At 46.2% G+C, this 144,179-nt stretch overlaps 4 protein-coding genes and 1 long non-coding RNA gene across 12 annotated transcripts in view; 1 reads left to right on the top strand and 4 right to left on the bottom strand.

The window, feature by feature from the left end:
- LOC144152771 (organic cation transporter protein-like) overlaps window positions 1-30,740 on the bottom strand; it is a 173,981-nt gene extending 143,241 nt beyond the window's left edge. The window contains exon 1 of the mRNA XM_077684238.1: window positions 30,594-30,740. The gene's annotated coding sequence lies outside the window, so the exon portion shown is untranslated. The remainder of the gene's footprint in view (window positions 1-30,593) is intronic.
- Window positions 30,741-49,369: 18,629 nt separating this feature from the next.
- Window positions 49,370-60,710, bottom strand: Mad2 (mitotic arrest deficient 2). The gene is made up of 5 exons (XM_077684192.1): window positions 60,464-60,710; window positions 55,988-56,134; window positions 54,705-54,825; window positions 54,465-54,568; window positions 49,370-49,969 (listed from the first exon to the last, which is right to left on the bottom strand). The coding sequence occupies exons 1-5, from the start codon at window positions 60,537-60,539 to the stop codon at window positions 49,797-49,799; spliced, it is 621 nt and encodes a 206-aa protein (XP_077540318.1). The 5' UTR covers window positions 60,540-60,710; the 3' UTR covers window positions 49,370-49,796.
- Window positions 60,711-60,918: 208 nt separating this feature from the next.
- On the top strand, window positions 60,919-66,744 carry LOC144152749 (uncharacterized). The gene is made up of 2 exons (XM_077684178.1): window positions 60,919-62,171; window positions 66,537-66,744. Exon 1 carries the CDS (start codon window positions 61,276-61,278, stop codon window positions 62,167-62,169), a length of 894 nt encoding a protein of 297 aa, XP_077540304.1. The 5' UTR covers window positions 60,919-61,275; the 3' UTR covers window positions 62,170-62,171; window positions 66,537-66,744.
- A 488-nt stretch (window positions 66,745-67,232) lies between these two features.
- On the bottom strand, window positions 67,233-68,930 carry LOC144152764 (uncharacterized). The gene is made up of 3 exons (XR_013319222.1): window positions 68,029-68,930; window positions 67,598-67,705; window positions 67,233-67,499 (listed from the first exon to the last, which is right to left on the bottom strand). It is a non-coding gene; the product is annotated as an uncharacterized LOC144152764 (long non-coding RNA).
- Window positions 68,931-73,472: 4,542 nt separating this feature from the next.
- On the bottom strand, window positions 73,473-129,528 carry Ph4alphaefb (prolyl 4-hydroxylase subunit alpha-1). Of its 8 annotated transcripts, none has more exons than XM_077684113.1 (15): window positions 129,262-129,527; window positions 122,430-122,633; window positions 120,544-120,695; window positions 119,316-119,486; window positions 116,331-116,491; window positions 112,044-112,095; window positions 109,158-109,354; window positions 107,308-107,481; window positions 104,922-104,992; window positions 103,473-103,626; window positions 100,384-100,449; window positions 96,762-96,830; window positions 84,202-84,270; window positions 82,661-82,757; window positions 73,473-77,086 (listed from the first exon to the last, which is right to left on the bottom strand). In XM_077684113.1, exons 2-15 carry the CDS (start codon window positions 122,621-122,623, stop codon window positions 77,016-77,018), a joined length of 1,698 nt encoding a protein of 565 aa, XP_077540239.1. In that variant the 5' UTR covers window positions 122,624-122,633; window positions 129,262-129,527; the 3' UTR covers window positions 73,473-77,015. The 8 variants fall into 8 exon arrangements, with proteins under 8 accessions (XP_077540239.1, XP_077540253.1, XP_077540246.1 ...); XM_077684127.1 differs by having other exon boundaries at window positions 96,762-96,827; XM_077684120.1 differs by lacking the exon at window positions 129,262-129,527 and adding an exon at window positions 128,930-128,948.
- Window positions 129,529-144,179: the final 14,651 nt, after the last annotated feature.

The raw sequence follows: 144,179 nt of genomic DNA, 5'->3' as shown, positions 1-144,179 counted from the left end.
CATTGTTCACAGGCGCCTTATCATCCATAATGCGGCTACGGTGCTTGTCTTGTGGTTTCCTTAAACGAACTCTGAGCTCTATGCTGTATGCCTGATTAGCCTGACGCATGCGCTCGGCGTCTTAGGCCTTGGCGTTTTTGCCCATGGCGATGAAACCGTTGTGGGGTAGAGATATACGCTTTGCTGTAAAATTCAAGGCCATTCCGCCCTGCGAACGTGGATGACCAGCGGAGCTGTAAAGTCATTTCTCTTAGTAACAACGGTCACGATGGCTTTGTTGTCGCTATGATATACACTGATCGGAATAGTCGCAACTATAGACACATTCTTGTACAATACCAAATCGATGCACGTACGCCGCTACGTTGTCGGTTGGGCCGGATCGATGTGGTATTGCAAGCCAAGTGTCTTAACACGACCCGCATAAGCCGCTCCCTTTTTGGTTCCAACACATTCATTTAAAATCACCGACTACGCAACTAACCCACGGTCCGAGGACAACCCTAAGACACAGAAGCGCTTCTTAAGTGTTCTGAAGGCGAAAGCATTAATGTACAAACGCCTGGGACGCTTTGGTTCTGCCCCTCGTTCTGGAAGGGAAGCTCCCTATTGCCGTCTGACCTGATTTGGTTCCCGATTCTCTTCCGCCTTACGCTTTCTGATGGCTTCAATCTGTCTCCTCCTACGCTTTGCGCCGCTGCTTACTCCTATTGCCTCACAACACTGGGAAATTTTCGACGTTCCCGGCGTCCGGACAATACGCGGCCTCCCCATTATAGAGAAGGCAAAAGAAGTGCCATTCAAAAATGGAGAACGGTGTCTTTGTGGTTTTCTGTCGCGTGTTCGACCGGAAGAGTTAAAGTTACCTTCCTCTCCCCTCCTCCACCCTGTGGGAAGCCCCCCTGCCATCCCCCCTTTATAATCTTAGAGCCAAAAAGTTCTCTCTCTCTCTCACTCTCTCTGCCTCGGCGGCCGCCTCCTTCGGCAGCAGCCGCCTAAACAAACAAACGAAAGAACGAACGAGCGAACGAGCAAACGAACGAACACACACGTACGCCTTGCTCTGAAACGCCTCACTCTTCAAAGACGTGAGGGTAAAGTTGGCTTTGTCGCCAGGCGTTTTGATGTGAGGGCGTGGAAAAATGCTTGAAAACCTAGCCTAATATAGCTCCGCTATAAAAGGCAACGCTGCAAGTGATGTTGGAATACAACCAATAGTTATGCAGTCGAATGCAGTCGAAGTGACGATGGAATACAGTCGAATACACCATGGTGGGACGTTGTGGGGAAAACCTCGCCGAATAAATACCCCATTGTTTGAGGACTTTAAATGCACCACGGGGAAGTGAAAAGCGCCCACCTAATTCCAATCAAGTAAAGAAAGAGGAGGTGCACTATCACTGGGTGCGGGAACGTTTTGTATGAGTAGCCTTAGTGTTGTTCGTGAGTTCTGGCTGTGGACACCGTAGTACCGGGAAGCGTCGAGGTGTCGGCACGCAGCAGCGATGTGCACTAGTGGCCGCGTATCCTTATGCATCCGCCGACCGCCACGTCCGGGAAACCATCACTAACGACCCGGTCGCTACCTCGAGTAGTGTCTGCGACAGGCAATGGTTCTCCTCGAACGTCTACCAGATCCATAATGGATCTAGCACGAGGCCAAAATTGCTTCGCATTACTTTGTGCTCAAATCGAGTTGTGGCTGCGTTTATTTTTCAACAGAGTAATTGGAGATAACACAGAGGGACTTGTCGGCACCTTACAGCAGAGTTGTGCGGCGAAGCGGGTGAGAGGAGACGCGTACGAACGAAATTAATTATACTGCGTCTAAGGGGTGCTAGCGATTAAGCGAGGCTATAAACCCTCAAAAACAATTTTCGTTATGAGAAGACGCCTACTTACCCGTTTCACAGCATTGTTTCGTGAAAAAGCATTGCTGGGTTGTTGTTTTTTTTTTTTTTTTTTTCAATTCTTCCGTGATATTGGGAAAGACTTATAGAGCTATACATGCGTTCAAGTGAAGCCGCTACAGTGTATCAGTAAGATAACATTCATCTACGTCATAAGCCGACCCCATACGGCTGGACATGCTACGGCCAATGGTTGTGCAGTTGCGAAGGGTACTCTTCGCAGCCCAAATGTCATTAAAGCCACGCACAAAGTCGCTCCTCGAGATGCCTTCTGTAATGGCAGCCGGAAATTTCTCCGCGTTCGCCACGACCTTGCCGCACGCTGTCCGCAGGGGCATTAGCCGATGAATGTCAAGACGGGAGTGACGAAAGGAGCTTTGTTTTGTCCCTCCCTTGGCGTAGATCCAAGAGACTTTCGTCATGAAAGGACAGCCAGGCAGGTTGATCGTTAGCTGTCACGGTACACAAAGACCCTGCAGAACACTTTTTGCGATACTTAAGCAGTGGTGTGTCGGATGGCAGGAGACGTCACACTTGCCAGCTGACGTGCAACGGGAGAGAGGTCAAGATGGGGTTGCCTCCACGCTGCAACATGGCTACCAGGCGGGCCGAAATGCGCGGCTGCAGAATAATCCTGGTATACACGGGTGTGCTTAGACCCAGTATGTTTTTTTTTCTCTCTTGCACAGGCGATTTTAAATCAGTGATGCAGCGGAGTGTTATACTCCTCGTAAGAATGGTTTGGCTGGGTGGGCCGTTTCTTTTTATCCTGTATGTAAATGAAATCGCTAATACTGGGGAGTCAGTTAAGTATATTATATACGCTGACGACACAAGTTTTTTTTTTTTTTCAGGCAAATCGGGAGTTCATTTAACTGAATGGGCAAACAAAACGTTGCAACTTATAAACAATTAGGCTTTCATTAATAACCTGCACATTAATGTAAATAAAACCAAGGCAATATTGTTTCGCCCGAGGCGTACAATTGTTAAACTTCTTCCCATACAGATTAGCTTTACAGAGATGGAAGTAGTGCCGTGTTTCACGTCTTGAGATGAGAACAATAACTACCTAATAGGAAAATTATCTAGTGTGACCGGTAGTCAGTTAACATTAATATCAGTTAACATTAATATTTACAATGGTCTTTTTGCTTCATTATCGAATTACGGTGCGTTAGTACGAGGAACAACCACGGTTGAAAAGCAACTTAGATAGTTTGCTCGTAATAAAAAAACGGATGGTACGTGTCACCAACAAAGTGCACTATTTGTCACATACGAACTCTCTGTTCCAAAAACACAGAATTATGAATGTAAAATATCTTTTCAGGTATAAATTATCACGTTACAACAAAACAAAGACGTACTGGTAAAACTTGTACAACTTCGAAAAACCGTTGACACATACAACACCCGTCGCCCTGCGCAATGGGAAGTGGATTCATGCCGCACGAAACCACGGAAAATAAATGCTCAAATTCTGTTTACCAGCTATGCTTAACTAACTTGCTCTTGTAGAAAACGTCGACATTTAAACTGTTCCGTTTAATGATTTAGGAAGCATGTTCTTCCGATTGGTTAATTTTGTGACATTGTGCTGTACATCTCTTGCTGTCTTTCCTCTTTCTTTTCTTGGTAACGTTGTTTTTCGTGAAAATGTGTGACGTTTTGTGTTGTTTCCAAAAGTGACACCTACGTACTGATGTGTTGCTTGACAAATTTTTGGTATTTAGCTTGTTCTAACTGTGTGGTGTAGTTTTTTTTTTGATGACCTATGGCGACTATAAGCTTTCTTTTCATTTTGTAGGGAAGATTGGCTGTCATAGATCTGCTCTGTGTTTCTAATATCATAAAAAGAATTAAAACATGTACCCGGCGGAAGATGCACGCGCCATTTGTAGCTTTTACTGTGTGCCATGTAGGGGGCATGGACCCAGTCAAGCTAATTTATGGCTTTTTAACACGAAAGTGTTTTATTCCGGGATTCACAAAGATATCGCTTAGGTCATATCCGCAACGGAAGTGACGCCAGTACAACGAAGCAAGCGGCCTGTAAAGGGTGCACCCCTGCACACACGGCCTTCTTGCGGGGAACCAACCTTTAGTACTAAAGAGTGCGTTATACTGAGGGTTGTTCGTTTTCGGGTTTTATATTTTAACACGAAAGTGTATTATGCCGGGATACACCAAGATTTCACTGGCGTCATATCCGTCACGGAAATGACGCCAGTAAACCTTTGCCGAAGTGACCCGCCAGCAGGACGCCGCTCGCGCAAGCACACCCACAAGAGAGCCGCCGACCCGCAAATCATGCTCAGCTGCAGATTTCACAGCGCATTTCACTTTCGTGTTTTAGCGATTCCTATAACAGAGGAATCAACCACAGTTTTTGTTCATGTCCCCAAACATCATTGATGTTCAAATAAATTGAATTGAATTAAATTGAACTTGTATTTGTCTAACATTCAAGCTTCCAATAATCTTAAACTTCGATGTGAGCAATCACTTATATAAAACACACGGCGCGTTTTTAATCAAGGTAATCAAAGGAATTGACCCATTTTTGTTTACGTAACTGTATTCGAACTTTAAAATGCTGAAGTACCCGACTTGCACGCGAAGTCAGAGCTTGCAAATTGTAGGCGAGTAAAAGGCAGGGGCAACTGGGACGTTTGTTAATACAATATTAAATGCAGTGGAGGCTTCGAGTTGTAGCTCATAGATATCGGCCTCAGAGTCATCAGCTCAATGGCTCCGATCTGCTCGACAGAAAGCCAGACAAATGCTCCACTTTGTTCGCCGCATCTCTCAGAAGTCTAGCGGGGCCTGCTGGATTATTTCCCGTTTCCTAGTGCGCTCCAATACTACAGCCAAGGCTCGTGCACCAGACACAGTTCCAGCACATGACGCAAGCGGACTGGGATCGGCTTGAGACGATTAACAGGGCCGCCATGCGCACTACTACTGGCCTCCCCCGCTTAACGCCATTTTTAGTATACAAGCAGAAGTCCAGCTAAACACGCCAGATGAAATCTTTCATCGGCGTCGTTCCGCATGCCTGCTGACCCGTGGACTAGTTCCACGGACAGCCTCTCGCCGCGTACATGGGCAAGCCGCCTGATACAAGCCCAGCCTTTTCTGTCGCTAGGCCGCCCTGGCTGTACCATCAGGTGGCGGACAACAAGCCTCTGACAAGGCTACATATTCCTCTGGCCTTCATCAGCCCCCGGACGCAGTCCTTCATGTCCATGACTGGGCGCCTGCGACGCAACCACTGATTGTTTAGGCCTTCGTGGACGCCGGGTCACACGACTGCTTCGTCACCGCGGCCTTGACGTATCGCTCTTACCCTGCCATATACCAATTCTGCGCGTATTAGGCCCTCCGTGCTGTACCTATAGCCTGTTGGCAGAATCACTGCCATTCGGGATGCTCTGCAGGCGCTTGAATCGACAGTAACTAGTGGGGTGAAGCTGGAAATGTTCACTGACTCAACGGCAGCGATTGGGGATTTACGTCGCGTTGCGTGGCGTACAAGCCTGGCTGCATGCATTCACGTGATAATGGACATTTACCCATGCGATGTCCGTGTTTTGCGGATTCGCCGGAACCTGCTTCCTGCCCACACAGCGGCGGATCACGCCTGTCACCGTAGAGACCACCCACAGCCACTACCACTTCTTCCAGTGTCCACCATATATAAGAATCACTAGTGGAAAAGGAGAGACTCCGCCGCGCCACGCGCGCTCTACTTCCACCGCGTGGAACTGACCTCCCCAGTGGGATCGCTCGCTGGGAGGAGGTCCTGTGCGGAGGCTTCAAGTTGGGGTGGCGTTATCCCCATCAGTTACCCACGCTTGGCCTGCCCGCTATCACGTGCCGTTTGCAGACACCTGTCCATTCTGTGTGCTTCCTGGGTCAGACGCTGACGCTGAACACCTGTTGTGGACTTGCCCAACGGGTGCAATGTTGTACCTTTGAAAACTTTCTGTTATGATAGGGCAATCTCTCAGTAGAAAAATGCAGTGGACTTCACAAGCCCCACCACTGACATTAGTTTACGTAGTTCGAAACTGAAATAAATCATACAAATTTATTCTCGAATAACAAAACTCAAGAGTGCAAGTCTGTGACTCTGGTGAATTTAAACTGTCAGTTGTACGTAGATGTGTCGCCTTTTCTGAACGAGGATTTGGGCAGAAGTTTTAAGACGCACTTACCCCTTTAAAACCTGTTTTCTTCTAAAAAATGCCTTTTAAATTTTTTTCTGCTACCAGATACCCCTCTACCTAATGCGAAAATGACATATGATTTTAAATGTGCCGCTGAATAGTTACAGGGTAATTTACAAACTACACTATGCACGCTTGGTGTACCTTTCAAAAGTAAAAAAATTACTCGCTTTACATGAGTGATCCATCAGTTTGAGATTATGTTTAGCTAGCATCAATAATGTACTGTCAATGCACAATATTTTGCAATAAACTTTCTGCGATAGACTCTCGAAAACTCTTGAGCCACAACACTCCTACCCATTTGTTTGCATCCCTTTTGCCCTGGCATCGACGCTTGTGAGCTTCCGAAGTTAGACCAAATTTGTGATAATAGAAGCCTGATGGATTGATTTGATTGATTGTAGGGTTTAACGCGCCGACGCAACGCAGGCGATGAGGCGCGCCGTAGTGGAGGGCTCCGGATTAATTTTGACCACCTGGGGATCTTTAACGTGCGCCGAAATCTCGTACACACGGGCATTTTTGCTTTTCGCCTCCATCAGAAAAGCGACCGCCGCGGCCGGGAATCGAACCCACGACCTCGTGCTCAGCAGCGCAACGCCTTAGCCACTGAGCCACCGCGGCGGGTAGAAGCCTGATGGAGAAGTTTATATCGCAAAGATGACCAAATGGACGGTTTGTAGGCAGAAGATGCATGGTAAACGTGGGGTCACCGAGCATGTCTACGCCCAAGTTACAGCTAGTAGTGCCTTGAAGCTTCAAACTGTGACAGAGAAGTGCTAGGAACTGGTGGAGGATCCTCAAGATCGGAAAAATGAGATAATAAATCTTGATCTTTCAGCAGTTGCTTTTGCATCGCTTGCTTGTCACAACTGCATGAGAACATCGTTGAAGTTGGAGGAGCGTTCATATAAAGGTGTACCCTCAACGTGTGCTGCGTTTTGCACTAAGTGCAGTTACGTCCATGCCTTGCTGACATCGAAGTCATCAAGGCAAGTGGTTCAGAGTAATGTTCACCTGGTATACGCACTGCCATAGCAATCATGCAGGCTGCTCTAGATCAGCAAAGGGCACGTGGGAGCGGCGACCTTTTGTGAAGTGATGGGCATGTCCTGACCTCCACCACACTCTGCTTACGGCATATATAATGCCGTCCTGGTACGCAGCCGCTGCGTACCTTGCGTATCTGTGGGTGGAGCTTGGCAATAAAAGTTGCAGAGACATCTACGTTTGGATCCTAAGATGTAAGGCGCGATAGCGATACTTCGACCCCCACGGAGCGTTTCATACGCAGTTGCTGCATTTCCGATCTATGCTTCACCAGCACTAACGGTCATCGAAAAGAGAAAGGCTAGCAATGAGCAAAGAGAAAGACTAGCAAGAGAAAGACCAGCAATGGTTTTTACCCGCGGGCCAAGTATAGAGACAAAGACTCTCTGCGCTTCTGTGTCTTCAAATGTGAACGTGAAAGATTGCGGATGCGAGGTGCTGGTAAGTTTTAGCGAGGAGGCGTCAGTGTCAGTGTATCAAAATGTTTATTCTGTGATGGCTAGGCCGGGGTGAACAATTTTTATTTTTTCGAAGAGAGAGAGAGAGATACAGAAGATCTTTGTTCAGAACGAAATAGTTGTGGTTTAGTAAAATGTGGTACAGAGATGGCAGGGAGCTCAAAGGTGGAACCTGAGACTACGGCACCGGATGCAGCAGCTCCTTCCCTTGCCTTCTCAATCAGCTCGCGCTAATCTTGAGGTAACGAGCTGGTCAAATCTGCCTTCCATGTCTCGAAGAAGTGGAATATGTTATTTGTTTGAGTTGTTCTCCCCTAACCATACCCTTGCACATGGCTAGGTTACGTGCAAGAGGGTGGATGTTTCTCCTATTTAAGCACAGTTTTAAGTTAATGTCTGATGTTCCCACGGAACACCTTAACGCACAGATTTTCAGATACTTGTGTTGGTTTTTCGGCCGCAGAGTTCGTGATTCTTCGGCATTGAGACCTAGTTGTAACAAGGGGAAACATCGTGTTCCCAGGCATAGGATGAGGATTCGTTCTTAACGTTTTTCGAATAGGGCAGTGTGGTAGTCGTGGTCACAAGGACCACAGTATGTGATGTACTTCAATTGCGCACAAAAGTAACGAAGACTGGAGAGAGACGAGTTCATGTGCCTTTTGGTCAGTGCTTCGTTCTCTTCCAAACCATTGGGTCCGGGTATCCAGGTGACGTTTTTAACTTTTTATATTGTGAATGGGAATAATGTACCGAAGCGATTAGGTATTCTGCCTGTAGAAAACAGTATAATGCCCTTTGAGAGTTTGTAATGATGTGCTTCTATTTGATACTTCCACTATTCCGATTGCTAAGAGGATGGCTCCAACTTCCACTTGTTTGTTCTTGTATGTTGAGGGTCATGCAGTCACAAAGATTGGCAGACTAGTCAACTACCACAATTGGGACCTCGTGCTTTTGTACACCCCGGAGTCGGTGTATACTGTGGTCTCATGGCATTGGAACTTTCCCAGAATGAACTTTTTTTTATTGCGGAAGTTTGCTATTCAGCATGAGGGAAAATTAAATGTACAGATACACCCCGGATTCCCGAAGGAATCGGAGCCGGGGGCCATGTGTGGTCCTTGTATCCACGCCACGAAATCTGGCGGACGTCTGGGGCGCGGGCCGCAGGTGGCGATGTGCACAGCGCGTAGGCTTCGCAGAGCAGGGCAACTCCACACCAGGTGCTCTGCTGTAGCCTGGTCAACTGGAGCGGGGCAAAAGGGGCAGGTGGAGTTGAACGGGGCATGGTATTGAGGAGGACAGGACCTCGCCACAGCTGGCTTGAGGGCGACTCCCAGGCGAAGACGTCTGAGCAGGACCTTGATCCTGCTATATCGCCTGGATTGGATCCGTATTATTGGTAGAGGAGAGTTTTTATGCAGGGTCGCTGGATCGGTTCCATGTCTATCATGGCGGGCTGTAGTTTCTTTTCAAATGGGGGGTGTGCCGTTCAGGAGGTACGATGGCCCCTCCCAATTTGGTTTTTCCATCCGCTTTCTTGGTGCTAGGGGAGTGGTTTCTTTGCTTTCTTGATATGCGTGAGAAAGACACAAGTTGAGGACATATTCATCGTGATTATAACCAAGATCCTATTTAGGACGACTGCAGTGTGAAGGACTCTCCCATTGACCTTCACCCGCTCTTGTCCTGCGCTTCCCGAGTGTATTCTTTGCTCCAAATATTGTTATTTTATCCCTGCATCGAGGGTATGACCTTCACCTTCTTCTATACCCGTCTATGCATGTCTATTCTGTAACCCTGGTCGTCCACCCTTTGTTAGTTCATCGCACGGTCAAAATTGCGAGGTTGAGAACTGCCTTATATGCGGTCCTGATGACGGTGTTCCTTGCACTTTCTTCGGTGCGGGTAAATTTGTGGCACGGTAGGCGCTGCATTATTCGGGTCATGATCAGTGGTTGCATGAGTCTTATAATTCCTTTTTCTCTTTTTCTTGCTTTGCTCTCGGTTCGGCTTTTTGTTTGAGGGCAATAATTGCTTAAAGATTTTCTGTTTTGGGCGATTGCGAGTTGTGAACTACCCGCTTGCCTCTAGAGCAATGCCGAGCCTTCGTACTCGACTGTTCTCTGGGAGGACATCCGTACCTATTTTTAGGGTGATTTTTAGCTCGGCGGCGTGGCGCCATCTGTCGCTTGCCAAACCGAGCTTGTAGCTCGTTCTGTGTATTTAACTCTCTTGCTTTGTCAATATTTATCGTGTAAGTCTTCATTTGGTAGCCCGAATGCGCAGGTCTCGTAGCATGCTCGCGGTTAGGAGGCACGCACTGGGCCGCGTTTATTGTTTTTGCAACTTTCTTTTTATTGTTTTTTATTTATTAAAATGTACACTGCTTTCTTGCATTGCTAAATAAAAAGTTATAAGATGTTTTATGCTACCGTTGCCTCGTTTACGGGGCACAGTAGCCGTGAAGTCACTAACTGGCCTTTTCACTGTGCTCTCCAGCATCTGTGATGTTGCTGGGCAAGTTGGTTCATACTGTGCATAAAAAGAACCAGCGAGAAAGGACGCAGGACACGAGAATAAGGAGCCAGCGGCGTGTTTGTGCTCCTTATTCTCGTGTCCTGCGTCCTTTTACGCTGGTTCTTTTTATGCACACTTGATTGGTTTGATTTGGTTTTTAAGTGCGAATGCACTTCTTAAGCGAGCCTGAATCGTCCGCCGCCGTAGTCCGCATAGCAACAGCTGCGGATGCGCGCGCTCCTCGTCTTCCTTAGCAACGGGGGGAGATGGGCGCGCGCTGCCTGGCCGCTGACATGTCACATACCCACGTGGGGGATTGGCCAGGAATCGGGCGTGAGAAGGGCTAATGCACCCGCTTAAAGGAGTACTGACACGAAATTTCAAAGATGGGCGCGCGCTGCCTGGCCGCTGACATGGCACATACCCACGTGGGGGATTGGCCAGGAATCGGGCGTGAGAAGGGCTAATGCACCCGCTTAAAGGAGTACTGACACGAAATTTCAAAGCTGAGATCCGCTCTAGCAATCAAGTACAACGACAACACAAATAGGTGTCTGTGAATAAATGCACCTTTCTTTCTTTGTAGTTGTGTGTGTGTGTGTGATCTCTCTTTCGCGAACATTACCGAACCGCGCAAATTCAACTCGTGCATTCGTACTTTCACATTCTTCCCCTCGGGGAAATGCGGGGAATTTTTTTTGTTGGTGGATTGATTGTGATTACTTATGTATACTATAGATTGTAGCGCTACTGCACAGCCCCGGCAGAAGTACTCAAAGAAGATCAATGACAATGGTATTTAAAATAATATTGGTGATTATTATTATTATTATTAGTAGTAGTAGTAGTAATAGTAGTAGTAGTAGTAGTAGCAGTAGTAGCAGTAGTAGTAGTAGTAGTAGTAGTAGTAGTAGTATTGATGTCGTTTACTTTGATTTGAGTAAGGCTTTTGTGTTGTCTGCCACGATCTGTTATTTAACAAGCTGTCTTAGCTCGATATACACCCATCCCTCGCTTGCCTGTTATGCAATTATTTATATGAAAGGTCATGTTTTGTGAGTGTAAATGGGAAGACCTCACTTTGCTATGAGGCCACCAGTGGTGTCCCTCAGGGATCTGTTCTCGGGCCACTTGTCTTTTTAATTCTTGCAAATGATGTTTCGCCAGTATTTAAGGATTGTAATTTTCTCTTATATGCTGACGATGTCAAAATATTTAAATTTGTTTCGAACATTGCAAGCTGTTCTGCTCTCCAGAGAGCAATCTCGTCATTTTCGCACTGGCATGCGCTTGCAACAAACTTCTTATCAATGCATCTAAAACTAAGGTAATTACATACACAAGAAAAACTGACATATTGTTCCCCAGTGACATTAATGGTGAAGTGCTACCCCGTGTGGCACTTCACGTCTTATCTATTCTTATCTTATCTATTTTATCTAATCATCTTATCTATTTTTCGCGTTCCTGGGTCCAACAAGACCCAGGAACGCGAAAAATAGATAGGATGAATCAAACTTCGCGAGTAAACCATGTTGCGGCAAAATTATAGCGCAGTCTTGCTACAGTGACTTGCTGCGGCGACCAGCGAGTGACCGAAAATGGCGGTGCCAACGTATGCGTGTCTTTAACCCTTGCGGTGGACGCGCGTGAATGTAGGCACCCTAGCAAAAAAACCAGCGGAGTGACAACACCGCTTTGAAAATAACTGATAAGCAGAGAGAGGGGGAGAGAGCATCGTGAAAGGAAGAAACTTGGATCGAGCGGGCGAGGAAAGCGGGTCTTGAGTCAACGAAGTGGGATTGCGTCGTGTTTTCGCATTCATCGGGGGCTCGATGGGTTCAAATTCACGGACGGCCAGCCACCTGAAGACTGCACTATGACTTCTCACGGTTGGCGCGTTGTCGTACTACTGCCGCGTGAGGCTGTCGAAGGTTAACTCCCACTCACGAGTACCTGCCTGCTTCCATACGTCTGTTCAGCAAGTGGTCTCACCTGCATGCGGACCTTTGCCCAGCAAGCAGCGTCAAACGGGGGTTAAGGATAAAGGTAGGGACGAGGCGGCGAAGCGGCCGGTTTATTCCAGCCCGGGTCCGTCGTATGAAGCGGACCGCGTGCACCCGAGCGTCATATCACCGGGGTTTTTAATGCATTGTTTCTATGGGGAGTTTACCGGGACCGCGGTGATCCGTCGTAAGAAGTGGGTCGTCGTAAGTCCGGGGGACGTACCAGTGGGGTTCCACTGTATATGTGTGTGTACTGTCGGGAGCAAAAGTCTGGATTCCACGCGAGCGGCGGCCGAAATGCATTGCAGCGCCACCCTGCGAAAGCTCGCCTGCTGTCGAGACACCGGCTGTAGGGCCTATCTTAACTGCACGCATGTTCGTTTGCTCGCATGAGTCTGATACGCTTTTTGTTCACGGAAAGACCGAACGGTGTCGCTTCGGCCGTGTCTAGCATTTACGACTGGGCAATTCCGTCGGCGTGTAGCATTTGCGATACGGTCTCAGTGAGTGGCAGTAAGCGGCCACTGATGCGTTGAACGGGTAGTTTTTCGTCACTCTTTGTCAGCGTTGCACATCGAAAGTAGTTGCTATCTGCGACTGCACCGCAAAACAATAGTCTCAAACTGGTTTAAGGAAGCGTGTCGCTTCGCGACTGCTTGTACCGAATGAATCGAACGAACATGCGTGCAGTTAAGATAGGCCCTACAGCCGGTGTCTCGCAGCAGGCGAGCTTTCGCAGGGTGGCGCTGCAATGCATTTCGGCCGCCGCTCGCGTGGAATCCAGACTTTTGCTCCCGGCAGTACGTATGTGTTTGTCAAAGCGTGTAATTGTCATTCAGTGTAACCAATGGTATTTTTTTGTGTATGTGAGATGTGCACGTCTTGCGTCGCCTGCTTCCTTTTGTTTTGGTTTTTTTTTTGTGCGCCAGCACAAAGGCCCTCCGGCTGTTCCTGGGCACACTAATAAACATTGATTGATTGATTCATTCATTGATTATTGTTGTTGTAGCGAGAATAATGGGTACATACTTAAGTACGATCGGACCATCAGGGTATGTGCCGTGAACAGGCATCAGCCATACGGACAAGTAGCAAGTACTGTCCAATCTAGATGTGAGGGTATGTACTCAGGCTGACACCGCTGACACCAGCTGACCCCGCTATTCCGCTGACACCGGCGTGAGTGCATACCCTCACGACTAGATTGGACTGTACTTGCACTTATCCATAAGGCTGATGCCTGCGCACGGCCCATACCCTGATGGTCTGGTCGTACTTTAGCATGTGCCCATTATTCTTGCTACATTCAACCCCCGTCGAAAAGGAGCCGTCCTGGCGACTCGGTTAAGGTGACGACAGAAGGGTCGGCTTCAAACGTTGTAGATGAACGATCTCACACGTAAAAGCGCCTTCTGCGGTGCTCCTTCCGCTGACACCGGCGTGAGTGCTTACCCTCACGGCTAGATTGGACAGTACTTGCTACTTATCCATATGGCTGATGCCTGCGCACAGCACATACCCTGATGGTCTGATCGCACTTTAGTATTTGCCGATTATTCTCGCTACATTATTATTATTGTGACATTTTTTCGCTCCCCCGGCTGAAAAACAGATCCGGCACCACTGAGCTGTGGGTATACGGACCTACGAACACAAAGGAGGCGTCAAGGTAAAAGACATGTAGACCAACCCATCCTGAGAAGAGCTGCTGAAAAATGTACCTCTATGGGAAGACTCAGAGCGCGGATGAGAGCTTCAATGGCTTGATTTGGCAAAAGGGAAGCTTCCAGAGGTTGTGTACCGTGTACGTGAGCCTGTGATTTCTCAAGTTAGGCTGGTTTGACCCCTTTGATGTCGCGTACCACTTTAACAACTTAAATCAGGCAACTTTGCGGGAAGTCGGAATGGAACCTGGTCCTTTCACCGTGAAAGTTTGCCACATGAAGGAGCCCTCCAGTCACATGAAGGGATATCGCCAGTACCATGATGGAGCGAATCAAATAAGAAAAAGAAATGACAAGCAGCTAGGCTGGCAGAACCGACGAGCAAGAAAGGGAAGGAAAACTGTGATGAGTCTGGAGAATTTTAGCCTTCTAGAACTTGGCTTTCTTGTATACATTACAACTCACATATTTTTATTTATGTTTTCTCAAAACACAAATATGTTCCTTTTGTCAGATGCCTGTGATGGATTTCACTCAGTGAAGATTTTTTTGCTTAAGACCACTGAGGGTATTTTATTAAATATAAAGGCGAGCATTCAACTCGGATGACTGAATTCCACGCATATATTTTGTTTTATTTTCGTATATTATATACATTTCACATCATTCTAATGACAGGGGATCAAGCTCATCCCCATTGGATTTCCCCTTCACGTGTTGATATTTGTGTTTTACTGCACACACACCGCTTAAAAACAACTCGCTGGTCTAAGTTTTTGAAGCGAAGCTTTAGTGCTCTCCCTGATGCGTCTGTAACGCGAAAACTCCCTGCAGGAAAGCCAGATTTCTCTGGCGATGATGATGAATTATTGTGGGTGGAGTGAAAGGGAAAAACGCTTGCAGTGGCCCGAATCGAACCTGGGTCCCTTGAGTTATGAAGCCGGCGTTTATCCGATTGCTCCAGTTCGAGATGGTCGAAGCGGAAAACTGAGACGAGAACCAAAGAATCCGTCACGAGAAAGCTTCGCGTTCAATCATCGTCGCTGTTCGACGGAGCGGTGCATGATTTTTTGTATCAGCTTGTACAATGTGATTTACCACATTCCGCAATCCTCTCACAAAACGTGCTCTGAACAGACGCCTTGGGTTTTCAGTTTCAGTTTCAGTTTATTTTGCATTTCTTACATAGCACAAAAAATATGCAGGGAGAGGGGACAGAAATCTGATGCTATATCAGCTTGACGGGGTCCCATCTCCCCTATATGTTGCCAGTGTGCGCCTCCGGGAACATGCCAACACTTTAAACGTTATGCCTTGTCTGCTCAATGCCAGCAGTGTGGCTACGGGCCGAAGCCTGACAGCATGTGTGTTTTTCTTGCAAGCTGCAGGGACGTTGCAGGAGCTTTTTACATGCAGCTTTTCACAAGTCATGCTCGTTCCATGCAGTTACCATAATGCAGATTCGTCGCTTCTCAGGCGGAGTTTCGAATGGAGGCGAAGAAAGAAAAGCGAAGAAACGTACACACGATACATCGTGTGTACGTTTCGTCGCTTTTCTTCGTACTTCTTATAGGGTGTGCCGTAAGTATAAGCAGAGTCCTTCAATGCTTCTATGATCAAGAAACTCCCGGACAAGTTTCGTACGGGGACACAGGCTACCGCGAGGGGCGCCACCGCAGATCGGAGGGCATCGGGCGCGGCCGCCGCTGCTCTGTAGCCAGACCGGCAGGCAGGAACGCAGTAGCAGCATGTCTGTTCACACCAAATTTTTGCGTCACTCACAAAATGATAAGTCCATTTGAGCAGCCCATGACACGTAAAGCGAAAGCGCACTGCTGATAAGGCGCCGAGCGGTCGTTCCCTGCCAAGCGCGCTCTCACCACTTCCCCTGCTGCCCTCCAATCAACACCAGCGCCGCGGCGGGGCCTCCCTGGGCAGCGCACGAAGCTCTCCCATAGCGTGACGGCGGAGTTTCATGACCAGAAAAGCATTGAAAGACTCTGGTATAAGGCAGCCTGACCTCCCCATTGAGTGTGCGACGTCTCGACGTTAGGCCCAAAGTTACGTCAACGTCGTCAACAGGTACCCGCAGCTTGACATGCAACGACTTTGACGTTGCTTGGCATATCTCGTAAGGCCCAATGTTAAGGTTACTTAACGTTAGGTAACCTTAACGCCAGTTCACCTTAACGTTAGGTAAGGTTAGTAAGGTTAGGGAATTGGAGGGGAAAAACAGCCCCGCCGGTAGCGTAGTGGTTATCGCACCAGACCGGTATTCTGGAGGTCGTGGGTTCGGATCCCACCTGGCGGGCATTTTTTCTCCACTTTCTTTGTTTCCAAATTCTTTATCTGTTTCTATGACCTACTATATCCTCCCCTTTGCTTTCCGAGGTTTTCTTGACTGCCAAACCTTATTTCTGTCTTATTGCACCGAGCCCCGCATTTCCTATTCTGATATATATATATATATATATATATATATATATATATATATATATATATATATATATATATATATATATATATATATATATATATATATATATATATATATATATACACATTGGGGGGGGGGGGTGTTATACGCCACCTGGAAAAAAAAGTAAGAGACCCTGCACCCACACATACGTAAGTTACATCGGCACAGTGGTCCCGTGTCTGGCCAGGACGCCGCACCAGAACGGTGAGACTCGGACTATCACGGGCGTTGTCCCGCGGACTGTGGTTGCCTTGCTCTGAAGTTCGCGCGTAACACTGACACCCTCTTCATAGGGTCACGGCCGCTTCCCACAAATAAAGCCCTCCCTGATCTCCCGGTCGGCGGAAGCTGATCCTGAGGGCAGTGTACGACACGATAAGTGGATGAGATAGCGTAAACTTGAGAAAGAATGCGGGCTAGCGCTCTTTACGGGAAGTGCCCCGCCTTCCATCTTATCTGAAATGGGTCCCGTCTGTGCCGCGGTCACTGAGCCTCGATTGCGCCCGCACGTGCATGCGACCTGCGGCCTCGCCCGGCATTCCAGCGGTTATTCGAATTGCCTCGGTGGTCTCATGTTTTGTTTGGCCCACGAATTGTATGTATGCTGTGTATTGGTTGTGCGTGCAATAAACGCTGCTCGCGTGGTTTAATCATGTCGCCTCTTGCATCAATCCTTTGTCTTCTGCGTGAACAACGAACTCGCTATACAACTCAGTGATGTTCCGTACTGGGGAGAAAAATTTCTATTTCTAGGTTCAGAAATCCTCTATTTTAGGCATTTTGCCTCGCATGTTTCTCAAGAATGCTCTGCAAATTTTCCTGCATACTCTTTTTGCAGCTGATAGATGTTTACGTGGATTCCTGTTCGATTTTGGGCGTTAGCCAGCGCCGCCTATGTCTACTTTATGTTGCTTTCCGGACACAGACGCCGTTCAGAGAACCAGAGTTTCAGCGTGAACCAGATTACACTACATCTTCCCCTCAGCAGCATTTGACTATGCATTTCACGTTTTGTACCAAACAGCATGCTTACTTTACATGCTAAAGCTCTAAGCTAAAACTACCTTTATGAAAACGAACCACATTGTTGGGTAAATGAAGTAATTTTAGCTAAGTGCCGGGACGGCTGGCGCCATCTGGTTGACAGCACGCGGACTAAGGCACACCCGAAATACTTTTGACGCAACCATACTGCGCAAGAACACACGCGAAACAAGCTTCAGCCCTTCAGCCGCAGCCGCTTCACGCTTTACTAGCATTTTCTCATGGAGTATTCTTTCCTCTATAGATGTTCCCTCCTGCTAAGGTGGCTACTTTATGAACTGGATTGGAAGCGGTTTTAGATGCCTGTGGCTTGCGGGAACACAATTGCGGATATTTGAACCTAAATCCGACGAAGTGTTAAGGGAACTTTTTAAACGAAAACAAAGTAATAAATGATGCGAGGTCCAGTTTACTGACATTATTTTTTTTTTACTCGACGACTCATAAAATTTCCTGCAACGATTCCCTTTTTCCCTTTTGGCACAAATTACAGTCGAAAATTCCCCGAAAATGGGACAATTCGCCGCACGGAACATCATTGCTACAGTCAGTGCTGGCACGACATGTCTGTTGAGTGCGGATGACTGCAGGGTGGGAATGACTATACTCCAATAATTAGCGTCAAAGGTGAAACCTTGCTTTGGGCTCAGTATCACGTTAGATATAAGCTTCTACCAAATTCCACAACGATTAAAGCCATCCGGCGTGAAACTCAACATTTCGCAACTAATTACTCAATGGTTCCCTAGAGATTTCTACAAAAGTACTCGCAATAAGCTAGTGGGCCAAAGTAAAGGCTTGCTGTATGCAGATTATCGACATAAAAAAACTCTTCTGGGACAGGTTCCTGAGGGGAGCACTTAGTGGTAGGAAAAGCTCGGTACGACGCAACGCCAGACAAACCGAAGCTCTAGCTGACGCATTAGCTTAGTGGTATGCAGTATCACAGCCGCGGCTGTAGTTCCGTCGACGCCACTTCACTTCAGCAGGAATATGTGAAACACATGCGCGTATTGTTGCAGTCCCTGAACGAGGGCCACATCGATCACCCTGCTGAGAACAAAGCCTACGTGTTTGCTCGTCTTCCTCCTCCCCCATTTTCTCCCACAAGGGTTCACGCTCCCCCCGTCCCCGCAGCCTGTTGCCGAAGTTCTTCACACCGCTAGAAGTGCACAACGAATGTAGCAAAGATGCGTAATGCGAACGCTTCGCCTCGCAACGGCAGTGGGACAACGTGCCATTGTAATACCAACCTAAAAAAGCCCCATATTGTTGCCAGCTGTAGGACGGGGGGTTCTACTGGTTAGGCGGGTAAGGTGCAATTCAAGCTAGTGTATGCGCTTTAAGACGTTGTTGAAACTCACGGGTGAACCCACATCGCCCCTTAGAGGGGCCGAAACCACAAAGAACCCAAACAGAGTGTCGGTTGCGAAAGCCATTAGAAGCAAAGCGTCGCAACTGCCCTGAGGCACGCTCTTTGTATTTACTGTTTTGCTGAAACACATAATTTTTCCTTAAACAAGCTGTATTGTGCCGGATCGCCGCCGGAAAAAGCATTTGCAGAGCTGCCGGTACGGCTGTGCAGAATCTAAAAATTAGTCTGCTTTTACAAAGGCGTTTTGCTTCGGGTTAGATCTGCTTTGAAAGGCCGCACCACACACTGCGCTATAGTGCGTCCTTTTTCTTTCTGTTCATCCCGTTCTAGCTTAGCGCATCGAATTCTAATCATGCCTGACCCAACAGCCCTTCACAACTTCCGCTTTTATGAGCTCTGCTTTGTTGGCAGATAGGAATATATGAGGCGTTTTTTTTTTTTGAAATGAGCCAGATCCACCAAGCGCGAATTTGAGAAATGAGCGGAAGTTTGTTACTGGACCTAAATGCAACGCCATCAAAGCTATTACATGATATATTTTACGTGCCAGCTAGGGAAAGTTTATGGCCACAAGTGATTAAAAAAACTCCCCCCACCTCCCCGAAGGGGATCGTGCGGAAATATGCGAATGCATTGGGTGCACCGATGAGTGTGCTGCGGCAAGCTGTCACGGAGAGAGGCGTGCGCTCCACTGCATTTATATATATTTTTCCGAGCGCAGCGAGCGGAGAGAGGGTACGCGGAGAGGAGAGAGAGACCCGCGCAACACGCCCGCCCCGCGCGCGAGCTCTCTCCGCCGAGCTCCGCGATGCGAGCGCCCTCACAAGCCCGAGCGCGCTCCTCCTCTCCACTCACTCTCCGCTACTCCGCCCGAGCTCCGCGATGCGAGCGCCCTCACACGCCGAGCGCGCTCCTCCTCTCCCCTTGCCCTCCGCTACTCCCGCCCGAGCTACCACCTGCTCCGGTTGCTAGGCGCGCCACGCGCCACAGCTGTTGCTAGGCGCACGCCGGCCAACGCACGACAACCCCCGACTAAGAAATGCCTTCGCATTTAAAATTATGCAGGGACTTTGAGCAATGTTGGAGTGATAAGTTTGGGTTTGGCTCATATTGAATTGAAACACTCGAGTTGATGCGGCATTCTTATGAAAACATTATTTAAATTCACTTTGAAGCATAGTGCCATTTAGTTTCGGCGGAAAAGGCAATACAAATATGCTATACGCCTCGAGCGCGGCCTGTAGGGGCGCCACTGAAATCCCCCTAGCGGCCCGTTTCGAAAGCAGCCGCGGGAGTCGCTGGCCCACTCCCCAGTGTCACCGTTGCTTTCGGGGCCCGTTCACGACGGAGATTTGCCGTTTGTAGGCGCTGGAAATACATATTTATGTGGAGCAGTCCCTCTGTTCGCAAATGTGGTGTGTTTACGAGACTGTAAATGTGTGTGACGCGATCTTAGTCTGGTACATTCGGTCTGTACAAGCGCCAGGTGTGCGTCACAGGTCGGCGTCGCGAAACAGGGATATGCATATGGAGATGATTGTGATTCCGCTGCTCTCAAATTTACTAACAGTGTCTCCGTAAGCATAATTTCCCCAGATGGTCATGCCATGGCTATACATTACGATGTAAATCAGTTTTGTGCGCTTATATAACCTAGTGGAGCGCTCATACCTGACAGCACGCCAGTTATGCTTGCCAATAACATACCTCAGATATTGATCACTACCCTGGACATAAATTAGCCGAACATTCTACGAATTACGTACGATGGATAATCCAAAATTATATCCGGGATCAGCGCACCACAAAAAAGAAAAATAATGCTGGGGCGTCTTGTCGTGAGCTCAGCGCCCGCAAACATTCATATATGTTACATATATCCTCCGCGAGCAGGCCGGAGAATGGCTTCTACAGTAATGCCCATCCGCGACTAAACGTTTCTTCGAAGCATAGTCATATGACGCAGGGAGCCTGCAGAATCTAGCACAAACGGAAATCAGGCCTTATCAGATATCCCACTCTTCTGACGCACCTTTTATCAGTTTTGAACTTGTATACCTCAAAAAATGCGTTCGTCGAGGGATCAGCTGTTAGTTGAAGTCTAAAACCTAGAGTGACGTGAACGAGTAGCTTGTGTGTGTGATTACTAAAACGTTCTTTCCTTGATTTCGCTCCGCAATCGTACACAACAATACGCGCGTCCCCCTCCCCCTCCCCATGTCTCGCGAAATAGCAGTGCATTTCGCACACTAGTTGGTCTCGTAAGTCCTACCCGGGTTAAGTTTATACGAACGTCTTTAGCATTTCAGAAGCTGCACTGAGTTTTTTTTTTTTTTTTTCATTTCTGTACGAGCTATTTTGTTTCTTCCGGGCTTGCAGACAATTAATTTTTCAGTGGTTAATTCACTTTTCTTGGTTCTTGCTGTAAGGCATGAGTGCACATCTTTCACGACGCAGAGCCTTGGCATATACTTAACATTTTCGCGTGGCTTATATTCTTATAAAAGGCACAAGTTATCAGGTATGGGTAATCGCATCCCCGATATATATATATTTTTCTACGACGCATATATTCGTAATGAGGCCGCATTCGCTATCCGCGCTACAAAACAAAACACACCTCTCATTATGCCAATATCAGGTTTAAACGAGGCGACAATAAAATTCACTTGTGCCGGACGCATTCGGAGGTGACAGCGGTGGTATGCTGCTGCCGTCGCCGACGCCCGTAACAGCGGCCGAGAAGGACGCAGAGCCGACTTCCCGGATAGCTATTGTTGGTGTTTGAGCGCCCTACCAAGACGCAGCGGCTTTTGAGGTGACCTAAGCGTACTGTTTACTTGCAGACGTCACCATCACAAGTTGTTTAGCACTTGGAAGGGCAAAAAGAAGCGAAAGAGAACCAAAACACTGCATGACCCCTATGGGCCGCGCAGCGCTAATCCCGTTAACTCCGCGGAGAAGCGGCGGCAGGCGGCGCAGCGATCGCAAAGCTCGAGGCGTATAGGGCTTCAAGAACAGTAGAACTACACATGGAGAGCCGGAAAGTCCTCCTGGCACCATTAGCAGCTCGTTTCGAATTCTTCCTTATGATAATTTTATTGGGCATGCCTGAAGGAACTCACGAAGTAAGGAAGCTCTTCTTTGCTTTGCCATGAATTTCCAAAACGCTTTACAAAATTATCTTTTCTAAGCATCTCGTGATTAGATTAGAATTCCATTTATTTTAACCATCCTCTGTTGATTGGCCGATCCCCTGATTGGGTATGTGCCATATCTAAAGGTGCAACAACAACAACAACACAAGAAGGCTGCTCATATCTTCTTGTTCACCTTAATGAATGAAGTGGTTCGTACTCTCAGGGGGGGGGGGGGGATATTTGCCAGGACTTGTAAGCGGCGGCTATTTAGTTAAGTACTAAAATGGTAAATATGGCAGTACAAAAATAATATAACCATAATTTCCTAGGGACGGGTGAGACGAAATGCAATCATTGTTTGACATCTCTCAGTTTCATTTCGTTCACTTCTTCCGTTCACTTCGTCGTTGACATCTGGGGACAGACCTTTCGCCGATCTCCTAGTCACCGTCTGAACTCATAATAAGCGCCAGCTCCGAAAAGCAAAGCAAACAAAAGAAACTTCCGGAAACACCAACGAAACAGTCTGATCAGTCAAGCCATAAGCAACTCCCCATTGAGCAAATGGATCTGGCTCACTTTCATCCGTGAAACAGCAAAATCCGGCTCATTTTTGAGGCGAACTACGATCTGCGCACACGTTTTCAGGGCGTTATCTCAACCGTGTTCCTGCCACTCCTTTTTCAGAGGAAAGCTGCCGAGGATTTCTTTTTTTTTTTTTTTGGTCGCGGCAGTTTTATCCGACTTCGTTTCGGTTTCTCATTTCGAAAAAAACGCCTCGGATATGCCGTCACCGGCCCCATTTATTCGATAGCTGATTGATTGTAGGGTTTAACGCGCCGACGCAACGCAGGCGATGAGGCGCGCCGTAGAGGAGGGCTCCGGATTAATTTTGACCACCTGAGGATCTTTACGTGCGCCGAAATCTCGCACACACAGGCGTTTTTGCTTCTCGCGTCCATCAGAAAAGCGGCCGCCGCGGCCGGGAATCGAACCAGCGACCTCGTGCTCAGCAGCGCAACGCCTTAGCCACTGAGCCACCGCGGCGGGTCATTCATTCGAAAGCACTTCGCCCATAACATCACTTTCGACATTGACAAGTACAACTAATCATAATTTTAATATATGGCCTCGTCATTAGTTGGATTATTTCACCCCCCCCCCCCTGCATGGGGCACCTTGAGTAATCTTGGTGACGGTATTGGTGACACCGCGGACCCCGAGCCCCCCAACATAAGCTGTAACCTACCGTGGTGATGTGTTTTTAAGGTGAAGGGTAGAAACCTCAAACGGTGGCCGTCGGAGCCCAGGTCAAGCTCCAGCGGATGGGCTCCCTGTCTGTCTACCAGGCAGGGAGTTCCGGGACCTCTCTCGGTATCAGGGTAACCCGAGCGAAGAAAGTACCTCCGTCCCCTGCTTCTATACTATAGCATAAATTATTTTCAACCCCCCCCCCCCCTCCCAAACGTGATCGGTCCCTGAAAAGGGGGCGCACCGACAATCAATCTCCTTTGCAATCAATCTCGCTCCCAAAGCCTGATAATTTCTCGCGCTTTTTTATCATGGAATCTCTCGATAACACAAAGCCAATCACTTTTTAGTCCGTTTTTCTAATCTCCAAGTATCTTGAAAGCCTGTCGGCAAGTCTTACAAGGCAAAGAAACTGAAAACGGGATAACTCCTGATTGAGGTAAGAAACAAACAGTAGTCCGCTAACCTCCTCGCACGAACGCGCATGGTCGATGTTGACATCAAGATCACATACGCCTCATCACAGCCTTAATATAGCTGCCAAGGCCTGATCTCTGATCGAGATCTTATAAGTGAAACCAAAACCGATCTGCTTGAGGGCCTTCGTGATCAGGGCGTGACGGCAGTGAGGCGAATAACCATACGCCGAAACGACCAAATAATACCAACCAAACGCATAATCTTGACGTTTGACCGCTCAACACTTCCTGAGTCGGTCAACGCATGCTTCATGAGATGTCCGATCCGACCCTACGTGCCGAACCCACACCGCTGCTTCAAGTGTCAGCGGTTTGGGCACGGCACAACCTCTTGTCGTGGTAAACTGACGTGCGCAAAATGTGCAGCACATGATCATATAACTGACAATTGTGAATCCGTGAACTTCACCTTTGCAAACTGCCAGGGACCTCACGCTGCCTATTCCAGGAGCGGTGAAAAGTTTAAGCAGGAGAAAGAGATCATTGCCTTGAAAGTCAACGAGAACATCACCTTCCCATAGACGCGAAAGTGGTTCACCTCTTTCCCCCTGGGGAAGTACGCCGACGCAGCTCGCAGGGGGGCGGAGCGGCGTATGGTTTCGGCGGGGACCCAGAACCGAGAGTCGGACTTGGTCCCGCCCCCCCTTCCCCCCCCCCCCCCCCCCTCCTGGGTTGCCTCGGGCAGCCCAACCCACCTCTGCACCGCTCGCTGAGCCAGAAGCGCTGTGGTGGCATCCACGTCCGTTGGGGATGCTGCTGCACCCCCTGTTTCCTCTCCACCGGCCCGAAGCACACGCGGGGGCACGGAGGAGATGGAGACGGAGGAAACCGCAGTAGTTCCCACCCCCGCCCCACCGCCTGTGCCACCCGGAGCGCTCTGACGCCCTCGGCGGTCGCGGCTCGAACGAAGGGCGCCTGTAAAGGTGCCAAGTCCGGGGGGTCTGGTCCGCCGGGTACCCCTTCCAAATTTCATAATGACATGGATCTGGGACTTTTTCTGTCTGCTTCGCAGCGGAAGGAGCGGGTCCCTCCATCGAAACCTCCAGAGAAGGTTAAAAAACCCCTCCCAAGAGTGCAAGCCCCGAAAGACCTTACGTGGCACACTCCAGTACCTCCGAACACTTCATAATGGGAAGAGAAAACATAATACAATGGAACTGCAGATGCCTTCTTAAAAATTTTGACGATGTATACGAAATACTGCATGATAATCAGACAAGTGCAATGTGTGTTCAGGAAACACATTTGAATTCCCAACACAAATTTCTTGAATAGTTACCTGGTATACAGAAAGGACAGGGATGGCTGCACACACTCTTCTGGTGGTGTGGCCATAATCGCCCAAAAATCCTTAGCATGCCACCCTGTCACTTTGAACACTGTCCTTGAGGCTGTAGTGATTCGCACAATAATATTCAAGAGGTTGATAACGGTGTCGCGAAGCGGAGGTCTATTGATGTTTTCTGGTTGTTTTTAGTTCTGTGCCCGCAGCCAAGGCTCTTGCTTCCAAGTGCTTTGTGTGAGAACGGTCCGGACGCGGCTGGGCCATGGCCCCCTTTTTTCTGAGAAACGGCTCCGGAGTGTGTCTTTGCGCGCTGACCGGAGGGCGCGGTTGTCGAAGGGGACCATCGTCCCAGCTGCGCCGCAGTGGCGTCGCCGACCCCCCGTTACGTCTACGCGGGCCGCTCTGTGCTCCGAACCCGCGGTCTGGTTCAAACGACCGCCTGTCTTTTTCCCTTTGGAGTTTGCATACCTTTACTTTATTCTCAACCGTAATTCTTTTGCCGGAAGCGGGCGCCTTCGAGTTTGAACTTTGTGTCTTCTGTGATTGGTTCATTTTTCCTTTCGAAAATGTAGCTGATTGGAGCTAAGAAGCGTCTCGCGGATTGGCTGCGGGTGTGCCTTGTTCCCCGCGGTCCGCGCGCTCCAGGATGCACTTTTTCCCCCAATACGTCCCCCACCGGACCGCTTGGCGCGGATATAACGCGGCTCCACCGGCTATTGAGGAGGCAGCTGCACCAGGGTAGCCACTTGCTGCCGGTCGTCGGGGCCAGACGCCGGGAGCCCTTCGCCCGCCAACTATGTTTCGTTAAGTACTCTTGATTACCTGTTTTCTCCTATTTTTATGTATCAGTTGTAACGTTTTGCCTCTATGTTTTAAATCGAAGTGTCAATAATTAAACAAGTTAACCTTTTGAACCTCTGAAATATTCGATTGCTTCATCGCCGGACTCATCCTTCAACAGTAGCGGTGCTGGACCAAATTACGCCGTTACAACGGTATGCTCCATATACATTCCTCCTGATCTTGAACTTTCGAGCTCTGACTTCGAGGCGCTGGTCGACCAGCTGCCCCAGCCATACATCCTAACCGGCAACCTTAATGCACACAATTATCTTTGGGGCTCTTCTCGCACGGATGCCCGAGGTCGCCTGATAGAGAAATTCCTTACATTTTCAGGAGCATGCCTCTTCAACAAAAATTTGCCCACATAGGTTAATATAGGACACAACACACACTCATATCTTGACTTGGCTATTGGCTCCGCAGTTGTCTTTCCTCTTCTCGAGTGGGATGTGTGCACTGACCCATATGGTAGTGACCACTTCCCCACCTCACTGACATATATAGGTAAAGGCCCATGCAGTCCATCTTCACAGAACAGGTTCAATGAAGCAAGAGCTAACTAGAATACATTTACAGAGACATCCAAACTACACTACACAACCATAAGACACCTACACATTGAAGAAGCTACCCAACTACTCACGGCGCACATCCTCGACGCCGCCGAAAAGTCCATTCCCCACGCCTGTGGTGCCCCGCGCAACCAGAGGAGGCCGTGGTGGAATGAGGACTGTAGGCGGACGCGAGAGGCCCAGAACAAGGCGTGGGGTATCCTTCGTCTGTACTCCACGTCGGGTAACCTTGTTTTGTTCAAACGAACCAAGGCGTTCGGAAAACGTGTGCGCCGTGAGGCAAAACGAGAGAGTTGGCACACCTTCTTGACATCCATTAATTCATACACGGACACGCACAAAGTCTGGACACATATACGTAAGCTCAAAGGACAACATACACGCAGCCTGCCCCTGGTTAGCACAACAGGGGACACACTTGAAGACCAGGCTAACACACTTGCACAACACTTCGAACACGTGTCCAGTTCAGCACACTGCACAAACACTTTCATGAAACACAAAACATCTGCAGAAAAGAAGTCCTTGCGTGATAGCAACAAGTCGCACACTTCCTGCAATTCTCCTTTTTCAATTCGTGAGCTGAAGGCAGCCCTGACCACATGTAAGCCTTTAGCTTCAGGTGCAGACATCACATACACCATGATACAACACTTACACTCAGGCACCCTTGAAACACTTCTACGTCTATACAATAAAATATGGCTTTCGGGGCACATTCCACGCTCTTGGAGGGAGGTCATAGTAGTGGCTTTCCTTAAAGATGGGAAGAACCCTTCCTCTCTTGCCAGTTACCGGCCCATTGCTCTGACACGCTGCCTGTGCAAGGTTCTCGGGAAGATAATAAACAGGAGACTCGTGTACTTCTTAGAGTACAACGGTCTTCTCGAGAGCTGCCAGGCAGGCTTTAGGGCGGGACGATCTACCAACGATCAGCTCGTTGCATTAGAGTCGTATATCAAAGATGCTTTCCTCCACAAACAATATTGTATGACGGTATTATTTGATCTGGAAAAAGCGTACGATACCGCGTGGCGGTACGGCATCCTAAGCGAGCTCAAGTCCTTCGGCCTGTCGGGTAACATGCTAAACACGCTTGCCAGCTACTTGTCTGAAAGAACCTTTCGTGTTAGAGTTGGAAGTGCACTCTCAAGGGGTCATGTGCAGGAAAATGGCGTGCCGCAAGGCGGAGTTTTGAGTTGAACTTTGTTTATTGTAAAAATTAATTCCCTCAGAAAGGCATTGCCACCATCAATTTCCTGCCCAATCTATGTAGACCACGTGCAATTGTCCTTTAAGTCTTGTAACCTGTCTGTCTGCGAGCGCCAAGTCCAGCTTGGTGTTAACAAGCTAGCTGTTTGGGAAGATAGCAACGGTTTTAAATTTAATCCAGAAAAGTGTACTCGTGTTTTGTTTTCGAAAAGGCGTGGCATTCGGCCGGATCCAGACATCAAACTCAATGGTGTCTCAATTCCAGTCAGAAATGAACACAAGATTTTAGGCGTAGTCCATGACGAAAAGCTCACATTCATTTCACGTATAAAACAACTTAAACATAAATGCTTAAAGGCTATGACTATAATCAAGGTTCTCTCCCACTCTTCATATGGTGCTGACAAACAACTTTTACGTGTTTTTACTAGCCTGATAGGTTCAAGATTGGACTATGGAAGTGTTGTTTATGGGTCATCAAGTAATTAAACATCCCTCAAAATGCTGGACCCAGTGCTTCATCTGGGGCTTCGCCTGGCATGTGGCGCCTTCCGCACTAGCCCGGTCGAAAGCATCTATGTGGAGTGTAATAAATGGAACCTACAACGTCAGAGAGCATACACAGATCTCCTTTACGCTTTTAGAATTTCATCCATGCATCACCATCCTTTTAAATCAGTTTTTTATGATACCTTCATGACTGAACTCCTGCTAAATCGACCATCGTTCTCTGCGTCTTTCTCTTACAGAGTTAGAGAGGAAGCGTCAGAGCTTTCTGCCTCCTTTTTAGATACCATCCAAACTTCTGTAACAGATTTTATAGCGCCATGGCATCTCCGCCCTGTATCATGCGACGCATCTTTCACACATGTAGATAAAAACCGAGCTCCTAGATGTGCAATTCTGCAGCACTTCTTGTCTTTGCAGCATCAGTGTTCCGAATTTTATACCGACGCCTCTAAAACTACCACCTCTTTGTCCTGCGCTGCGCATGGACCCGGCTTTAATGTCACTAAAACTCTGAATAGTAATACTAGTATCTTTACGGCAGAGGCTTATGGTGTACTTCTTGTTGTTAATCATATACTTCAAAGCCACGTCCCACAATCTATTATCTATACAGATTCCCTCAGTGTTGTGCGGGCATTGACGTCAACAAAGTCTTCGAAGAACCACGTTGCCAATCTTTTCGTCAAGGGTATTATGTCTGTGTATGTCCACAAATTTGAACTGGTCCTTTGCTCGGTCCCTGGCCACTGTGGTATAGCCGGGAACGAATCCGCGGATCGAATGGCTGCTGCTGCTACACCCTCGAATACAGTAGACATAACCACATTACCCTACACCGACGTGAAGCCACACATCAGACAACAACTTCGCAAAACACGGCAAACACACTGGAGTGAATAAACAGACAAGTTACACGTAATAAAACCACATTTGGGACCATACACCACCCACACACGCAATAGATACACACAAGCCGCCTTGGCTAGATTACAGAAAGGGCACACGCATGCAACGCACTCGCACCTTCTCACTGGATCTCCAAGACCACTGTGCAGCAGGTGCGGAGAGGCCCTATCCGTGATCCACATTCTCATACAATGCAAGGCACTAGAAACAACACGACACAGACACATCTCACAACTATACAGACAACACAATCCACTACACCCATCGTACTTTTTAGGGGACGACCCCATAATCACCCACTTTTCTTAGCGATGTCAAGTTTTTACACCTCATTACTTACCATGCATATTGACACCCTGGCCCTTTACACCAGTGATCTAGATTGTCTTTTATGTCATTTCACGTATAATTTTAGTTGAATGTTTTACACTTACCATCACCTCGTCCTCATAAAACAACTTTTCCTTGGCGCTCTTTGCCCGTAGTCGGCCTTGCGCCATAAAAAACCCAACCATCATCATCATGAATTATTTCACCCCCGCTGGAACCTTTAGTTTGGTATCTAGTTTCTTACTTACGACTCTTTTTAATATTATTAATTATTTCAAATGAACATTTGCGGTTGCACTAAGTTGCACACTCGCCAACACCTTTTATTTGATAACCCCATTCAATTATCCGGCATGTCTGACGAGTGGCTACGAGCGCTCATAACTATTACACCATGGGGCCATTACTGCTGTTGAACTTGAAGTCCTTTTATGTAACCACACTTGCGTATGTGTGATTCCCGCAGTGAGCTCGCCCGTGATGCGGTTACAGACGACCGACCAACTAACCGAATGAGTCGAAACACCAATCGGTTCAGCGAAAAATGCTGCGCTTTTAAAGAATAGCCTCGCTAATTCAAAACCGCTCAATTCTGACGTCCAGTTTGTTCTACCTCCACACGTGGTCCCAGCAAAATTTCTACACTAATTATTCCTTTCGTAGCTCAGTGGCTAAGGCGTTGCGCTGCTGAGCACGAGGTTGCGGGTTCGATTCCCGGCCGCGGCGGCCGCTTTTCTGATGGAGGCGAAAAGCAAAAACGCCCGTGTGTACGAGATTTCGGCGCACGATAAAGATCCCCAGGTGGTCAAAATTAATCCGGAGCCCTCCACTACGGCGCGCCTCATCGCCTGCGTTGCGTCGGCGCGTTAAACCCTACAATCAATCAATTCCTTTCGTAGTTCGAACTCCATTGATTTAGAGCAAATTTTTGGCACCACTGGAGTTGGAATTATTGAGATTCGATTTCACACCTGGTACCCAAAACGCGACGTGATATCGAACGACGGATCCTTTAATGACTCGTATTTCGGAACCCACTCCAGATCGGTATTTCAGTAGAGGGGTCTTATTCCCTAACCTAAACAAGCACCCAAAAACCCGTGCCTAAAAAGTTGTTTAGGATATTTTGGTGGACACGTATTAATTATTGTAATTATCATTGCATTTCCTTGTGGCCGCGAAGGCGATAGTTTCTAGCAAGAAGCGTAATATATATAACTTTCGATTAAAATAAAATTTGATGCAACTAAAATAAGACACCCTGTACATATTCAGCATAAGGTATCTTAATAAAGAATTCCCTTCGGGAGCCACTCACCTGTTGCACGCGAAAACACCTTTTTCTTTCAGACCCTTTCACACGGCATCCAGTGTGTTGACGCACGAGGTGTATTTTGTGCCGCGCGAAGGACCAGATTATGCCGCGAGTGCAATCCACAGCGCTCAAATCACACGGCGCCACCAAACTCTCGATGCTCCGCGTCTCTGACTCTCAGCATTTGACTCAATTTGACCTCCTGTCAGTCATAGCCTCACTGCTTTCATGATGCGAAAAAAAAAAAAAAAAGGGAGGGAGGGTCATGTGGCCAACGTCATCTGGGACAGCTTTCTGCATCTTTATTTTCTACCCTCCCTCTTGGGCGCCTTTTCCAAGTAAGCTCTCACTGTGATGGAGGTTCGTTTTCGGACGAAGAGCCAGCCAGATACTTCTTCGCGTATCTAGCGGAATTGAGTTACAGCCGTTGCTTTAGAGACGCGCTGACTGTATTCACATGCAAAAGCGTTCCCTTCGCTGCAAATCGGCGAGGTGTGGCTAAAGCCCCAACGCTTTTCCTTGTTTGTTCCCTCTTGTGCTGGTCTCCCAACTCTCTGTGAAATATGACGCAGCCTTGACTTTGCCCTTTGAGAAGGTCCTTTCATCGCCTTCGGCGTACCACCATTCACTGGCTGCCCTGGCATGTTCCCAGCTTAGAGAGAACCCCTTCTGCTTTCCCAATTTTGATCCTCATGTGCTTTTGAACTCACGTTCACGTACCTCACAACTCCGATAGAGATCCATGATTTCCAGAAAACTAGTTTATAGTTTTTGCTTTATTTTCTCCATTCTCTGGCCCCTGTTGTGTTCCGCTCCTCGGATACCTTGTGGCCCTCTCACGCTTTCTTGGATTGCATCAGTGCCCCCCCTCCCTAAAATAGCAGTTTTGCAGCTGGCTAGCCATGTCTTGGTATTATAAGATGGACATAAAATATTGTACTCAGGTTGCTGCAGACCCATCCGCGATGTTTGTTCCCTGTATCACAAGAATTGGATTAAAAGCGCTCAACGAAAGACAAGGGCGAAAACGAGCGAAGACACCACGAGCGCTAACTTCCAACAAAACATATTTGGGAAAAGTCCCTCTAATTATACACATAAACGCTCTCCACTTTGACACACCCCACATGCGCGCATTGACAAACGTCTTAGGAAACACGATTCTTGTTATGGTAAGTTCACGGAGGGTTGGTTACTCACGTAGCCTGCTTCAAATCTGCCTATTTTCTCGACTTCGATTACATCGCGAGTTAACTTTTCTTTGTTCCGCCGATTATGACGCTTTTTTCAAATATTGAAGACGTCGTAAATCGAGTCGCAAAAATCGGTTCCTGCCCATACGTACCTCAAATTGTCGTCAAAGATTATTTTAGTGACGCAGACTACAGTGTCAAATTTCAAATCGCAGCTCCGCTTTTGTGAGAAGCAAGAACATTTCTGAAAATGCCCATGACGGACGCCTACGCAGATGTGCACGGCGCGGCGAGAGCCGTGTTGTCGAGAAATTTTGTAATGGTTAATTTTGTAATCGATTACAGGAAAAAGGTAATTTAATTGGTAGTAACTTTGAAAGTAACCTTAAAGGGAGTAATTGAAGCTTTACAAAATTACTGTAAAATGTAATAGATGACAATTACGCTACAACTTGTTAGGCGCTACGTACAAGTATGCTTGACAACCAAGCTACGACAAATTCCTTATACATCTAAAGAAAAATACACCGTGGGTTTTCACGACATGACTTTATCTCACCAATGTCACTGCTGGTCTTGTTCCAGGTAGAGTAGTCCACTTCCCCAGAAACTCCCGCCCAGGAACTCTCCCAGTAACTCCCTTTGGTGGCCCAAGTCAGAGTGACATCCTGGAGAAAACTTCATCCAGGCCCTGGTGAGAGCCGTCCGCCTCCATGGAAGTGAAGCAGTCCCCCATAGCCTTGTAACGGGCGGCGCCCCCATCGGACGCGTTCTCCGTGCGCTGCTGGATTCCGTCGAGGGACAGGTCGGCGTCCGCTGGCGTGGTGCTGTCCGCCGCCACGATGAGGCACGTCTTGGCCTTGGAGCTTCGAGCTTTCACGATGGGCGGCGTCTGCATCGCGTCGTGCGAGAATGCCTTCCTCGGAGTGACGAAACGGCCGGCGTCGTGGCTAGCGCTGCGACGAGCAGGGATGTTGGTGACGTCGGCAAATGGCTCCAGCCTCGTTGCAGCCTTTTCGAAGGAAGAGGACGCGCGGGGCGGCATCTGGTTGGTCGCCACGTAGTTAGCGCTGCAGGAGCTTGCGTTTCCCAGGCTTGCAGATCGCATTGGATGCGACATCGCGGCCACGTTCCACTCGTCGTTTGAAGGTGTCGGAACAAGAGCTCGACCTCAGGCGCAGTAAGCTCTCGACCGCGTCGCAGACTGTGACAGAACGCAGGAGTGCGCGCTGACCGGACGCGGACGTGTCAGGACCTGCCAAGCTCGAGCGAATGACAGCGCGCGCAACGTGCCAGCAAGTAATGATGATGAGGGTCATCGTCTTTTTAACAGGCTACAATAAATATGGCTGCCTTTTTTCGTTTTCCCTCATCTGTTCTTGCTGCTGTTATGGCGTTTTAATTTTTACAGAGCTGTATATTGTCACGGTGCAACAACTGATCCGGGCCAGTTCAACAACGGAAAAGACATATATTTGAATGAGCTTGTGCCTGATGCCTGGTAGTATAGTCACACACAAAGAAAACGCCCTCACGAAGGGGCACGTTCTCATCTTCTTCACGGCTTAGGCGATGATGATTATGCTTGTCATCTATGACAATGATGAGGATGATGGAGAGCCACGCCAGAACGGCGCACACCCGCTCCAGACGATTGGTGTGGCCAACAGAGAACGCTGCGTCAGCGCCGTCTGCGCTCTGTCGCGGATTACACACGTAACACTATCCCCCTCCCGTTAAAGCATCGTCCCGATGCTGATCACTGTCAGCATTGTCCGAAGGCACAATCGTCGTGAAGTCGACTTATAGCGAAACGCACGGTTTCATACGCACTACATGGACCGTATCGGGTCGAGATCGACAACAACCGGCAACGCCAGCACTGTCGGGTACCACCTCGTAAGTTACTTCGCTAAGTTGACGAAACACCTTGTACAGCCCGAAATAACTGCGCACAAGCTTTGTCGGTAGTCCTCCACGGTCACCCGACGTAAATGCCGCGTGGTGGCGGCGAAGGTTGTAGCGGGAGAGAGAGAAACAACTTTATTTATGCTCAGGGATCAGGTGAGGGGGGTGGGGGCGGTCCACAGGGCCGCCGCGAGGCGTCCACGCGCCGGTGTTCGCTGATGCGGAAGACGGAAGAGGGCAAGCTGCTCGCTTCTTCGGCACGCTGTACGAATTGCTGGGAGGTGATGTCATATCCGTCGTTGATGTCGCGAAGCAGCATGACGTCGAGCATTGTTGTAGCTTGTCTGCCGTAGAGGAGGATGAAAGGTGTAATTCGAGTCGTTTCTTACTGTGCCGTATTATAACGTGATGTAGGTGAGCAACTGCATCCCACGTCCGGTGTTCAACATCAGCGTACATGCTGAGCATGTCGGCGATGGTTTTGTTTAGCCATTCCGTCAAGCCGTTCGTCTGAGGGTGGTACGCACTGGCTTTTCGTTGGGACGTACCGCTCAGTGCGAGTACGTCCTGCAGCAGTTTCGCGGTAAATGCGGTCTAATCCCCTAGGTTCTCGAAGTGGTGTGGACGCTTTACTCGCCACCGCCGACGCCTCTTTCCCAAGTTTTATACCCTTGTCATGATGGTGGTGGTGGTGGTGTAGTTTGGTGAGGTCGTGCTAGCCTGACATGATATGCCGGGAATTCCTCACTCAAGTGGCACCCGATGCGTCAAATATATACAGGGTGTCCCAGCTATCATGTACCAACATTTAAAAAAAGAGCAATGGCGTTACTCGAAGAAAACCTAGTGCATAATGTTTGCAGTACTGTGACGAAGCGGACAGTATTTTTAGATGCAAAGCATCTCTTGCTCTCGGCTCCGTCGTCCGTCGTCCGTCCATCCACCGGCCCAGGAAGACGCCGGCAACAATGCCGCTCCAGGAGCCCTCTAAGGGGAAGCGTGCTCGTCTCGTGTCGGCCCAGGAAGACACCGGCAACACTGTCGCTCTAGCATCTCATGGTCGGGGCTATGTCCCTCCTTTGTCGTTGTTGCGCCGTCCACACCCCCACTGCGCATGCTCGGCTCATCTCGGGCCGGCCCAGGAAGACACCGGTAACACTGTCGCTCCAGGAACCATTAAAGGGTAAGACACCACCGGGCGTTCAGCAAGCCGAGCATGCGCAGTAGGGGTGTGGACGGCGCAACAACGACAAAGGAGGGACATAGCCCCGTCGCATCTAATAAAATTACACCATCTTCCCGTAGGGGAACCCTGAGTAGTTTGCGAAACAGCCATGGGCTCAACGCAATTTCCCATTTCGTAGTTACGGTAACTCAAAAGTGTGGTAGTTACCATGGAAACCAAACTGTAAATATAACGGTAGCTACGCACCTCAACCTAACGGAAACGACGAACTGGAAACTAATGGGCACTTGAATCGACCCCATGGCTGCTTTGCATACTACTCAGGGTTCCCCTACGGGAATATGGTGTAATTTTTTTCGTTAATGAAACTTAATTAGTTGTAATTAATTATCTAACTCGAGAAGTACTGCCCTAATCACTAAAGTGACAATGAGGCACTTGTAGGTGCCCACGAAAGGCATCTAACTGCGGTATTTTCAGCGACGAACTAATTTCGTACTTGTTTATTCTTTCTGATAAAGAAAACCCGCGAAATATGAAAAATACCACGTGACGGCGCCTTCGCGCGCATCGTAAAGCAATGCCCTCAAACAGGCTGCCTCTGAGTTAGCCAGAATGAAATAAACAAAAGAAAAAAAAAAGAAGAAATCACGACCTAGTTTGTGCCTTATCTGCACACGCGCCCCGCCAATCTTGGTGTTGCTGCTCCTTCCTTGCATACCATTATCAAAGTGATGCGCTGTCTCTTCGGGCGGGTGGCAGGCGAAGCAATTGCTTTCAATCAGCTTGTTTGGGGACGCTGCTCTACAATGCGCGCGGAAGCGCCGTCACGTGGTATTTTTCATATTTCGGGGTTTTCTTTATCAGTCAGAATAAATGAGTACGCAATTAGTTCGCCGCTGGAAATACCGCAGTTAGATGCCCCTCTTGGGTACCTACAAGTGCCTCATTGACACTTTAGTGATTAGGACAGTAATTCTCGAGTTAGATAATTAATTACAACCAATTAGTTAAGTATCATTAACGATAAAATTACTGCCCGCTTCTCCACAGGACTGCAAACATTATGCACTAGGTTTTCTTCGAGTAACGCCATCGCTCTTTTTTTAAATGTTGGTGCATGAAGCTGGGACACCCTGTATGCCTCCTTCACCTTGCCTTCACGATGAGTCCACGAGATCTGTGTCTCAAAAGAAGCTGATAAGGAGGCGCGATATCTCTCCGCGGCGTATCCAATCTCCCACTGGGAAGAGGGAGGACGTGGTCCGGAGTGGTGTGTGGGCCTATTAACTTGCGCGTCACCGAGAACAATGTTGTCCACTCTACAGCTAGCATGCTGTAAGCAACACATTACTTAGTGTTACACATCTCCTACCACCCGCCCAGTGCGATCGCCTCTGTGCACGTCATACCCATCGCTACCACTAATGCCTCTTTCACAAGTTGCGCAACAGGCAACTTGTGAAAGAGGCATTAGCACCGCTACTAGCACCGCTATCAATAGTTTCGTTTTTACCTCGCTGTGGGACGGACATGTGTCCTTCGCTCGGAGAAAGAAGAGGGGGAAACGAAGGAGCATCGTCACACTGAAGCGCGAATGAGCGCGAAAACAACGGAAAGCCGCTGCCGTAAAACATGCAGCAGCCGCCGTTGCCACCTGAAGTTCCGCCTCGTCGAGTAGCTGCGAATCTTTCCCAAATAAAGAGCAACTTGCCAGCTTGGAACGCCGACGTGAGCCAATAACGATTATGTATAAATGCACCGTAGCAAAACCCACCTTTTGTGTTGTGGGGTAGGTATACCTGGATAGAGTATTGGCCGGTGTTGTTCCCGTCCAGCTTTAAGGTGTCCCAAAGCGACGTTTAGGCAGGCATCTTTCACATCTAGTACGCGCACATCCCCTGTTTCTCCTTTATACGCGCGTTGGAGTGGGAGGGGGCATGCACGCGCAGGCAGGCTTCACGCGCTCACCGTTGATATACCCGTTCTGCTAAGGGGAAATTTCAACGTGTACGTCTCAGAGCTCGATGCGACCTGAGTGCTGCGTGTCCTCCGTAGTCGAGCGATTTGGGTTGGTGATGCTTACGACGCGGGAGGAAAACGAACAGCCCCATGTTCGCCACCTTGAAAAAAACTGTAGTCTTTCCAAGTTTGATTCAGCTAATTAGCTACGAAGTATGCTCAATCACAAACTACAAACAAACGTGTTTTGTTTCGTGCACCCCTTGCACTGCACCCACCTTTATCCCTCTTCACAAAGTGGAAGGGCTCAGCACGAGTGAAGGTGATTTTCCGGGAGTCAAAAGGCATGATTGGCAAGAGCGACAAGAATTAGAAAAAAATGCGCCCACGCACTCCGTAGAGACTGCTAAAGCGGGATTCACACGACGGAGAAACCCTCTCACGGAGGCGCACGGATATGTGACGTCAACAGCACGTGACCGGATTATCCGGCCTGGCGGCGCATCCACACGTGCGGAGCTACGCGGAGGGACTAGCAGACGACAGCGCCGAGGAACAGGTTTCATTCCCCGCCGGGGGGCCACCGCCGTCGAGCGAAAACATGCGGAGGCATTTTCTTTCGCGGAGCCACCGCGGGCTATCCCCACCGAGGGGCGGAGCCTAAAACCGGTCACGTGAGCGGGTCCCGCGGGCCAAAAAGAGAGGGTTTCTCCGTCGTGTGAATCCCGCTTAACCAGCGAAGCTGTGATTTGCGGACGGGGTTTTTCGTATGGCGCATAGCCTACCCATTTCGAAGAAACGTGCGGCCGGTGTTCGTCATTGCCACGTTGACGTTGCTCCTCCCACACCACCCGCCTTTATCGCATCAGCTTCAGCTAAAACTTCGCTTTAAAAGAGCTCAGTGGTGAGCCAGCCATCCGCTATGCCCATTCTTCGTGTTGGCAGTTTTCACGAAATCGGTCGTTGGTCCAATATTCCGTTTTCAACCAGAAAGTGGGATTTCATATACAGTAAAAGCTCGTTTATTCGAAGTGCAAGGGGACGCCATCTCAGTTCGAATTAATGAAAGTTCCAACTAACGAAAGTGAACAATAACCCAGGTACACTGCAATTCTGAAGTAGTAGGGCATGTCAACACTCTGATGCTTGAAAAAGCCCGTGACTGCACCCTGCCTTTTAAATGCGGAGCATTTCTTAGGCTCGCCTTGTCCTGCGTCGTTGATGGCGGCGCCGTCCACACGCTCACTGCGCATGCGCAACTCTCCTCCTTACACCCACAGCTCCACGATACTACACTATAAAAAAAAGAAACAGTTAGCGGCGCCCGGTTTCGATTCCGCGACTCTCTGGCCGCAACGGGAGGTACGCGGTGCTCTTCCCACTACGCTACAAATCCGGGACAGGAGCAAGTGCTACGAACGCGCCTTATGTCCTTGACTCATACAAACTACGTCAAGAAGCTACTGATACAACGAAGGCACACGAAGCTGAACGTCAACGGAAACGACGAACTGAAAACTTTAGAGGGGGACGCTGAATTTCCCGTGGGAAAGCTGTGGCGGGAAGCGCCACGCGCCTTGCAGCTCAACCAGCCCCGTCCGCAACGCCTCTGATGCTGATTGTGGCAGGATGCCCCTAGCGATTGGCCAACCAAAGAATCCATCACGAGATAGGTTCGCGTTCAACCACCGTCGTCATCTTCCCGTAAGGGAACCGCCGAAGAAGAAGAAGAACGAGAAGACAAAGCTGCGCAGAGGAGGGCGTGTACATTGCTCTCAGCCGGTGCACCAATGTCAACAACCTTTACCTCACCAAAGCTGACGGAGACTACCGATTCTACCACAGAGACAACATCGACAAGAACATGATGGACGAGTTTCGGCGCCTCGAGAACCACCGCCTACTCACCGTAACACAACAGCACTTGCGTGCCTTTGCCACCGGTGTGGACCCGGACGCGGAATTCCCTCTGGCGCTAGTAAAAACCAGATCACTCAACATAACGGCAACACAATGGAACCACACGGAACCACCACGATGCTTCGCATCCTCATCAGGGTTCCCCACAGGAAGATGGTGTAATGTTTTGCCGTGGAGGCGACAGTCAGCACTTTTTTCTCTAACAAATGAATGAAGCGGCACGACCCATCGATCAAGCGCGGTTGTGGTAGCGGAAAGCCTCAGCTTCGCCTTCTCAAAAACTGAAGAAGAGACGGGCGGCATTCCATACGGCCATGACTTCAGAATGGTGATGGTGGTGCTACCAGTGAGATGGCTCATACACACTCAGGGAGATTGACCAGGAAATGGGAGCCTTACCGAAGGAAATTGTGTAGTTTTTGTAGGAAAGCTAAAATATTTAAATATTAGAATTGATTAGCAGTAGATTACTAGAGTAATAAAAGTAAGGAGATCATAGAAAGAAAGAAAAAAGGGTAAAAAAGAGCACCATTGAATGAAAATTAGGAAGTAACACGAAGAGAGAATGTGGTACTGACGAAGCAGTGAGCTCGGCGCGCATAGGCTTGACAGGGGAATCCAGCGGGGCCAAATGATATCTAACACGGCAAATGGCCTGATTCTAAAATGAATGAGTGTGACGCACGGCAAAGATCCCCGTGGCAGAATCCCAGTTCTTTCACCCCGAATGACAAAGCCAGTGTAGCAGACAGTGCGAGTTTTGGTCGGTCGCATGTGCTTTAGAGGAGAACCGTTGGCAGGAGGAGAATGAGCGCCGCACTATGTTACGTTGTCATCCTCCTCGTCGTCATCGGCACCGACAGTTTCTGCGCTTTTGGCCTGACATATGATGTCCTCATCTGTCAGGGCACAACACACACAACTGCACTCGAGTCTTCATCGACGTAGTTTGCAAAGAACACGTCTTTTAAAACATCCGCCATGTGATATTTGGATTGGTTTTACCGTATTTTGCCGTCTCCCTTCTACGCAATCTCGTGTGTAATCTCTGGCTGTGTGCCAGGCGCCGCGGCGCAGGTGTGGTGGCGCGTAGTTCGAATTATCCGTGGCGCAACCTACTCGGGTTTGAATCAACGGGCTTCTTTATACATATACTCCTATGGAGACTTGGCCGGACCAAATGGTACAGTTCGAATTATTCATAAATTCGAATTATTGAAGTTCGAATAACGAGCTTTCACTGTATAACATTTTCCATGCATATAACGCATTGGCTTCTGTGCTTTTTGACACAATGGTTGGGATGTTGACTATATATGGACTGCTGGCTTTGCACAGTCTGGGCAGCTGGTCATGGGCAGGAAAAAAAAAACTCTAGCTAATAGCTCTTCCCGCTATTTTCTTCAAGTTGTGGGAAACACCATGCAGACATGCAATGACAGCGAATGACACTCGCAAAGCAACGCGGCATCCTGGACTGATGATCATAGCAATGCGGCATCCTGGACTGATAGGTCATATACAAATCCCAAAAGTCGTATTTCCATTGCAACCAGGAACTGCGTGTCTGCATTTGAGTAACGGGCATGCAGGGCTCTTTGAATGTATTAATTATGAGGCCATCGTTCGGGTTAGTATCTAACCGGTTCAGTAATCTTGCAGCGGCAACTGTTTTCTTTCTTTATTTTATTTACCAGCTGCCCCCGGGTGGTCATTACACGCAGAGGGTACAACACAACTATTTCTTGAGGAGTAAATATACCAGGCACCAAGAAGCACATTTTCTGCAATAAACCTGGAGAGCGTTCAAGTTGTCGATTAGTATTTTCAACCCCACACTCAGGAAGTTGGATCGTCGGTGGTACCACTAATTTACGCCGGATACTCGCAAAATTCCAGCATCCGGGTGGAACGTGCACCAAGCCACGATGGAAGGCAACCACTGCACTAAAAACTGTGAAGCGTGAAACCGGAGATTCGGAAGTCTGTACACTGTGAGGATAATGCACTTCGCTTATAGCCATCATCGTTCTCCGCGAAGACTACTCGGGAATCGATCGCAGCCCCGCCCTCAGAGAGAACAAGGTCGGCAACGGTCCAAATGCAGCGTCGTCTTGAGACCTTGTATACACAACACATCCATGGAAAAAAAAAAAAAACATGGATGATTTTCTGAGAGTAGGGAGCCGTAAACGACGTACTGATGAGCCGTAATCATTGGCCGTATTGATGGGCTCTAAATTTAGATGCGTGTTTATGTATGGTTCATAGCAAATTTTCCTGAGACTCTGGACCCATAACCGAAGAGGAAGTTAGAGCTGTAATAGGAGCAACCAAAAGCAACACAGCAGCGGGCGCAGATCAAATGACAAACGCAATGATTCGCAACATGGGAGGAGGAGGAGGAAAAACTTTATTGTGAGCCTGGTGATGTGGGAGTGGTTCCTCAGTCCACAGCGCCATAACGGAGTTCACAAAATACCTCAAGAGAGTATGAGAAAACGGGGAAGTTCCACAGGAATGGAAACACACCGAGATTATCATGATCTCTGAAACCGTGAAAAAACTAGAAATTGAAAATTGGTGACAAATTTATCTCACATTGTGCCTTGGTAACTTCATACGAAAGAATAATCAATAGACTGCAGAGCTATATAGGGGATTACGATCGCTACCCAGACACCAGGCTTGGATTTAGACGTAAACTGTCCACGTGGGACATCTTACTACAACTATACAAGAAGGTGCTGAAAACTCCACCGAGGATCGGCTAGAACATAGGCATGGTTTTAGATATAAAAAGTGCTTCGGCAATGTCTCCCACGAAGCCATCATGAAATGATCGGAGAAACTCAGTTGTGGCAAAAGGACGTACGACCATGTGAAAGCCTTTCTAAACAACAGAACAGCAACAGTATATAGGCTTGGGGAACACGAGAACTCCGTCCTTTGTAATTCCTAACAAGGGAACCCCTCAAGGCTCGGCGATACCACCGCTTTTATTCTACATAGCCATGATTGACATGGCCAAACAACTTAATGCAATAGAAGGAGTCAACCATGCAATGTAGGCGGATGATACATGTATTACAATCTGGACAACGACCGGCTCCCGGGCGGGGAAGGAAAGCAATCTGCAACCAGCGGCCGACACGATCGACAAATATGTCCGGCGGGGCGGTCTCGCGTGCTCCACGGAAAAATTCTAATTCAGTCGCACATATAAACGAGCCAAAAATAAAATGAGGGCGTAAAAACACTCCTTGACGGCCAGTGAAACACTGAAAAAAAAAAAAAAACAGATATCATAATCCTCGGCATGTGGCTTCAGAGCAGCAGGAAGAGCAGTAAACGCTTTTTAACACTTAAAAACGTCTCCGAGAGCGTAGGCACAATGGTGAACAGAATCGGCGACCACCGCACGAAGGAAGAGGACACGCTAAGACTCGTCACCAGCCTCGTTATCACTACCTCACCAAGGCAGAGACGAGACAGATACAGACCATCCTACGCGAAGCCTACAAAATATATCCTTCAAGATACCGCGTAACACATATGCCGAAAATCTGCTAGCACTGGGATTACACTGGGATTACAGAACTTAAACAGGACCACTTAGCAGCGCAAAAACAATGACTGACGCTAACAAAAACAGGAATAAACTTGCTAATAAGACTCGGCATCAACACAAACGCATTACAGCGGGCCACACGTACATATAATCGACCAACACAGCAAACAGGTGAAGGTTAAACCTGTCCCGAAGCACAGGGACACGGAGCTGCACCAATGCAGAAGAGAAGCTAGAGAGCGGAAGCCATGCAGAAACAATACGGAGACTCCACTGGCACGGTCTACACGGACGTACTCCACCGATGAAGGGACTTCACACGGACGCAGCGATACACCCAACCAACCTGTCGCGGAAAAATGGTTCCGGAACAAATGGTCCCGGAACAAATGATCCCAACTCCAAAAGTAGAAAAAAAAAAGATCCCACCAACTGCCGAACATATGTATGAGCGTCTTTATGCTGGGGGAGAGGGGCCGATGTATTTATGTTTCAATACTTGTGTCTGTGTACAATGAATTTTCTATCTATTCGTGTATTTGCTAAGGCTAAATTTACTTCAGCTGAATGCTGTGTATACAAACGCTTAACTTCTCATAGCACGTGTACGCCGGCCCGTACGTGCATCCTTTCCTTCTTTTGTAGCGTAAGCTACACTGGCCGAGGTTGAGCAGTTTCGCGTGTGCCGTGAAGGGCCGTTCTGCGCAAGCGCGAGGGACATTGGATTGGATTGTCTTGGATTGGCTTGGAGTGGATTGGATTAAAGTAGATTGTGTTGGATTGTGTTGCGTCATAGCCGCGGCAGACGCACTGGCGTCGGCGCGTGCCCAGGTGTGCGCCTCAATCGCGCAGTAGGCAAGTCTGACGCTGCACCGGAGCCGCTTGATAGCCGTTTCACGTGGCTCGTGAAGAGCCGTGCTGAGCATGCGCGAGGAGCAGTGACTGGACAGGACTGGACTGGACTGGACTGGATTAGACTGAATTGGACTGGACTGGACTGGATTGCTAAACCTTAGCTCACGCTACGTATATCCTGGCATAGCAGAGCTAAGCCACTACTAATTTTTTTTTGTTATTCCGAGAGTAGTTCGATCAAAATTTGTATCATGTATAGAATGTGCAGGCACTTAACATCCCTCGCCCAATGTTTAAAGTAAACGCAATGACGGGCCGCAAGAATTTTCCTAATGAATGCAGTTTTCTCATGAACCGGAGCAGTACAGCTGTGGTCTAAGGTGGCTGACGTACAATGCTCGTACAGATATGTAAACGCTTTCTACGCTTGAGAAGCGAGTCCCACTTGGGCTCGTGCAGTCGGCTTATTTACAGCGATGACATTATTTCTGTCATGTGAAGCATTGGAAGCGTGGGTGCGTCCGGTACCGCTGACCGCCAGTCAACATAGCGCTGTGCTAGTGCACAGTTTATTGTTCTAAAAAAAGAACTTTGTCCGATGAAAGCTGTATTGCGTTAGATTGCGACATTACTGTACTCATTACATCGAATGTTTCGATGCCTGCAGCTCGCTTCAAGAGATTTTCGGCCTCAGAAAATGTTTCATTTAAAAAACTTCTCTTTTCTACGAAAGTGGGCAACACTTCACTATTATTACGCCTGTTTTTTTCGTACAAGATTTAGGAGGCTGCTTGATAACACGTTTTGTTCATGTTGCCGTCGCGTTGAGGGTGCGTGAACCCGTGCTGAGGGCAGCAGTTGAGCTCATACTCGTAGCTAGTCACCCCCACCGATGATAAGTATTGTTCCGGACGAAATTTGACCACAGATATATGCCAGTTCATTCGCACAAACACAAACATTGTTTCCAGGTCTTCTTAATGGCTTAACATTGGTAAAATTTGTAAAAATCGAACACGCACTTCGTGAGACTGCGACGGGCCCATATTCCTACAGGTGCAGCCATAGTATTTTTTCGAGGCCAATAGCTACAATTCTTTTTACAACAGAAAGCTTAAGCCTTGGGAGCTGGTCTTTTAAAATGCGTGTTGAAAGTTGCTTATTTTGCTTAAAATCCATCATCACCCAGTGAGCCCAATTTAAGACTATTCCTTCGCCCATAAAATCACTGCTACAAGTAAATACTAAAAAGCATTCCTATGATCTCATTTCTTATTGTTATGGGTACCTATATTCATGTATGAATCATAATATAATTACGCGGTAACACGATGACACAGAAAGGGGGCAATGCAGGACACGGCGCAGACTAACAACTGGTTTTTATTCAGGAAACCAGTAATAAGAATAGCCAAATCCATTGGATATCCCGAGGCCTGGAATCACTAAAGAGGCATTACCTAACAAGATTGCGCTCGGACGTCAAAAAGGCCCCTGGCCATTCATCGGAAGCATTTTGTTTTTGCGGCAAAGACGCACAAGCTAGGGATACCTTTCAGAACCATTGTATCTGAACACGGCACTTGGCAGCACGCGGTGTCTGGCTACCTACAGAAGCACTTAGAGCCGTTGACAGCCGTGCTTCGACAGTGTCAAAGCACGACAGCTGTGTTGAACATAACTTTCTTGAACTTTCTTTTTTATTTCAGTGTATGATGCAGTGAGTGTGCGCAGGGGCGAATATTTGGCTATTCTTATAAATTACTCGTTTTATGAATAAAATCAGTTAGTCTGTGCCGTGTCCTGTATTAAATGTGCCTCTTTCTGTGTCCTCGTGTTACCGCGTAGTTATATTATGAATCAGTACCAGCTCGCCCAATTCACTGCACTCATGTATGAAACATTTTTTTACTTTTTTATATCGAGGCCCTGGCTAATTCAACTATCTCAAGAAAAAATTGACTCCACTGACTCCTACAAAAAGTAACTGTACATTTGGAATTAGCACAAAAGACTAAACAAAGCTGGTAAACACACACAAAAAAAGCTTTAAAACCCACTTGCTCCCCTAAGTAAAAAAAAAAAAAAGGCGACGCTTGCACAAAGTCGCGCAATTCTTGAACCATAGCGAAGCTGGAGGATTTCTATGTAAGCACTGAAGGACACACCGACACGCATTGCATTGTTTGTTTACTTGTTCCGTCGTCGCTTTTCACTGTGGTAGCAGTAGTCATCGTCATATCCATCTACAACGTTGTCCTCATGCATGACCGGCGGGCCCGGATCGTTCTGTCCGCAGACTTTCGCATTTCTCCCAAAGTGGAACGCGTCAGCACGCGCTGGAACCGGCGGAAACCGCCTTCGCGAACTGGGCGTCTGTAGCGCGAGCTGTCTTGTGCTCCCCCCTTGAGGCGCGGACGCACGTGAACTGTTTGCTTTGTACTTTTTGCGAGCGCCACGTGCAACAAGTTTGGACGACGCCGGGCGCTCCTCGCGAGCTCACGGGCGCGGTAAACGGCGGGAGTAACAATAACCAGCTTTTTTTACCGGATCAATTTGGGGGGGGGGTGCTTGATAGTCATAGGGAACTCAAAACAGAAAACAAAAGAAATTTGTGAATAAAAATGTTTTGCACCAGTTTCAGGTGCAGCAAGAATCTTTGCCGACAAAAGAGGTGTTTATTCGTATATATATAAAAAAAACCTCCAGAGATGAATATGTTGAAGACACAAGCCAGCTACCTCAATAACAAGCGCAAACGAGCTGGTACACAGCAAAAAGCATGGTACGCACAGCACACACACACAAAAGTTGGCCAAGGCAGGCCAACTGCACATGCAAGCAACAGAGTTCGCGTTAAGCCAACAAGATCGACCTACATGACACGCATCCATCAGCTGTTCAGGGCTTCTGCAACGCACCCCCTTGGTCCCCAGAGTAGTGCTCACCACTTGCAAGTTTATCGTTCTTTGAGCGACAAAAATTGGAAAAAAAAAAAAAAAAGAAAAGAAGAAAACATTGGCCAAGGCTATTTTAGGCTCTCAAACAGGCGTGCATTTTCCTTCAATTTTCCTCACTGCAGCATTGTTCCTGGGCAGTGCAGAGACATTCCAAACAAAAACTCATTATGAATTTCCTTGCCTTTTGTTTGGGACAATGAAAGTCACACGGCAGTTCTAAACACAGCATTTTGTTTTGTTCCTTTCTTTCCCTCCTGTTTGCTCTTCTTAGGAATGATGCTTACTTTTTTTGTACTTTGCACAGAACCGCGTGTTACACAAAAATGACGCTGCACATAGCCTACAATGTCTGCATGGTTTGGCATGTTTGAAAGCCACGGCCCGTACATCCTGCAGCACAATCACTTCCTTGACAAAGAGGCTTGTTTTACTGAGAATGGCATCATTCACTGTGGGCCAGTGACACCAATCATGCACTGGGATACGAGCACTGAAATTTAGGCACAGAAAATGTCTTTGAAGAGGTATCCATCACAGACACTCAATTTTATCTCGGCCAAATGTATTTTGAATGTACAGTATGTACTACCAAATTAACTGGGACATAACTCGTGGCACCGTGAAATGCCTCGTTAACCAATAAGAAGCGTTTAAAATGGTTCCATTGCAGACGACACTGCACCTGCCGGCAGATTGCGCAAACAGCCATGAAGGGGAAGCGACATTGCAACTGGCCGGGTGCTTGTTCCTCCGGGCAGCCAGGAGAATCAGTTGAGCTCCGATGGGCACACTTCTCAGGGCTGCTATGAGTGCGGAGTGGTTGCGCGCAGGCTTTCTCCGGCCGGCTATTCAGACATGCCACTGTTAACACGACTAAATGAGCGCACTAGGACAGGGGTTCTCAAGCATGTTGGTCCCAGGGAACCCTGCTAAGTTCCGTTAAGTGCCAAAGAACCCCCCCCCCCCCCCCCCCTCCCGCCAGTTTCCATTCCGTTCATGCTACATTAACGTGCAATAAATTCGAAAGCACGCAAGGGTATCATTTTTTTCCCGTCGACTTTACGCGAATGCGTACGCTAGCGGCACCTATCTCCAAACAGGAGAAATGCGCATGGGGGTAATATAAGACCGAGATTCAAGTGCAATAGTTTAACCACGTGGCCCATTTTCGGAGTCTGGCTGGCTACAAACTGCTGGCGAGATTTATTGCGCAGCTCACGCGTTTCTGTTATGCGCCGAGATGTGCTTACTGACACTCGGGCGTGAGTAATGGAGGTTCCTTAGATCGATCGCACCTCAAGTTCACCATACAAGACTTTGCGACTGCGGAACCAGGGAAAATTTATCAGTGGCTCGCGGAACCCTCAAGAGGGGCCTGCGGAACCCCTAGGTTCCGTGGAACCCACTTTGAGAAACCATGGTGCATTGAACACACTCGCCGCGTTGGCTCAGTGGCTAAGGCGTTGCGCTGATGAGCACGAGGTCACGGGTTCGATTTCTGGCCGCGGCGGCTGCTTTTCTGATGGAGGCGAAGAGCAAAAACGCCCGTGTGCAAGAGATTTTGGCGCATGTTAAAGATCCCCAGGTTGTCAAAATTAATCTGGAGCCCTCCACTACGGTGCGCTTCATCGCCTGCGTCGCGTCGGCATGTTAAAATCTACAATCACTCAATCAATAAAATTACCATGGTGAAATACTTCACCACTGCAGCACGCATGCACAGACCAAAGGAGACCCTCGTAAGTGTTTAGCGTACATGCAGAAGGAAGAGAAAATAAGAAAGGGCAACTTCCCCCCATTCTCCAATCAAGTAGAGATTACATGTCGAGACGAGATTACTCTTGCAGTCATCACACCTTGTGGCGTGCGACTGCTCTTGCAGGACTTTAGTTCGATATTTTAAAAATCTCAATCTTACGACTGCACCTTCTGTCTGCTTGGTTACGCCGATATTTTGCCGCTGACCTAGCTTGTGCTTCAATTGAGTGCACTACAGCATGTTCAAGTGTGCATGACAGTGCGCAAAGTCGTAGACTTTTTTATAGGCTCGCAGTCCATGTTCCCATTAGTCTCGATCAGTGTTTGCACTGGGAGCATTTGCCCATTTTCCCAGTAATCCCTCATACTTGGAACAGCCTAATGTATTCATTAAATATTGAGCACCTTAGTTTTCGTAGCTGTGACACTCAAAGTGGAGAGGGGTGTTTAGCTGCAAAGCACATATGCAGAAAATGTCAGCCTCTTAAAAAAAACACACACTTTTACTTACCCCTAAAAAAAAAAAAGAAGGTGTTTAGCGTGCTGAAGCTAGAAGCTACACATGAGCTATGAGGCACGCCACAGTGGAGGGCTCCAGATTAATTTTGACCACCTGGAGGTCTTTAACATGAGTTGAAGTGTCGACACAAGGGTGTTTTTGCTTTTCGCCTCCATCTGAGAAGCTGCCGCTCACTGCAGTGAAACCACGTCCTTGGCTTGGCTGCACAATGCCTTAGCAACTGAGCCACTTAGCAGGTAACTTTTGCTTATCTATAGTGGCAGCGGGTGCTTGAGAGGGGAAAATTACGGTAGTCACAATGGCATATGTGTAGTGATAAGATGACACCTAAATGTTCACCGGCGGTGGTGTTATTGTCGGGAGAGAGAAAAAAAAAAACCACGCCCATTTATTCAGTAAATATCTCAACAAAGAAGGAAAGTAGGTGCTCTTTTTTTGTCTACACATCCTCTGAACAGCCACTCATCCACACTGAACTGAAATTGATCAACTCTTGGCTGTGGCAGTATTGTATGGCAGCACACATGGGACGCCCTATTCAGTAGAAGACTGGGGGGGCCTCAGTTTCCATGTTAGCCGCCTCTCTAACTACTGCACAAGGACACTGGTTAGCAATGCGGTGTGATGCTACCTCAGTGTTCAATTTTGCGAATATTAGTCTATCCCTTGGTTAATATTGAACTGCCACAGCCAATGTCGCAAAGTAAGCAAAGAGGTTGGCACAAGGGAAATGGCAGTTTTTTTTAATGTAATTTTCTTACAGAATTTCTTTATGATATACACAAATCAGCCAAGCAAACTGTGAACATAAACTATGCATTCTAGAGTTAGACTATATAATAAAGTTTTTTGACAATATTTATAACTGCTTCCTGTGTACCTTTTATTTTGTGCAGGGTGGATTGTAGCAAATAAACATTCCATTAAAAAATCCCCAACAACGAGGGAAAACTGGAAATACCTTTTATTTTGTGCAGGGTAGATTGTAGCAAATAAACATTCCATTAAAAAATCCCCAACAACGAGGGAAAACTGGAAATACCAAGCAATTTTCACTGGGCAATGAATACAAGCAGTCACAAGCAAAACAGGTTCAATACACACAGGCACGTGCGGACAAGTGGCAGATTCCAGGCCATAGCCATCAGTAATGCTAGCACCGTGCCGGCAAGTCTCAAAATACCAAAGAATAAAAACCATGGTACTCTTGCCATTTTTGACGTACAATTGATGCTAAATATGATGTCCACTCCAGGGCAAAGGCATTACAAAAAGTTAAAAGACTATCATGCAAGACAACACAGCATACACACCCTACTGGAAAAAAAAAAAAAAAAAAAGAGGGGGGGGGGGGGGGGGGGGGGGGGTGAGGATTACATCTTGAAGGTATTTTTGTAGGAGACAGCAGTGTCCACAGAGTGAACGCTTGTGGAGAAGCTCTTGAGGCGAACTGTCTCACTGTCTTCGATGAGAAGGGGTGCCGAGTCGGCCCATTTGTTTGGAAGCTTAGAATTTTTGTTCGTGTAAATCAGCAGATCGAACGCGCCTGTAACAAAATGCAAAGGAACAGTAAAACACATTCTGCATGGTCAGCGAGGTCAAAGTGTACATTACTATATATACTCTCAGGAGTGCTGCTTTTAGGGAGATCAAGAAGTAAAAATGCATGTGGTCACTTCTAGTTGTCACTTTAGACTGCCCAGAACTGCTCTACAGTAGCTCCTTATTTCTTTGCCCAAGGATTTCCTATTGAGAGAGCAGTTCTGGACTTCCTTCAAGCTGCTCGGAACTGGCAAATAAAAGAGACCAATTGGTTTATTTGCCATAACTACACCTTTCATCTCCCCTGCAGCTCCCAAAGGACATTGTTTTCACCTAAAAAAGATACAAAGCATTAAAGGAGCCATGAAGAGAAAACAAGTTTGGTTCATTCGAAAGATTGCCTCGTTAGAACCATAACAACACCACTTATAACGCAAACTTCCCTCAAATAAGTTAGATAATTAGGAAAAAAGGAAATGACCATGCGACCCACCAGCTCATTTTCCGCAACAGAACCTATGATGTCACTCGAGAATGCTCTGCGATTGGCGGAGGCCGGCAAAAGCAAACGCATGTTAGGCAGGGCTTACAGTTTGCATAGCGAGCTAAATGCCCGTGAAACATACTGCACATTCTTTTTATGACAAAGAACGGCGGAGTAAACGGTTGAAGTTCCGAACGAACACGCAAGCGTGTGCGCCAATGCGTACGAAACCACCGCCGGCCGAACTCGACATCTCGCCGTCGCGCAGACGAATTTTCAGGTTCGAGGCTCTTAGGGGCCAACGAACCGTTCCAGCACGTACAGCCGCGCCCTTGCTTGGTATCTTAATCCCTTGACAGGAGGTTGGCCGTCATATCGCCAACCAGCAAAGGTAAAAATAGAAACGAGGGGAGTAAGGAACAGCAAGAAGCGACGAGATAATGCCAGTCGTCGCAGAATTTTCGAATGGTGTTGGCTTGCTGCTGTCGTTACGAGCTCGTTTCCAGTTTACAACCACTGAAAACTTCAGTTTGTTCGAGTACAAATTTACAATGAAATTTCGTTGCTGCATTTTGAAATGCCCATGTAGTACGGGCAAATCGTCGAGGGAGTGCGACATCCCCGCCGGTGAGGAGATCTCCTGTCATGTGCTGCCCAACGACGAACCTCGGCGAAGCAAGTGGCTACGTTTTGTGAACTTTGCAAACGGAGGAGAAAGAGAGCTAAAGGAAGTACGAGTGTGCTCGCTTCATTTCCGAGGAAGTGATTACGGCAGGGACCCTTACGTTAGCTCACTCCTGGGACATGCTGGCGCTCGTCGCCGACTTCGTCAAATCGCTCTGACCTTGGGGAAAAAAAATGCCGTAAACACCGCGCATTGACGCTCGTATCTTTCTGGTCGAAGCAGAGAGCTCGCGCGAACGGCTTTCCATACACGACACCGGCCAACTGGCATAAGTGATACTGCTACTGAAATTGAACTATTATTAACCGTAATAAAAATACGGCACATACGTTTTGATTGATTGATTGTAGGGTTTAACGCGCCGACGCAACGCAGGCGATGAGGCGCGCCGTAGTGGAGGGCTCCGGATTAATTTTGACCACCTGGGGATCTTTATCGTGTGCCGAAATCTCGTACACACGGGCGTTTTTGCTTTTCGCCTCCATCAGAAAAGCGGCCGCCGCGGCCGGGAATCGAACCCGCGACCTCGTGCTCAGCAGCGCAACGCCTTAGCCACTGAGCCACCGCGGCGGGTATACGGCACATACGTACCAGTCTGTATTCGTCCGTCGCGACGGGGCTGACGAGGCAGTGGTGCCGACGGCAGGGCGTTCGTCTGTTGTGGCTATCGCGGAATGGTCGCTTTCCCGTCCAGCGCGTATCCCACAACTTTTGCCGCTCGTGCACTTAGAAGCATTGAGCGTTCAAGTGGTGTGAGGTTGTTAAATGCAAGCCCGAGCTCCTCGGCGAGAGTTTTGTTCTCCGGACCAGGCGATTCCATGACTAGGGCTGCGGGTGCACTAGGTTTTACTAGTATTTTTAAAATGGCCGCCGTCTCGGTCGACTCCTGCGTGTGGGTGCTATATGGAGTCGACATACTAAGTATCTGTTTCATGGACCGGCTCGTATGACGCCATTGTTCACGTCACGGAATGTGCAATTTTAGCGGGAGATTTAAAATTTTGGCTTAAATTGCCTTATTTCTCAGTGAATAAGCATCATTTGCTTCCGGGAAAGCGCTTGGGGTACTATGAAACACCTAATCTTTCGAATAAAACAAACTTTTGTTTTCTCTTCATGGCTCCTTTAAAAGCTTCGCGCTCCACACTGTCAACTGTGATTTCACAAGGGAAATATCAAGAACAGAGTTACAAGGTTGTCAACTCCATGTTTGCATTTAAAGGAGTCCTGAAAGGTGTTTTGAGTGCACTAAATGAACAAGTGGAGTCTTTAGGTTGGGTGCTCAACGTCATCTGTGCCAAGTGTAACTTTTTTATGTGCAGCAAAAAGCTCACACTTGCGTTGCAAGGTTTGTCAGCCCTATCCCACCTGTTCCTGCGCGTCTTTGAACCCCGCCATTTAAACGCATGTATGCCATCGATTCTCCCATGTGCGTCACAAGCAGAAATCCTGCTATTGGGCGGATTTTTTCTTGCATTTATGGCGAAGAGAAGCGTCATCTGCCGAGTATTGGCAGGCTGTGGCAGCACCTTTGGTTAAATAGCACTTCCTACAGCATGCTTACATACTATTGTGTTGGTCTATATTTACTTTTTCTACTCTATTATCACGCCTCTCGTTAAGGTGTGATAAGGCCAACACGATGTAAACACGAAAACATGTTAGAAACAACAAAATGTAAACACGTTAGTTTGAGGTAAGGATAGCGCGCTTCTCAGTTCTCTCTTGTGGGCGAAGACTCATTATGCCAATATTTCAATAAGTTGTTTGAAAAGCTCAGAAAGGTTTCATGCGTGTATCTATAAAAACATCGCCTTTGCGGTGAACCGGTGCACAGATCGTCTGCTACAATTTTCGCGGCGACTAATTACTCACTCAGTTAAGATGCCCGGGCACTGTTAACATATGTACTGCTACTGCAAAAAAGAACTGGGAAGCGAACTCTCCTTACCACAAACTAGCGTATCTACATTGTGGGTTTGTACTTATGTAAATATGTACCGATGGTCGCTCGCCGGCACCAGCCCTCCCACTTGCTTGTAATGAGGCACAGCTGCCTTAGCATGAACAAATAGAGCGAATTTCGAAATTCCAAGCAAAGCGAGAAAAGCGAAGCGTGTTGCGACCATCTCGGCTACCTCGTAGACACAGTAATGCATAGTGAAGAAAGCAGACCCAAGAAGACGTTTAATACCCCTCTCAAACGTGCCCATTTAAGTCCACTTCCACAGAGTGTACTCTAGTAAAATGTCATTCGGGAGTGGCTAAACGGCAAACAACACTTTCCACGAAACGCACTTTAAGCTGAGTGTGTTCCCCAAGCCCACTTTACCCGGGCCGACTCGCCGCCTGAGTTGTCTCATCACCAGGGGTCTGGTGATGAGACAACAAAACGGCCGTTTAGATGACTATAAGTTATTTTAGAAGTTAATTACGGATATATTGGCGATTTATTTTGACAAACCGAAAAGCAGCGACGAAAAACAAAAAAATAATTTCTCGCCCAACGACGTGCCAGCGCCGCTTGGTGGGGTGTTGCTCCACGGCGGCCATTCTCTGCGGGGTTCACTTAGGTTGTTTGTTGTGTCTCAGTGGTTGTGTTGCCGTTTCAGCTTTTTCTGTTATAATCCGCACACTATGATAACTTTTCCTTGATGATAATGCTGTAGCGATTCGCTGCGCAGCGAATAACAGTAAAGGTATGACCACTGGCATTTAGTTGACGTCCCATTGGCATTTTCGATGGACTTGTGAGAGGTGCCGATTGCTGTGTTGAACAATGTAAACACAATTAAATGTTTACATTGTTTTTCACGTGATAAATAGGGGAAATTTCAAGTAACTTTATTGAACACTTACGCTGGCTATCGTCACTGACAACACGGCCAAGGGCACTTTATTTCGTCGTTTAGCAGCGCGAGTCAAAGTGTCATTCAGGGATCCCTAGTGCACTCGGGTTAAGTGCATTTAAATAGGCACATTTGACAGGGGCATAAGAATCCGATAGACATGCCAAGCCAGCAGCACTAATCTTCCCATAACCCCCCCTGCTGACAGGATTGCCAAGTGCAGTTTTCTCTCTAGTATACTTACTAAAAAACTCTATGGCCAATCACCCCTACTTCACTAGTTATCCTATTAAACTAGCAATTGCTTGAGGTTCATTTCAAAATTTGCAAGGTTGGACACAGCAAACTTTTTATAAGACATACTTGTCGTTTCTCACCATGGCCCCTTAAACAGTTCAACATGAAGAAAATTGCTAAGTGGACGTGATAAATATAAACTACAAGATGCGCATGCATAATGTGACAAACAAAACCCACTTACACGCCGTCTCCAGAATGGGCAAGTAGGTGACACTAGCTACAATCTGGCGAATTACATTTTTGATCTCGTTCTGGATGTCAGTCAACTCCTTTTCCTTAGGCTTGCTGGAAAAGAGTGAGGGGCCAATCATAACTGACACATCGCCACAAAGTATAAAACAAAAGTCTAACGGGAAGCAATATGTATGCTTGCTTGAGCAACAGAATCCAGGACAAACAACCAACTTGGCCCCAGGCTTACCTTGTGCTAGTCATCTCTTCATCAGACTGGATACGAAACTCCCATCGCTCCAGTGTTTCCTTGGTGTCGACAGCCGAAATGACCAGTACTACCTGGTGAACCACTTTGGCCTCAAGCCAGTCTGTAAAATAACATTAGGAGTCAAGAGACTTGAAAACTTAAGAGGTTACTTTCAAACTTCCATAATCTAGTAGTTCCACTAAGCCCAACTTCAAGAAACCACAAAAATGATTTAGCTCATCCAAATCCCAGCTTAATAGAGGCCTCTAAAATGCGTTGTCTAAAATGTAATCTGAGTAAATAAAGAAAATTGCGACACAATAAAGAACTTCGTTTAAAAAACTGCTTTGGTTGTGATGTACTGCTCTGGTTGGCGGGGCAGGATGTACTGTACCAGTAGGGAGTAGCGCACCTATGGTGGTGGTTTTAAAGCATTCGCAACAGCCAAGGTCTGCCTGACTGGGCTGCATGAAGGGTTCCAGGCTTACCATTGCGGTGGATATTTCATGACTGCTTTCACTAGCAGCACAGATGACAACTCCTATCGCAATTCTCGCTCTTATCAGCTCTTTTCCCGCATGTGGAACTCTGTTTTCGCCAAGAGTGCCATTCTGTTGAGAGGTGACATCTGTAGCCGTGGCTACCTGCATTACCTCATGATTGCTGCCAATGCCACGTCTCCACTCGCTGAGCTGTGCAGATGAAGTGACGTCACAAATTCCTGCCATACGTCAGAGACACTCAGCTATGTGACCTTGTTGGCCCTTATACAGGGGGGGATGTCGCACTGTCTATTTGCTGTATGCCGCACCCTGAACTGCTCCAATGACGCAATAAAGAGGATCAAGTTAAAATAACTTCCAGGCGTCGCAAGCTGTTCATACTGAAGCCAGGATATCTTGGTGAGTAAAGAAAGCAAACCACATAACAATATTAACCCCAAAAATTGGTGTCAATACCCGTTAAAGTAAAAAATAGAAGCTTTTTCCGCACAATTACACGCATCATGCTTTGTCCTGTACCAAATCATTCTGCAACATTCACCAATTTAATTTGCCTGCACCATGTGCTATGCTGACATGGGCATGGTGCAAAGGTTTTACGTGAAAGCATTCAAAGTGCATGCTTTCCTACTTGTTCATTGACGAGTAGTACGGATTTTGTTTTTTCGTTGTTGCCAACTACAAGAATAGGTCACTTTTTGAATCACCACAGTGTACCTGCCAGAGTTCATACTTAGCAATCCACTCAATGTGTAAAAAAAAAAAAAAAACTATACAAACCTTTAAGCTGCGCCAGGACATTGTCCAGGTACTTCTGCAGGGGTTTCTCTGTGTTCACAAGGATGGACAATCCATATTTCTGGACAGTCGTAAACATTTCAGGTGGATACACACCTCGCTGGTAAAGAATGCTGTTGATCCCATAGTCTGTAAAGAACGAAAAAATTGCCCATGATCTTACAACCAATCTCAATTTAGACAACCATTCAAGCAAGCATTAATAACTGAAAAAAACTAAATGAAACAAAATTTTTGCCAACAAAATGTATCTGGACCAATTCTTCACAAGTTTTAATACAAAAAATCAACATAAACAGCCACCAAATTTAGAGTTGTAATTTACTGTTTTACAGTGCAACACTTATGCTGCAACCCCCCCCCAAATCAGTCTCAACTTTGCTCAGCATATTTTGCACTGCACTAGGCTGGCGAACACCTTCCTGTTTTGTTGGTGATACAGCAAGAATAAACAGCCATTCGATGCCAAAAAGAGGTGAGATACCTCTGCACTCACCACTGAAGCACTATTTCTTTGTACAGATGTATGCAATTTCCCATGGAATTCACTGCATAGTAGTTCAGGAACACTCATGCAATAATAAAAGTCTTGTGCCCCATGCTTCGATGTAAACATGTCTTGGCAAGAACACACACCATCCCAAGTTTAGGATACACTTATATTGCCATAAATGAGCCAGAAAGAGGCCACACAGCTGCCCCAGTAGCTGAATTGGTAAAGCATTGAACGCGTAATTTAAAGATGGGTACACACCTTGCTGAGGCACATGGTTTTCAAAACTCCCACTCGAGGGAAAAAAACACACACACACACACACACACACAACAGCTACTTCCCCTCCCAAGTGTGCATGCCGATGCGCTGTGTTACATGGCAGCAGGACGAGTGACATGAATTATGGCTGAAGATGAAGCAATGTCCATCATCACAGCCTGAGTTTGGCTGTGTGCCGCACAGCATTGTGAAAGGAGTGCGGCACAGTGCTGCCCCCCGAAACGCAGGTGCGCACACATAAATAGCAATTTACCAGACATGTAAAATAACACATTTACCATCAGCAAATGTACCAGCGGAGCGCAGTCGACCCTGCAGATATGCAAACAAGGCCAAAGCAGGAGAGGCAAACAATACAGCAAACAGATCCAAATGACAAAGGGAAAATGAAGAAAGAGCCACAAAGATGTAGCAGAAAATAAGCCCTTGGTAAGTATCGCCCCTGGGAAGACATACTGCTTTGGCGTTCTAAGCTCAAAAGATGACTTAGCCCCTTCCCTGGTGGGTTGGCAGCGTTCCAAGCAAGACATGTATTAGAGATGCACACAGCAGAACAAAGTGTCCGTGAAGTTTTGGAGACTGCCACAGAATGGAGAACCAATAAAAAGGTGGTAGCTGTGTGCACAGATAATGCCCACAGTATCTGAACTGGGCCGGAGAAAGCCAACTTCCAGGGATTGAAGAGCACAGCTCATATGCCCCAGCTGTGCACAAACAGAAGGCGCTAGCCGAGGAGCCAGTCCCCATCCAGAGGGTGGTATCGTTGCCACAGACTACATGTCCAAGGTTATCTATGATGTTGAGTCTTCTGAGATGGTCCCAAGAGGCAACATTTAATAATAACAGCAAGAGCATGAATCCCGCAGAAGTGTTTCTAGCCGCTATTAGTATGGTGTCGGATGTACTGTCTCCCATCTTGAATGCAGCGGTGTGGCGGCAAAGAAAATTGCAGATGTACTCATACGTCCAGGTTCCGCAGTCCACCGTGTTCAGGTTCCCAAGTATACTTGCATGGGTGACCTTGTCAAATGCTCCCTTGAGATCCACGGGCAAAATGGCACTGGGGAAGTGGTGCGTGGCTTGTTTGAGTACCTCCGTCTTGAGTCAAAGATCTCCTAGGTTCCTAGATGTGCGTGTAATCCCAGCATTGCTGTGGGTATCTGCTCGGTCTCGTCTAGGTGTTTCTGAAGGCGGTTAAGGACAATACGTAGCAGGGCATTTCCCACTGAGTCTAGCAATAGATTTAGTGGTTGCACAATGGTGGCTCCGCGCGAAGAAAGGGTGACCGAGGGCATTTTAGCAGCCGTAGGCCACACACTATTGTTTTTTCTACTATGCTGACTATAGTTTATTTACTGTAAGAAACACTGTCATTGAAAATAATTTATACCCCACTTTTCCCCCCGGAAAAGGAAAACTATGAGAGTAACGAGACGTCTTAGGACCAGCCCGAGCAGCTGGCACTCGTTCTTCATTCGCACACGCGTCTCCATCAATGCTCCCTTAGGGCTCCTTTTGACACGCACTTGTGTGTATTGCGATGCAGGCATACAGGTGCTCCAACAGTTAAACGGAGCACGAGAGCGGTGGCCGGACAGGGCAAAACTGCATGCCAGCCCGATCTACGAATAGACGCGCCACAGAAAGGGAGAGTGCGTGGGCACACCCGGCTGGCCCATCGCGATGTTCTGACGCTCTCGCCTTACAGCCGGCTCAAAAGAAGCTGCGGGGCTGTCATCGCTGCTCACCAGGGGTGCTTCCGATGCTTTATGCACGAATTTGCCCATGTCTGGAAGAAAGCTAATCTTCAGCCGCGTGAGGGTTCCATTTTGTTAGGAACCCCAACAGTTTGTCCAAGACCCTGCCACGTTTCATGATGATCTCGGCGACAGGTTTGTTAAGTCATGTGGTTTAAACGCTCGTTAATCATTCAGCAGCTCGGCCATAACCACACTTGGCTCATGGAGATGCATGAAATATGAATAAAAGCAAACAGTTCGTGCGTGTACTGGCTGCACTTCTTCCGCGGTTCTAATGGGCACTGAAGAGAATTGAGGAGGCGAGCTGAACGGAGGCCACTTGCTTCAAGACAAGTAGGCCTTATTACCCAAACTTCAGTAATTATCTTGGAAAAGAAGGGCATCGCAGCTTGACATGTAAGCAGTGGAAGCGCCCCAGGAAAGCATGGCTGGCAGCAGCGCGGCTTTGCTTGAGCCGGCAATAAAGCAAGCGTCAGAACACAGACATGGAGCCAGATGGATGTGCTCACGCACTCTTGCTATCTGCGGCGCATCTATTCATACATCACGCTGGCACGCAGTTTTTCCCTGTCCGGCCATCGTTCTCGTGCTCTGTTTAACTTTTGGAGCACCTGTACATGCCCTGGGGAAGCAAACTGCACGGTTCGGCAACATACGCTCCCAGTAAGCAAATAAATTTTGTCAATCCCTCGTGAATGCGACTGAAGAATCACACCAAAATGACCACCACCATGCTGCCTTGAGTCGACCAAGGAAATGCGGTAAAAAGAACGACGTCGCCTAATCTCACATTTTTGTCTCAACTAAGGCAAATGATAAAATTTGAACGCGATGTTACGTAGCCTAACTGGTCGTTTCTGTTTGCCGTACACCCAGTGCATGAAAAGTAAGAGAAAGGTAGTGTCTATTATCTTGGAAATTGAGAATTACCACCAGAAAATTCTCATGGCAGTCAGCACCCGGAGGTTCCTTAGGACACTCACTGGAACGTTTGCTTCTGTGGTGTTGACTAGAGCCACTAGATATTTTAGTGGCTCTAGCGTTGAAGTATAGTACCTGCTCTGTAACAGGAAGACGCAGGTTCGAATCCGGCATAGGGCAATTTTCTTTCTTCTTTTGTTTTCAGATTTCGGCAAGTTTTATGCGTCTGGGATTTTTCAGGACACTTTTTTCCATTTTGGCTATTCCTACAATTATCACGGGATTAACGCACAAGATGTCCGGGTTCCGTTGGATTGGGTTTAAGAGAGGTTATGTTCGGTGTAGTTGGGCTAGGTAAAGTTAGTATTAATCGAACAGATTTTAGGGGAAATCCCCAAGGTGTAGTAAGTTTCTGCAAAGGAAAGTTTGACATCCACCTTTTTTTTTCTTCAACTAAGAAGTTTCTGAGAAAGCTGTATAGCTTTCCTTTGTAGCCTTATGGCTGCATTTAGGTAAATGTCAAACTTTCCTTTGCGTAAAGTTAGTATACGCTATGTAGGGCTGTGTTCTGCTAGTTTAGTTAGGGTACGACCGGTTGTTAAGTTACGTTAGGCTACGTCAGGTCAAATCTGGTCCTCACTTTCGTCGTTTGAGTTATAAGGTGGTCGCTCGCAGTATGCGAGTATTTTATTACCCGTGCAAAATGGCGGTAAATTCACGTCTGTTCAGTTTACTTCAGGAAACGTTATTACGCTAATTTAAGCCGTGCCAGGCTTTTCGGAAAACTGCAGTGCGAAACCTCTGCCGTTGCCGCGAGAATAGACACAGTCGAACAGAAACGCTCAAAGGTGCAGCTAGCATTCTGCGCTTGTTTGATTCCCTATTTGCGACGCCTCCCCGACGTCAGCCGCAGCAAGCATCGACCACACGCTGGTGCGGTGGCAGCAAAAAAACAGTTGCGCCACAGACATGCAGCAGCAGAAAATGATGTCAAGAACTTACTGAAGAACTCGGAGACTATCTGGGCAGAACCTTTCAAAGTTATTGCGTTCTTTGTTTCAGTCGATGTCCCTTGCATTATGGGCAGCAGCGGGATTCACACAAGTTTTAAGTTTGTAACTCGAGAAAATCCCAAAAGCTCAGAAACAGCAAATTAACTTATGCACCCAATAAGCGCCGTCATTAAAAGACTCAGCGACTCCACAATGTCTTTTTCTGGGAATGCGACTAACCGCCAAAACGACGATGCCGATGACAATAGCAATTCTGGCAATACAATAGTAGAGCAACAATGCAGCTGCGGCAAAAACTTATCTGTCTGTTATGAGTGATGTAATTATTTCCTGAAGCTGTAAATTTGTTTGTATTTAGTTAATTTATTTTTCTTTTGCTGATGCTAGCTTGTTTTCTGGTAGTATGTGGTATGTATGATTGGATAGAGACATATGCTTAGCCAGCCTAGCAAGTCAAGCCTGAATAATCCAAACACAAGCAGTGTGAAATTCGCAACTTCATGATATTCTCTGACGTTGCTCTAACACTAACAGTAGCACAACGCTTCAACCAAGCAAGCGTTCCTGGCTTTGGCTAACCGGCGTAAAGGTGACAAAAGTTGAAGTTCAGCCCCAGATGTAACCAGTTCACTGGAATGAAAGCAAGCGCCGCGATATTGTTGAACTGTCAGAAGAACCAGAGGAAGCTGACTCTCGAGATCAGTGGCGTCGCCAGAATTTACTCCTAGCCTATCAATTGGCAAGTAAGCTGAAATATCGAAAGTGGTGTCAACAGCCTCCAAGACGAAGACAACGCAGAAGATGCCCATTTCCGACGAGGCTGCGGGGCCCGTTGTGTCCTATCGGCAGAAGTATCGTAATTTAAAGCGCAAGCTCAAGTATCTGCTCTACGAGAATGAATGCTTTCAGGAGGAGCTTCGAAAGGCCCAGCGGAAGCTTCTCAAAGTGACACGCGACAAGAGCTTCCTTCTCGACCAGCTCCTTCAGTACGAGTCCATTGACTCGTCGTCCAGTGACTCGGACGCGACACTGTCCAGCGACAGCGAGTCAGAGCTTCGAGTCGAACCGCCGCCGCCTCCCGCAGCAAAGAAGAAAAAGCTGTCGGTGGCCCCCGTCGATGCCAGCAGTGTCCACCATCTGCCAAGCGTGTCTGCAACGGCTGTGCCGAGCGCGTCGCCCTCATGTTCGATAGCCATAAAGACGGAGATTGTGCCGGGGCCCGGTCCTAGCGGTGCTGCTTCCTTGGGGGTTCTGCCCACGCTTGCGGCCAAGTCGACCGTCCTGATGCCCCCCGGCGCGTCGCTTAACCCGACCGCCGAGAAGAAGAAGAAAGTGGCGCGGGCAACGAAGCCCGCAGCCACTGTCTCGGCGCCGCCCCAGCCGCTGCCGAAGCAACTCTTGGCCGCCGGCATTCCGAAACGGATGGTGGAGGTGGCCGACGCCCTGGCCGTGGGCCGGCTGGACGGCCACATGACGTCCGAGGAGGTGGAGAGGCACCTGGAGGCAAGGCAGGCCCTGCGCGACCTGCTGCCCGAGAAGGCGCCGCTCACGGTGCCCGCGGAGCTGTTCAGCAACGAGCCGCCGGCCGAGCTGCTGGACAGCGGACCGCCGCTGCTGGTGACCACAACTTCGGTTATGGCCTCTGCCGATACCGAGGCCGACGAAGATGAACTCATCACGGGTCTTCCCGATTAGCTGTAAGCTTTGCATAGCAACGTTTATTTACCAACCCTGTATGGTATGTCGGCACAGTAGCCATTGCCAGGATGTCCTACGACGATGGAGGATGACAGGGATGAGCGTTTGTCCATGTCATCCCCTTTTGCCTGAAGTTTTGCGCTTTACACATCTGCAATGAACTAACAACTAGCCCGAAAGTCCGCCCGGAGACCTAATTTAAAATTTGTTTGCTATGTCCCCTAGACAGCTTACGGCCTCCCAAGGAACGTACAGGCAGGGACACAGTATTCCGGACCACGTGACTGCGTGGCAAAAACTGCCACTGCGCACTTGGAAGACATGGTGCCTGTCGTCGAGACCAACGTGGTGCGCATCCGTGTTCCTGCTTACACGCAGGCTTGCAAGTTTTCTCGCTTCGGCAAGCTCGCTGTGATTGCCAGTAACACAACACGGGGCGACGCCTTTGTAGCAACGCTTTCGCCGCTGCAACCAGTGTACAGCCAGATTGGCAAATTCACCGAATTTTGCTCAAGTTCTAACTAATCGTCCCTCAGAAAGTTTTTTTTTTGTTTCAATACTGTTCGGTAAAAAACAGCAAACATAAGAGACCATTCCTGGTAACAACAGATCAACATGCAGAGAACACATGCGCACAAGCCGGCGCAATCAGCATCTACGCAAGGCTTTAGGTATATTACCAGAGGGTACAATGTCGCACAAAGGCATTGCCCGTGGCGTTTTACTCACAACCAGAGCATGGCTGCTGAAAGCGAGAAAACTTGCATGCGAGTAAACAAGGATACGCATGCGCTCTGCATTAATCTCGACAGCAGGCGCTATGCCTGCAGAGTGTGCAGCGGCAGTTTTCGCCACGCGCTCGCAAGGTCTGGAATATTGTCTCCGACTGTGCATGTAAACACTGCTTGGGCTTTTTTGCCTTATTGCTGTGTTTGGAAAGTTTTTAACTGCATCTTTGGCCTTTTAGCCTGTGTGAAACATCTTGGTGCTGCTGAGTATTGTGTGTGCTTTGCTATATCATAGAATGAATGTGCTATATACATAGCTACGGCAAAAATTTGACCATGTGCACATTCTGAAATCACTACAACACAACGTAGTCCTGCTTCCAGTAATCACTGTGGTGGCTGCGGTTTCGTGATGCTATGCAAGATCTCTGGCACTCAAGGCTGCATTTTTTAGATGGAGGCAGGTGCAGCGCAGATTAGTTTTCCCCGGCAGTGCAAATATGACTGCACTGTGGTAAACCCCAAGTGTTAATCCAACTTTCAGTCATAATAAGTATAGGTGGCACTGCCAAGTGTTTCCTGGGCAGTAGAAACCTGCAAGACATTGTGTATATCAGGGGTACACCTACGTCACCACTATTTATTGCCTTGTAGGAGAAACGTTGCCCAGGCATCATTTTCTGCAGTGACGCATAGCAACGCTTAGGTGTGGTTGCATATATCTGCATGTTTGGAGAGCATGGCTATCGTGTGACCACTACAGAAAAAAAAAAAGAGAAAGGCTTCAGTTTAACGCTTCCAAACCCAGTTATCACGAGTGAAAGCAAAGGCTATACACAGTGTTTCGTGAAAGTTCACCTTTGCTTAAGATTTTGCAGCCTGCCGTCTAGCTGTATCTACTAGTTGATTGAATTCATTCTTTCACTTGCGCTGAAGGGCACGCATGGTCTGCCCAGCCAGTGCACAATCGACGGCAAGACTGAGGGACCAAGCACTGGCGAAGCAGACGTCACACCCTTGCCTAGCCAAGTGGTTCGCTTGCGTCTGAAGTGCAGATGGCCCAGCCGGCGCTGAGCGATCAAGCGCAGGCAGGGCAGCCGTTTCACCCTTGCCATTGAGGCTCCGAGCGAGCGTAGCAATAAGGAGTTTGTACTGGCTGCGGAAGGCCAAATGCAACACTGTGAATGACCTTGAAAGATGGGGCGTAGTAGTGCTTTCACTCTAAAATTATCACCTGCTAGCAGACGGCTTGGAAACCAAGTGCCATGGGCTCTCGTGGTGGGGTGTCTGTTAAAGGAGCCATGAAGAGAAAACACAAGTTTGGTTCATTCAAAAGATTGTCTCGTTAGAATCATGCTGACACCACTTTTAACGTAAACTGCGCTCAAATAAGCTACATAATTAGGAAAAACGGGAATGGTCATGCGACCCACCAGCTCATTTCCCGCAACAGAACCTATGATGTCACATGAGCTAAGCTCTGCGATTGGCGGAGGCTGGCAGAAGCAGACGCAAATTAGGTAGAGCTTACAAACTAGACGAACGAGCGATTTGCGCTTAAATTTAGGGCACATTCTTTACAAAGCAATAAGAATGATGGGACAAACAGTGGAAGTTACGAAAGCACATGTAAACATAGAAGTACTGATGCGTTCTGCTGTTCGTACTGCGCACAGCATGCTTGGTTTAGCTGCACAGCACTACGGGGCTTGGGGTTGTCTCAGACGACACTGGCCGATTGACGCAAGCAATGCTGTCTTACGTGACCCCATTTGTCGAGCGAGCACTGTTTCAGGGAACGAATAGTTTCTCCCAGAACAAAAACAAGCCAAGTTTAAATGCGAGCAAAAACAAACCAAACGCTTGCCACGGTATGGTGGTGCCATCTAGGTTCGGGTAACGTAAAGAAACGCGGGAACAAACCAACACCGCTGTACAGGGTGGAGACAACCTTTGAACGGTCCCGTGCCGCCGCAATTGGGCCAACGGGCTCAACGCGTTATTCTTTTCGTTTCCCACGAGACCTTGCAACGCGAAACAGACAATATGATTCAAACGTCTTCAGTAAACTGCGTTGCGGCGATAATTTTAGCGTGTTTTTGACACAATGACTTGCTTTGGCGGCGAGCGAGCAACCCAAAATGGCGGTGCCAGCGTATACGTGTCTCTACCCTGTACGGCGGATGCGTGAATGAAGGGATTCTAGGCTGCAGAGCGGTCGGTTCCTGTGATGTCATTGCAGACCCCGAAGACAAGCGATTTAGCGGGAAAATCAAAATTTTAACTTAAATTGTTTAATTTCTCAGTGAATAAAGCATCGTTTGTATCCGGACAAGCGCTGGGGGCACTATAAAACACGAAATCTTTCGAATAAAACCAACTTGCATTTTCTCTTCATGGCTCCTTTAATGGACATGCGTAACCGGCAGAACTGCCAGAAATAACCTTTTGTATTGCATTGACCCGCCACCCGTTGTATATCGATGCAATGATGCGCGTGTGCACGAATGGCTACACAGAATGTGAAGGCACATTGCTGAGTTCTGATAGTGCATGCTTGTCATTTTGTGGCAAATATAATTTACCAACGTAAAATGATCAAATGTAGAATGATGCACAGTAGCTGTAAAAGCCACACATTATTGACAAAACCCAGTTACTGGTAGAGCATTGCCTCACACTGTTGATATGCTCAGTGCAAACACTTGTACTACATGCCGATCATGATCGACGTCTGCACGAAAACAAAAACGCGGTGGCAATGCGTAGAGGTGGAGCAGGTGGGCTGGTTGGTGCATTGTTAGAATGTGAGGAAACAGTGCTAGAGAGAGTACGTAGACTCGGCATTGTGTTTGTGTCACTTGAGTCTACGTCCTGTCTTTCGTTACATAGAGGTAACTGGCAGAGGAAAATGAGCCGGCTTCTCACTCTGTGTAGTAATTGTACTCGTAAAGTAATGGAAGCCATCATTATTCAAAAGAATCCTCACGCGCTGCTCAGTCTACAAAACGTTATCTGGAAAATTTTTGCAGTGCAGTGTGTTCACCTAAATACAGCTGGTTTTCTTTCACAGACATAGTAGTAAACGTTGAGGGCGCTTCCGCTAGCCTGTCCAGCACACATTGATTCGAGTCCTAGTTTTGGGCCAAGAGATGAGGAGCACGATGTGGGTGGAGAACAGGGCTTCTCAGGACTGCTATTATGGGCAGGATTTAGGTGGAATGGGTAGGCTTGTCTTCTGGAACGTGGCCAGCCGCACAGAAAGGGGAGTGGGCAGGTCCTGCCCCGGTTCTCCTCAGGGTCCTCCCTGATACAGCGTCGTATGTGTGTCTGGGGGTGTATGTGAATACACATTACACCATCTTTATTCAGGTTTTCCGTGCATACAAATGTGTTTGTAAGTGTGGAATTTTGTTACATAATATGAGGTATGCGCAGCTCCCAGAAAGGATTTGTCTGTACAAATGTGTATATTACTCATTTATAAATAAGTACACTATGACGCATCATCATGATGTAAATGACACCGGTAGGTTGTCCTACTCTGAGTGAGACGCGACCATGGCCGATAATGAGGCGCATCACTGTTGCTCTGGCTAATTTGTTCTAAATGGAACCGTCTGCATTTTGTTTCAGCATTGCTTGACCCATCTGTGCCGTCGCAAGTTTGCGAGACAGCCAAGCTGCCAGAGACAATGTGGTGCCCTCTGCTGCACGACACAAGCCCAGTGTTAACGCTGCAAGCTCGAATTTTGTAGCACATGTTCCTTTGGTTCTAGAGCTGGCTAAGCAAGCCCATTTGTACATAATTGTAAATAAATGTACATCTGAGAACCTTTCACAATGCCCCCCTTTGTCATACGTAGGGTTTGGAGTTGCTGGCTCTTGCTTTTCTAATTCACCAGTTAAGTATCCAGGTTGAAACAGGTTGAACTGTCTTTTATTTGCTTAAAACTGGCGCCATTACGGTTGTGATCACTATGGGAAGGTTTAATTTGGTGCTGTGGCCGTATAAGTGACAAGATTTGTAACCTGACAAGTACAACAGATTGCACATTCATATCTCAGACTTGCTGCACAATGATTAATGATGAACAGCACAATGATTAATGATGAAGCAGGCTCTGGTAAATTACAGGTAATTAAATCAACCATCTGGTTAACAAAACATTAAGTGGACCTGCATGGAAGCATAAATGAAAGCGTGCATTGTTCATTGTGTGAAGACGGCTTAACGCGCAGGTGTAGTCTGGGGAAGTGGCAGGCTAGTAACAATAGTCAGTCATACTCACTCTTGAAATAGGGAGAGTAACTTTATTGCAGAGGTGGACCTAATGATGTTACTCTGTGTGTGGGAAGGGAGAAAAAGCATGGATAGAGGATGGTGGGTTAAGGAAATCGAGGGCATGATTCTATGATAGACATGATGCAGTTTGTGTACAACAGTTCACCAAGATTAGGCTTGAGCTACAGTCCTGCCAACCACTGTTTTGTGGAGATGCCAGCAATGCCTTGTGTGAACGTGGCGGGTCTGGCCAGGTACTCAGCAGGATGGCCTCAGACATAACCCGTCCGACGTATGCCTTGCATCTGGTCAACCTTGGAGAGATTGAATATTTTAGTGGTTGGTTGTGGCTTTAGTCATCAATAATTTGGTATGATAAGATTTGTAGTAGCGCTTAGGTCTGCTTACATACCTTGAATTTTAAAGCAGTATGGCTTCCCCTGGTGATATTTGGACTTATGGCTACATTGCGTGTGTCCCGTCCTTTGTTTTCCTTTCTTCGGTGTCATTGTTTACCAGACTGCAAACCAGATGGAACATTGTACTGAGAAGCTACAGATCTGTATTATGATAGCTTCATAAAATTAGCACGACACACATACACGAGGCAGAGATAATTAGAACCATGATAAGAGATAATTAGAAGATAAGATAATTAAATAAGAGTTTAGAGATAATTAGAAACCATTAGAATTAGATTAGAGATAACCATGAGGCAGAGATAATTAGAAGGATAAGAATGGGGTGGGGTGCATATGGGAGACATTCCCAGATAATGAATAGCAGCCTACCATTGTCGCTGAAGAAGAAAGTGTATGACAGCTGCATCTTACCGGTACTCACCTACGGGGCAGAAACCTGGAGGATCACTAAGAGGGTTCAACTTAAATTGAGAACGACTCAGCGTGCAATGAAGCGGAAAATGATAGGTGTAACATTAAGGGACAAGAAGAGAGCGGAGTGGGTCAGGGAACAAACACGTGTTAAGGACATATTAGTAGAGATTAAGAAAAAGAAATGGACATGGGCAGGGCATGTAATGCGAAGGCAAGATAACCGCTGGTCATTAAGGGTAACAGAGTGGATCCCTAGAGAAGGCAAGCGTTGCAGGGGGCGGCAGAAAGTTAGATGGGCAGATGAGATCAAGAACTTTGCGGGAATAAATTGGTCACAGTTGGCACAGGACCGAGGTAATTGGAGAATAATGGGAGAGGCCTTTGCCCTGTAGTGGGCGTAGATAGGCTGATGATGATGATGATGATGACATACACGAGGTAGCAGTAAAGTATTATTGCCAGGGAAAGCCGTAATGATTTCGCATGCAGAGCACGAGCAGACTTTTAGCACACCAAGTCATTTTTCCTCCCCTGAACACCATTTTGTTCGTATTTAAAGTACCTCAAAAGATGTGTTCCGTGTGGCTAAAGTCCCTTGACTGTCACCCCTGGATTTGATTCCTGTCCCTGCTGCATTTTTAAAGCAAAGCTTTCTACTTCCACCAGCCAACGGTTTCGTCGCGGGGTGCGCCACAAGAAACTGATGATGATCGTTGGATGTTTATGGCGCAAGGCCAACTGGGGCAAAGAGCGCCAAAACAATAGTCGATGATAGGGGTGAAACCTTAAACACTAACTAAAATCAGCAAAAACAAAAGTAAAATCACAACACGACAATGAGCATGGCTGGTGTATAGGGCCAGATTTCATGATGCGTGATAGGAAATGAGGTTTAAAAACTTGACGTCGGACAAATACTCAAACACACGTTTCACGGAAACAATGGCATCGTCACCTAGGAAAAACGATGGATGTAGGGGAATATGTTGTCTGTAGAGTTCTCTGAAGTGTTTGTGTCGTGTTGTGTGAAGTGCCTTGCATGTGATTAGTATGTGCACTACGGATAGGGCCTCTCTGCACCTGCTGCACTGGGGTCTAGGAGATCCCGTCAGCAGATATGAGTGAGTTGCATGCGTGTGCCCTATCCGTAGCCTACCCAAGGCGACTTCCGTGTGTCTGTTGCGTGAGTCAGCTGTGTACCGTCCCAAGTGTGGCTTTATTACATGTAGTTTGTTGTCTGTCTGTTCGTCCCAGTGTGTTTGCCATGTTCTGCGCAGGTGTTGTCTTATGTGTGGCTTGAGGTCTGTGTACGGTACGGTTGTTATGTCTACAGTGTTCGCCACAAGAAACTCCCAACCAGGATAAATAAAAACTGCGGCACCGCCAGGGATCGAACCTGGGCCCGAAGAGAAGAGGAGCGGGAGCTCGTCGTCTTGGCGACAAAGCTACACCCACATGTAGAGACGGGGAGACAGATGCTGGTTTTGATTCAGCGGCTGGGGAGGGGGAGGTAGCCACGCGTGCCGCCCTCCTCCTCACCCTTCGAAAGACGCTCCTCTCTGTTTTCTTTCTGCCAAAGCACGGCGGGGCTAGAACGGCGACGTCTGCCGTTCTAGCCCGGCCGTGGCCGACGCTGCGGCGTTCGGGAAGCCGCCCTCGCGAATCCCAGGTAACGGCTGGCAGAATCTTTCGTTTCACTCTTTGTGGAGCCACAATTGTGAATTCAAGTGATGCCCCATGGGCAATTTCTGTTGGTGTCATTTACAGCTTTGCTTCCCAACCACCTTCACAGCGTGGATTGGGGTCAATTTTTTTTTCTTATTAGAAGACTCATGCTGGTTTTTGGCAACACCTGCTGCTCTAAATGCAGGGTCTTTTGCCTCATGGGTCACCTAATGCGCTCGCATTAAAACCACGAAGTAACTGTGGTGGGTACGTTATACACGACAGGTGCTTCACACTACTGCAAAAACTGGCGTCTTGTAGTGTCTTGTACTACACCAAATCCTTCAGAGCTGAGAAAGGACACTACAGGCATTTGTCAGAGTGCAGGTGAGGCACCCAGCAGGTGTGTAGCACAGTGTAAAGGGGCTCTGACAAGGCAAAGATGTTGTTGGGAGCAATACTGCAGGAATGTAAGCTTGCTTGTTGCGATATGGCCTGCGGGGCCATATCGCAACATTTGAAGCATGGGCAGGGCATCCGGGCACCCGATTATGAAGCAAGCAACCTGTGCATTGGAAGAATGAAGGAGGTGCTGACAGAAAGCACACCTTTAGCCAGCCTCCATCACCAGAGAGGGAAAACCACAGCTCTCCCTGTCCACGTAGAATGAAACAGGCAAGAGAAAAATGGGCGAGTACTGCCAGTGCCACTGCCTCAGAGGAGCTATATTCACAAGCTGTTCACAAATTACACAAAAAGCATGCATGTCTTATAGTATTTCAACTGTAATGCTCCAAACCATTTATTCTATTAATTGAAGGCATTCAACAGACACCTAGAAAATTGCTACTGTTTCCGAGTTTCTTTTAAGCAGCACAGACTCTTGTACGTGGACTTAGCAAAAACGGGTAGCAAATGTGACATTTCTTTCGCACATGCATATGGTTGAGATTAGTGTGGTTATAACGCTCTACAAGCAAATGATAACAGGCCACTTCAATTTTGATGTTTATCAATGCAACACTATGAAAGCTTTCTTATGCAAGTGTTTCGGGTGGCAGTGTATAACTTTTGATACCTCTTTACTGTAAAAGCCAGGAATTACATTCATTCACTAGAACAGCCTTGCAGGCCTAACAAACCCATATCTGCTTACAAAAGAAATTCACCCTTACAATAGGTGTCACAATTTGAACTTTTTTACTCTTTCCCAATTAATTCTCACATTTAAAAAAAATAGGGGGTAGGGGGGCCATTCCATGAAGTGAAGAGGTATTTTGTATGCGCATACTTTCTCTTTTCTGCCATCATTGCCTATTTTTTGTAACTATTACTCTTATTTTTTACAGAATGTGCCCTTGAATGATAGTAATCTTCGAAGTGGGGGCACATGCACTCCCATGTAAAAATGCAGCCGAAAGCCAGGTTTAGCCGCTGAACAGACTACTTTTCAAGAGCCACCACACCATAAAGAGCTTCCCTTGTACTTAGCTTCTTACAGATAGGACGCTTCCTAATCAACTCTACCCACTTTGGCACAGCAACTGACCTGTTGAACGGTGAGAGCCAAATTACTATTGATGTAGAGCAACACAGTATACGGAAAAGGCAACCAAGTTCCTTAAATAGAAGATTTTAAGGCACAACAAGTAGAACAGCATGAAGAGAGGTACAAGACAAACACAACCTTCGTCTTGGTCATTCCATATTATGTCCATATTTACACACATGTTTAGTCTACAGGTGTGTAAATATTCTAAACTTTGAATAGTTCGCGAATAGTGTTCGCTATTCAGTTCGATTAGCAGTGCAGTTCCATTGGCGGATCCAGAGGTGGGGTCTGGATGTCCTGACCCCTCCCTTAATTTTTGAATTTAAACATCCAAGAAGATGGCCACTCAGGTCGCAGAAAAAGGTGAATTGATGACTTGTTGTATCCCTTGTGTTTTTGCTTTCCCGAAATTTCAGTGAATAAATAAGGCTCCTTCTCCTCCTGCTCATCATCATCATCATCACTGATAGGAGCTGACCCCCCTCTCAGAAAAAGCCTGGATCCACGCAGTTATACCATTCGAAGTATTCGAATGCTGGCTCTGCCTCTTGACATGCAGCCACGTTGGTTGGGTTCTCCGCACGACGTCAAAGATGTGCAAAGAAGCCCAATGCATTGCGCAAAACAAGTGTATGCTAACTTTGATATGTTAGCTGAAGTGGGACCCTACTTGTGTAAAATTTATTATCCAAAAATAAGTTTCCTGTCAATATGGTGGCATGAGTGAGGACCCATGTTTTTTTTTTTTGGCAATGCTTGCAGTAACAAACTGGCCATACCAACCAGTAGCATGCCTGGTAAACTAGTAGTGGCTTCTTTTCAATATACGGAGGGTCTGCATAGTCAAATATAGTCCTTCACCGTATGTTGAGGAACCCACATTTCTTCATAGCAATGTATGCCAAATTTTAAAGCAAAGCTTTCTACCTCTACCAGCCAACGGTTCTTTCGTGGCGTGCGGGACAACAAACTCCCAACGCGGCGGCAGCGGAGGGTTTCACTCACGGAGCACACTGTAGATGGCGCGGCAGATTTACCCAGCGTTTCCCGCATGGAAGTGCCTGCTCGCCGGCGGCGGTACAGCTTTGTCGTCTGCTTTGGCAACGGTTGTTTTGGGTGTGTTTGGTGCAGCTTCTCGTCCATTGTGCGCTGCCTTCGCATGGCTTGATTAACTTGTTCGATAGCACCTCCAGGGTAACCCGCACCCAACAGAATTAAGTGGTCTTATGGCAAAGATACGTTAAGGATTGATTTACAGGGCGGGAAAATAGAGACCACGTACAGACATCTGGCCGCTGGAGAAATGCTACCTTTTGCGCACTGCTTGCTATGAATGGGACTCCGTTTTCTAAATTGGTGAATACCAATTTAATTGTGTTGTCAGAGGTATTACAAAAGGCGAAAGGAGCAACTGGTTCTGATAAATAGCGATTATAAAAGTTACCTCAGCTTTCTCGCAATTCTCAAACTTACTAAACTAACTAGTTTAAATAGGTATAAATGGGAATCACTATGCTCACATGCCGAATCGTTTCGATGTTTGCGCTTGTGTTGCGCGGTGGTGTAGCCCCAAGCTACACCACCAAATGGTGTAGCCATCAGGATGGCTAGGTTCCGCGGTCTCACCCTTTGAAAGACGCTCCTCTCCATTTTCTTTCTCCCGACTCCGTATGCAGCAGCAGCCGACGCTGCTGCTGCATTCGGGACGCCGCCCCCGCGAATTCCAGGTAACGGCTGGCAAAATCTCTGGTTTCACTCTTTGTAGAGCCACGTGTGTGAATTCAAGTGATGCCGCATGGGCAATTGTTGTGAATGTAAAGCTTCGCTTTCCAACCACCTTCACAGCAAGGATTGGAGCCAATTTTTATTTGTTCTACTATCTATCTTTTTATTTTTTTTTAAATTTTCATCTAGGAGAAAGAATTTGATGTGTCCACTGGTTACCCCGATGCATGGAAGGTCAGACACAAGACCTCTATCGCTAAGAGAGAGAAGGTGTAGACTTTCCTCATGTAACAAAAATGCCCCCGAGCATGCGCATATCAACTTTGGGGAAGGAGAAAAGAAAGATGCGCACATCGTGGAACTTACAGCAACAGATATACTTGCGGCAAAGCATATTTGCTGCACAAACTTTCAAGATGGTCGCACCTATTTTTAGTATTTTAGCAATTTTTAAACAAATGCTATTACTTTTATTTTAACTTCCAGCATGCAAATAATGGCACGGAACATTCTCAAGGTAAAAATTTTATAGTAAAAACAATATCAGCCTAGCTACATGAGTGAGTGCACTCTTTTCAGCACAATAAAACTAGCACTGCACATATTTTGGGGAAAGCAGGAACTGTTATTGCTGCATGTAGTCATGCATTTCAGTTGGCTTAGAACAAATAAGCACAGGATCATTGTGAACACTGACAGCACATTGCCGACAGAAAATGCAATAAAAAAGATGACAAAACATGGCACAATTTGTTCAATACAAGAAAATGACTAAGCAAACTTATAAAAGCATCAAGTGTAACTTTGGTGGTAGCAAAATGCCATTTACAAAGTATAATGTAAAAATGAAAAAAAAAAGAAGAAATCAGCACCTTCGATGGATGGGACTTCAATGCTATTCTGCATGCCAGAAAAGGCAGATAACCCTTTGTTATTTGGGTAATGACAGACATAATAACCAGTTGGACATGCATGAATTGGCTCGTGGCGACAGTTGGACACTGAACACGCTTAATGTCGTGATACAACAGTCAACACGTCACACCGCATTAAATTAAAACGGAATAGTGACAGCACTAGCCACAGGAGTGAGACAGAACACAAGACCATATCGTGTGACGACCGTGTGGTGGCACAAGAGCACACTAGAGGAATACAAAACATATGCCAGTCTTTGTCCTGATATCCTCAGCATAGCGGTGGGTTTGGAAATGACCAAGCAATATGTGACAACAGTACAAGTGATACCAAAAGTGATGGCTTGCGCATCAGCAGACAGCCCTTGTTAAGAGAATTACGCAAAGTGTAGGATTTTAAAAGATAAATGATTGCCAGGACTTGCAGAAGCTTCACGCTGTCTGCGGCATATTTAGCAAAAGAACAGCAAATACGGCCCTTACAAGGTCATTTTGCGAGCCATGTGCTTGATCGCTCTTCTAAAAAAACATAAAAATCTGCCTAAGCCACCAAAACTACTGGCAGAATATCCAGTCGGATACAAGGTTCAACACAACTGTGGCAAGTCTGTTGCACTCAGAAACTCCAACCTTGTAAGAGTGTTGATCACTTTCAAATTTCATTAAAACTCTACGATCGTGACGGCCGACTACACCACCGCCGCATTCACGTGACATCACATTCTAACATTTGCCTATGGGCTAAATTTACTGGACAGCATGACACTCATTAACACCACTACGGTGCCCTGTGGCCAGACAGAGTGCACTGTGTATAGCGCGGTTCTTTGGTCCTAGTGTGCTTGCCAAAAGAAGTGAAACTGCGTGAGCTAGTCTGAACATTAACTACGTACGTTACAAGAGATACATACTAGACCCATGCCAAGAAATGATAATTCAATTGTGTCATGTCAGTGCAGGGTGAAAAGTCGCCCCCCAGCGCTTTTGAGTCGGAAAATTGCTTTGTGAAGCAACACATACGCTCAGCTGCATTATGGTCACACATTTCAACAGATTTTCACTGGCATGCAAAACACTAAAGGACATATTTGATGCTACACTGTTCCAAAGAGTACAAACAAAAATGCTGCACACTACTAGGCTTGGAGACCTTCAGAAGTGCCACCAAGAGATAACGGTTAAAAAAAAAAAGAAAAAACTAGCCACTCTTGCGCCAACACAAGCACAGAAGGTTCAAGAAAGGTGGCAGGTGACTGACTAGAAGCTGAACAAGATTGGTAAAATTGGCAGATCATAAGCTGAGTATCTATAAAAACACCGTCTGACTTGAAGAGTACAAAAAGGACCCTGAAGATTGTCCTCGGTAGCTTGTTTTCTACAGAATTGCATCATCTGAGAATAAACAGTACTGCTCTGAAAGCTAGAACTTGAGACTTCAAGCCAAATTTGCAAACAAGCACTAGTAGCTGCTCTCCAGGCATTTAAAAAAAATGCAGACACTACTACACCTACTACACAAATAAACACAAACAGCACATTTTTGATCGTTTCAGCAGATCCGTAGTACATATGAATATGGAGAGTGCTGTCGTAATGTTAACCACACTAGAGTCTTGTCACTGTTGCTCTCATGAAGATGCGTCCGAACCAGCAAGAGTAGGTGCAAGGTACAAGCACAAGGAAGAAGCCACGCAGTAAGAACGAGGACCACAGTACATTTGTTGCACGGACACCGAAATCTCGTTGAAGCCGAACGACAGTTTCATTTTGTGGAGCTTGAGTGGACTGAGTAATGAACAAAAATTGGACGTGCACTCATGGGCTTATGATTTCTAGCACCTAGAGCCCCATTACAATCTAGACGTATGCAGAAATTGTGTCCATTTACAAAGTATACATACGTACTAGTACTACGTGCTTTCTTGGTGTGTTGGCTGCATGTTTACAAATGACACAGCCTTGGTTTCACTCGTATGCTAGGTACTCCACTGTAATATCTTGGCCTTAGTTGTAGCTTGTGTGTTTCATACTATAGTAAGTATTTGCACATAGTACAGTATAGCCCGCCTATAACAAACACATCACGGATCAAAGATTAATTTCTTGGAGTATATCCATTGTTGCTATACAGCCTTTCTTGCGGAAGCACAAATGCGGTGTAAAAATCACAGCTTTTGCCTCCACAAGTGCCTTTTCCGTACTGCTATTCTCAGTTATGCAACTCTACCTAATACAGCTAACCACCAAAAGCTGCAGAAATTTACATTGATTAATACAATGCTGCTGTCTAGCACTACCCTTGGCTACCGAAGCAGCTGCAGATCCTCCCTTCAGCATGCACCTGTGGATTGTGAGAAAAGCCCTCGGCACTCTCATAGCAACAGCGGACTTTGTGCAGGCCTTTTGCGTTTTTTCAGAAGGAGCCTGCACACAAACGGTAACAAGAAGTTGTCCGAAATGACTGGTACTCTATTGATACTGGGTCCTTTATAAATGGGCTATACTGCCTAGTTCATAAATTCATTCCAGCTATTGCCCACCAAACACTGCTGCAGCTTACTACATGCACTTGCAATAAACATGATTAAATCACCACAATGTCCCTTGCAACCAAACTGAAATAATCCCACACTGTACTGAACGCATCTCATGACTTAGCTGGGCTATTAGGAACTACAGATTGAAAAGATAAAGGTGCCTTTTCTCAGTTGAGCAAACATGAATGTACGTATTATGACAACCGGGTAGCTGAAATTAAGGAGCATTTGCGGTAGATGCATGGTCGGTGTATACACGGGGGGATTTTGTTCAGGAGCGAAATTGTTAACCATATTATAAATGGCAAAAAAAGCAGCAATATAAGGAGCAGTGCAAAAAGCAAAACTGGAGCATGACTGTGGATGCATTGCACTGTTCAACAGTGCGCATGGCACTTATCAGAGCTGCACAAGACAAGGAAAAAAGAAGCTGCTGGGTTGAGATGCACCAAGGCACAAGGTGGTATGTTGCTCCTTGCCAAGGGTGTTAAAGCTTGGCTTGGCCTGTCTTGGTTTGACTTCACGCAGTCTGGCTTGGCTGAATTGGGTGCTGAATAGGCTGAGTGGGCTGCTATGTCAGCCCTGGCAGAGACACACGTCACTGATTGATGCGAGTCCCGCAAGGCCTGAGAAACTCTTGGCCTCTTTCGTGAAACCACTTGTTTGAAACTGGAATCAATGAAAATGGCACAGAAAATACTTGTAAAGCAGTGTAGAAATACAGCCTAAAATATAAAATAAGCAACAAAAAATAACAATTTGCAATAAAATATGGCAGCGCTAGCAAAAAAGTTTTTCCAATAAATAAAAGTTTTTCCAATCCAATCCCCCCACACACAACTCTTGCAAAGCAGATCTGCTTTACTACATTGGCTATATTGTGCCAGCTGTATGAAACGATTGCGACACAGAACATTTCTTCTGCAAAGACAACACACAACTAGCAGGCCTTAACAAGACTACGGAAAATTCACTTAATCTGCACACTCGTCTGCACCACAACCTACACTCATCTGAAACTCAATCTTAGATGTACACCATGGGCATGGATGGTCTTGAGCAATGATCAGTGTAAGAAATGCAACTTTGCCTACACTGCAAGCCACAGAGCGGATACATATCAAACCCTCACAGGAAACCCCATTCTCACTACCTCCACCTGCCTTGGAAAAAGTACACACTTTGCCATCCACATATGCCTCGGCAAGAGTTTCAGTGGAAAGTGATGCAACCAAACTCATTCACAGCAATTCAGAGCGATGTCTTTGCAAAAAACATTACACGGCTGTTGAAGAGTACTGTTTACTCAGGCCTTGCTTCACAGTGGCTGCTGTAGAACAAAAAATGCCCTCTCTTTGTAAAGGCCGAGTTTCAATTTTGCTTTTGTGCAATGAATCTTGAGTTGAATGTGCAGCAAAAGCAGAAATCTAAAGTATGGCGAGTGAATCCTACTTTAAAGAACATGGCCTTTCAGGAACATCGCAACTTAATCTCGGTTCATCTGAAATGAAATTTACAAGGTATTCACACTTGGTGCTCATTTTTAGAGTAGCAGTAGTTAGCCAGAATGGGATATCCTACAACTCTTTTAAGCACCGTTGCGACACAAACACGCTTCTCCGGTCAGCCCGGAGCACGAACTCTGAATTGCTATGAAGCAGCAAAACTGAAGGATACATACCTATATTGCTGCGAACGCCAAGTTAAGATCACAACCACCAATGTTCAGGACTACCGCTAATATCCAGTGTGTGATCTCTGAACATTCTTTTTGCCTAAACAAGGGGTTTTATGCACCAAACCTGTACCAGGGCTATGCAGCAGGCCATATGAAACGGTTATGCAGTAAACCACTTTATAACAAGATTGAAGGGGTACTGTAACTTGTTCATTACTATAACCGTTATTTTATTATAGCCATGGTGGACATTTACCGCAAATATTGTGTGCCACGAGTGCTGTACACGCCCCAAGCAAACAGCAGGCAAAACAGCAACACACCACATGGCGGTCCCCATAAAATCAAACTTACATTGCATGCGCCTACTTAATTGCACTCCCAAACAACTCATCTTTCGGGCAGAGTTTGCTCTGGAGAAGTCCACGATTGCTCATTGCTGCATTGTCCTGGGGCGAATGACAGCTGCAACTACCGTATTTATTTCATTATAAATGTGGCAGTTTTTTTTACTCTCAAAATTGCACGCTCGCCTTATAATTGTGACCACCTTATAACGAAATAAATACGGTAGTTGTGGCTGTCATTCGCCCCAGGACCATGCAGCAATGAGCAATCGTGGACTTCTCCAGAGCAAACTCTGCCCGAAAGATGACTTGTTTGGGAGTGCAATTAACTCTTTCGTTACCGCACCTATTCAAAATCGTTCAATTTGAACGATACTTTCAGGGCGCCTTTTTATAGCGTCCCAGGCATTGCTCCAACAAGTAAAGCCGTTTGGAGTTGATCAGAAAATTGCCTTTTAAAATCAGTTTTGTTTTCATTTTTGCAACAAAAACGTGATTTTTGACATACGTTTGAATCACCTGAGTGTGGAAAAGGGGCGTGGTCATCGCGCGTCACTGCTTCCAACGAAGAATATGTGCCACTCATAATTATTCTGCATCAGCCTTTGTTTTTTGTTATCAGGGCATGAATGATGAACCAGCAAACGTTTTTCAATCGTCAGGTTCGCACTCTGACAGCAATAATTCCAGATATCGGCTGAAAATGTCAAGCAGTGTCTGTTTGCAAGGCTACTTTATGATTTTAGGCAGTTTTCTTGCCTTTGCACACGTTGTTCTAAGTTGTGTGGTAGTTCTATTTATCCCTGGACCATTCGCGAACAGTTTACAACAGTTTCGGTTTTGTTTCTGCATCACAAAATCCATATTTAGCGCTACTACGCAGTTACCCAACTTCAAGGCTACCTGCCATGGTGCCTTGAGTGTCCGCGGCTGATCCTCGAACAAAGCATGCTGCTCCTGATTTCACCGAACCCCCAACCCGATTTCTGCGATAAGAACTTCAGATGCAAGTCAAAAGATTCCACCCTGTCGCGCCAGATATCTGTTCCGACGAGGAGAGCACTTCAAACCGGCCTTGCACACTGCCAGCTGTTCACCTTCTAGTTTCGTTACCATACGAGGGTATCTCCGGGGGTCTAGTGTTGCTGCTTAGTTGAACTCAGAGAAGAGCTCTGAGTTGAACGGTCTATTCGGACGGAGTCTCCGATAAGTTTTTGTACTGTTTCATTTCAAAATGTTAGGTGGCACTGCAATGGAGGAGGCTCGTGCTGATCTTTTTTATCGTGCAACAGCTCCTCGGCCAAAGTTTGAAGGGCACGATTCTAGGGCATGGCACCTCATTCCTGCAAGCAAGGCTACAATTGCGAGTCAGAAGATGATAACAAAGCTCAACTTTATGTTTTGAGAGCTAACTGACTGTGAACGTCAACAAGCATCAACCACGGAGTTCCGTTTTCAACTTCATGCACGTTTTTCCGCATCGCGTGCTTGTCCCAAATATTGTGCTGGCTGTAAATGCAAAGTCAGTCATTGACAAGATGTTTTTACGTTATGTGGGGGCAAATTGTTGCCTCTGATAATGTGAAACCGTGAAATTTCTTCCATGGAAGCGCCCGAAATTGCACATTTTGAATTGGAGGTTGGGCTTCACCGCATGACACGAGCACCGCACGTGTTAACATTTTTTTTTTATATGTGAAAAGCTGTTCCGCGCACGTCAACATTTTTTCTAGGGCGTGTTTTTGAAATGTTACCCTACAAAATGTATATTCTGATTTTTTTCTACTATCGGTGGTTACAGGGTTCGTACAGGCTTCAAAAGCAAAAATTCAAGGGTTTTCAAGGACTTTCAAGGACCACAAAACACATTTTCAAGGTCCCCGTCTAATGTTTTTTCTAAAATTATTTGTAACTTTTCCAACACAATGCAAAAGTTTTTTATTGCACAATATCTAAACACATTAGTGCACATTTAGATAGGTGCTAACGGGTTCGTAAATGCTCCCCCAGCTTCATTTTTTTTATTTCATGGCTGGTATTTAAAGGTTTTTCTTTTTTCTTGGTGTTTTGCTGAGACTGATTGATTTCAAAACTTAGTTAATGCTGCGTGCATCTCCTGCTTTGTCAGCAAGAGTACCAGCTGAAATTAAATCGAGCAAGTGTTGCTTCAAGGCAGGATGAACTATGTACACATCCACCATTTTCACGCAAGAGCAAACGTCGATGGAGCGTATGAGGAACAGCAAACATGCAATGAGCAACCGTCCATAGACTAGATGGAAGATGCAAGATAGAGAACAGAAGCTGGCTTTCACTGGACTGTATCGTAATATAGATTGTAGTGACAAGTGCCTGCTCCTAATGGTGCTTCGTAATAATGAAAATCTACCAAACTTGTAATTTCACGCAATACACTGAAACTGGATTGTTGCAATGTTTTTTTACATTTGTTAACACCTAAAATTCACGACAAACACTTTAAATTGTTGTAAAAATACAGGGCCATTGATTCTCTCCGGAAAAATCAAGGGTTTTCAAGGACCATTTAGAAATTCCAGGACTTTCCAGGCCTTGAAATTGACACTTCTAAATTCAAGGGTTTTCAAGGTTTCCAAGGACCTGTGCGAACCCTGGTTATAAACAACTCCTTTTCTGTCATTTTTTTCGACATTTTGACAGAAATTTTGATATTTCTTTTTGCAACTATGATATATAAAAACATTTTAAAAACTGGTGTTTTTGGAAATATCGTTAAATAATCTGCATTTTGTGTTCCTGTAATTAGTGCCTAACCAATCTTTTTAGCAGAAAAAAAATATTTTCTTGGACCCCTAAAAATCGGTCAATTTTCTCACGGTAACGAAAGAGTTAGTAAGTAGGCGCATGCAATGTAAGTTTGATTTTATGGGGACCGCCATGTGGTGTGTTGCTGTTTTGCCTGCTGTTTGCTTGGGGCGTGTACAGCACTCGTGGCACACAATATTTGCGGTACGACTTTGAGGTATGGGGTATGACTTGGCGTATTTGGCGTATGACTTTGAGACTATGGATTTTGGAAAAAAGCTCGCCTCATATTCGAATAAGTACGGTAAGTTTGAACCATCTTGGTGTCGTAGCCCGCCGACAAAGTGGAGCAAGACACGGTGGACAGGTCTTAGAGGGCCATTTTTACCACCTCAAAGGCAGGAGCTCCCACTTTCTTTGGTATCTGTGTGCTTCCTTTTTTGCTGCATGCAAGATCACCAGAGACAGACGCTTTGATATGTCCACTTTGGTCGTCTTTGTGCCAGATTCAATGGCTTTTACCGTAGCTACCTCTAACGTATCACGCTATGCGTTTGCGCTTTCACTTCCCATTAGGCTCACTCTTGCTGCTACATATCATGTGTGCAGACGATAAAAAATAACACGTAGGCACTCCAAAAGCCAAGCCACGACAGCTGGAAAAAAAAGGCTCCATCACCTTTGCCACAACCAAATTGCAGCAGGTGACGAGCAACAACAGCGTCATCCCTTGTGGATGTGCACAGCGTGCATTCTACTCCGCACATGGCATACCATCCAGTTTAGCCCATGTTGCTAGAGTACATGTGGCGGGAATTTTTAACAACCAAAAACAGTAGTCGCATTGCGCACTGTCTCAAATCAGTCTTGTGTACTGCTGTACAATTGCCTTGTAATTTTAATTTCGGAACAAAACTTGCATGTACCTAACAGGCAAATGTTACTTCGTTAAAGCCAAGTGCTAAAGACATGGGTTTCTATGGGGACTTTCATGGGAAATGACATTTTGTTAAACAAATCTAAAAAGAAATATTTTCTTTGCCTTGGCCACTGATATTTCTACCTAGAAATTTTACTTCCCTCCTACTTCACAAATTATTCTGCTAAACGTACCTGTCTCGAAGCAGTGCTCAAAGTCAAGCGTTGACCTCGGGTAGGGAGGCAGGTAGGATGCAGTGTGTCACATACAAACACACAAGGCAACTGCAGGGCCACTGAGAAATTCATTTCAGAAGCATTCCTGACTGTTCCTATTCAACTATGTTGCATTCCATTCCTTTCTCATGTGAGCTATGGAATGAGGTCTGCTTCCAACACGCGAGAAAGAATCATCTTGTACATGGCAGCAAGGAAATGGTTGGGCGAAAACATGTTCCCGCTACCCTACACTGAAGCAAGCAAGCCATCATCCCAAGCCAGTGGCAGCGTACTGACCCCACTTAGAGCCGGCGAGCACGGGGCAGGCTGCATGCCTGGTCAGCATGTCTCCCTCTCCACTGCGGTGCAGGTTGAACCAGAAGGCAGCTGAGCCCTGGGGAACGAGACAAGCACTTTAAGGAAGGGCACGCCTCCTCTTCACATACCAGAGGCTGACTTTTTTTTTACTGAGGAACAAAATCTGCACAGCACACAAGTGCATTGCTAAGAACACTTACCTAGCCCAAGTATAGAGCGATTTCCCCCCATGCATTAGACACCACAAACATTTATGCACTACATGTGAGCTAAGGCAATTTGATGAAGATGAGCATGCACATGGCATTATGTCCTTATATACTTAATGCCATGTACATGCTGGTGTCCTTAAGTATGCGTCCTTGTATACTTAGGGAAACCATTGAGACAACGTGCAACTTCCTTTGTTCGAACGACTGGGCAGTTCATACCGCACTACCATTTTGTTCAGCCCAAAGCGATGCTCCCATTACAGAGAAATTTGCACATAAATTAAGGACAGGTTCCAAACTACACACTCACTATCTAACCTGCATTACATGCCAAAATTTCCTTGCGACATATGTGGGAGAGTAGAAAAAAAAAAAAACTGACAGCTAGTGGACAATTCATCAAGGGATGCACTCCGGCAGAGACTGAAAATCGGGCTATGGGCATTTACGAGCATTTCCCCCAAGTACTGCAATAGCTGCAAACACCATGTTCGCTTCAGATGAAGCGCTTTCAAGCTTGTGCTTACATTTGACTAAAATCAGGAAACTACAGCTCAACTGAACTTTCAGGGTTCTAATGAGGCAGCAGGAACCCCGAGTTCCTGAGAGTATTTCTTTCCATTTTGACAGCAGAGGGCCACAGTAGAGTGAGCGGCGCTTGGGGGTCGCTCTGTTACAAGAGCCACACAAAGATGGCGCCACTTCTTTGCCACTCTTGCAGGCCAATGGGTGAAGCTGCTTGGTGACCATTCAGCGAGTGCAAAAAATGCCTTCAGGTGTTTGACCCATACCCATGTTTTTCCTAATTATCTAGCATAATAAGGTTCACTTTGTACTAAACTGCATACATCTTCTTCCGTGATGGCAGTCTTTTGATTTGACTGAAGCGAAGTTGTAGGTTGACTTTATGGTCCCTTTAATTAAGGGGTCGAGAAAAAGCTTCAGGAAAGGCTGCTCTATCAATTGGTGCCAGTACAACCGCTCAAACAGTTCAGCGTCATCCTGGAATGAAGATGGAAATGATGACACCATACGGCTACTGAAATGACACTGATTTTGCATTCAATTCTAATGCGCGGAAAAGTTTTAACAGCAGTTTCCTGGGGGAAAAGAAAAAACTACACATCCTTGAATCAAGTACGATGTTTTGAAATTAGATACCATTTAACACATCCGCTTTTATAATTAAAACATCACATATTAGCTATATGTATGGGCATAAAAGTGAACAAGCGCAATATATATTACTTTCGGCACTGCACGCTGCCAGTGCTGTTGAAATGAGGATTAATGCGTTCAGTATGTTACCTTTTTCGGCCAAAGGGTGAGCCTCAGCTGAGGAAACACTGTCGCTCCTCCAGCAGGCACGTCGCTCATCTGCACGAATGTTAAGCATTAAGAATCAATGAACGAAATAAAGGGGGGGGAAAAAAAAAAAAAGAGAAAGATCTAACCGTAATTTTGAGCTGTGGCTTTGAATTGATAATGTGGTAATGAGCAGAAACCGGTACAGTGCACCTTTATTAACGCTGCTGCTATCACATCCAGCATCATGGCTTCCTCTAACAACTTTTACCGCTACTTGCAGCAAAGCAGGTCTCTCGCAATCATGCTACCTATATGGCAGACTGAACAGATGGCAACAGTAGGGCTAATAGTTAGCATTCATTACAGGTTAGGCAGCACACATGCAGAGCAAATACAGGTTGGCGGAAAAGCAACACGGTGGAATCTAGCTAATTAAACAAAAGTTGCTTATTTAATGTTATTGCAGCTTAAATGAGACAGCGTTGATGTTAGTACAGCTCATGATAAATAATACAGGTGCTACTGGTCCCATCACCTACGCTGTACATTCTCATGAGATAATGCATGATTAAATCCTCACGCTATCAGCATGCCGGTGTTTGCAATAATGCTTAAGGGCAGGAATTTCTAGTGGTTGCCCGGAAAAAGCTTTCACATAAAGGTAAAAAAAGAAAAAAAGGCTGAAAGGTAAAATACAATAGAAAAGGGTACAAAAAAAATACATGTATGTGCTACACACTGACAAAAATTACATGTATGGCTTCATTTATTTACGAAGGCTGACAACTTGCATACATTTTTTTTCTCTAGAAAATGAAGCCTAGACCATGGTTGTGTTTGCTTGCATCCTACACAGCATGTGCACTCACTGTACTGCTGAACATCCTCTAATAATAATTTATTTTCCATTAATATTCATTAAAATATTCACTATGTTCTTCATAGTATATTGGTCGTATATTCTTTATTGGTCGTATATTCTTTAACATCCATTAAAGAATATACGACCAATGCGTACTGCCGGTGATGACACATGGAGCGGAAAATTGGTGCCCTGCTAGACGACTGAAAAGCAAACTTAGGTTGACTCAACTGGCTATGAAACGAAGAATGATATGATAGAAGAACAGGAAATAGGCTTCGGGAACACGGAACAAACTGAAGTGGAAGATATCATAGTTCAAATAAAGAAAAAAGAAATGGACTTGGGCTGGCCATGCAGCGAGACGAAATGACGACTGGTGGACACCAGTTGTCATCCACTCAGCTACCCTGGTGGTCCACTCGGCTACCCTGGTGGACCACCAGGGTAGCTGAGTGGATACCGAGAGATGGGACTAGAAGAAAGGGAAGGCTAATAAAGAGACGAAAGGGGGAACTTCAGCGGCAGGGAATGGACTTGAGCAGCGCAGGACAAGAGAGGCCGGGGGTCACTGGGAGAGGCCTTCGTCCTGCAGCGGACCTAGGTAAGTAGGCTGCTGCTGCTGATGATGATGATGCGAGCAGGAAGTAGCAAGTGGAGGGAGGGCTCCATTTTGTAAATGTTACCTTTTCTCTTCTATTGTCTAGCATATAGCCAGAAATGCTTTCATATAGATAACACCATCATCATTAAAAAAAAATAAACTGCAATGAATTCTTACAGGAGAACAAAAAGAGAGAAAAAAAAATCAGGGATCGGCCCCTCTCCTTCTTCCTACTTTCAACAGCCTGGATATGTAAGGAACATGCTCTGGCGCCCTTCGAGAAGCCTGGAGGTACGAACCTATATGCGGTGTTCACTGGTTTACAAATGCTGCAATGGATGTAAAACTTTTATTACAGGTTTTTTTAAGTGTATCTAATTTTTATTTTATGTTCCGTCAAACAAGGGTAATTTTACAAATGACTTCACTTTTCACGTTGAGTTATGTTGGATGTAACTTGAAACATTGGGGTTAAGTTATGTCGGACGTGAGTTCACTTTTTATGTTGGGTTCCTTGAGACATCATATAGGCACTGTGTTTTGTTGTTGCCTGAAAATGACATGACTCAGGTACTAGTAGAGATTTTTGTTCTGAATGAGGTGCTGGTATTCAAAGAATAAGGATCCAATTGAAATTCTAACATGTGACTTACTACCAACCCATTGTCTGCCTACACATAATCAACGAAAGGTATTTTTCACAGCCATATATTTCTGTCCGATTTCAACTTTCAATCAATGTTTGCTACAAAATAAGGGGATTGTTCTGTAAACTGTGCTAAGTTCACAGAACAAAGTGAACCAACCTGTTCTCCACGAAGAAGAAAAAAGCTCTTTCTTAATTAAGTGCCCCATTGTTGGCAATTGTATTTTTTTTTAATTCTACAGTTTCGAAAAGTGTTGGCTTTTAACATATTCTTCTTCGTTCAGCAACACAGCACCACTAGTCGGTCTGCACCATGTGGCCTTCATTTGAACATCAGTGGCTCAGAGGGGTGTAGCCTTCATGACTGCACGGATGTACAGTACCAGCAGCTGTTTGTGACCGACTCCCAGGGATCAAATTCCTTTTTTCATTGCTGGACCTCTTCCCAGTACTGGTCAGACCCAGTGGCTTCCATGGTGAACTAAAATAGTTGGGCAGGCACGCCTCCCCCATTCCCCCATGGTGCATGGGAGACATGGAAAGGAGAGGCACCCCACCCCCCATCCTTCCATTCACACGGAGGCCACGAGAGCAGATGCACATTTTCAAGACTTACATGCAGCGGACGAAGGGCCTTTTTCTTTTCTGTTTTCTTTTTCATATTTGGTACTCCCTCACTAGTAGCCATGTGCTTGCAACACCTCAAACTTGTTTGCCCCATTCTTTTGTAAGCTGTTTTATTCGTTTTAGTCTGTCTGTCTGTGTCTGTCTGTCTGTCTGTCGGTCTTTCCGTCTGTGTGCATGCATGTGAAAGAACCCACTGCGAGCTGTAAAAAAATCGGGCATAAAAAGTGCAGCGCTAGAAGCAGTAGCCGCGCTCCAAGAAGCAAGGTGAGAATGTACCCATTGGTGTAGTATAATGCCAGAGGCACCTGGTGAGAATGGCGGACCAATAGCACATGCAAGTGCAGATCACTACGGGCAAAAGGTCTATTCTGAGCCGCACTGAGCTTGATGATGAAAAGCCCCTCATTCCCTTTTTCCTGACAAAAATGCTGGGGACTGACTGTGCATGTGACTTGAACTTATGAGTTTCCTGAATTCTGCACCTAAACTACCTGCTATCCCCGAAAAACGGTCCTTTAGGGGTAGCATTATGGGCACGTTGATACTTCATAATTACACCAATTAAGCGAACAAAAAAAAAGGGGGGGAAAAAAAGGAGGGGGGATATGGACGAAGTGAGGATGGACACACACGGCATAAACTTCCAACTACATTTTATTGTGCCTGTCTGTGAACCTCATTAACTTCACAAAAATCAACTGCGCATGCGTAAGCATAAAGAGAGATTAAATGCCCAGCGATGTGGCAGCCAAGAACGCCAATTCCTTCTCAGTGAGCGCAAGCGAGGGCGAGCTGACACATTTATCTCCTTGCTATCGCCTCAGCTTCTGTAATTTCTTGCATTGTGAAGTTCATAAGGTTCACACAGCAGCACAATAAAATCTAATCGGAAGTTTGCGCCGTGTGTGTCCGTCCTCACTTCGTCTGAGCCCCCGCCCCCTTTTCTTTCTTTTTCCGCAATTATTTGGACCTTTAGGGCTCCACATGCGCTGCGTAAAGAGAGCGGCGTGCATTCCTGAGGCCATTTGCGATGTGCATGTTTGGACAGTTGGGAAAAAAATTAACTTCCCACATCACTTAAGTACAACTGTGTGGCAACGCTATGCTCCTTCGTTGGTGCTAAACTGTAAATGTCAGCGCGAGGCATTGCTGGTCACTCCCTTGCGGGAAAGTGGCACTACCATCAGGTGCTAGTCCAAAATGTGCTCCACGCATAATGTGGCGTGTTTGCACTGGAATGGCTGCCGTGTTACACAGCTGCCATACATCTGTGCTGTTTTTCTGAGGTGTAGCTTATTTAGTGGCACTTTGGTCAACTAAACAGAGTGTTTATAACTAGTGTGATGGCTGGGCAGATCACTGAAAATAGAAGTTTGGAAATCATGTGCTAAATTTTGGTCTCCCAGACATAGCATTTTTCAAGTGCACTGCTTAGGCACAAGGGCCATGGCCTTTGCCACTGCCTTTTTCCTTAGCAAGTATTTCAACAGCAAACTTATGTGCCTTTAAGCTGTTACTGCAATAAAAGAAGGGCGTGGAAATAGAAGGACCAAAAAGTGCTTGTCAAAGGAGGTTTTTATGCAGTGTCTGGTGATGCTTAATCACAATTCACCAGACTTTTTGCAGTGATTTGTGGTTGTGGACAAAACATGGATTAACCCCTACACACCCACCAAGTTGAAGCAGTACGGTGATTCCACGAGAGAACGAACGTGCATGTACACACACATTTTTTGTTCTTTCCCATGTTTTTATGAGTTATGCGCAAGCCAGAGAATAGGTTAAAACTGCAATCCACTTTCCTATAGCGTGCATACTTCATGAGAAAAACATTTGCAAAGGTGGAGCGGGTGACGCGCAACTTCCGGCGGCTGCAGTTTTTTCCAACTTTGATCTTTGCTCACGGCAACGTTTGATCGTTCTGACTAAAATTTGTTTTAAGATAAAAACTACACCAAAATGAAAAACAGGGCAAAACAAATTTTGCATTCTGCCATGCATAAAAAAATTGAGAAAAAAATTGTGAAATCACACCAGACGCCAGATTGTCACAAACTTTGATGCCCCCCTTTCTTCGTATCTGTAATTGTGACCAAGGGCCCTTATCTCGAAGCACTAAATTCACCGTGATCTGTGAATTCGCTCGAAGTCTATTCTGATTGGCTTTAAATTTTGGTCATGTGCTTCCGATTGACAAAGCGGTTGTGTGTGCTTTCATCATTTTGGTGTTTCATGACATTTACTAGCCCCAGCTTTAAAGTTTGCCTTATTTCTCTCTACTGAAAGTGCATAATTCTTGGAGGGCAATGAAAAACTAGACCAAGTGCAGTAGACATGACAACGTAGGCCTGTCTTTGCTATTCAACAACAATACGGCTTGTTGCACGCCCTCTCTGTGATTGGCTGAGAAACGTGACGTAATTTAAACGTAATTTAAATAGTTGGCGGGGACGCTTATGTTACACATTGGCTAACTTCAGCCTGCGTAAAAGTGACGTGTTGCTATGCAACACTTTGCAAATGGCAGCTCCTGTCGCCGTGAAATAGGGCAAAAAATTTCAACAACTTTTGGCGCCGCGAAATCTCCGTGAATTTGCAGCACGCACAGTTTCGCATGACAAGCAGTTTAAAGCTATTCCTACTGAAAGAAATAATAGTTTTGACTGTTTCCAAGTCAGCAATCACGGAGCATGCAAATAATGTGCCGTATTTTGTTTTTATGTTTGGCAATAGAATAAAGCTTATTTATTTGTTTGGAGTGACAGCAACATAAAAGGGCAGTACAAACCCCTACATGACAAAAAGAACCGAAAGAATTGCATTTGTCTACAGTCCTCCTAGTAAGCTCGTGGACCGCATGATAAAACTCAAAAGAAAAATAACAAAGAAAACAGACTGTTTTATTCATTACTGCGTTGACTGAGTTCAAGCTTGACGAATGAGTGAATCGGTGGCACCAGTACACTCTGTCATATCAAGCGTAGCGTTTTTCTGCCCTTACTGCTTCATACAAGCGATGGTCACGGCCGTTTTTTTCTATGATCACGCCATAAACTTGTAGCGTAGCAGCAGATGATAGCGTGGTGGCGGTGTCGGCTGGGAAGGTGATAATGGAACGAAGCTTGCATTGAAGCAGAGAGCTGAACTACGTTACTAAAAGCGATTGAATCAAATAAATAGATACGGTACAAAAGATAGTGTGATGTTCTTTAGCTCAACACCCACCTTTCGCTCGCTTTTGGATCAACGTTACTTGATAGCATTATGGTGTTGGTGCCAATTTTAACCTGAAGAAATGTGTTCCTCTTGCCAACCTAAGCTGCTGTCCTAATTTTTATAATACACGCCGTCTTTTTATATCTTTTATTCGCAATATTTGATAGCATGGTTTTGATCTTTATAAGCTAAGCGTCAAATTACACTGCATGTCGCCATAGCTAAACGTGCATCACGTCACTGATTGCTTATGTTTTGCTTACATGATAGGTAATGTCGACCAGATATTTGTAAACATATCTGTAAAATATGGCTTGTCTAGAAAAATATAAATATATGCAAAAAAAGACTGACTGCTGTGCTTTTTATAAAAATGCTTAACTTTAAAAATCATAATAATAAAAAAAAAATCTCGGTCTCGATTTCCTTCAAAATTGGGGAAAAGAGACTCCTCAAGAGGGTCAACAATACTGCTGAAAAACATGTTGCATCATTTTGTTTGTACTGAAGTTATAAGCGGCTGAAATCACGCGTTCGAGACGCGTCTCCGTGCAATAGGATCTGCTACTGCCTCTGCTTTTCTGGCTTCGCGCTTTGATAAAAAAGTGTCTGTTCACATTCTGCAGCTACACCAGGGACTTTTTCAACCTTTGACATCTTTCTAAAAAAAAAAAAAAAAAGATCCGCCTTTTTATTCTTTTTATTTGCGATAGTTTCACTGAACAGGCGCTAGCCTGAGGTGAAGGCCCACCAAAAAACAAAGAGTTTTCTTGGTGTGGAGACTGCGGTAACTGACCCAGTGCTGGGCAGGTGCAACAAAGGGGGTGCATTATCTCCCAATGGTAACTATAGTGAAAAACTTACTGCCTATCCTCGACGGGCGCATTTCCGCAGGCGACGCAAGTTGAGCCCGCCCCAATAAAGCAAAAACATATGTCCTCACCGAGGGTACAGATACACCAACTATTGAAAAACCAATAAGATAGCGAGCTTCTGCGCATCGGCAACCATGATTCTATGTTCCAGCAGAAGCTGCGGCGTGCCGATCCTGGGAGGTGCCCTAGCGCGTGAACTTATCGTGGGGCTAGGTGAAGGGTGGGTTGCAATAAAGCACCTAACATGTCGAGCTGTCTAAAATTTATTTTGTAGTCTTTATGACACAGCCCTGTCTATTTTACGCTTACATAGCACAGCAGCAAGGGGGGACCTTTCATATGCCCCTTACAATAAACCTGGTGTGCTGTGTTTGAATGCGCCAACGTCCAAGTTTTAATGAAAATGTTGAAGCATTTTACTCCAATTTTATGGTTATGATCATGTCTTCTGAGAGGATTAAATAGAAAATAAATGGTTTTGAATCTCAGCCACGTCACCCAGCAAATTACCAGGTGTCCGCGTTATTTCACTTTAATCGTGCTAAAATGCTCACGCCTACGATTCTTTGTCAGTTTACTCGTGCTGTGACCGGAACTCTAGTATAACTAAATTGCACAGCGGGCTTTTGCACGCTGTAGGCATGTCCTGGTAAATGTCGGTGTTTTTCTGACATCGAAATCAACTGCAGTTTTTTAATTTTTCATTATTTATACAAGTGCTCCATTTTTAAACAAGTGACCCCTTTTAACGAATGGCCCCCACGGGGTCAGTTATGGCAGTCGACACACCAAGAAAACTCTGTTTTATTACCCTGCTTTATGATTTTGCTGAAAGAAACGTTATGCACGCACAAATGCATGCTTTTTGGCACGCAAAAAAGATTAAAAGCGTGGATTCCTCATTCAGAAGGACATAGAATCTTGAAAAGTCCCTGGTGTAACCGTAGAAGCGAACAAATACTTTTTTATCAAAGCGCAAAGTCAGAAAAGCAGCGGCAGTAGCGGATCTCACGGCACAGAGACGCGTCTCGAATGCATGATTTCAGCTGCTTATAACTTTGGTACAAACAAAATGATGCAACACATTTTTAAGCAGTATTGTCAACACTCTTAATTTAAGGAGTCTCTTTCCCCCAATAAAAAAAAAAAAAAAAAATTGAGACCGGGATTTTTTTTAATTTTGATTTTTGAAGTCACGCATTTTTAGAAAAAGCCCAGCAGTCAATCTCTTTTTGCATATATTTATATTTTTCTAGACAAGCGATATATTACAGATATGTTTACAAATATCTGTTCGACATTACCTATCACTTACAAGTTGGTCACGATTACAGACACGAAGATAGGGGTGTCAAAGTTAGCGACAATCTGGCATCTGGTGTGATTTCACATTTTTTTCTAACTTTTTTGTTCACGGCAGAAAACAAAATTTGTTTTGACCTGTTTCTCATTTTGGTGCATTTTTTGTTTTAAAACAAATTTTAGTCAGAACGATCAAACCTTGCTGTGCGCAAAGCCCCAAAGTTGGAAAAAACTGCAGCCACCGAAAATCGCGTGTCACCCGCGCCACCTTTGCAAATTGTTTTCTCGCGAAGTATGCAGTTTTAAGCTGCTATCTGGCTTGCGTGTAACTCATAGAAATATGAGAACAATATGCGTGCGTACAGGCATGTTTATTCTCTCGTGGAATCACCCAGCAGTCAAAGCAAAGCAGTGGAAAAGCAAAGGTCATTTTGTCGGTTAGGAAGGTGATGACCAACATTTATCGGGACAGCCAAGAAATAGTCCTTAGAGTGCTTTCAGAATGGCAAAACAATAACAGGTGAGTATATGCAATGCTATATTGGACTGTTCGAAAAAAAGAGCTGGGAAAAAAAAAAAAAAAAAAACTATGACGGTTCAGACAGGTGCACAAGGTGCTCTTTCCCTAAGACTCTCTCATTGTACCCCAAATCAACTGTCACAATGGAAAAATACTATAGATTTCCCTTTACACCGAGCAGTCTAAGGCAACCGAGCCCGTATCATCTCAGGTTCCCCCGGCAGTTTTCAGCAGGTGCAATAGCTCATCATCTCTAAGACCACAATAGCATTCTGCAATGCCAGACACCGGTGCTCTCAAAAGGTTCGACAGTTTGGTTGGGCTGATGTTGCTACTTTGTAGACCCGTAGCCTCCTAAGGCAAGGTACCACCATCTGAAGCAAGAACAAAACCCACGATCATACTGTTGCAGAGGTAACGCGTACTACTACAAACTACATCACAATGTTTAAGACACAGCAGTTAAGCTTCCGGTGTCTGCTGCACCATGTTGCCTGCCTTCTGGCATAGATTCAGCCTAATGACGGCCCCTTCTTAGCCACGGCCATACCCCATTAACACCCTGAATATGGCAAAGGAAATGAGTAAATTTCAAATCTATTGCTTTTGCCACAATTTCAAGTAAAAAGAAGACCTACACTGTCTTCATTGTCTTTTTAATTCTCACCACTACACTGAAATTGACCGCTTATAAGACGTCTAACATTTTTTTTTGCCAAAAATTTTGGTTCAGCATACAATGCAGCGCACAAAATATACACGATTGGATGACCTTTGGCAGTGGTAGCTGTCATTAAGATATTTTGTAAATAACCAAGAAAAAAGGGCCAACATCTAAACTCAAGTATAGATGCCAAAAAAATTGATAAATAAATATGTAGCTGTATATAAAAAAATCCAGTTTTAGTAAAAAAAATTCAAAATATACATTTTGTAGGTGAAGGTTTCAAGAACACCTCCTAGGAGATTTGCGCAGAAGTTTTTTTCCATGCAAGAAAAATGTTCAGCACTTATGCCATGTGGTAAAGCAGATCCCAAAGTTCAGTTAGGTAGCACAATTTTGAGTGGTTCTCTTTAAAGGGACACTAAAGTGTAGAAACAAGTTTGCTTCTACCGATAGATTACAGTGCTGTGAATGCAAATATGTATACCACTCACTACAACACCAGTTGCTTATTAACGCAGAAAATGCCAAAAACGCCAAAACGGGTATTGCCTCTGCATTCGCTTTCCAGCGCCACAATTTTTGAGCCGTCGCAAATATTGAATGTTGAAGTGCTGTGGTGCGGCTTGCCTAAGCGCTTTTCTGTAACAAACGCTTGAAATGAAACAAACAAATTTTCTGAAACCCAGCCTGAGTGTCTGTTTCCACAATCCAACGATTCAAAATTGCCTTTCGGTTCACCACCATTGGTGCCCTGACCGCAAAAACTGTGAAGGAACATTTGATATCCATCTCAATGCAGCCGTCCAGCTACAAAGGAAAGCTGTACAGCTTCCTCAGAAACTTTGCAGTTGAAGAAAAATTCGCCCTGGTCCAAGATTCGAAGCCGGGACCACCGCCGCAGTAATGGCTCAGAGGTATGGCACTCAGCTCGTATGCAGGAGGTACCGAGTTCAAATCTGCATACCGCCGGGCGCCCACCGGTTTCTTTAATGGGTACAGGCGTCACTGGTCGAGTGCAGACCAGGGGAATTCATGCCTGGAAAGCTGCCTTTACCCTTGCGAGAGTCCCCTGACCCTTTTCTATCTGGCGGGGCTCCCTGGCCTTCTTGCCGGATTGCCAGATTTCCAGAGGGTGAAAGAGCCTGGTGGCATGTCCTGCCACAGGCGGTTACCAAGCCGAGCGTCCACAGTGGCTGTGGATGTCACCATGTGCATTCGTGTGCCTTGGTGGTACCGGGCACCTACCGGTAAAATAGGTACAAGCGACTCCCCAGGCTGGCGCTCGGCCCTTGTGTGGGACTGCAATGCTTGGGAAGTTGACCTGGCTTGTACGGGAAATCGCCCCTATGGAAGGGGGCGGCTGGAAAAATGCAACTTTTTTTTTTTAAATACAGTTCCACTTCTGAGGAAGCTGCACAGCTTTCCTTTGTAGCCGTATGGCTGCACTGAGGTGAACGTCAACCATTCTTTCGCAATGGTACAGTGTACTAGAAGAGAGAGGTGTGTCGTTCGGTGCCAATTAGGGGGGTGGGTCCCTTTCGTGATGAAAATTTCTGCTAAGGAACTCCTGTTGTAAGCAGCGCCTCTGGCGGCTGCTTATGTTATTTCATGTTATAAAATTTTATAACACTCGTCAAATACTGTTTAGTTTGACTTAAAAACTTATAGGTGGCGCTGGCTGCAACAGGAGTTTTCTGGGGAACGTCTGCACTCCATACAATTTTTTCATCGCAAAAGGGACCCGTGCTCTCCAGTGGTTTTTCCTCCGCACGACACACCTCTACCTTCTCGCACACTGTACCCACAGTTGCAGAACGCCCTACTTGTAAAGCTTGCGCCAGCAGAGAATGGAGCCACCGCACGCTGGTCTTAGATACTTTTTTCTTGCTTTCCAGCCAATTTTGATAAAACTTCATGGGCTTGTTCAGTCTTTTTAGCTGATTTCAAATATCTAATTAGTTTTGATGTGAGGCCACTAGTTTCCGAGGTAATTAAAACATTTCTTGATTGTTCTTGAGAACAATAGGAAAAAAACTATTCAACAAAAGATTACCAGCAAGGCATGAATACATACCAGAAGTTGTGAAGAATGAAATGTGGGAAGCAGTTTTTTTGTTTTGCAATCACATACACATTTACATAAATTCTACCTATTCAACAAAAGATTACCAGCAAGGCATGAATACATACCAGAAGTTGTGGAGAATGAAATGAGGGAAGCAGTTTTTTTGTTTTGCAATCACATACATATTTACATCAATTCTAACTTTTAGGTTTGAAGTACTCCTGCTAACCAATTAAAATAATGCAAATTAAACTACTGAAACACAAAATCCAAAATCTGCTTCCCATATCACATGGTTTACACATTCAGCTTCACAGTGCAAAAGAAACGATCTTTCTAGCTGCACTACTTGCTGGGATGTACCTCTCGAGAATTTCGTATCACTGCAATACCACTCGTGGCGAAAAAGCGGGGAATTATAGGAAAATTGTTTTTAATTGGTTGAAATTGGGCCTCCATGGCTTTTATAAGTACCTGGTGCTGTTCCATGCTGTTCCTGTTCTCAAAGGTCCTAAATTGCTACAAACACTGACCAGATGAGTTTCACTCAAACAATTGACTACAGCTAGTACCTAACTGGGAAAACAATTCATGGGGTAAATGCCACCAGCGACTATAATCGACGTATACGCAGTTTGTCACTTTATTTAACTGTGCAGGATATAGAGACTGCGAATGCTCTACAGCTTAACAGGATAAAAAAAAAAAAAGCCACAGGTAGCCTGTACAGTACCACAATGCACAGAACCAAAATCTATACAGGAATCTCTGTCTAAAATCAGATAACATGGTGCAATGACACATGCCACTACATATACAACGAAGGGTGCTCTTTATGTCTTTCAATGCTCTAACTACGCAACCCGATTATTTCACGTCATTTCCTACAAAATCACATGTTAACTATAGCCTAAAAAAAAAGGCTGCCTACAATCTTCAAAAACAGATACCATTGCGTAAAAGGGTACGTAGATCAGTTTCCTGTTTTGGTATGATTGCAGATGCTTTGCATGTGTGCTGCCAGTGATCCATGCTTGCCCTGAACAAAGACACTCAGCCAACGTCTCAGCCAACGTGCAGAATGTTCAAGCAGTCATATACAAGATGCATTTTTTCTTTTTATGCACGTGCATAAACAGAGTGAGAGAGAGAGAAAGAGAGTTCGCATTTGCTTACGTAGTTAAGCCAAGTGGAAACCCGGTTGCCATTTGACAAGTGTGATGGTATCTTTTGCTTGCCTTTCTTCTTCAAAACAAAAACACAAAGAGCAAAATAAGCAAGCAAGGCAGCACAAACAGGGCAAAATATAGAACTACCATTGCCACTTGCATGGGTTAGTTGCGGTGTCAGACGCCACAGCATTAGTGCAATGATTAGTAATGCACGTACTATATACTGGTTCAACAAGCCAAAAAATGTGCAGCAAAATTTTCATGCATAAAAGAAAAAATGTTAGATAGATGCAAACATAAAGCACAACCTATGCCACAATGCCAAGCATAACAAGAGCCAGATACTCATCAGACTCAAAGTTAGCATATAAACCACTAGTGCAGTCGCTAGACTGCATGGTGTGAACAGCAGCTATGTCAAGTTTAACTTCTTTTGTGTACAGTGGAAAGCTCATAGTTTCCCTGCAAAGTTTGTAACCTTCGTTCCTGCACTTAGTTTGAATCTGCGCCTTTATTATGGCACATTTACACAACAGGGGCAGTGATGTGTAAATTCCTGCTTCTGGATAGCCTTTTGATGCACTTCCAGTAAGGGGAAGCATTGTCCTTGCATCGTTTGCTTACCGTCAGCCATTTCTGTCAACTTTGGCATGTTCAGTTAAGTAGTACAGTCAAACCCGTATAACTACCTAACTCAGATAGAGCGAATTATACTTTATAGCGAACACTCAAAGTTTTTCTGCCACTATGCATGTACAGTGGAACCCCGATAATACGACTTTTAAGGGACCACGTGAAAGCATCGCATGACCAGGGTGTCGTATTATCGGGGCACGGGTTAATGCCGGCCTAGCAGATGGTCTCATGCGACAGGTGGGCTAATTACATTACTATATTTCGAGCGTTCTCGCGTAATTTGCAAAACCCTAACTGAAATTGAAAGTTTCTAAAAATAAAACGTCTATTTTGTGCCCCCCTCCCCTCCATAGCGTCTGCGCTAGCCCGCCAGCCATGCACCAATCCCTATGCGAGTCCCGGGCCATCCGGCGCTATTTATAGCCCACCAGCCCTGCGCTTTGCGCACGCGCGACATAAGGCCCACGTGGTAGAGCAAACTGAGAGGAGAAAAGGCGAGAGTGTGAAACTGCCAAGGCCGATCAAAACGAACGATAGCACAAGGTGGCGATGATAAGCAGAGAGCAGAGGTACAGGGACAAAGGGCATCGTGAAAGGAAGAAACTTGAATTGAGCGGGCAAAGAAAGCGGGTATTCAGTCATCGCCGCCGTAGGATTTGTGTTGTACGCGTTTTCGCGGTTTGCCGGCCACCTGGACTTTGACTTCTCACGGTTGGCGCAATGGCATTCTGCTGCCGCGTGGGGCCATCAAAGGGTTACTCCCACTCGCCAGTGCCCCCCTGCTTGCTTGCTTCTGCTCGGCAAGTGGTCTGGCCCGCCTGCTCACCTTCGCACATCAAGTAGCGTCAAACGGGGGTCAATAAAGAGAGGACAGGACGCGGCGGCGGAGCGGCGTAAAAGATGGGAAAACCGCCATTTTATCCCCGCCAGGGTCCGTCGTATGAAGGGGACCGCGTGCACCCGAGCATTGTTTCCATGGGGAGTTTGGCGGGACCACGGTAATCCATCGTAACAAGCGGGTCGTCCTAAGACTGGGGGATGTATCAGCGAGGTTCCACTATAATATGTATTTTTTATAATGAACTAAACATTGGATATATTGAACTTTGACCATGCACGATCGATCACCAAACACCCGCCAACATGCTTCTGCGCTGGCTGCGCCTAGCCTCCAGGCTGCAGCGCTGCCCGCTCACACTTCTGTGAAATGCAGCAGCAGGAGCAATCCGGGCCTTTTTCCAGCCCCGTTTTGCAGCACTCCTATTTGGCAGCTATTTGCCACATGATCAAGTATGTGCGAGCAGCTGCCTTCTGCATCACTGCCCACTGAAAACAAGTGCACATTTCTCTGCAATAAACTGCTTTTGGAGTAGATTACTATTTATGGTGACTGGCACAGTCTTTCGTTCGTTATCTCATTTTCAATCAACTGTTCACATTGCTTATAACGAGTTTGATAGTGAAGTTCGTTATAAGCGGGTCTGGTTGCATCGAACTACTTCGTATAGCGAACGTATTTCGTTGAATCACGTTCGTTATAACCAGGTTTGACTGTATTTCCTGCAGAACGCTCAAGCCCTATGCTTTTGCGTTGTCACAGCGTGTATGTAGGTTGGTCACAAAATATGCAAGCTGCGTTTTAGAGCTTTCTGTTTTTAGGCATCCGCAAGTCTCATACCAGGCTCCTAAACAGTAAGGATGTTCATTCAGGCCAACCTTAGGGCAGTCCAATATAACAGCTTATTGAACAGTGAAAACTGAACCATTTCGTGATCATTGCATATCCGTACTGCTTTACCAGTCAATTTCAATGAGTGCACAAAAACACCTCCATAGATGCTGTCAACAGCTGCAACAGCATTGAAGAGAATATACAAAAATTTGCAATCATGTACCACCACACCGCGGACTGTGACGAGTGAGGCTACAGCGTATCGGGCTTTAAGAATCGTACAGGCAAAAATACTTTTGTTGGTGGACGGCACTCTGCAGCCCTCACATTTAAGAAATAAGGAGGTGATGCGATCTTCCAGCCTCGCCAGCAACATGTTTTTGAAGCTGAATGTGATGCCGCTTCTGCACCTTGAATGCCATCAATGCACCACCACTGCACAGCAATGCTGCATACGATAACTTCATTGCACGCACAACAGATGTCACCACCATACAGCTCACCAACGCATTTAACAAGAAGCTATTCACTGATGTACCTGAAACTGGGCCTGTCACTGTCCCTACCTTCAACAGTGCATGAGTGTCATTCAATAGTTGAATGTCATTGCCTGTCTGTAACAACCATTGTCACCCTTTTGTCCCCATTGTTTTAGCAGTGCTTGATTTTGTTATGTGCCGTTATAAATTATAATAAGCTAACTACCCCTGCCAAGCATAAAATGTCAGAGGTGCGTTCTAGTGCAATGGGCTAGGGAGCACAAGCTGTGATCTTTCCTAGAACTATATTGAGTCTAAGCAGATCTTACAGTAATAGCAAACATGAAAATACAGGCTTGGGTTGTTATTTGCTGAAACACAAAGGCACACACTAAATAGTTGATGTCAGGACTAAAGCTAGAGAAAGGGAGGAATAACTAAGGGTATACTTAGGCACTAATTACAGCCAACTGAAAGGGAAAAACACAGATACACCAATTAAAACTCGCACTAACACTTATTGCAATAATGGCAAACAGCTTGAACAATGTTGTACAAATATTGGTATACACCAGTCCTCCTTTTTTCCCAGCACTGTAAAAGCCTAGAATCAGTTAACAAAGACTGTTGTTGACAGCCCCAATGTTGAATTATTTCTTGAAAGGTTGAAAGCTGTCTGAATGATGCCCTTTATTGCTTTCTTTATATCCTTTATGTGAACGAATGCCTGTTTAATGTCATGTTTTTTAATGGTATTTTCTAACCAGCATGCAGTTCTGCAATATAAATGAACAATAATGATAAAATGAAAAGAGACAATGAGAATGCTTTTCACTCACATAATTAAGCCAGGTGGCGATCCTGTTGCCAGTGCCAAGGCTCTGGAAAGCATTCTTCTCTTCTCTCTGAACCCAAAGAAAATCAAGCATGCATCCTGAGATATAGCCCATGCGATATAACCCACTCCTAATAGGTAATCATTCTACAACGACCAGCCACCTCAGCAGAAATGGCTGGGCTACAAGACACACATGGGGACTAGAAAAGACAACGCTTTTTTATTCGATGGCCTGCTGAAATGGTAACTTTCACAGAAGTCCTAGTAAGAATTTAAAAATATCCCCTTCAGCCACAAATTAAGCAAACCCAGACTCAGTGACGTGCATCAAAACAGGTTTATTGATCGAAGAAGAAAAATGTTTGTAATGTGCACATTTGTGCACATGGAGCCTCTGGGCGGAAAAGCAGTTCAATGACCATTACTACCATCAAACATTATTTTCAGGTACTTCCCTTGTCAGTAGCGTTCAAGAGTGCATTTTAAAGGCCTCTAAGCTTGACTGCTTCGACGCCATTACTTTTTGGCGTGAAATTTGAAGAAGCAATGCTTTGCGGCACTGGGGTAAACTCCGCATTTGCGGCAGCGAACTCGAGACTTGGAACCACAGCCTGCATTCAGGCACCTTTGAGGGAAGTTAGCACTGGTGTGAATTTACCAGTGGGTTACTCCGTCAACCCGTGTAGAATTAGTTGGCAAGGGTGCTACCACATGCGACTTTCGGACAGGCGTTGGAGAGGCCATGCTTGGTCTTCCCCTCTTGGTTGGCGTAGCCGAGTTTCTTGCAATCAAGCTACGTGCAATGTCTGACTGAAATGCCACGACGTCTTTCATTTCCTTTTTGGGGAGTCAATCAGCATTCGCATTGCAAATGTATTCAAAGCCAGCTGTTGAACAGTAGTGCAAAGCCAATGAAGTGTGGGGCACCATGTGTACAATTGTACACACACGTTTCTCTGCGGCCCAGTGCCACCCTTTACAGAAATCACAGAATTTCTCATGTGCGACAAGCCACAACCTTATACGTTCAGCTGATATGAACAACATTCTTGTAAAAGGCATTATACACCGGAACAAACAAAAAGGGTCATAATGGAATCTTGTGCCGTTCCATAGAAGCTGGAGGCGTCCATCTTGAGGGTTATTTTTGGCTTCAGCTTCGGAGCAAAAGCACTAGATGGTGCTAGTTGTCTACTTAGAAGGCATGTGGCAATGCACTCATGAGGTGCCATTTCATTTGAAGCAAAGGCGCTCGCGCTTGGTGTTGTCAAATTTGATGTGTACAATTGTACACACCACCGCGGAAGGGGATATAAACTAAAAACAGCCCAAATACTTAACCCTTTCCAGTCCGTTGTCAGGCCCTGCCCAAAAACGCAACACAGCCGTAGCGGTCCACCGTCGGGGTACGCCCGACTTGGGTGTTCAAGTTTTTTCCAGTTTTTCCCATTGTGATGCACCATCTCTTGAGGGATAAGTGAACATTGTTTGGTGAAGTTTTCTTCTTTTTGCACTAGGGTGCAGCACAATTTTCAATACAGGCCTTCTGGATTCCAGAGCTCACGTGTGCCCTGTTCGCTGAGAACAAGCATGGCCGCTTTCTTGCATGCGTTCTACGTTGGTGCACTTAGCGAAAGTGATGATGACTTCAGTGAGGAAGAGAATTGCGTGCCTTCATCAGATAGTGATGACAGTGATTCGACATAAGCGAGTGACGAAGGCCACAACGGTGGTGGAGACAGCACCGTGTGGATCATTACTCTGTGAGCTATGCATTTCGTCAAAAGACACTGAAATGGTGGCGAAAGCTTTTTTCTTGGCATATAGAGATTTTCATTGACAAAAGTTTTATTTGGAGGCGCACATAGCTGCAGAATCATGGCAAGAAAGAGCAACAAAACCTGCAGTACTGCCACAACCTCATCCAACAGCCAGCTGGTGGGTGATCTGAGGGCTCGAGCCAAACGGCTGGGCCCGTCTGCACATACGGAGTGCGAGGAAAGGCTAGATGGGACAAGCCATTTCATCTACAAGCTCCCTGGCTGAAACAGCAAGGACTGTGCTGTTTGTAGCAATAGATAAACAAAAGGAGGCAAGAGGGAAACTGTGTTTTTCTGCAAAACCTGCAGTAACAACCCTGGCTTGCACACACGAGAACGCTTCAAGCGGTTTCACACACTGCTCAAATATCGGTAAAGGAATTGAAAGCCGAATGCAAGAAAAAAAAAAATATCCTGCGAGTTTTTCTTGCACAGTTTGTGTTTTTCTTCGCGGCACCAGAAACTGGCAAAATAGTTGCGGGTTTGTTCCAATGGCAGCATTCTATCGAATACAGTAGTATTCAACAAGGGGCACAGTATTTAACGAGCAAAAAACTACACACAGTACGTACAGCAGTGCAGCTCAAAAAATACACAAAGGTTGAGAACACGAGTTCAGGGATAAGAACTAGTATATCCTAAGCTGGGTCACGGCTGACGTGGATATGTAACAGTCGCATTTAATCTGGAATCTTATACCGCAAGAAGGTTTTCTGGAGGAATACTATTCACCACAAGCCACTGCTATGCTATGCTGTGTTCCAAGACTTCACTTTGGTAATTCAAGACTGCCTCAGGGATACGTAAAGAGCATGCTTGAAATGTCTAGGCCATAACCATGGCACTAGCTGCAGTCTGTAACAAGTAAAAAATTTTGGGGGTTTCTTGCACCAAAGGTATGCCATGACCCATGAGCTATGAGACATGCTGTAATGGAGAGTTCCGCATTACTTGAAACCTGGGGATCTTCAACATGTGTCGAAATCTTGTAACGCAGGCGTTTTTGTTTTCCGCCCCCATCAGAAAAACCGCCGCTGCGGCTGGAATTGAACCCGCATCTTTGGGCTCAGCAGCACAATGCTTTAGCCCCTGAGACACCGCAACGGATTCTGTAACAAGTCCACCCCGGGAAGGGTTTCGGGCTTTCTGAACAGTACTGGGGTCTGACAATGAATGACAATCACAGCTGCTGCTCAGTTGGCTGGTACTACATCCTTTCCAAATTTCATTTTAGCTAGGCTAGCAGTGTTTTCCAACACAGACTACCCACCCTGGCAAAGTCAAAGTGTGGCTCGTAGTGACCACCGATGCCATAGTTGACTACTTGCAGCTCCTCTGCGGTGTCCGCTGTGAGACCGGTAATATCCTCGATTCTCCGAGTTACTCGGGCAATCACACCATGCTCCTCATTTTTCAGCCAGGCACTGCAACAAAAAAGCACCCAGTCACTTGCTGCTTCTGGCAAAAAATTGAACTTATAGCGAACTTCGCAATTTCTTCTAGATTCCGGTGTAATGTTTTGATCTGCTTGGTCCAAAACAGTGGCCAGACAGAGCTAACTAGGCAACTGTCCAGAAAGTATGTCTTCGCTAGTATAACAAAGCAGTGGCACTAGGGGATGCACTTATACAAAATGCAACTCGTACCTGTTCACCCTCTGCCTATCACTGACTAAAATCGTCAGCAGGACAGGCAAACATCTTTTTTTTTTTTTTTTTGCAGCTCTGGATATTGCAATGCGATATTTGATAGTTTTGGCATAACATGGTCCCGGCAGAAAGTGATGGGTAAAACAGTGCAGACAATTGATAATTCCACCGCTTACAGTGCAGTGCCGGTTATAATGTGGGTTTTTGTGACCACTGGATCACCTCCTGTAGAACTCAATGCGGCCACCCTATATCGGTTATAAATGAGTGTTGACTGGTGGGCTAGTTGGTATTTTGACATTCTTCATGCGCCGTGCACAGGAACAGGACACACAAAAAGAAGGGACGCGGACACAGCGCTGACTAACAACTGAAAGTTTAGTTGAAAAGGGTGCACTGTATATATACCATCGGAACAAACATAGCAAGTGTATTGAAGTTTCTAATCTTCTCTCATTGACGGCCAGCCATATATTCGAGTTCCTTATCCGATAACAATAAAGAAGGCATGCTAATGCAGTTGCCTTGAAGCCAATGAATTGCCAGAGCCTCGATGAAATTGCCAAAGCTTTATTAGTGGCCAAAGCCTAGTATTAAATTAATCATAAAGCTGATAAGCATATTTTTGAGCAATTAAGCTAACTGTTTTGATAGTAGATAGGTTTTATAGTGGCAACCATGGCACATCAAAACACTTGCAAAACACGGGATACACTCAACTTTCACCCAGTCTTGATCAAGATTTGTTTAAATTAAAATGAAGCCCCTGCATACCTTAGTACATATTGAAGCTACATGCTGCAGACATGAAAACCTACAAACTAAAACTAGAAATGTCAGGTATATACAACATTTGGGTTAACTGATTTTTTTCTTTGTATCCTTCTGTAGCACTCCCACGTTCCCTTCCTTATAAAAACAACAGGGTCGTACCTCATGTGCTAGTAGAAAACAATAGTATGCCACCTGAAAAACGCACTTCATTGCTATACCTATGAGAAATGTCTGCAGAAAATTTTGTTGACACATCAGTAACAAATGTAAGTGGCAGATGTACGTGGCAAGCTTACCTTTTGCTGATACGGTAATTGGCAGTTTCAAGTTCTCCAGACTTGTAATTTTGCACTGTGGCTCTCCTAAGCTGCAACATTTAAAAGCATGAATAAAAAAATGTTCGCACATTATTGGTGAAAATTTTGCACAGCAAAACGAACAGCGCTATTTTGCCAATGTTACGAACAAGTGGCATTAAAAAGATTGACCTTGATTACTTAAAAAAAAGCAAGCAACAACTCTACAGAAATTTAGATGGTTAGGCTTACACCCAAACAGCGAGACATAGCAGTGGTCCCAACACATAAACAATTGCTTCTCACATAAATGGTGGACAGCCAAACCTAGCAATAGTAACGTTTCAATCAGGTACAGAACTTTCCTCATCCATGCTAAAATCTTGCCATTGCAGATATGAAACTGCACAAGTAAAGTTCCCAGCAGAAACCAAAACTTATTTTGTCACTTGTACGCATCTTTTGTATACACGGCCCCTCAACATCTTCAAAAAGAGAAGTTTGCGCTGCCTTTTACTTCAGGCGAGCTCCGTTTTTCACTGCAAGGATTGTTGCATTTCAACTTCATAGCATAGTAGAAGACAGCTGGGGGCTACCTCCTCTGCTCCTCTGCAATGTCGTATTTTGGACTTCTGCAGTCTTGGTGATAATTGCAAACTGCTGTTTTACATCAAAAACTTCCGCTTTTTTTATGGGTTTCCCCTCGACAGAACCAACAAAAGCAAATGAGAAATGAGCCAAGCAAACCAAGCAAATGGCATCGGGTGTGCAATACTGTGATGTGACTACATAGTTGCCAAGAAATGAAACCTCCCCCAAAGAATGTTTGCATTACAGAAAAAGTAAGCAAAGCTGTTTAGTGTCACTGTTTAGTGTTTAGTGTCACTATGAATTCACCAGCTGTGATGCGAGATGACATTTTTGCAAGATGGTGAATTCACGAAATGCATGTTGCCCCATTAAAAAAATTATAGCCGTGTAGCTCAAATCCAATCCACCCTGGCCACGGATTAAAATATAAATAGAAACAGCCATTTCAGTACTTGCTGGTGGTAATGTGTGCATCAGAGTTGCTTTACGAGCGCATTTGAGCTAGTTTGATGCCTTGGGTCATTGGCTGGCCTTTGCATGGAAAATGTTGCGAGCTGCTTGTAACTGTGAGACTGCAGATCTTTAGAATGTTTTGTTCAAGGAGGCTGAATGCATTGATTCCTACAGGCATTCTCCAGGGAAACAAAAATATTTCTTTGGTTGGAATGGTTCATTGTAGGACTTTTGTTATTCAGCATATTTAAACTCTAAGTACACTGTGTGGCTACTGCGAACTTAAACACTAAGACTGTGAAAGAAGGGATGAAACACACTTTGTTGGTTTTGCTCTTAGCATCTTACTAGAGCTCCGCATTTTTGGATAAATCCAAAAAAATCCGGAAAACACTCACTGGTAAACTTTTAAAGAATTCAGATTTATCCGATGAATGGTGACTTTAGAAGTCAAGGTGGCAAGAAAATGATGGCTGAAGTTAAGACTTTAGGATGCCCAATAACTTCTCGCGATAGCTGCCTATTCGCACTTGCCAGCGTAAGGGCAAGCGGCCAGCACTTCTGAGGAAGGGCTTCTTATCTATCTTATGTATCTATCTATACAACAAAAGGAAATTCACCTTATCTTCCCTGTTCTGGAAGAGTGTGAAAACTTTTGTGCAAATGTGAAACGCAAGCTGCCCCCCGCATTGTGTCAGCTCATACGTGATACTGCAAACTATCAGAGTTATGAAATCACCAACATTGAGGAATGCCTGTTTTTTAATAGGTTCACACTGTCCAATGCCTTCTTGCTGCATGCTTATGCTTCTCGTTTTCCCCATTTCTACTAGAAATGTTAAAAGAGCATTTTCAATGCTGATAGTCATTAACTGAAAGGAGCACACTTCCAGCAATGACAGAAACCTTTCTAGATATGCTTGCATCTATTATAATAAGCTCCAAAGTCGTGATACGCATCGACGTACTCATTTTGTACACAAAAATTTGTTCTTGTGTGTATATGCGTTTCTGCCTCTCCCAGACAAATAAATTTACTCTGAGTGTTCTGATGCGTTCGTGTTGGGATATAATATTATGTCTAATTTTTCAGTATTGAGAATACACAAAAATTATACTCCAAATTTTGGAGAATTCGAGACTTATGAGAAATAAACTCTAAAAAAAAACACCAAATTTTTGGGAAAGCATAAACTCGGAAAAACACCCTTCAAATTTCATGAAAAATAAACTCCGGAAATGCCAAGCCCCAGTCATAAACAGTTAGGAGCAACCAGTCCCAACATGTCTGCATATTTCATAAACCCCAGCGACAGCAAAATGAGGAGCATGTGCGGCATACCCGTGGCTGGGCCATGGTCTTGATGACGGTCATCTCGTAGTCAGATATCACATCATGGTACACAACAATCCGTGGCTTTGGGAACATCACTTCCTCTTTGGCTGGCTGCAGCAGCAGGTACGGTCGGTTGTTCGTGCGGTACTGACACGTCAGCTGCCGGTCATGGTACAGTGGCTGCGTTGGTTCATTGTCAATAATTAATCAATTAATAAAACAGTTATCTGTAGACATTTATTTACGTAAACATTTATGTAGAGTTTTATTCAGGTAGCTATCTAGTCGAGCTGTCTCTACTGTTTTAAATAGCTCAATATCTAAACTCGAAATCCTCTCTTCACCCATGGGACACCCTCTAGCTACAGTGAATGAGTAAGCATCAACACCACCTTATTCATTGTGACAATTTGCAACAACATTGCTGGTCACAAGTGCAGAATGTCATGACCTGAAATCCTAGTATGGCCTCCTACACCTGCATACTCAGTGAAGTTTCACAATGCATAACCCCAAAACTCACTTTCCCCACCTTCCAAATTTTGCATGCGGAGAACTGCTCTGATAAGCATGATGAGGTTTTCTTTCTTTTGATGTTCAAGACAAAACAACAACTTAAATTTCCAGCCATTTCATCACTACTTTCATCAAATGGAAAGACAACAACAAATGTGTGACGATGCATTAGCTCCTGTAATTTCTAACTTAAAAAGACAAGAACCTTTTTTCTTCACTCAACTACAACATTCACTTCAAAGTGCTTTTGTGCAGTGCAAACTTCTTCCGCAGTAATAAACGTAATGCGTTCAGTAAAACTGTCTTCAATGAACCAGGCACATTCGCTGAAAGACAAATTCAAAAGAGCAGTCAGAATTACTGATTCTTTTTCTAAGATACTGGGTGTGAAATATTCGGAGAAAGTACCCAGCTGCCAGATGATAAGCTAGCTCTCTTTCATCTTATAAAAAGCTTAGTGGCCACGACTTCGCTGGATACCCCTTAAAGGAGTACTGACACGAAATTTCAAAGCTGAGATAACTATGTAAAACGCTTCCTTTTTATCAGGAGATATCTCCCAGCAAGTTTCAACAGCAACCGTTCAGCGAAACATATTTAAAATCCATTTTAATCTTCGCCCGCACGAGAAAGGCCAGAGCGGGTCGACGTGACATCATCTGCTACGTGCCCCAAACTGTCGACGTCGGGGCTCCCGTGACGAAGCCGACGCGCTGGCTGTGGTTGGCGCGCGCTGCTCGGGCGTGTGTACACGTCATGGTTTTGGGACTGACGTCATGCTGCCAGGGCCTGTGGGGACGGCGAAGACCTCGGCCGGTCTGGGCGCGCGCGTGCGCTCGCTCGCGCGCGCTTCCAGAGAGGCAGCGATACGGCAAGAATGGTGACGCCATGTGATACATGCTGTCATGGCGGCCGCTCGGCGTTTTTTTGTCGAAACCGAAACTGGCACGAATAAACGACGCCGTAAATGAATGTTTACGCTGCGCTCGACCGCCTAATCTGTCATTCTATGATTAGTGGGCTGGTAGGCACGCATAGCAGCGAAAAAAACGTAACATAAAAATTTCGTGTCAGTACTCCTTTAATACGCTTTTGGGGAACCATGGAAAGAAAATGCCGAAGCTGTGGAAATGTATCATCCCAACATGTTTTCCACTGCAGAACTGAGCTCTCCCGTGTAAGTGCCTGGAAAAGGAAACAATGAGGAATGTATACTAGGTGTGACTCTATGATTTGAAACTGTAATGACACGGTGACGTACACCAGGACTTTGTGAATGGACTGGCATCCCCTCCTCCTTTCCCAATTAGGCGCAGTGACTGGAAAAGTAAGGAACTCACTGGGAACTTCTCTCCCCGACAGAGCCTCTCGTAGATGCCCCGTTCAGAGTCAGCGTCTGGGAGTGGGGACCTCTTCTTCAAGGTGACGCTGTCATCATCAGACACATCGCCATCATCTCCCCGCTTGTACAGCTCTCGCTTCGCCAACGTGTCCTCGTAATACCGCTTGTTTCCCGGAGCACGGGGGTGGTCCGGAACTGTTTTTCAAATAAAAACAACATTCCAAGCACAATTTGCCTAATTGTATGCCCCCTCCCCCAATTTCGACAATTCGATGCAAAGATCATGTAAAAGGGTCATGAGAGCAAGATGGGTGCCATTTTTACAGCTACGTTGTGTAGCCAGGTGGAGATTATGTAAACTAGCCCCCGGAGTAGATAGCTTCCAGAGTATAGTAACTACTCCGAATACGTTAAACTCAGTACTGAGAAATAGCAGCAATCATTTTGCTGAGCTAGATGACACCTAAAACGCTGAAACTGGCTTACAGTTTGGAGCATGCATAGCTAAAGTGTAACACTGAATGGTGTAGGACCCCTAAAATGTACTCTTCAAAGGACATACGTTTCTCATTTAATGCAATCTGCCTCACAAAGAAATAAAATAGGCTTTGCTACTTCGTTTAATACTAGCGCTCTTCTGCTGAATGTAAAATGTTATGTCGTGCTTTTCGAGAATAGGATAGCATTATACCAGCATACAGAACACCACCATCCCACCCCCTTTGGTCATGCTCCAATGCAGTCTCCCCTGCTCACCAAGCAATCAATCTGTATGCACCTCTAGCTTCAAGGGACTGCTACCGGCAGTTTCATCACAGCGTAGGGCTTCTAACCAGAGAACATAGTGGGCAGCACAATTTCCAAGTATGCCAGGCTATTTCAGAGAATGTGACAGCAGTGCCTCACATTGGAACATTTGCAACACGAACTCTTTTATTGAGAACCTCATTCTGAAACCCCGCTCTTCGATTGATTGCGGGGTTGGTTTAACGCGCCGAAGCTACACCTGGGCTATGAAGTGCGCCGTACTGGAGGGCTGCAGATTAATTTGGACCACCTGGGAATCTTTAACGTGCGCCAAAATCTCAACACACGGGCGTCTTCGCTTTTCGCCTCCATCTGAAAAGCGGCCACCGCAGCCGGGATCAAACCTGCACCCTCGTGCTCAGCTGCACAACACCTTAGCCACCGAGCACTGTGGTGGGTGAAAACCGACTCTAACATTAAAAAGGGGGGAGGGGGGGGGAGAAAACATTGCAGCATGAAAGCAAGAGTTCGCATTAACTGCCAAACCTATAATAGTATACACAGTAAACTCTCATTAACTGAAACTCACATACTTTGGAATTCACGGTGGTCAGCGCGAACGGAAACAACACACGAAGAAGAGAATAGATGACACAGGCGCTGTTTTAAGGGAATAGACGACACAGGCTCTCTTCTTCGTGTGTTGTTTCCGTTCGCGCTGACCACCATGAATGCTATCCAACTCACCCAATTTGCTACCTTAATACTTTGGAATAGTATCAGTTAGGTCAAAAATTTTTCTCACTGTGCATTTACACCTCCGATAGGTGCTGTGTATTTGCTCCCCCTACCTCGAAACGTTTTTTGGGGGGACAACAAATATCTCAAAATGTTGACCGAGATGACACAAGTCAAAGTCCACTACAGGTAGCTAGCTAATAAGGTCCCTGTGCGAACGCTTAGCTCCAACTTTGTGCCGGACACAGTCGTGAACGGCAAATTTGAAATTCCCTCCGCCGCTGCAATTTCATATACAACATGTCAAGCAAATGTGGAAGTGATAACGTGTGTGCCACCGTGGTCTCCATGGGTTGCAGCATTTGTGCACAGGTGATCACGGGTCTTTTATCGGTAACTCAGACCACACAAAAAGGAGGTTGGTGATTGTAGGGTTTAACGCGCCGACACAACGCAGGCGATGAGGCACGCCGTAGTGGAGGGCTCCGGATTAATTTTGACCACCTGGGGATCTTTAACTTGTGCCGAAATCTCATCCACATGGGCGTTTTTGCTTTTCGCCTGCGTCAGAAAAGCGGCCACTGCGGCTGGGAATCGCACCCGCATTTTTGTGCTCAGCAGCACAACGCCTCAGCCACAGAGCCACCGCGGAGGGTAGCAAGGTAAAATGTAGTGGTGGATTGGTGGTGACCAACGATCGATGCGATGCATTGAGCAGCTTGAGAACGCTTTTCTGGGACCAAATGCGAACGCGAAAACAGGTGAACATCACGCAGTTCTTTCTTCAACAATAATAAAAATTCGTTTTTACAGCAAATTATTTTGCCTTTATTGCAAAAGCCCCCCTGTGCTGTGGAGCTCTTGTTACCAGCACTAGCTCTTATATCAATGACCCGGCCACCAATTTTTGGCATTTCATTTAACTCAGAACACCGCTTATCTTGAAATTTTTAGCAAATTTTGCGACTTAAAGTTAACTGGGTATTACAGTATATTTGCGCGGTAGCATTACAGTTGAATTCTTATTCAATAAATGTTGCTACATACCACAAACTTTTAAAAATTTAATTACTGTTGTATGCCCTGAAACACCATTCCCTGTTAATTTTATCTAATTTTCAGCTATTACACTGAAATGTGAACAGGATGGCCTGAACTTGACAAAATACTGGTGTGCACAATGCAAAAAATCATTTCTGAAAGTCGAGCCCCTGAAAACAGCCAAGAAAGATACAAGCTTGCATTACTGACCCAATGGAAAAGAATTTAAAAAAAGGAAAAAATAATAATGGAAGCTCGCATGTGTGAAGGCACTAATTTCAAAGTTAGGTTTCTGCCAGAAAATGAAAAACTATGACATAGTTATGGCAAACACAAGGGGAAAAACGTGCAGAATTACCTGATGCGAGCAAGTCGTTTGTCAGCTTCAGTGCATGATGAATGTTTCCTTGCTGCGCAAATAATAAAACATGTGCAGGTTAATTTGCAACTAATCAACAAGACATAGAGGCACAAAATAAGTATGCAACAATTCAAACTACAGAACACACTACCAAAACAAATTTTTTTCAAGAAATTTTGCGCCCTCTTTCCTTACCCTACCAAAAACTTCCAAGCACCATTACAAATGTCCGCTAGCAGTATTTTCAAATTTGAATACTGATGGGTTGTGACATATAGCAGATTATCTGAACACTGCAGTTTGCCGCAACATCCCTTTTTATTTTGCAATGTGGTATAAACTGTTAAGCCCTTTTAGAAAGAATGACAACTTCTACCGATTTTATCACCCCACTTGTCCATACATGTTACAGTGAAGCGTAACAGATTCCAGCATCTGCACCATAAAATCAAACTATACCTCGATGCGCATCCACATGGCTTTTCATTCCCCTATCTCACTCTTTTTTGCAAAAAAACAAGGTCGAAGTTGCGCATGCCTTCGTGTACTTATACTACCTCACTACACATGCAGCCGGAATCAACATCTTGTAATCCGTGCTCTTTCAATGTGTAAACATTTACGTGCCTCTCCCTGGCCATTCTGAGGGTGAGCATCACATGGCATGTGCTGCGTAACATGATTCATGTCTGTGCAGCACATCGCCTTCATATTTGCCACAAAACCCAAACAAACACATACTTGTGCTCATGAATGGCACTCTTTGTACCATATTACCGAATGCACCCAGTGCAACAGGTAATGTGGAGGGGGAAGATGTCATGCAGCAGTGCTACAGAAGCACTCGAGACAGAGGAGGAGAGGCTTCGTGCGTTAATTGTGAGCACTTCTTGGTGTGTTTTAACAGCTGTGAAATATTATGGGCACCCCCCACTCAGCAGACTTCTGAGAATGCTAAAGTGAGGCTGGAAGTGATGTCGTCACTAGTAGTCATGGCTCATTAGTACGGATACTTTCATTCCCCAGAAAAATTGCCCATAATTTGAATCATGTATTATAACAAATCCAGGAGTGAGCACAACAAAAACACGCCTACCATTTGCAACACACACACAAAAAAGAGCAAATGAGGGCTTGCGCTGATGATTTCAACTTTACTTAGGTGTCCAAAAAGCACAACACATCAGCTACTTGAAGCATGCTGAACACATATGTTCAGCATGTCTTTCTTGTTCAAAATAGCTGATTGCTGCCTCCAAGCCAAAGTGAGCAGCTCATCGTGTGACGACTCTTCATCACCGGATTCCAACAGCACAGGTTTTTCATCCTGTAGATGTTCTTACTGAGCAGATCTGTCAACCAGCTCTACGATATGCTCAAAGATCAAAGCTCTCAAGCATTGGCCTACTCTCAAGTATAGCCTGTTTCTAAGAAGGCCGACATTTCTTCATTTAGATTCTTTTTTCCAAGCTGCGGAAGAGATTCAGCAATGGCCACACATGGCAGGTCATCGTTTGTGTCCTCCTCTTCCATAGCAACAGTATTGGCTAGAATCTCCATGTGCTGCCAGCAATCCACAACGGTTTCATGCTTTACAGCGTCCAACGATGGCTTCAGCTGTTGAAGGCACTACCTCATATCAACAGTGTAACAGTGTACAGTTCATTACTTTCCACACAAGTACAAGTCCACTTTTGTGGTGTGTCTTAACAGCCAGCATAATACCTGCATCCAAAAGCTGAAGTTGTGGTATTGTCAGGCAGTACAAATTTCATGTGGGGTTTCCAAAACTTACACCAGTGGAGAAACAGAACTACTATTCTCCTGATCGTTGTGTATTTCAGGCCCTGTTCAGCTTTCCTGAGCACAGTGCAACCTTCACTGCTACTAAGCTCTTTTTTTATCTGCTCAGTTGGTGAGGGTCACCAAAAATACTGCAGAAAGCTACAAACAACAAAAAGAACTCAAAGAGCACACTGCGGCCTCCATCCTTCATTGATCCTTTTTTGTGTGTGTGTGAATATGTGTGCAGTGCAAAATAATAAGACAAAGCTTTATGCCTTTGACAATTTTGCCCCTTAACCCTTTGAGGGTTTTCATCGTATATGTACGACGGCAGTTTTCCGTCCCGCAATGTCTTAGCCGTACGGGTACGGTTTCGACGCTCCGTTTAAAATTTCTCGCCATAATGACGATGCATGCTCACTGGGAGGTGCTGTCACCACCTAGGACTTACAAGAAGCATTTAAAATTTGATTGTGCAACCTTCTTGCGTAGATAAACAGAACTCTCTAGCGTAAGCGTGCCACGCAATCTGTGTCAACGCCATTTCGTTGTTTCAGTTTCGCCGCGAAATCGCCCCAAAGGCGCGCGAAACTTGACTTTTATCTTTATCGGCACTCCCTTGCAGAGGCAGCGGAAGTTGATTTCTAACTATATTGGTGCTGCTCTTAGCTTGTTTATCATCATAATTTATCACCGTAAAGTAATTTGACCACCTGGAAAAGTTTTTTTCAAAAACATTGGACCCTCAAAGAATTAAAAAGCCATTCATACTCCAAACTACGAGCTTCTATGTTAAGGGGGGACACTGGTCTTAAAACAACTTCTTTTAATTTTCAAACAAACTTTGTGAAACTTGTCCATCTTGTTGCTTTGTTTGCACTTATTTCGAATGTGCCATTATATTTTCAGTTGGTCAATTAGTTCCCAACATAATTAGAGGTATTTAGTCATTTTTGGTCAAACAATAAACAGTGTTGGTCATAAAACTGTAATCTCCCAATTTTCCAATAGTACTATGAACCCTGGTGAATGCAATAAATGAAGCAGTTTTTTGATGCGTCGCTTAAGTACTAATTTTACAGCTCATTAAACTTCGGTGTTTGAAATGGGCACCCAAAATGGTTCCTTGCTACTGGTGCCACCAAGGTTCAATGAGCTGTAAAATGAGTTCCAGGCAATGCGTAAAACAAACTGCTTCGATTATCGCATTTACCAGGGTTCATAGTATCGGAAAACATAAAGATTACGGTTTTATGACCAACACTGTTTTGTCTATTGCTTGACCAAAAATGGCTAACTATCTTTCATTATCTTGGGAACTAACTGACCAAGTGAAAAAATAAGGGTATATTAGAAATCAGTGGGAACAAAGCAGCAAGACTGACAAGTTTCACAGAGTTTACTTAAAAATTAAAAGTTGTTTTAACTTTTAAGACCAGTGTCCCCCCTTAATGACGAAACCTTCAAAAAGCGCAACACTTTAAAAATGCGATAAAAACGAAGGGAACAGAGGACAAGCGCTTTAGACGGCCCCCCTTAACGGGGCAGAAATGCGTGGCCATTGAAAATTTCATCCATTTGTGGTGTGCCTATACTAACGGAGTCCACCTTAACGGGACATGACTGGAGTGATGCCATTAATGATGAAATTACCAGCAACACCCCTGCAGTGCTCCGTAGTGCAGCAAAGCAGCATCAGCAGAGAAAATAATGGAATGTGCAGCCAAGGGAAGACAAGCAAGCAGAAAATGCTCGCAAACACCGCAAGACAGAGACTACAGACCTAAAGCCAGCGACTGGACAGTCATATTTAACTGACAAAGAAGATGAGGCAATTACAGGGCTGTACATCTCGCCCAACCTGTCTGGATGCCACCACAAAGACCTATTTCTGGGCAACTCTACAAGCTACATAAACAAAACGCTCAAATAAATTATTATACATCAGTGCAGCAGATCAGAGAAGCAAATGCGCATCTCAATATTTCGGTTTATTATGGAATGTGACGTGTGCCTGTCTCCAAGCAAAACTTTGTCCATCTGTATGTATGTATACTATCTCAACCCTGGTTGGTGGAGGCACAGGGTCGAATGACTTTTTATACCACCACAGAAAACTGGCATGTTGGCATAGAGGTGTGGTGATCCTAAGAAGCTGTGGTGGATGGGGAAGCAATAGAGCAGAAAGACACTCATCGATCCCCCTCCTGCTGGTGAGGAAGCATGACATGTTGTTCAGCAGGATGAGCAGCAGGATCACTACTCTACTCAAGGGGGAAAAGTGGCGTGTCATCCAAGGCCCACCACCGAGGTCTGGGACCAAGAAGCAGTGTGGGTGTGTGTGTGTGTGCTTGCACATGCATGCCCATTACCTGTCATAGTAATCTCATGCTAACTGCGTTCCTTCAAAAGAGGTGTTTACCCCGAATATTTTTTTCCCTTGCACAGTACAGCTGTGCTTCCTGACATCAAGCGCCCTACCGTGAATGGGTCGTGTACCTGGTAAGTGGAGAATGCGAGGTACTCAAGGATGTCCGAGCGATCGGCCGTCTTCTCCACCTCGTCGTCCACTCGGTCCAGGGCCTCCTGCATCCACAGCACCGTGTGGTAGTGGTCTTCGTTGTTGTACGACTGCCGGCCAAGCTCAAAGCAGTCCCCAGCTGCCACCACCAGAAAGGAGGGGAAGGGAAGGGCAGAAGCCAAAGGCGGCAGGCCACATTAGGCCGGCAGAACTGCACCAGCATGCTAGACCCGAAACGACAGGACACTAGTAGTTGAATGCGGAGCTCGATGGTTCACACTACAGTTTGAGACATCGTGCCATAAGTTTGTGGCAAGGCCTTTTAGGATGCAGGTATTTAAATCCATTTCTTATATATTTCATTCATTTGGATGCAACATAGAGCCAACATACTACGTAATTCGCCGGTTTAGATAACTGCCTCTAATACATCATTGCTGACATCACAAAGCATGCAATGAAGTGGGACAACTGAAATTTTGGCTTTAACTGCTACATTTCTCAGTGAATAAGGCACTGTTTTCTGGCAGACAAGCACTGAGGGTACCTTAAACACCAAATCTATTGAATAAAACAAATTTGCAAGTTATCTTCATGGGCCCTTTAAGACTCTATACATGTGTTATGTGCAAAAGCATATGTGTGGGCAGCTATATGTTGACGTTGCGGCCAATAGGAATGGGCGAATCAGACACGTGAGCCTCTGACAGTAGTTGTCACAATCACTGGCCAATCCTCCTGAGCGTGTATGTGAGATTTGTGGGTAGGTATGTTGCACCACAGCCAAATAAAAATTGGCGAATCGGCCGCGAGTTTCTGATGGCTGCTGTCATTGTCAATGGCCAATCCCCCTGAGTGTTACATATGTTGCTAGGCCTATATTAAGCCTTAATGCTCGGTAACCTTACCGTTGAACCTAATGACATGCCAACTAGCATCAAAATTATTGTACATCAAGTGGCTCAGGATGCTAGACCTCAAAAGCATAATATTAGGCTTAACGGCAGGCCATCGCATACCCAATGTGGATGCTGCAGCCGCCATATACCAGCGTTACCAGCACCACAGCACATAGCATGTGGGTATGAAAGCACATACCCACATTTGCAAGCAATGCATACCCACGTTTGCAGCCCCGTAACGCATCACAGCCAAAACGAACATTAGGCTGGTGCATACCTGCATTTGCAGTCAATGGGAGTTATGCTAACATTGATTTTGGGTACCATACCACAGTGACACCAGTCACGCATTTTCGCAAGACGGGACACCGTTGCACACCCAATGTGGATGCTGCAGCCGCCATATACCAGCTTTACCAGCCACATAGCACATCGCAGCCAATGGGGACATCAGGTCAGCACATACCCACATTTGCAAACAATGCATACCCACGTTCGCAGCCCCGTAACGCATCACAGCCAAAACGAACATTAGGCTGGTGCATACCTGCATTTGCAGTCAATGGGAGTTATGCTAACATTGATTTTGGGTACCATACCGCAGTGACACCAGTCACGCATTTTCGCAATACGGGACTTACAGTGCTTTTGCACTAAAAAGTCTTACTAACGTCGCAGTCACTATTTATTGCACATAGTGCTTCCCTGGCCATGTAAATTAGCAGCCACTGTAGTTTCTTTCAAAACTCAATGTCCAGAATAAGTTTGGATTTCCTGCATATACCACATACACTCTATTTTTATCATTCTAATTGCCCCTAATTGTAATGCGCAGGTAAGTTTACACGGGAAAATTAAAAAAAAATTAACTCCGATTCTACCATACAGATGTAGAAGTCATGACACCTTGTACCTGGCAGAAGGCATTTCATTTGATGCAAGCAACTGTGGCAGCGAAAATCTTTTGCCCATCAACAACTCCTTGCTTATCCAGCTCCTGCTCGCATTGAAACTGAAGCGGGGAACATTGAAAGTGTTTCCGATTTTAAGTGCCTTGGCCTTCACAATTTTAAGCATGATGGGCTACTGGTTCGTTCGCTAATAATTTATAAATTGCACCTAGGGGTCTTCAAGTTCTCGAAAACGTCTGTGCTCAGGGCCAGTGAAGCCTTGCATAAAAATATGGCTCTGCTTTGTTTACGTCATTCGGGCACTCATGTTTCCGGGAAGCCCAGTGTGCATGATGCTGCTTGGTTACCCTCGCTGTCGGCAAGTAAAATTACCTAGCGCTTGATGAATGCTTCACAGTGGTACGTACCTGTTCGGAACTATAACTACTGAAACGAGGTACTAATTGCAGTAGCAGAAATATTTGCATCAGCTGACTAAGGTAGTTCATTGCGATAGGAGTACACCAAAATTTACTCACGCGAGAATGATGAATTGTTTTGGATTAGATTAAGTTGGATTTTGGAATGAGTTCATGTCCATGGCAATGCTGCTGGCCACTTTTAAACCGGTTTCGGTTTTGACTTTTCAATTGTAATGTGCACACAAATTTGAAGGCTACTTTTAGCAAAGAAAGGTGTGTTAGAATTGTGCAAATAAAGTACATGCATATATTGAGGCTACATACAGAGATGCGAAAAAGCTAAGGACATAGACCCGTGAGCACTACTCATTATGCCCAAGACACAGTTCTACAAGATGCATCTCCTTAGCCCAGATTTAATTTTCTCATCGGCAGCATGACCAGGAGTGAAAGGCACTGATGCATGCCATGAGGGGCCATCGGTTGTGTGCAAGCTGCATGGAAGAGAGAATTTTCTAGCTTCTCAAAAATAGGCTAGGTAGCATCTGCTGGAGTTACTTGTGGAGGCCAATGTTCTGGCACTGAAACGTTTGCTGCGATGTATAATCAGATTTTCAGGTGGGGCCACTAGCTGGCGTGTACTACTTCCAAAATCACACCAGCCCCCTCCCCGAGTCCAACACCAGGAAAGGCACCAAGACAACAGCATGCACATGTTCAAAGGAGGAGACGGGGTCAGTGGGGCCTACCGGACAGCTCGGGTGACGGCCTGGTGACGCCCTGGATGCGGCCCTTGGCCAAGCTGGCAGTGTCCAGCCGGTATGTGTCCTGCAGCCGGAGCAGAGCAATGGCCGCCCCAGTGAGGTCCTCTTCGTCGGGGAACCGCAGGCTGCCCGATTGCGTGATGTTCTCCACCATGGCTGATCCAACAGGGAGGCCAGAGAGAAGGCGCGTTTAGCACAGGAAATATGATGCTTGCATTGTAAGTGGACTGAGCACTCGCTTGGTGGCTGCACGGTATAACTGGGCTCACACCAACATCTACGAACCTGTGAACCAAACCACATGCTGCCTTATGTGCAGCACCAAGAGCTTCCTTTGGCACCAAATTCCTGTTTCCGTCATCACAGCTCCCTATTTATTTAGGCCAGCTATAAGAATTGCGACCCCAGATCAGAACATGAGAGCTTTGGAGACAAAAAAGGGGGGAGGGGGGGGGGAGCAGAGCACACTTGCCAGCACTTTATAGGCCAACAAAAGTAGCTACTAATTTAGTTAATTTACTGCCTAAGGCAGTGACAGTAGTGTGCCTGCGGATACGTTACTCCTGAAACCTTGTTTAGCATGGCCTAGCATGTTTAAACCTTAAGACTTAGAATTCACAATTTGTGGGATTTTGAAACATGATCACACATTTAGAATGTCAGCTCCTGCTGAATAGTTTGCTTATAAGTGCACACAAAAACTCATCAGCTAAACTTGTCAGTCTGCATCCAAAGCTTGTACCTTGCTGCTGTCTGACGCATGGTTATGGCTCCCTCCAGTGCCTGCTGCATTGTGCGACCTCCACTCCCCCTATTTTTAGTTTAACAGCAGACATGAGTTTGCCTAGACATCGTTTTATCACCCAATAACCTACTAGGATCAAAGAGTATCAGAAGGCATTTTCACGCCGAACAGGAGTGCCAAACGCACAGAAAAACAGGACTGTACAAAACTAGCCCTACAGCTTTCTGGCTTTTTCCATTAAATGAAGACCATACAGAGAGCAGTACAATTTGGACCTTTTGGTGCACCAAAAAACGTTTTCCACCTCAAAGGAGAGCAAGCCCATGTAAAGAATACTCTTCCATGCCTGCAACTATAATTGATAAATATCTTTGACAAAGCAGCTCCTAGGAAACAGTGTTTGATATACTAATGTACTTGAACCAGACATGTAGCAGCCAAGACGAGAGTCACCGAGCCACTGCTCACCTTTTCCCTCCGTGTTCAACATTAGCCTGGAGACGGTCTTCCAGTCAGCTGTGAGTTTTTTTACCAGTAGAAATGCATTAACTGGGTTCGCAACAAATTCATCTCCGTCACGGCTGGCAGCTTTGTGCAGCTGGCTGAATTCCTGTCTAAGCCTGCAAAAGAAAAATGCAATTCCTTCTGATCAGTTAAAGACCTTACAAGAGGAAGCCTCGATGTCCTAATACCAATTTTCAAAAAACAATTCATTTTATAAAATGCGCCACCAGTAGAGGGCTCACAATACTTCTTTTTACCGAAATTGCATGCCATTGCTTTGAAAATGTATGTGATTGTAGAAGCAATAGCGGTGGCATCCCTAAAGACATACCTTGAAGATAACTGTAATGACACAAAAAGCAATTAATAAAGCACAATTTCCCAAGTCAATGCCACCCTGCAGATTACAGTTGAACCCCTTTATAAGAGACACGTACCGGGGAGCAGTTTCTGTCTCTTATATGAGATGTCTCTTATAAGCACGAAACCATGTTTTCACTTACTAATCAGACCCTAATTCAATGTGGGCACCGCATGACTAAAATAAGCTCAAAAGAATGCTACAGCATGTTTCAAAAGATTCAATCTAATTTATGTTTGGCCCCCAGAATTTATGAAACAGTTCTGAATCTTTGTTTGCTTCACGACTGTATTTATACTGTTTTTTACAACCGATTCTACAAGCTTTTTTTACTTTCCTTGTTTGTGGAAGATGAATCGTAGATGTTGAGTTCACAAGCCTGATGAGTAGCCAGAGCACACAGCTTCTTCCACTGTGTGCTCAGGCTATTCATTACGCTTGCAGGACTCAAAATCTGCGATGCTTCTTGATTGGGAGCTACGCAAGTAGGAGAGCCCGCATGTGCGATCGCACTAAATCCAATGGATGGCAGAAGCTTCAACCGCTTCTGTAAGTTGCATTTCCATTGGCAGGGCTTCTCATCGTCATTTCACAGCTGACTGAACCACTTTGTGTTTGCTGAAGTTATAATAAATAGCGACTGCAGGCGTCTGTCGTCCACCTGTGTTTCCAAAATGGAAGCAACTGCAATTAGTGACTGCATCTGAAGTTAAAATGTCTGTTACAGGCGAGATTATTGATTAAAGTTCAAGGATGACTTGTCCCTTATAACCAACTGTCTTCTACATCCGATGTCTGTTATAAAAGAGGTCAATTTAATGGGAAAGATAGGGAAGCCAACCATGTGGGTGAATAGTGTCTCTTATACCCATTTGTCTCTTACATCCATGTCTCTTATAACGAGGTTCAACTGTACATGTAGAAAACTTGTAACCTCCTCATTTCTCCCTGAACATGCGTGCAGCTGTTGCGCCAGAACTGTAACAGCATGCTTGTGCTTGTTACGGTCACACGAGGGTGCTGTACTTCGTGTGGCAGCTTGCATGGCAGCTCTGCTCATTTCGACACGGCTAAAGAAATCACACATAAAGAGTAGGAAAAAACAAAACAAAAGAAAATGCCATGAGTTTGATATTGTGAATATTACGTGGCAGCTGGAGATTAGGCCTTTGGCCCCTGCACTCTACACTCTAATCACGCTGCAGCACTCCGTAAATGGCAATCAGCAATGTATTTCTACAAGACTTGGTGTACTGCCACATACGCCCTGTTGAAATGCACGTCTTGGCCACCAGAAAAGCATAGCTCCACATCAAAAATATTCACAGAAATGGGGTAACGAAAGAAAGGGAGTCAAGGAAGAGGAGGAGGAGAATTCAGAAGTAAACCCTAGAAGTGCGAGGCCAGGTTTTAATCCTTTTCCCTTCCTGCTCCGATGCCACACGCCACGAAAGATGGCAAACAGGCGGCATTCCCAGTATTGCCGTACTTTTTTATCTTCTCTAGCCGGCCTTCTTCTGCGTCCAGGTAACGCTGAAGTGTCTGCACAATAGCCCCTTCGGTGTGCAGCAGGTTCTCGAGGTCGACCAGCGCGGTGAACACCTCACCCCCAGCTGGGGGGGCCAGCAGGGTACAGCAGGCGCCTGCCACTAGGAGCACAAAGTGCACACTACCACTGGCCATGCTGGCTCACCTGGGAAAATGATATTGCAGAAGCTTCAATGGCTGGCAGAAACACCTATGTCGGCATAGAGTCCAAGGTTTAAAACAGTCCGCACTATGAAACAAGTTTTTAGATGGAGAAAATGCAGCCACTACCTTTCATTTCAAGCTCTCATGCTGAACTGTGCATTTTTTGTTACAAGAAGGCAAGGATTAAAAAAAAGGGACACCAAAACATCATGTGAAGCGTCAAATGTTAATTTTTTACTAATGAGAGTAATTGTGTTCCCAACCACAGTGGAACCTCGGTTATACGTCTCCAGGTTTTACGACAGACTAGTCGAGTCAAGGCAGAGTCCCTGTAGAAACAATGTGTTAAAAACCTCGGTTATCCGAGACGAATTCATGCCTGACCAGCATTATCTGACGACCCATGTAAAGCGCGCAACCGACCCGCGAAAGAAAACCAAAGTGCCGCGGGCCTGTTCCGCAGACCTTGGGAATCCCCTTCATCTGTTCTCTCTGGCACAGCTTTCTTCTCCATCTCATCTTTTGTTTCTCTCCTCTCTAGCCACCAGCTCCCCCACACAATCGCTTTCCCCCTCTTCTGACAGGCCTAAGTTGAACAGCGGTCGCTGGAGCACTGTGCAGGTGTTCATTTCTTCCACTCAGCGGCGAATTGCCAACGAGGTTACGCTCACACAATTAGGCTCCCACATGCATTTGTTGTAATTGCGTGTGCCATATTTCCTCTGGCTGGCGGGGGGGAATCGCGGCAGTGGACTGTGGTACAAATTGTTTTAATACTGCATGTTTGGCACCTGTACCATGTTATTCTTTTCACATTTACTTTTTTAGTGATTTGGGTTTCCGAGCGTTGCAAAGCATTAGTTTGTAGTTTACATTGAAGTTTCTTGCAAATCCGCAGCATGAAACTGTATTTATACATAGGTGTAATTGTTGTTCAGATTTTATGACGCTTTTTCACGGTCTCGAGAAAGTCGTATAATCGGGGTTCTACTGTAGTTGCTTTTGCTGTTTTGTGGACCTTTAATGGTACCATAAAATACAAGTTCGATCTTTTAAAGAGGTTGGCGCACACGAATGACCACCATACCCATTTTGCTGTAAACTTTAAAAAATTAAGCTAGACAATAAGGGAAACAAATGAAAGAGTGGCGCCCCACCGGTTGCATTCTCACACTGCCCCTGTGATATAACAGGGACTAGTTTCTGCAGTTGGCAGCTATCAACAAAAGCTATCCCCATAAACATGATAGTGCGATGGTTCAAACGCTCATATTACCGTGGAGTTAACACACTGGTTGCTCTGTTTTTGGTACCCACCAAATGATGTCGCTGTTGAAATTGTGTAGAGCGAAATTTGAAAGTTTGTCAATATCTGTGATCTTTGTTCTTGGTAAAAAAAATCACAGCATATCCACGGGGTGAATGATGATGAGTGGGCGAAGCTCCTGAGGGGAAATCATCGGTAAAACTGTGACTCTTCAGTGAAAGTTCGCCCACTACATCTGTGTCCGAACGTAACGTCTAGAAAGTCTCGCTTAAACCGCGCGTCAGCACCTTGGGGCTGAGCTCGCCTGATGCGTTTTGCAGACGCCTCACGAGCTCTCACTGCATCGGGGTCTGCCTGCCGATACGCGCGCTTTCTCGCCGCTTCCCGTTCTCTGACGTTTTGGAGATCCTCTTCGCGCCGCAGCCGTGCCGCTTCGCGTACGGCAGGGTCCTCGCGCCGTTGCCGTGACGCTTGGGCCTCTCGTTCTCGAACAGTGGGATCTTGGCGGCGGCGTCGCGCAGCCAGACGACACGCTTCGGCCTCCCGCTCTCGTACGGCAGGATCTTGGCGGCGGCGTCGCGCAGCTTCACGGAGCGCTTCTGCCTCGCGGGCTCGCACATCTGCAGCCTTATCCATCGGGCGACTCCGAGCGCGCGCCAACAGCGAACGGATTTTATTACAACGCTCCCCGCCATCTAGTAAACAATCCAAGAACTAAACTAGAGGTAGCCACGCCATCTAGTAAACAATCCAAGCGCATCTTTTCATCATATACAAGTACCGCCATCTAGTAAACGATCCAAGAACTAAACTAGAGGTAGCCACGCCATCTAGTAAACAATCCAAGAACTAAACTAGAGGTGGCTACATACATACGTCGAGGATGGACAGACCCACGCCCTAAGGAGCTTCGCCCCTAAAACAATGCCCTTTGGGGCTGGAATGGGGTTGAACAATTTAGCAAAGGCTACACTGCATTAAGTTAAACTGCATGGAGTTGATAGAGTTGTATTGCATAGATGAGACATAAGTGCCTTTGTGTCCAGTCCCTGCCTGGTTACACGCTGAACTTTAAGCAGTATGAAGTACCAAATAGGCCAATTTCTAAATTTTCTTATCAAAGGCTGGTTCTTTTAAACTAAACAAGGAAGTTTGTTGTCTTCATGATCCCTGAAGAAAAAGCCAAGTGACCCACACTCCCAAAGTGAACATTCTGCATAATTTAAAAACATGAAGCTAGCCAACAATTTTAAAGTCGAAGTTAAACAATATCGTCGGTAACAGTTTTGCAACCTGGTAGTGGGGAAGTGCTACCATTTGAAGTTATGAAAATTTTCTATAGTTTTAGCAGTAACTGCATTCATATCAAAAGATTTGCCCAAACACTGAACCAAAATCTACTTGCGGCCACTGTTTCGAAAGCTCCTCAGCTTCGAATTGGCCAGGAACCCCTTGCAGGCCTAGACAATATGCGACTAAAATGACATGAAAAAAAAAGGCAAACTGGGTAACAGAATAATATTGTGTGTTGTAACGTCACAGCAGTTTCCTCACATGCCCACGGTGTTTTTGTTTTATGGTCGTTTTAGGTGCACTGGGCTTTTTTTCACAGCTCTGATGTTATGCAGAGAAACCAGCCCAAATGTGGAAGCTGTGCAAAAAAGCAAGGAGGCCACACCTGCTAAACCAAGTTTTTAACATCAAGGCTGATAGAGTCCTGACCAGAGGGAGAATTGAATTTTTTTCTGCTGCCCTACTAGATGGCATCGGACAGAAATTGTAGTAACAAAGGAATGGCATAGCTGCTTAGGTGTGCAGATAGTTTGCCATAGAATTGTACCAAGAAAAAAACAAAAGTGAAAAAGGGAACAGGGGACATAGCCTAACTGAAGACCAAAGCTTCAGAGGGCACAGAAATGCCTTCATGGAGCCCCTTCGAGAACCACTGCCATAGTTTCATGACTACCCAGAGACAATCAAAATGTAAATTTTCGTAGCAGGATGTAAAAATTCTGAAACAACCCCAAATTCATATTTCACAACTTATTCAAATTGCTGCTGATCATGAAAATAGCAGAATCAGAGACTACAAACAGCAATCTGAGTTGCTGCAAAAAAAAGTTTGAGCACAGCTAGATGTTGACCATCCTGCTGTTGACAGCACAGATGTTGACAACTGTAAATCGCTACTGATTATGAAAACAGCACAATCAGAGATTACAAACAGCAATCTGAGTTGATACGAAAAAAGTTTGAGCACAAATGTTGACAATTCTGCTCAAGGCCCATAAAGCTGTTAAAAAAAAATGAACGAGGCACAAAAATGTTTTGCATTAAGTCTAAGCCGTGCAATAGAGCGGAACAGTAACAGCTACAGCCTCATCGAAGAGGAAAACAGCTTCACACAGATACTACTCTGTTTTCAGCAAACTTTTAAAAAATTAAAAAAAAAGAAGACTCCTAATGCTCAGCCTCTTTTGCTAGAAACACAAGTTACAGAGAACCACAACACAAGCAACTGAGACTCTCAGAAAGTTAAAGTAAGAATATAAAGCCAAAATCCCTCATTTTCAGTACAAAGCAATTTTTTTTAATAACACTAAAACATTCCATGCTAGATTGTGAAAATATTTACAAAATATAGCATGCCTTCCTAATTCCTGATAACGTTTGGTCAAGCAGTAAGAATTTGTCAAAAAAAAATTACTTTATAGTCCCCAAACTTTTGTACGTCATTTACTTATCTTACACCAAAACAACAAAACCCCGAAGTGTTTTTTTTTAATAGGAAGCATATAAAAATTGCATTTTACCCAAGTTGCAAAAACTTACTCAAGATTTTATATGCTGAAGTGCCAACTTTTTCCAGCCGAGACTTTTAAATGCTAAAGTCAACTGGGTCTTTACACTAATGACCAGTTGGCCTACGTTGGTACATTACAGTGCTGTGAATACAATTATACCCCTCATGTCAGCAGAAGTTGATTATTAATGCAGAAAATGCCACGAAAAGTGCCATAACGGGCATTGCTGTCCCATACACTTCTCCACACTATTAACGTCACAAATCGTGAATAGTGAAATGGGATTGGCAGAGAAAGTGAGGCAGGGACATGTCCATGTAAAATAATTGTATATGGTAACCTCTGCTGAGCACATGTTGTCAAAACGATACTATCTTTAGCTCTGCTAACTTCAGCTCATAAACATTAAAAATCAAACTGCGTCACTGCCACCGGTGGTAGGCTTTGTTTCAGTTTCAATTGCAGTCAAATGTTTTGCCTTGGTGTACAGGTGCAGTCAAAAGAAAGATGCAAGTGGTGAGAGTTATCACCCCTACTTACAGCCAATGCATATATGTATAAATTCATTCATTCATTCACCAGCCTATCTATGTCACTACAGGACGAAGGCCTTTCCCGACATTCATCCGAATATTACACCAGGGTGGCCAAATCCTGTTCTAGCAAGGGTGCGCTGTCTATGTTCCAGAAATCTTTCCCAGTATGGTTGTACCTATCCACTTTAGTCTCACTTCTAACCGACATCATTATTTCTACTGGGCCAGGCAGCATTCCAGACCTAAGGTATATGTAAAACGCACATGTAAATATAATCTGTAGCTGTTTGAAAATGTTGAAGAGGGTCACTCTATCCAGTTAGCCCCCCTCCATCCACACCATAAAACCTGTGGAAACCGAATACATACTGATGCGCACAGTAAATGCCCATTTCAAAATGTCCTGCGTGTCCGTAAACGGACACCATTAAACTGGTTATCCCACCACTCTCCTACTGTAGGGTGGTCGAGGGCCCCTCCCAATTAGGGAGGATTCAGCCGAACACAACATCAGGGTGCCCAAAGCGTGCCCTGGCAAGGGCGATGTGTGCGTATACATGCATACATGTACACTCACATACATACATATATGCGTGTGTGTATACATACACACACACACACACACACGCACACACACACGACAGCCTGGGTCTAAAGCCAGAGCTTATTATAGCCCTAAGTGCTCCGCACTCTGGTGCGGGCACAATCATTGGCTAGGGCGTGGCCAGCGGGGCTCGTATTTTGTAGTGTGCTCTTTTAACACTGTCGGAGAAAAAAAAAATAGAAGGGAAACATGAGAGAATTGTCGGCTTTGGTTATTTATTTCTAAACAAACGAGGAATGGTTTGCATGAAACAAAAGCCAAAAAAAGTTGCCCAAGATGCGACCTTTCAGCAGAAGTAAAAAAAGCTATTTAATCCTCTGGTGCCCTTTCCAGCTAATGTGGGAAATTCTTTTGAAACAAAGGTGCACCAAATACAGCATGCAGATGTCCACAGTGGCATTCAATAAAATTGATCCATCACCTTAAGCAACTGACAAGTGTTTCTGCATTGTTTATCCACAAGCACTGTCTGTGAACCATTTCTATGATTTTGGGAAAAAAACACTGTTGACATATTCATCAGACATGTTTCTTGGACTGCCATTCATGAAAGAATTTTTCTGCTAGAGGTAGCCCAGGAACTAATAGACTACAAATTTTGAGCCAATGCTCCAATTTTGTGTAGCTCAACAAAACTGAATTGTTTAATAGAACTTTTGGGGGGACAGAAAGCGACAGATGTTTCGTAGAGCATTTTCCTCTCTAGCAGCACAAGAGCTAACAGCGTGAAAAGTTGGAACCGATTTCGCTACATTTTGGAGCAATAAAGACCGCTCTTGAGTACACTTAATTTACTTTAAATAAATGAATCAGAACTTTTCATTCCTCAATCTACTTTTACAAAAGTAACGCATCAGCAGATACACTCATTTCCATCGCTATAATCAGTACAACGCCACAGCTGTAGTAATTTACTTCAGTTACAACAAAATTGCCGACGCACAGAAATTAACGATACATTTGCTTTTCTGTTTTTGTTTTTGTTTTTTTAATAAGAGAGGTTAAAACAGACTGTACGCACACGCAAACAATGCGCTCACTCATGGACGCTCCAGCTCCGCGCTCCATCGCAGAAAAGTTACGTACAATGGACAGGGAGCAGACGTGATGCTGCCTCCGAGCTGAATGGCCACCTCCCTGCACTTTCTCTTTCAACGCAGCCGAGAGCCAACGCGTGTGATGCGTTAGTTCTCGATGGCGCAAGCTTACTTGCAATGTAAGCATCGCAAGGAGATTTTCTCCACACATCACACTTCGCGGCACATTCACAGATGCGGCAAGGAAATCTTTGCGGCTTATCATCTCCATCCCTCGCATCTCGTACTTCCGCCAATTGTCAAGGCCGCAAGTGGGAGCTGCTTTTAGAGACGTGGCCGCATATAAAGACAGGCGTGCGCCAAAAGCAGTGCCATACTCACGCGCTAGGCAAATATAGTAGAACCGAAACTCCGAGAGAGAGAGAGAGGCGCGAAGGACGCCAACCAACAGGGACTTTTCACAGCAGTTAAGCCAAAGCTACGGGAACTTGGTGGAAAACTGCAGCCGGGCCTGCGAGCGTGGCGATCATGGGCCTGGAAACCCGCCGCTGGCTGGAAGGGTGCAAGTCGTAACGCCGGAGACGCCGCTGCGATTGATCTCTCGCAGACCGCGCCGAAGCGCGCAAGCCCGTCGGGGGATGGCGCTGGCTTGCTTGCTGCCAGGCGCGGCTGGCGTGGCCGCTGATTTCAAAAACTTACGTCGGCTATCTCCTGGCGACTTGTGGTCTTGAGTTACAGCACGGTGGCCGCGGAAACAGAGTAGAAGAGATGCCTCAGCGTTGATAAGGGGACAGTCGGGGACATTCAGTGCGGGCTCTTTCGCTGCAGCACTCGAATTTTCCGCCTCTAGACTGCCGCAATGGATTAAATGCGTGAAACAATATGGTTCAAAACTTCCGAATACTGATGCCATCAGCGTTCTGTCTTATTAACAGAATTGTGTTATCAAGTTTTGAGCTGCATAATACACATTCTAATTGTATGCGACTGCTCAAGATATCCATATTTTGTTATCAAAGCATGAGCTCGCAAAGCATCCGAAAAAATACTGATTTTTCGTAATAAAGGTAGTAATTTTTTTTTAATACAACAGTTAGCAGTGAGGCCAGATATTAAGGAAATCCGGTAACGTAGTGAAAGTTTACCAGCTACTTTTCCACCCAGCCATTTTGTTAATTGTCCTACGGACCACTTAAAGTAACCCCCCAGGGTCATGTTATCTGTGGGATCTACTTTTTCAACCTTCCTTTTATGTTGTTGAAATTGCAACCCTCTCTGGAATCGCCAATTACCCTTAACTTTAAGTACTTGGAGGTACGCCTGCGTACCGGCGCGCCACTTCAGTACGCGTTAGCATGGGACCTGAGTAAATACCAGCGGTATTTTTTCATCGGTTGTAGCATAAGAAAAACTCCTACAGCAGCCTCGCAAATGCTACCTATAAATTCGATTATTTGGCTACCTAGGATAATTTCGTTTGCCGTCACCTACTCAACGGTGTGAGCCACAATTTTGTTAAAAGTGAGCGTTAATTAGTCAACCCCCTCAGTCACTTATTATGAGTCTGATCATTGGGATGCATTTTCAGATAGCTATTACGGTGTACGTGCGTGTTGACCACCGTCTCCGTTCCGTCCGCGAAGTTCCGGAATTTTATACAGATTATGCGATTACAAACTGAAATGGTGATTGGACGCGTGAAGCCAGAAATGGAACTTTTTTGAGAAGACGCTGCTTAATTTGTCGACAACAGTACTCCCCCTCCAAAACGAGTGGATGGAGCAGCAGAGTAGCAAATTGGACTAATCAGTAAAGGTGCAACTACAAAAAAAACATCCCCCTCGCGAGGGGCACGATGAAATGCAGAGCATTTCCGGGGGCGCACGACGTTAAGTAGTTTGCGTTACGTTAATGTTGTTGCACTTGTGGCAACTGTTGACGAGAGAGCGCACGTCAGCAGTAATTTGAACGAGTCAACGATATAAGGCGCGTTATTAGCGTCCCATACACCATCGCCAGTACTACGTGGCTTTGCTGGCGCTGTCTACGAATGGTTTCCACTTCCCTGGCGAAACACGCTGAATCTTGTCTTGGTTTGTTCAGTTCCCGAACGCGATTATTTGTCTGTGTGAGCAAAGGATGTTACACTGTTCTCTGAAACATCAGTAACCACTTCATCTGGCCCTGTATGTATATTTTTAAATAAAGTTACTGTTACAAAAAAAAAAAAAAAAAGTCGTCTTTGTGGCGCAGTGGGTTGAGCACCTACGTTCTGCCCGCAGGGTCGAGGGATCGAAACCGGGCGCCGGATAGTATTTTTTTATATATATATAGTAGGGAGGGGTGCGGTGCGGACTACGGACGTCAACGCGGGTGACATCGTGAGTTACTGAAATGCTCTGCATTTAAAAGGAAAGGCCGCTGGGGGCTGTAATTTTAAAAAATGACGCCTCATTGAGCTCCTGTGATGTATAGTCCCGAAATATGAAGTCTCTAGGTCCAGCAGCTTGGCTGGGCGTTGATTCAGGAATTTATACACCCCCCTTCCCTAACACCTCCCCCCCACAAGGGTTTTGACACCCCCTACTCCCCCCCCCCCGAACCTACGTTCTGTCTTGTTAAGAGAATTTTGTAATCAAGTTTTGAGCTGCATCATACACATTCTAATTTTATGCCACTGCCAGATATCCATATTTTGTTTTCTAAGCATGAGCTAGCTCTTACGTCGCAAGGATAAGACATCGCGTGCATCCGAAAAAAGGAAAGGCCGCCGAGGGGCTGTAATTCTAAAAAATGAAGCCTCGTTGAGCTCTACGCCATGATGTATAGTCCCGAATTATAAAGTCACTAGGTCCAGCAGCGTGGCTGGGCGAATTGATTCAGGAATTTATACACCCCCCCCCTAATACCTCCCTCCCCCCAAAGATTCCACAACCACGAGCACACCGCCCAGGGACTTAACCCCCCCCCCCCCCCCCAACACCCCCGTCGGAGGATTTTGACACGTACCCCCTAGAATCGAAATTCTGGATAAACCGCTGCGCTGATTTCACCTCTTAGGCCTGTGCACCGCCATGGTGCAACAGATGTACGGTGTAATGGCAAAGTCCCGCAGAGGCTTCATATGGTGAACTCCTTAAATTTTTTTTTGTGCATTTGTACGGGCAAAATTTGTCAGCAAAAACCAATCGGATACATGAACAGGCTGAACCCATCTAAATCCGTAAAAACACGCTATCTGAGTCCACGTGTAATTAGGACGAAACCCTGAAACCCGGTTTTATGTATGCTACATATATAAGCAAAAACAAGTTCTATATCTTAACGGGCTGCGAAGTAATCAGAAATTTGCGAAAACCCACTCTATCCCACTTTGCTTACAATTTCCAAAAATACAGCCATAGTGAGACCTGAGCCATGATGGGAATGTACTAACCTAAAAATTTCAAGTTTATATAGGCCCAGCAGTTTTCGCTGGCGTGGATGAATCAATCAGTCAGTCAGTCTGGCACATTTCTTTATAGATATATTTGCGAGAGGTAGCAATGATGATGAATATTTACTTGGATCCGGGCCGTCTGCCATGTTCCTGCAAAAAATAAATAAATGCAAATAATATCACACCTATTGTGACAGAATACTTGATTTCTTATAAGTAAACGCAATCATATTCAGTGCTTTTATGAAGTGCCTAAAAGAATAATCCAGCTTTTAGCAAAACTTGGATAGTTAAGTTTTCATCCTGATTGAATTGCTCTTCCGTATATCAGGTTAAAATGAAGTAAATCACCCGATAACACTACTTCAGCTGTTGAAAGGTATGCATGCCAGACACTAATGGGACCGAATGCTAAATTATTGAAATGCCTTCTAATTAAATCACTAGTGATTGAATTAGTGAGTATTAAGGCAACTTTACGCTTTATCTTCAAGTTGGCTGCGTTATCTATAGGGTTTATCTTTTTATGTTACGCGCTTGCATAGCAATTGCGTCAATCTTGGTCGCCCTTGTAGCTCGTTTGTGTTTTAGCCATGGATTTGCATAAGAGCCGAGGACACAAGTGAAACAGCTGCGTCTGCGCATATGAACAGCAGAGAGTGCACGTATATAAATCTCTCTCCGCAGGTTGGCGATCTTACTCTCGCATACAGGCCCGTAGCCACCGAGGATATACCTGTGCCTCGATAACAAAACTCGCTTTATGTGTATGTAAGCCTCCATCAGTGCGTGCTTGTCATGGCACCGAAGCGCCAATGAGAAGTGAACCAAAGCGCGTCATAACTTTCTTTCTTTCTTTATTTCTTTCTTTCTTCTTGTCTTTCTTTCTCTCTATTTGTTTATTGCTGTATTTATTATCTTAACGTACACGCTCGATTCCAGAAATCGAACACTCCAACTTCTAATTTTCTGTTCCACAGTGTGGGCATACTGGGTCTTGCTACGGGGCAACAAACGACCCCGGCTAGCTTCGTTAGAGACGTTGAGCGAGGATGTCAGCTCGACGCCCGGAAATGACCCATCCAAAATGCCCCAGAGAGGTACGCGGCGTCCACAAGGGAGACGCCGCGACGGGTTCGACTCACCGACACAGGCGACGACAGGCTCCAAAGGGCCAGGACGAACCATGGGGTTTATTGGCCGAGTCGTACAGTGCATAATAACGCCAAGACCGGGTTAAGAACTACACTGTACCGACACGCGTCCTACGGCGTCGCCCAAACAGGCGACCATGGCCGAGGTTGCACGCGGGCCGCTCGCAAGGTGACCAGAGGCCTACCCTGCGCGTCCGATCAGGGCCAAACGGCGCCCGACCGGCCGGCGCGGCGGGGAGGAGACGAGCCAGCCGGGGACAAGGAGCGCCCCGGTATCCGACTCCCATCTCCTCCATTCCCCCATCTCCCCTATCCATGGGGCCGGAGCCGGAGCAAGAGCCAAGAGCAAGAGCAAGAGAGAGGGCGCGAAGCGCGCGCGTCGTGCTTATAAGGAGCGGGGGAGAGGAGGCATGTTCCCGGGCGAGGAGGAGCGACAGCGGCGGCAGGACAGTCGGTGCCCGCCGGCGCGTCGGCCCGCGAGGTGACGTCACGTGCGCGGGAAAGCGCGCTCGTTCGAACATCGCGCTCGCGGGAGGAGGAAAGGGGATCAAGCGGATCCCCACAACAGGTATACATTTACTTACCAAGCGAATAGGAAGGGAATGGTGGTTTGTCTCGAAGGATTTCGAAGCGAACGATTAGATTAGCTGGAGCCATAAACCACGTAGCAACAATTAGAACTCACTGAGCATTTGTTTCGTTCATTGTTAACACACGCGAAAGTCCAGGAACTTCCTCAACAAATGCAGTTGGGGCCCTGGGAATTGCTCGGCATTTGTTGCACTTAGCGGAAGTAGGCAAGATTTTTCATCTTAACGGTAACTTTTGCGCACTCGATACGGGGACAAAGAAAAAGGTGACACGAAGACAAGCGCAGACTAACAACTGAATTTTATTCTTGTGACACGAAGACAAGCGCAGACTGAATATATTCTTGTCAGTAGAATAAAATTCAGTTGTTAGTCTGCGCTTGTCTTCGTGTCACCTTTTTCTGTGTCCCCGTATCGAGTGCGCAAAAGTTACCGTTAAGATGTCAAACCAACTAGCCCGCCTATCCGTGTTATTAAAGATTTTTCAGTAGCAGCTCCAAGTATACGGTCCCGAGCACGAAGTCATCGCAGTCATCATCAAAGGGACTGATATGCCACCACCAAGGTGACCCCGTGCAGGCATTGATAAGGTGACCGCATTCAGGCGAACCAGGCACAATCACAGGAGAGGAACTTTCAGTTGTGAGATTCTTTCTTCCTCTAATGAGCTAATGCCGTAGCAGTTTTTTTTATGTCCGTGTCATACTAGTGCAAGTGTCGCAGAAAAGCGCTCCGTGGAGTGGTTTTCTGCACGTCGTGTACGACAGGTGGACGGAAACTGAAAGTGTAGATATCGCAGTAGTTCCGTCTGTCAGCAGCGTCCCGTTTTATTCTACATGTGTGGTCGTATCCGTGCACTGGGAAACCGTATACTATAATAGGCCTAAACGTCATATATTAAATTTGCTGACACGCAGTGAGTGAGTTAAAAAAATCTAAGCCAGCTTGCACTACGCTGCAAGCCTGATGTCACAGCAGAGCTGAGTTCGTATTTAAACTAGGCGAGCGCCATATACGGCCCGAGCGCTGCCTGTAGGGGCTGTAGGGGCGCCACTGAAATCTCCCTAGCGGCCCGTTTCGAAAGCAGTCGCGGGAGTCTCCGGCCCGCTTACCGCTGTCGCCATTGCTTTTGCGGCACGTTCGCGACTGATATTTTCCGTTTGTATGCGTTGGAAATACATGTTTATGTGGAGCAGTCACTCTGTTCGCAAATGTGGCGTATTTACGAGAGTGTAAATGTTTAGTGGGGTTCATTCGGTCCGCATAAGCGTCAGGTGTGTGTCACAGGCCAGCGTCGCGAAACCGGCATATGCATAGAGCTGATTGTAATTCCACTGCACTGAAATTTACTAACAGTACCTCCGTAAGCAGCGTTCGTTCAGATGCTCATGCTACGGCTATAAAAATTAAACTGCGATGTAAATCGGTTTCGTGTGCTTACATAATGTAGCGGAGCACTCATACCTGACAGCCAGCCAGTTACGCTTCATATATTAGATATTGATCACTACCCTGAACAAGCCAATGTGGCGTAAATTTCACGGACAGTCTACGCAATAAGTACGATGGATAATGCAAAATTATATCGGGAGTCAGCACACGACAAAGAATTTACTACTGGGTCGTCTTGTCGCGAGGTGAGCCGTCGCAAACATTCATAATCTGCTACATATATCCTCCGCTTATATCCGCGTCCGCGACTAAACGCTTCTTCGAAACATCATCATATTACACACGGAGCCTGCAGAATTTAGCACAAAAGTGAAATTAGAGGGCCTTATCAGATACGACACTCTTCCAACGACACCTTTTATCGCTTGTGAACTTACTGTATACTACAAAAAAATGTGTTCGTCGAGTGATCAGCTAGCTGTTCGTTAAAGCCGAAAAACAAAATGAAAGTGAACGCGCAGCTTGTGTGTGTGATTACTAAAACGGTCATTCATTTATTTGGCTCCGCATTTGTGCACAACGATAGTTAAGCGCCCCCTCCCCCCCCCCCCCCGCCCCCCTGTCCTCGAAAATATCAGCGCATTTCGCACCTAGTTGGCCTAATGAGTCCTACCTTGCTAAAATTAAGACGAACCTCTGTAGCATTTCCGAAGCTGCACTGGTTTTTTCATTCGCGTACGAGATATATATTGCTTCCGGACTTGGTAGACCATTTATTTTTCCGTGGTTTCACTAACTTTCCTTTGTCCTTGATATAAGGCGGGAGTGGGCACATATTCACAGACTTGGAATATACTTAAAGGAGTACTGACCCGAAATTTTCGTGTTACGTTTTTTTCGCTGCAATGGGTGCCTACCAGCACACTAATCATAGAATGGCACATTAGGCGGTCGATCTCAGCGAAAACAATCATTTACAGCGTTCTTTATTTGTGTCAGTTTTGGTTTCGGCAAGACGAACGCCCAGCGGCCGCCACGACAGGAGGTAGCACCTGACGTCACCATTATTGTCCCACCGCTGCCGGTCTGGACGCACGCGCTCGCCCAGATCGGCCGAGGTCTTCACTAAGTTTCTTATGAACTCTATGGTCTTCACGATCCCCGCGCGCCCGCGCAGCATGACGTCAGTCCCAAAACCATGACGTGAACACACGGTGTAGCAGCGCGCGCCAACCGCAGCCAGAGCGTCAGCTACGTCACGGGAGCCCCGACGTCGACAGTTTGGGGGAAGTAGCAAATGATGTCATGTTTGCCCGCTCTGGGCTTTCTCGAGCGGACAGATTAAAATGGATTAAAAATATGTTATACTGAACGGCTACAATGAAACTTGCTGGGAGATATCTCCCGATAAAAAGGAAGCCTTTTACATAGTTATCTAAGCTTTGCAATTTCGTGTATACTCCTTCAAAATGTTCACGTGGCCTCTATTCCTTAAAGGCACAAGTTATTGTCAGGTATTAGGTAATCACATCCCCGAATTATATTTTTCTACGACGTATAGCTGGTATTCAATTGCGTGGAATGCATGCAGGCAACCATGCGAGTGCGCCGCTATATCTGTGGCCAAGCGTCTGTTGCCAAGACGTTGTGCGCCCGGCCCCCAGATCAGGCACCCCTCTTCTCCTCCATGCCTTCATGGCGGCCAGACAGCACAAGCTAGCTGCAGCACTGTGGAGGCTACATTGTTGTCAACAGTGCGCCCACTGAGGGCGCCTAACTCGCCGTGAAGGGGGTCCTGAAAGGACACTCCCTTGTCCCCTCTCGGCAAGTGGCACCGCAAGGCCCCGGCGCCTTTTGTCGCTTCCTTCGCGGCGAGTTAGGCGCCCTGAGAGGGACAACAAGGTAGCCTCCACAGTGCTGCAGCTAGCTTATGGTATGAACTATAGGTTCCCGTGCAAGGCGTGTGCGAGTGACTCGATAGTCAGTTGTGCCGCGATAGTATGGTGGCTAGCGATAGCGTTGGTTACGCGAAAAGTCACGATTCCGCTCATGAGTGTGACAACGCGTACCAAATCTGCAATTCAACCCCAGCCTCCGCGCGCACCTACGAGCGAGTGCGAGTCATTCGTGGCACAAAGGTTGCAACTAGAGCCACTAAATAAGCTACGCTCTAGTTGCAATGTGAGCGCAGTGGTCCGTTTGACAGCAGGAACTGCATCATTACCAAACTGTTGCCTGCCCTCTGAACGCAAAGTAATACCAGAGTCCTTCAATGCCTTTCTGGTCATGAAACTTCGCCGTCACGCTATGGGAGAGCTTTGTACGCTGCCGCGCCGTGGCGCTGGTGTTGATCGGAGGGCAGCCGGGGGCGTGGTCAGAGCGCGTTTGGCAGGGAACGGACCACGGAGCATGGCCGGACTGGAGGAGCGGCGAGCGCGTACTCGCCGCTCCTCCAGCCCGAGCGCGTACTCGCCGCTCCTCCAGAGTAAGATAAAACAGACGCTCGCCGCCTTATCAGCAGTACGCTTTCGCTTTACGTGTCGTGGGCCGCTCAAATGGACTTGTCATTTTGTGAGTGGCGAAAAAATTTGGTGCGAACGGGCATGCTGCTACTGCGTTCCTACCTGCCGGACTGGCTACAGAGCAGCGGCGGCCGCCCGATGCCCTCCGATCTGCGTTGGCGCCCCTCGCGGTAGCCTTTGTCCCCGTACGAAACTTGGCCGGGAGTTTCATGACCAGAGAAGCATTGAAGGACTCTGGTAATACTTCGACGCCAAGTGCTGTTGAGTGCAACACAGTACGATCTACCTATCGCCAGACGCGTTGAAGTAGCCGCCGCAGATCGGCTGATTGCCAGCCGCCGCGCTCTAACGTCAGACGTGAGTTGTTTTGCTGGGTGTGAAACATTTAGCGCACGAGAAAGCCAGCGCTAAATCTGTGTACGCGTGAACCATTTCTCCAAAGAAATTATTCGGTTTTTGTACTCAACCACGTATTAGAGGGCACCTACCAGACTTAAAGTCGTGGATGCGGTGCGCGTGCACTTGCGTCGACATCCACGGCGACAGCCAAATGCAGCATCGGACTTATGCTGCTTGTACACGCCGTTCGCAGCCGCGGTTTCATCCTAAGTGGATTCGAAGTGCTCGAGGGTAGGTAGAGCGCCACCACTTAATGTGAGTGCGAATAATATTATATCTGTTGACGCCACTACCGATAATCGGGCTGAAACGCAGCAGACGACGTGCGCTGGTGTTTTTTTTCCTTCGAGATGCGGGCGCAAAGCGCATGCGCTGGCACGGTGGCCACCGACATGGCGGTTTTCAGTGTTGCCAGGCGGAGAAATCGCCCGCTAAACGTTTCATTGAATACCGCCTATATGTTCGAAGCAAAGCCGCATTCGTTATGCGCGCTGCAAAACGAAACCAACCTCTCACTGTCCCAGTATAAGGTCTAAATGAGGCGACAATAGAATTCACTTGCTTCCAACGTATTCGGAGGTGACAGTGGTGATATGCTGCTGCCATCGCCGACGCCCGTAAGAGCGGCGAAGAAGCGCGCAGTACCGCATCCCCGGATAGCTCTTGTTGGCGTCCGAGCCCTCAATCACGACGCAGCTGTTTTTTGAAGTGACCTAAACGTACTATTTGCTTACATACATCACCATAACAAGTTGTTTAGGGCGCGGAAAGGCAAAAAGAAGTGAAAGAGAACCAAAACACTGCATGAGCCGCTATCAGCGCAGCGGTCATCCCGTAAGCGCCGCGGAGAAGAGGCGGCAGGCGGCGCAGCGACCGCGAAGCTCGAGGCATATAGGTCACTGAGAACCATTTACCCTATGTATATACATGGCACTCGTCAGCAGATGACCAAATCAACCGCAAAGTAAAGTATACCTTAAGTCCCGGCACGTCTTGCACACCATCTCTTCGTGATTCTCAACGGACGGGAAGGCTTCGCGTAAAATTTGCTAGGCCACCTCCTTTTGCACAGCGTTGCGCACGGAGCTCATGGTAGACAGGTTCACGTTGAACCAAAGCCGGTCGCAGACGCGGCAGCTGCGCCCGTTCGCGCCGCCCAGGGATCAGCGGACCTGACGCTGAAAGTTCTCCCTTGGTAGGCGAATTCTTGTCAGCGACGCTGTTTGCCTAACGCACGCATGTACGCACCCGTTCGGGGTCCTTGGTTCGTCGTCGCCGATTACATTCCCGCCTCGCAGCGCGGCGAGCTTCCTGATAAGCCGCCTCTTCTTTGGGCGCGGATCTTTTTGTCTCGGGGCGGACTGCACAATTGGAGGATTGGAATCTGGCGAGATCGAAATTGGTAGCAGAGGGACGCCGCAAGGGTCTGTTCTCTCTCCCTTTCTCTTTAATGTCGGCATGATTAATCTGCCACAGCAGCTAAACAAAATAGAAGGGCTGCAACACAGCATATATGCTGACGACGTCACACTGTGGGTTGCCGGTGGCAGTGACGGAAAAATTCAAGAAAAACTACAACAGGCGATAGACGTGGTAGTGGCATATGTGACCCCCAAGGGCATTAGCTGCTCGCCACAAAAATCCGAATTGCTTATTTACAGACCAACCAGGAGAGGCTGCAAACGAGACCGCGATGTTGCCAATATCCAGCTATATGCGGACGGCAGACCAATTCCCCTCGTACAGAGCACCAGAGTCCTTGGTCTTCGCATACAGGCCAATGGTTGCAATACAGAGACCATAAAGACGCTCGAAACGAGTGGGCACCAGATAGTGCGCCTCATCACCAGGATTGCCAACCGACATCATGGTATGAAAGAAGGTAACCTCGTCAGGTTATTGCAGGCTTTTGTTCTTAGCCGCATAGTCTACGCGACGCCCTTCTTGGCACTAAAGGCCGATGAAAGAAAAAGAAATCAATAACATCATTAAGCGAACCTACAAGCAGGCACTAGGTATACCCATTACGGCACCAAATGAACGCTTTGGAGCGATGGGGCTGCACAATACCATAGACGAGCTTGCAGAAGCATAAAAAATAGCCCAGCTAGAAAGACTCTCCAAAAGCACAACGGGCAGACACATCCTACAAGAGCTTCAAATCACCTATGCGGCTCAACAAGGAAAAAAGGTGGATATCCTTAGCGAGCAGAGGGCACGTATATACATAACCCCTCTACCCATAAATATGCATCCAGTCCATAACCTACAATGCTGGTATGAAAGAGACAAAGCCCCCCAAAAGCGATTCGAACGCTCTGATGATGTGGTCTACGTGGACGCGGCCGAGTACTGTGGACACAACGCCATGGCCGTGGCAGTAGTCGATCGGCAGGGCCATTGCATAGCCTCCGCAACGATCCGCACGGACACTGGCGCTTTCTTCTACAAAAGCGAAATTCATAATAAGCGATTCCAAATCTGCAATCATAAACTTCGCAAAGGGAAGGATCTCACCCGAGGCCCAAGGAATCCTTAGAGGATTTAAAGAATTAAGACTCCGAGGTGTCCGAATTATATATGGGCACCGGCGCACTCTGCACTTCCGGGGAACGAAAACGCTCACGAGGCAGCTCGAGGTCTGAGCTTCCGAGACTGCCCAGAAACACCTGAGGCATCGTTTCGCACGGGGGGTAGGGACCGCATGGTGACCTATAGGGAGATAATCGACCACTACTGATTAGGGAGGGCCAGATATTCCGCAGCTCATCGCACCTTGGAAAGTGGCAGTCAGTAGCATGGCGTCTACTTCAGTCCTACACTTTTCCGAACCCGGTGACGTACAGTCATTGTTACCCCGGAATAATCGAAAATAAGTGTAAATTATGTTCAGCAAGGGCCGACCTTGAACACACTTTATGGGCCTGGCCCCTTAAAGTGAACACCACACCTCAAGCACTAGACATCACTTCCTCAGAGCAGTGGGAGACCGTGCTGCTCAGTTCAGACCCGGACGTTCAACTCCGAGCCGTCCAGATGGCCGAAGACACCGCCAGGGCGCAAGGACTCCTGGCCGCCGTCTGAGGGGGGAAGAATGAAGGGGTCTCCTATCTCACTTCTTCGCTTACCCCCGTCTCGGGCTCAATAAAGTTATGCACTCACTCACTCTTTGAATGACCCATCCCCCATTTGCGCGGCACAGCGTCGGAGAGAGTTCTAGCGCCGTCATATGTCACAAGAAAGAGGCGACTCCTTGTTGAAGGAGCTTCTCTACAAGCGTACAAGCGAAGCTGCACGTAGAAGAGCCAGGAGGAAGAAGAAGCCCACACAGCAAAGCAGGCCGAACCGCTCGCATTTTAAACAGAGATCCGCTTGGTGGCGGTACCAACCAAGTCTCGACATTATTAGTGTGGCATGTGAAGTCAGGAGCAGACGACAGGTGGCGAGCTCTTTTCTGGACGGCGCAACCAAAAATTTACAGTTTTGTGTAGCGGGCGCATTAGCCCTCCTTACGCCCGATTCCTGGCCAATCCCCCACGTGGGTGCGTGCCATGTTACAAGGAACATCACGAGACGTATATAGCTCACATGCATTTTTTTTGTATTTTTTTCTGCATATGGGCGGTGCCACCAAGAGCTTAAACAGATCTGCTGTTAAAATGTTCGCGTAAGAAATGTACCTGTTCTATACTGGTCGGCAACATCTCCCTTTGTACAATGAACGCATCCTTCTCTTTCCTGAACAGGAAAACGCCTCCAAAATACGTCGTTAACGGTATGTCCGCCGCGCGTATTGCCGGCGTCTAACTATTAGGTCGTAAATATGCGCCAGGCAGTGTGCCAGCACCGCTTTTACGCTCTTTTCTTCGGCGCAGTGGAGCCTGACCTTCAAGCAAGGAGAGCTATATAGCGGGCGACGGAGACCAGAAAAGCCACGCAAGCGAAACTCCAGCCGCAGTGGAAAAGTTCCTGAGGTTTATACTTGCTTCGAATGTTTCCAGAATTGCGGCTTTCCCTGGCGATGGTTATCAAATACTTCTTTACTGCTAAATCCTGTTTGTGTCCCCTTCTTCGCTTTCCTTTCTTCGCTTTTTTTAATCCACGAAGGAGACGAAGAAGCTCTGCACCTTGGTTTCCACTGCTCTTGATATTGCGTGCTAGCCCCAGATGGCCATGCCGGGCTTCCCTCAAAAAGTTCCCAGCGTTTATGATCACTGCTATCAGAGCCTTTCCGCGCACTGCCTCTCCTTCACCAACTTCTCTTCTTGTTTTATTTCTTTACATACTTTTCATGTTTTTTTTCTCTTTCTGAATTTTTCTAAGTTTTGATTTTATATTGGTTTCAACACTTCCTGGTGCTACATCTCATGTTCAGGCAGTTTTTTTTCTGTTTATATTCCCCCCTGAACGCATATTTTAAATGCATTCGTTAAATGTATTTCTTTCAATACTGAGTATATAGTTTGTCTCGGTGAGCGCTCCTTTCCTGGCCGATCCCACCACCACTGCTTTTGATAGTCAACGAACTTTTATGGTTCTTTGTTATCTCCTTAAAATGGCACCAATGTGACCGTGCAGTGACCCTGCATCGGACAGGGTTCATCAGTTTTACTGGAGTGGACACTGACAATCTCCCTGACTGAAAACACCGGTACCGCCCGAGCGTTCAGCTAACCCTAACAGAGAAGCTCGGGCGCTTGCCGCCTGCAGCTGCTACAGCTGTGGCACCTACTCTCGCCTCCACACCATGTCGACTCCATTGCCTGCAACACCGCAAACTATGGGCGCCGCTGAAAATCCACCAGGACAACCTGCCGGAAGCCAAACCATGGAATGCGACTGCTCACTGCCCGATGCAGCAGCTAGCCGCCGCAGCTGTTGCGCCTACTCCCCGCCTCCATACCGCGTCGACCCCTCACCAAAGCACGAGTGACAGGGCTTACTCTGCAACTCGACAATACACGACGGACACTGCTGAAAACTCATCAGAAGATCCTACTGGAAACCAAACCATGAATTATGACTACAACAGTACCAGTGGCCGTACCATCGCTCCAGCAGGAGCATGGATTAAGATCCTGCGAGCCGGCCCCGCAAACAACCCAATACTCAAGTAAAACAATCCAAAATTCCTAAACAATGCGTTTCAAGCCCAACTCAACCTGGATCCGTTCGTCTCCAGCCGAAGAACAAATAACTAAACAGATTTCTCAACCCTTTGAGGTGTCCAGAAAGGCATCAACCTCGCCGACACATCCTGCCTAGGGCTGCCACCTGTCCGGTTTTTGACCGGCCCGACTGTTTTTTTCGACAGCGGGCCGGTTACCAGCCCAAACTTAAAACCGGCCATTATTGGCTGGTTTTTTGGCCGTCGTGCAGCGATTACATTTTGCGTTTTATGAGCGTCAATTCAGCAACTAGGGCGATAAATATGCGCCGTCAAGCTGCGCCAAGATACGCGAGCAGAGAAAATGCGCGGGGGAGCGCGCTTTCTGAGATGGAATGGCGTCCTCAGCCTTCCTGTAGGCTCTGCCGCTGGTACACCTGCAGCCACTGCGGTAGAAGGAGCTGGAGATAGACCAGCGCCAGGCCATATGCCTCTGCCTGGGCCTCCCGAGCACGCCCCCGTCTGCGGCTACCTACATGGAAGACGGCACCTGGACCATCCAGGTGAGGGCCCCGCAGACGGGGCTGCACCACATCCACCGGCTCCATAGCACACCGGATGGGGCAGCCCTCCTGCAACGGTACCGCAGCCGCCCTTACTCGCAGATGGGCATGCTGGCGTCCATCTACGAGAGCC

The sequence above is a fragment of the Haemaphysalis longicornis genome, unplaced genomic scaffold (assembly GCF_048455015.1).
Source record: "Haemaphysalis longicornis isolate Haplotype H1 unplaced genomic scaffold, Haemaphysalis longicornis Haplotype H1 scaffold_1, whole genome shotgun sequence".
In the NCBI taxonomy this organism is placed as follows: Eukaryota; Metazoa; Arthropoda; class Arachnida; order Ixodida; family Ixodidae; genus Haemaphysalis; species Haemaphysalis longicornis.
The sequence above is the reverse complement of the archived record's forward strand: the minus strand, read 5'-3'. Positions and strand labels throughout refer to the sequence as shown.

Coding starts and splice junctions, on each gene's coding strand:
- Ph4alphaefb (XM_077684113.1), bottom strand. CDS start 122,623: ATGGCCAGTGGTAGTGTGCACTTTGTGCTCCTAGTGGCAGGCGCCTGC. Junction 116,492..119,315: donor GCCGTCACCCGAGCTGTCCG/GTAGGCCCCACT, acceptor TGGTGGTGGCAG/CTGGGGACTGCTTTGAGCTT. Junction 109,355..112,043: donor AAACGACTTGCTCGCATCAG/GTAATTCTGCAC, acceptor TTTGAAAAACAG/TTCCGGACCACCCCCGTGCT.
- Mad2 (XM_077684192.1), bottom strand. CDS start 60,539: ATGCAAGGGACATCGACTGAAACAAAGAACGCAATAACTTTGAAAGGT. Junction 54,569..54,704: donor GAAGAGATGACTAGCACAAG/GTAAGCCTGGGG, acceptor ACTCTTTTCCAG/CAAGCCTAAGGAAAAGGAGT. Junction 49,970..54,464: donor GCCCATTCTGGAGACGGCGT/GTAAGTGGGTTT, acceptor ATTTTGTTACAG/GCGCGTTCGATCTGCTGATT.
- LOC144152749 (XM_077684178.1), top strand. CDS start 61,276: ATGCCCATTTCCGACGAGGCTGCGGGGCCCGTTGTGTCCTATCGGCAG.